This window comes from Scyliorhinus torazame, chromosome 5 (genome assembly GCF_047496885.1).
Source record: "Scyliorhinus torazame isolate Kashiwa2021f chromosome 5, sScyTor2.1, whole genome shotgun sequence".
Classification (NCBI taxonomy): Eukaryota; Metazoa; Chordata; class Chondrichthyes; order Carcharhiniformes; family Scyliorhinidae; genus Scyliorhinus; species Scyliorhinus torazame.
This window is the reverse complement of record NC_092711.1, coordinates 165,512,711-165,656,522: the sequence shown is the minus strand read 5'-3', so window position 1 is coordinate 165,656,522 and position 143,812 is coordinate 165,512,711. Positions and strand designations below refer to the sequence as shown.

Below are 143,812 nucleotides of genomic sequence, written 5' to 3'. Positions count from 1 at the left end.
GGGGTGGGTGATAGGTTGGGGTCCTGAAAGGGAGAGGGAGAGGGTACTCTTCAAAATGGAGGCCTGATCTCTGAGTTCAGTTCCCCAGTGCCAACAGAAATTCTGGGCATGATCTTCCGGCCTCATTACACCTGTGCTCAAGCGTAACGAGGCCGGGAAATAGTGGGAGAGGCCAAAAACAGTAACCGCGCCAGGTGCCAAACAGTTTGCAATGCAACCGGCCTGCTCCCGTCGGTGAATTCGGAATCCCGCCGTAGCGTGGCAGAAACCAACTATCACCGATTTAAGGCCCATTTTCATACAATTAACGAGAGCCACCTGTCATCCAACGGCCTCCTGTCATTTCCCGGCCTCCCCAGCAAGTGGTCACGCTGGCGCCCATCGATACTCCTTTTTCAAAACGTGAACCTGGCGGAAGGGTTTCCGTGGAGAGCCGAGAAGGGGAACAGCAATCTTAGTGCACAGGAAAGAGACCGGGGGGCTGGTCTTGCCACCCCAGTGCTCGGCGGGGGGTGGAGAACCCTCGGCTGGGGGTGGGGTCCCTCCGCAGGGGTGGGCCTTCATGGGAGGGTGGAGGGGAAACGCTGGGGGGGGGGGGGGGAAGGGCAATCCCTCGTGGCACCACCATGCCAACCCTTGAATCCCAATCCCATGTGTCAAGTGAGCACTTGACACATGCCAGGTGGGGCCATGTAGCATGTGGGAGTCATTGCCCAGCATTCCAATGGAACCTTGATGCCTGGAGACTGTGTGGGGGTCAACACCACACACGCAGCAGCCAACATCCGAACACCCAGGGGCTGGGACACAGCTCCCGGGAGATGATCACGGCCGGAGGGTGGGTTGGTGCCAGGGAGAGGGGGGATTATCTGGAGAGACAGGCAAAGTGTCCGGGGGTCAGCCCGCATTGCGGAGGAAAGTGACAGAGGCATCAAAATGTTTGTGCAGAGAGTTGTTTAATGTGCTGCACAATATCCCATTTCCGAGAGTGCCGCGCCCCCCACCCCCAACCCTCCCGGCCCCCAGTCCCACTCCCTCATCACCCTCTACCTGACCCCTACCCCAGAGCCGCCTGATCCTCAACGTGCCTGGCCCTCCGAGCTCTACCTCGGCGAATCAACTGGCGAGCCGGCATTCGGGGCAGAAAGCACTATTGGGAATGGGATATTGTGCAGCACATTAAACAACTCTCTGCACAAACATTTTGATGCCTCTGTCACTTTCCTCCGCAATGCGGGCTGACCCCCGGACACTTTGCCTGTCTCTCCAGACAAACCCCCCTCTCCCTGGCACCAACCCACCCTCCGGCCGTGATCATCTCCCGGGAGCTGTGACCCAGCCCCTGGGTGTTCGGATGTTGGCTGCTGCGTGTGTGGTGTTGACCCCCACACAGTCTCCGGGCATCAAGGTTTGATTGGAATGCTGGGCAATGACTCCCACATGCTACATGGCCGCTTACCCACGGGAATCCACTTGACGTGTCAAGTGCTCACTTAACCACAATTGCCAGTTCCCTATTATTGACAGCCTTCAGCCACACAGCCAGAGGCCTCACCATTCGGTGGGGGTTATGGGTGATCAGTGGGGCAGACAGACAGGGACAGGGGCTGCCCCTGGCATGCGGTTGGGATCCAAGGGTTGGTGCCGTGAGTGATTGCACCCCTCGTGCCTCCCCCCCCTCCCATGGTGGGTCCTTCACCCCCCGCCGAGCACTGGGGTGGTAAGGCAATCACCCCCGGTCTCTTTGCCATGGCGCAAAGATTGCTACTCCCCTCCCCGGCTCCCAACGAAAACCCTCCGTCGGGCTCCCATTTTTAAAAAGGAGTACCAATCGGACCAGCGTGACCACTTGCCGGTGAATGACAGGAGGCCGTTGGATGACAGGTGGCTCTCGTTAATTGTGTGGAAATGGGCCTTAAGTGGTGATAATTGGTTTCTGCCACACTCCGGCGAGATTCTAAATCTACCTACAGGGGCAGGCCGATTGCATCACAAACTGTTTGATGCCTGACGTGGTTCCCCTTTTTGGCCTCACCCGCTATTCACCGGCCACTTTACGCTTGAGCGAGAGCATAACGAGGCCGGAATATCGTGCCCCAAGTTAATTTGTGGCAGGTTTTTCAGGGAATTTCCCTCCGGCTCTGCCAGCGAGTTCCCCACTGCTATTCAATGACACTGAGCCACTTTTTCGTGCCCCGGGGAGTTTCTCACCGGTTTAGCCCACACTTAGGGCCACGAATGCCACGGGCGGGCCGGGTACAATGGAAAAGTCCATTGTCCTCAGGCGGGATGATCCAGTCGCCGGCCGGACATAGCCAGAGAGTCCTGCCCTTAGGGGGCGGGATTCTCCGTTGCAAGGATTCTCCATTCCGCCGGAAGCGCTCCCGTGTCCGGGCATTTCCCGACGGCGTGGGGTTGCCCACACTGGGAAACCCCATTGGCTGGCTGGCAAACGGAGAATCCTGTGCAGAATGTTTTTAGCACTGGGGAGCTGAACTCCGAGATCAGGCTGCCATTTTAAAGGGGTGCCCTGATCTCTCAGAGAGCTGTGGGTTCCTCACACCCCCCACTCATGGGCAATGTCAACCCCACACACAGGGACAGTACCCCAAACCCCCCAAGTGAAAACACCCCACTCTGGGGTGCTGGGGGTCTCCCCTGCTCAGGTCCCCCCAAGCCCCCTTCCAACATCCCTTCCCTTCCGTGACCCCCACCCATCAGCCCCTATGTACCTGCCCTGCACGCCTCCACCCTTCAACCCGCCCTCCACCCTCATTTCATGGGCATGGCCCCTTGCCCCCTGACCCTTGACAGTGCCACTCTCACACTCGGGCACCCTTGAACGGTTTCTGCAGGGTGGCAGTGCCAAGGTGCCAGCTGGGCAGTGCGAATGTGCCCACATTCCAGGGAAGGGCCAGGGATTCATCTGTACTTACCTGACCTCCCAGGGTTCTCCGGTGGCCCCCCTCAGGGGCCACTCCGCCTGGTCCACATTTGAGTGGACCAGCACTGATCGTCACCGGCTGCAGCAAATTAGACATGTGGGCAAGACTGGGGAGAAACTCGCCAACGCCAAAACAACACAACCTATTACTATTCTCAATGATCAAAATTTTTCTACAAATGCACTGAAACAATAATATTAAAAGTTAAAATTCACTTTCCTGTTGGGCATTTCCCCATTCCAGTCTGGGCCTCTGACGAGTTTAATTCTTCGGTCCTCTTCCCAGCCGCCCTCGGATCCTCTCTTCAACTTCGGCCTTCCACCTTCTGACGCAAACTGCCGAGCGTTCAACGATGTTCCTGGTGTCTGAAGCGACTTGACTTTTTTTCAGTCCTTTCTTCACTTGAGCTGATTTGTCAGCCAACCAAGACTGCATTCTCTCAACAGAATGTGTCAGTAATGGTCTCCGAGTAGACTGCTCACTCTCAGTGTCACTCGGGAACTGCAAGCATAAACGTCCGGTGAAATTGTAGGTCTCTGAGTCCAACAGCGATTCCAGGTCGATGTTGTCGTCCATTCCTCTCGCTGTGGTATTGTCCATTATGGCTCCCTCAATGTTGCTCAGCAGTGAGTCATTCTCACCGCTGCTCGGGAATTGCCCAAATAAAAATCCGGTGGACCTGAAGCTCCCAGCGTCCGACGCGGATTCTAGATTGATACTGTCCATTTCTTCATCATCTATGAAGAAGATGAGGTATTTTCCACAGTGGCTCCCTCAGTGTTGCTGAGCAGTGAGGTTTGGTCCTCTGGATGATGATCGATGGCAACAGAGGAGACCTCACCGGCAGATCTGTCTTCCACATCACTACTGCCATTGACGCTATTTTCCTGCAGTTCAATGTGGCATTCAATGTCATCAAGATTAACAGCTGGAGTAAGAGATTCAACCATTGGTTCAGGTGCGCTGCTTGTCCACTCGATCATTTTACAGTCTCTCACACCTTCGCTGATCTCCAGGGAAACTCCCAGATCCTGCTGGTCATTCTGGCCGCTCGGTACCAGGATCAACCTCCTCCACAACAGCTGACCTTTGATCTCTGACACGAGGGCCTGGAGGTTCAGCTCCTCTTCTGGCTGTTCGGTTCCAACTTCGATCTCCTGTCCAGACACAACAGCAGCTGAGGTATTTTGACTGTTGACACGTTGTGCCTGATCGCCACCGGGGATAATTTCTACAGTATTCACTTCATCAATCTTTGCGATAGAAATGGAACAAACTGCTCCGTGTATCTTACCATTTGCCCAACAATATATAATCCACGTAGTCACGATCATTGTTCTGAGTGCTTGGATAAAATGTTCACTCTTAGCAATCGTTTTCTGTGTGAGCAGTTGGCAGGTAGAACACCAAATCAATGGTAAAGATTCTGTCAACAGCGAGTTAAACTGGATAACTATGGAAACAGGTGATGCGGGATGACGTAAACAAACATGGTGGGTACCGTGACATCACAGAACACTGTCACAATAGCATCATACCCGACAGTGTGATGTCACAGGGACCACAATTCCCCAATTTAGAGAATCAAGTCAGGAAGCAAAGAACAAGGGGCAGAATTCTCTGTTTGAGAGGCTAAGTGTAGACACCAGGACTGAATGGGGGTGTTCCCCGGTCCTGATGGGGGCGTGACTGCCGGAGCCATTTAGGACATGCTAATGTGGCAGCATTCACACCACGTGGCACTAGTGCAATTCCAAAGCAGGCCCCGAGATTCACGGATACAGAGCTTGAGCTTTTACTGGATGCCATGGAGGAGAGGTGGGGCACGCTGTTCCCCGAGATAGAAAGGAGGTTATCACCCACAGATGTCAACCGGGCCTGGACGGAGGTGGCAGAGGCCGTGATGGGATCATGGTCAGTAACTCGGGACCGAGTGGTTAGTGTCTATCTATATTTTCCAGTTAGGGACACAGCGTACTCCCCATCGCCCCCCCCCCCCAAAAACTCCCCATCCCCCCCATACTCCCCATCTCCATACTCCCCATCCCCTATATTCTCCATCCCCCCCATAGTCCCCATTCCCCCCCCCCCATACGCACCACCCCCCCAACCCCGCGATGAACGAAGCACGCAGCTCACAATGCCTCCTCTGTATGAGGCAGGAGAAGTTGGCCCACAACAGATGGGAGAATTCCCAGACAGGCGGTGGGGTGCCGGATATCAGAGTCCTCACCTCCTACGAGGAACAGGCCCTGGAGGTCGCTGGGGCTGCTGTGGACAGATCTGTCATCGACGTAGAGGTCGCCGCAGAGATCCCCGTTCCACTGGCCCTCACCCAGATGACCTGTCACACGTGAGTTGTTAATGCCATACAGCCTGACCCATCCCTCCCACTGACCACATATGTCCATTCTCCTGCAGGCTCCTCATCTGACGGTGCCGGCCATCCAGGGTGGTTACCCCCCCCCCCCGCGCGCGCGAGTGTATCAAGACCAATGACCTTCACAATTAGATTACCACTTTGCAGTGGATTGAGCAAAGCCTCACCTTGATGGTTCATCACCGCACTGAAATATATCCAATCACATCCCAGTCTTGACTTGCGAGGAAGTGCAGCTGGGTCCGATGATGAAAATGGAGTAATGGCCTGTGGCAGTGTGACTGTTCTCAGTGTGGCTCCCACTTCTGAACACTTGTGCCCCTCCCTCTGTCAGATCTGGACAAGCTGCCTCCTGTCCTAATGACCAAAGTCTCTCTAACACACTGCTGCTGCCTCACAGAGCCAAGGATCCGGGTTCGATCCTGGCCCCAGGTCACTACCTGTGTGGGGTTTGCCCATTCTCCCCGTGTCAGTGTGGGTCTCATCCCCACAACTAAAAGCTGTGCAGGGCAGGTGGATTGGCCGCGCTCAGTTGCCTCTTTATTGGATGTTTTTTAATGTCTCTCTAACATTCTCCAACCCCTGATTCTATCCTCAGCTCTTGCAACCCTCCCCATAACTGTAACTTGATACAGAGCCAACGATCCTCAACAACTGTGTCAGCTTCTTCAGCCGTTATTACACTCCCTGGGCGGAATTCTCTATAGCCCGACGCCAAAATTGGGATTCGCTATCGGGTGGAGAATGGCTTCCGACGCCAGAGTCGGGGCAGGCGCCGGTTTGATGCCGGTTCACGATGCTCCGCCCCCTCCAAATTGGCATCATTGGGACGCGTGGCACACAGAGTCGCAAGGCCGTTGCCACATTATCAGCCGGCACACCCGCGATGGGCCCAGTTCCAAACGGCACGGGCCACGTGTGGTCCCAGCAGTTGTGAACCTGGTGTGCCGGCTGCGAACAGTGTCCTGCGCCGCCACATTGGGCCAGGATCCGTGCCGCTGGCCGGGGGCGTCTGCTAGGGCTGGAGGGAGTGGTGGGGGGTGGCCAGGGGGTGGGCTGTGGGGTTGAGGTGGGTGGGTATGCAGTCCAGCACGGCCGGCGGCATGTTTTCCAGCACGCCCGGTGCAGCTTGTCAGCCCTGCGCATGCGCGGCCCGGGACCCGGCCATTCTCCAGCCGGTTTCTGCACGATCCATGGGTGTTCCACGTGATGCTGGTGCTAGCCTCTCACCAGGACCGGAATCGTTGAGGAGTTCGTGCCAATTTTCCCGTCGCCAAAAATCTGCAGATCCTCCGTTGGCACCGGCACTTAGCCTCAGGAATAGAGAACTCCGCCCCCTATCTCTATTACCACCTCCAGACCATCGATCTCTGTTCCCAACTCCAACCACTACAACCCTCCCAATCAATTAACATTTTCACCCCTTGATTCCCTCCATTTCTCTTTAAGATTCTCCAAACCTACGGCCCTTCTGATCTGCGTTTGTCATTCAGAGGCTACAACCTATATCCTCCAGCTCCTACAACCCTTCCTAGCTCTGTAAAATCCGCCAATCCCGTGCAGGGACAGTGCAGAAGGAGGCCAATAGGCCCATCGAGTCTACACCGGCCCTTGAAAGAGCACCCTACTTAAGCCCACACCTCCATCCTAGCCCCATAACCCAGTAACCCCACCTAACCTTTGGACACTGAGGGCAATTTAGCATGGCCAATCAACCTAACCCACACATCTTTGGACTGTGGGAGGAAACCGGAGCAACCGGAGGAAACCCACGCAGACACGGGGAGAATGTGCAGACTCCGCACAGACAGTGACCCAAGCCGGGAATCAAACCTGGGTCCTTGGCACTGTGAAGCAACAGTGCTAACCACTGTGCTACCTGCCGCCCCATTGCACATTAACCCCCAGGAAAGGCTGGGGCTGCTTTTCGCTAGATAAAAGAAGACTAGAGGGTGATCTGATGGAAGTCCTTAAGATTATGAAGGGGTTCAATAATCCAATAGGAATTTCAATCAGAAACCTCTTTACCCAGCGAGTGGTGAGAATGTGGAACTCACTACCACAGCGAGTGGTTAAGGGGAACAGCATGAATACATTGAAAGGGAACCGAGATTCATAGAATCATTGAATTTACAGTGTAGAAGGAGACCATTCGGCCCATCGAGCCTGTACTGGCCCCTGGAAGCGTTCATGAGGGAGAAAGGAATAGAAGGATATGCTGATGGGGGAGATGAAGAGGGGTGGGTGGAGGCTCATGTGTAGCATTAATACTGACAGAGACCAATTGTGTTGTTGCGCTCCGAGGTTCAAAGAGCATCAAACTAATAAAGACTTTTATCAATGAAGGAATTTTATTTCCCTATTAAGGGGTAATTTAGTGTGGCCAATCCACCTACCCTGCACATCTTTGGGTTGTGGGGTGAGACCCACACAGACACCCGTGGGGGAGAATGTCCACACGGACAGCGACCCAGAGCCGGGTTCAAACCCAGGTCCTCGGTGCCAAGAAGCAGCAGTGCTAACCACTGCACCACCGTGCCGCCCTGACATCAGCTATTTGTGAAGGGTATATGATAATGCACGGTTTGAATAAACTGCACATACACTGTATTTCCCAAAATAATTCCATTATGTTCCTCCATGTCCAGTTGTATCTGTGCCTTTTCCATGTAAGGTTTACTGAACAGTAAGGATATCTCCTCAGATCAGTGATGGCAGACTCGGCTAGTGAGTGGGCCGCATGAGTGACCCTCATTCATCTCTGTGCCGGCAAGATTGAAATCCACTAACTGTGACCTATCTATCAGATTAAATACATTTAATACATACCAAATATTTCATAATGAGTTATAGAAAATGCTTAGTTCAATTCATTTATATTTTAATTGAACTATCAACTTCAAATGTTAAAAATAAAATATTTACACTTTGGATGCAGAGGGAGTGCACGGCTCACAGTCAATGTTGTGCAATCAGAATGCTCCTCACTTCACTTCCCCTCGCTTTACATGTGTCAAGTCAAGTCGCCATAGTGCCAGTTGACCACAGGCTGCCTTCCCCTTTGACAGGGAGAGCTGAGATATGGTGATTTAACTGGAGGATCACCATACCTCAGGTGAGGGCCAAGGTTGAGAAGGCAAAGCCTTCATGAATAACCTCAGCCAGTACGGGATTTGAACACGTACTGTTGGCCTCGCTCTGCATCATAAACAAGCTGTCCAGTGGATCACTTCAGTAATACCGGTAGAAAAAAACTATGTGGATGGGAATCGGTGGAATATGGCAACCCTGCCTGTGGGCAACAGTCAGCAAAATGCCTTGTGGGCCGCGCTCAGAACCCAGATGGGCTGCATGTGGCCCCCAGGCCGCTGGTTTCCCACAACTGCTCTGTGTGTGGGAAGGGATTCACTCAGTCATCCCACATGCTGAGACACAAATGAGCTCACAGTGTGGACAAACCGTTCATGTGCTCTGACTGTGGGAAGGGATTCAAACATTCATCCACCCTTCTGACACATTAGAGAGTTCACACAGGGGAGAGACCATTCACCTGCCCGAAGTGTGGGAAGGGATTCAGTGAGTCATTCAATTTTCTGACTCGCCAGCGGGTTCACACCAGGGAGAGGCCTTTCACCTGCACTGTGTGGGGGAAGCGATTCACTCGTTCTTCTAACCTGCGAATACACCAAGTCACTCACACCAATGATAGTCCCTTTAAATGCTCTGCCTGTGGGAGTGGCTTCAAAAGTTCTCAAGAACTGATGTCCCACCAGCGCACTCACACTGAGGAGAGACCGTTCAGCTGCTCTGACCTTGGGAAGAGGTTTAGGTCATCCAACATGCTGGAACACCAGAGAGTTCACACAAGGAGAGGCCATTCACTTGCTCTGAGTGTGAGAAAGGATTTATCCAGTTATCCAAACTGCAGATGCACCAATGAATCCACATCGGACAGAGGCCATTCACTTGCTCTGATTGTGGGAATGGATTCTGTGATTCATCCACCCTGAAGCCACACCAGTAGAGAGAAGTCGTTCATCTGATCTATTTGTGGAAAAGGATTCACTCTGCTATGCATCCTGTTGAGACAGCAGTGTTCAGAAGTGATGACAGGGATTGGCTTCTGCTGTTATTGCTGCTGTTAATCACATCCAGGACTGAACCATCTTCATTCTGACACTTAGTGAGGTTGGACGGTTAGAGGGTTTCTTTCTGCTGGACTGGCCGGTCTCACGACTTTGCTTCCAGTGGGCTGATGCGCTTCGAGTCTGGGAGAGTACATCTCCTTTGAATTAATCCACAAAAGGTCACTTCCCACAACCGAGTGAATCCCTTCCCGCAGTCAGACAGGTGAACGGTCTCTCCCCGGTGTGAACTCATTGGAGTGTCAGCAGGCTGGATAATTGAGTGAATCCGATCCCACAAATGGAGCAGGTGAATGGCCTCTCCCTGTTATGAACTCGCTGATGAGTCGGAAGGCTATATGAATCACGGAATCCTTTTCAGCAAGTAGAGCAGGTGAACACCACATCCTGGTGAACACTTTCTCCCCAGTGTGAATGCACTGGTCGATCATCTGGCTGAATGACTCAGTGAATCCCTGTCCACATGCAGAGCATTTGAAAGGCCTCTCCAGAGTGTGAATTTACTGCTGTGTCTGCAAGGTGGATAAATTACTGAATCCTTTCCCACATTCAGAGCAGGTGAATGGCTTCTCCCCAGTGTGAGCTCTTTGATGTGGCAGCAGGTGGGATGACTGAGTGAATCCCTTCCCACACACAGAGCAGGTGAGTGGCCTCTCCCCAGTGTGACGACATTGATGAGTTTCCAGCACAGATGGGGATCTGAATCCTTTCCCACAGTGCCCACATTTTCAGGTGCAGGCGTCCTTGAGACTCTCCAGGTTTCATAATCAGTTGAAGCCTCGTCCACAGCAAAAACGTGCAGGATTTCTCTCCGCTCTGAATGGTGCGATGTTTTATCAGGCTGTGTAATTGGTTAACACCAGAGCGGCACGGTGGTGCAGTGGTTAGCACTGCTGCCTCGGGTGCGGAGGACCCGGGTTCGATGCCGGCTCCTTGTCTGTGTGGAGTTGCACATTGCCTCCATGTCTGCGTGGGTCTCATCCCCCCCAACCCAAAGTTGTGCAGGTTAGGTCGATTGGTCGCACTAAATTGCCCCTTAATTGGACAGAATAATTGAGTATTCTAAATTTATAAAACAAAGTAATTGGTTGACGCTTTTTCCAGTCAGTTCCTTGGAACGCATTTACCCAGGTGTCTGTGTGTCTTGGTGCTTTAAAATCTCTTGAGACAGACAAACATTTCTACTTCTAGGTTCAAAGTCCGATGATATTCAGGTCCCAAGGAATCGAGTGACTCTGTCAGACCCAGATGCAATATTTACTTTCAGATTTCTGTCTGTAAAGCCTCACTTTCTAATGTACTGGAAAAGGAGATTATAAATATCATCACTGTCAAATAAAATAGAAATTCAGAAGACAATTCTAGTTTCAATGGAATATTTTTCCTCCCTCGTTCCCCTAAAGCTGTAAATTTCCATCCCACATACTCCCTCCATTCTCACTCTGCTGTATCTAATATTAACCCATGATTAGATATATGGGGTAGTGGGGGGGAAGTTTATTTCGGCAGTGAGTGCTGATGACTTGGAACTCATTACCTAGTGGTGCAAGTTGAGACGATAAGATTATTTGAAACTGAACGTAGAAGGGCACATGAAGGAAATAAACTTGCAGAGGTATGGTGATATCGAGGAGAAATGGGACAGCCTGAATTGTTCTGCAGAGAGTCGGCATGGACTCAAGTGACTGAATGGATTCCTTCTGTGCTGAAATAAAACTGTGAAATTATTCACAGACCTATATCAGAAGACAAGAAATAATAATAAATGGCTTAACCCCTTTAATGTGAACATTATGAAAGAGACCATTCTTTTATCCAGACAAATAAATATGTCAAGCTGAGGGAGCAAAGGATGTCAATGTCTTTCAGAGAGAGAGAGAGAGACCTGGGCCAAGCTTTTCAGAGTCTGCACCCTCCCTGGATTCGCTTCCTTTCCTACAGTTGCTGCAAGTCACCAATGTCCCCCCAGAATGAGAAAGGAAATGGAAAGGGGGAAACACTGAGCTCCCAGATGAGGAGGAAGTTTTAGTCTGAAACTCATTGTCCAACCTCCGAATTGTGACGTCACAATAAAGCCCTGCCTGAATCAACCAATACCAAATCACTCAGCTCCACGGTGACGTCTGCGGGTTCCAGTGCGCAGTCCCGTCCCCATTGTTCCCCCTCCCCCGACACCTCCTCCAGACACGGATTCCAGGCAACCGGCTGACGGCTCCCGCCAGAGCGAGAAGCCTCTCGGTGATCTCCGCCCAGGTCCGGGACTGCGCATGTTCAAGGGGCGGGTTGGTGCGCATGTGCGGGGAGGCCCCGCCCCTTGACCCTCATGCAGAAATATTGACCAATGGCAAACTGAGAGGACCGGAAGGACTCTTCTCCGCCTGCCAATCAGAGTTCCTTCATTGTCTACCTGCAGACTTTGGAAATTGAGCTTGTTAACCTGCTCATTCCTGCCCAGCAAAGCTGCTGCTCCTCACTCTGAATGAGCTTGAGCTTCACACCTCCTCCCGTCTCCAACATCTGTGAGTAAAACACTTTCTTTTCTCCCCCTTTCCATTTCTTTTCTCATTCTCACCTTCAATTGGTGACTTGCAGCAACTGAAGGGAAAGGAAGTGAATCCAGGGAGGGTGCAGACTCTGCAAAGCTTGGCCCAGGTCTCTCTCTCTCAAAGACATTGACATCCTTTGCTCCCTCAGTTTGACACATTTATTTGTCTGGCTAAAAGGATGGTATCTTTCCCAATGCTCACAGCTCAGTCACTCCGCCCCTCCGAATCCGCTCCCTGAAGACGATGTATGGGGTAGTTTTTGGCGACTAGGTATTGGGGAATGAGAGAGGAAAAAATGTTCCATAGAAACAAGAGTTGTCGGTTATGAATTTCTATCCTACACTTTTGTAAACTCATTTTGTAAACTCCTTTTATAGGATATTAGAAGAGGAGGAATTACAGACAGAAATCACAAACGTAACCTCTCGATGTGACGGAGTCACTCTATTCCTTGGGACCTGAATATCATCAGCCTTTGAATCTAGAAGGAGAAATGTTTGTCTGTTCTGTCGGCTTCAAAATATTTTAGCCATCAGTGTGACTGGAAAAGCACCGAGACACACACACCCGAGTGAGAGTGTTCCAGAGCACTGACTGTGGAAAGAGCTTTAACCGGTTACACAGCCTGAAAAAAAAATCACACCATTCACAGCGGGGAGAGACCGTACACGTGTTCTGTGCAGGAGGCGTCAACTGCTTGTCTGACCTGGAGAGACACGAGGAGACCCAAAACATGGAGAAACCGTGGAAATGTGGGAACTGTGGGAAGGGATTCAGATCCCCATCTGTACTGGAAGCTCATCGACGCATTCACACTGGGGAGAGGCCCTTTACCTGCTCTGTGTGTGGGAAGGGATTTGCTGTGTTATCCAACCTGCGGGCACACCAGCGAATTCACACCGGCGAGAAGCCATTCAGCTGCTCTCAATGTGGGAAGAGATTCAGTGATTCATCCAACCTGCGGAATCATCAGCTAATTCACACTGGGGAGCGACTGTTCACCTGCTCTCAGTGTGGGAAGAGATTCACTCAGTTATCCCAGCTGAAGAGTCACCAACGGGTTCACACTGGCGAGAAGCCATTCACCTGCTCTCTGTGTGGGAAGGGATTCACTGAGTTATCCAGCCTGAAGAAACATCAGCGAGTTCACACTGGAGAGAGGCCATTCACCTGCTCTCAGTGTGGGAAGGGATTCCGTGTTTCATCCCTACTAGTGAAACACCAGCGAGTTCACACTGGAGAGAGGCCATTCACCTGCTCTGCTTGTGGGAAGGGATTTACTGAGCTATCCATATTGAAGAAACACCAGCGAGTTCACACAGGGGAGAGGCCATACACCTGCTCTCAGTGTGGGAAGAGATTCACTCGGTCAGACACCCTGCAGTCACATGAGCGAATACACACTGGGGAGAGGCCATGCAAATGCCCTCAGTGTGGGAAGGCATTCTATGTTTCAACCAGCCTATGGTCACATCAGCGAGTTCACACTGGGGAGAGGCCGTTCACCTGCTCTCAGTGTGGGAAAGGATTTATTCACTCATCCAGCCTGCGGTCACAACAACGACTTCACACCGGATAAAGGCCACTCGTGCCCACAGCCTGGGAAGGAAATCTGTGATTCATCGCAGCTGCTGATTCGCCAAGTTCACAATTGATTACAGTGGTTGGATTTTGTTATTGTTTCTGCTTCAATTACATCCAGGACTGCATTTTGTTCATTCTGACAGTTGGCCAATGGGGATGGTCAGACGGTTTCTTTCTGCTGGACTGCCGGTCTCACGAGGTTGCCTCCAGTGGGCTGATGCTCTTTGAGACTTGTTGCAATTGCCTGGTTCTAAATTTCACGAGGATCACAGACTGAAAGAGTGTTTGTAAGTTTGAAGATATTTAGTTCCCATTTCTGTTTGGAACCCCCAAAGCTTGCCACCTTGCCATGGAGATGGGCTGTGGTGGTTATATGTTTTTTTCTGTTTAATTTATTTGGGTGTTCTTCACAGAAGAAAACTATGAGGGTATGAAATAAATGAAAGAAAATTGCTTATTGTCACAAGTAGGCTTCAAATGAAGTTACTGTGAAAAGCCCCTAGTCGCCACATTCCGGTGCCTGTTCCGGGAGGCTGGTAGGGGAATTGAACTGTGCTGCTGGCCTGCCTTGGCCTGCTTTCAAAGCCAGCGATTTAGCCCTGTGCTAACCAGCCCCCTCGGAGGGGCAAGTTGTTTGAGGTGGATTGGGAAACAGGGATTAGCTAATATTAAAGGAAATATGACATATTTACCAGCTGGTCAGTTAGCTCAGTTGGCTGGTTCATGATGCGGAGCGACGCCAACAGCATGGGTTCAATTCCCCTACAGAGGTTATTGATGAAGGCCCTGCCTTCTCAACATTGCCCCTCACCTGAAGTGTGGTGACCCTCAAGTAAGTAATCACCAGTAAGCTCTCTCTCTCTCAAAGGGGAGAGCAGCCCATGGTTCTTTGGTGACTTTCATTTTACAGAATACAACAAGATTCCTTTAAGGATCACAAATCAAAGTTAAAGATCCCATTAGATCAAAGGAAGCGGCTCTTGAAGTGGCCAAAACAGTAGTAAGCCTGAGGATTGGGAACTTGTTTCGAATTCAGCAAAGGAGGACAAAGAAACTGATAAAGAAAAAATAGAATATGAGAGCAAACTGGGGAGAAACATAAAAATCCACTGGAAAAGCTCCGATAGGAATGTGAAAAGGAAAAGATTAGCAAAGACCAACATGGGTCCATTCCAGGCAGAGACAGGAGAGTTTATAATGGAGAATAAGAAAATGGCAGAGAAACTAAACAATGTGTGTCTGTCTTCATGGAGGAACATACAGAAAATTGTTCAAAAACTCAAGGGAACCAAGGAACTGGTATTCAAGAGGGACTGAAAGAGATTAGTATTAGTGACAAAGTAGTATTGGAGAAATTAATGTGGGTTGAAAGTTAATAAATCCCACAAAGCTGATGCTCTCCATCCCAGAGTGCTGAAAGATGTGGCTGTAGAGATAGTGGATACATTGGTGATCATCTTTCAAAGATTCTACAGATTCTGGAATGGTTCCTGCAGGTTGGAAGGTGGTAAATGTAACCCCACTATTTAAGGAGGGAGAGAGTAAACAGGGAACCACAGACGCATTAGCCTGACATCAGTAGGAGGGAAAATGCTACAATCTATTATAAAGGATGTGATAACAGACGATTTAGGAGCAGGAGTAGGCCACTCGGCCCCTCGAGCCTGCTCCACCATTCAATAAGTTCACGGCTGCTCTGATTGTAACTTCCAATCCACATTCCCGCTACCCTCCCGATAACCTTTCACCCTCTTGCTTACCAAGAATCTATCCAGCTCTGCCTTCAAAATATTCACAGACTCTGCTTCCACTGCCCTTTGAGGAAGAGTGCTCCAAAGACTCACGACCCTCAGAGAGAAAAAAGTTCTCCTCTGCCTTAAATGGGCAAGTTATTACTTTTAAAGTGACTCCAATTTCTAGATTCTTCCACAAGAGGAAACATCCTTTCCACATCCACCCTGTCAAGGCCCCTCAGGATCTTTTACGGTTCAATCAAGTCACCTAAACTCCACCGGACACAAGGCCAGCCCGTCCAATCATTCCTCATAAGACCAGCCTCCAATTCCAGGTACGAGTCCAGTAAACCTTCTCTGAACTGCTTCCAACACATTGACATCATTCCTTAAATGAGAGCAATACTGTACACAGTGCTCCAGATGTGGTCTCACCAATGTCCTTTGTAACTGAAGCATAACCTCCCTACTTTTGTATTCAATTCCCCTCACAATAAACAATAACATTCTATTAGCTTTCCTAATTACTTGCTGTACCTGTATACTCGCCTTTTGTGATTCATGCTCTTGGACACCCAGATCCCTCTGAATCTCAGAGCTCTGCAATCTCTCACCGTTTAGATTATAAGCTTTTTTTATTCTTTCTACCAAGATGGACAATTTCACATTTTTCCCTCATTATGCTCCATTTGGCAGATTTTTTTCCCACTCACTTAACCTACCTATGTCACTTTAGTCTCCTTATGTCCCATTCACAATTTACTTTCCTTCCTATCTTTGTTACAATTGGAACATAGGAGCAGGACTTGGCTATTCAGCCCGTCGACCTGCTCCACCATTCAATACGATCATGGCTGATCATCCACTTCAATGCCTTTCCCCCCACACTATCCCCATATCCCTTTGTGTAGGGGCTGGTTTAGCACAGTGGGCTAAAACAGCTGGCTCATAAAGCAGAATAAGGCCAGCAGCGAGGGTTCCATCCCCGTACCAGCCTCCCCGAACAGGCGCCAGAATGTGGCGATTAGGGGCTTGTCACAGTAACTTCATTTGAAGCCTACTTGTGACAATAAGCGATTTTTGTTTCATTTCATGTTATTGGGATTTAGAAATCTGTGTCTCTGCTTTAAACACACTCAATGACTGAGCTCCCACAACCCTCTGGGGTAGAGAATTCCAAAGATTCACAACCCTCTGAGTAAAGAAATGTCTCCTCTGAGACTGGTCCTAAATGGCTTCCCCCTTATTTTGAAATTCTGTCCCCTGGTTCTAGACTCTCCAAACGGGGGAAACATCTCACCTGCACCTGTTACCAATTATTTTTGGCTGTCCTCAACAGACACAGAATACAAAGCAGCTGATAAATGTGAAGAACAGATGATGAATGCTGCAGCATCGATAGCAACCTGTCTTACCATCAAGAGAAGAATTCTGCTGTCAGAGCCAGGCAACTACAGATCACTGAATTGTTGAAGCTTTTCTTGTGTAATCTTGGAGGCCGCCCCGGTCTTTGGAAATCTAGGAATGGGTAAATTTATGCTCGCGACTGTGACATGTGAGACTAAAATGGACTACACTCGTGTGTATGTTTGCCTGTTGAAAAATGTAAAATGTTATTATAGAGTACAAGTTGCATGTAATCATAAGAAATGTTTAAAATTTTAAAAGTTTTTAGAAAAATAAAGCCATCTGCGTACATCGCTGGTTCATTTTTTTTGAAGGGGGAGGTGTGACGATTGGAAGATTTTTGGAAAATTTGATTATAAATGTATTGGGCAATTTAAGGGTTAAAAGCGTGGGGTTAGAGCGTGATTCACTGCAAAATTATAGAGAGCAGTTTTTGGAGAAAGGTTTGGAGAGAGAAGTTCAATTTTGGGCCCACAATTCTCCCACAGTGAGATAGATTGAGATCTGTATCTTTCTTTTCCTGTTTTGTTTAATGGGAGATTGAGTAGTAATGTTTAAATGGGTAATTGTAAGCTGTTGTTTTGGGTGTGAAGTTAAAAAGTTTAATATTGTAGCCACAATAAAGTTTTATTTTAAAAATAACCAAGCCCTATTTCTTCATGCGATCATTCCTGGAGTGAATCATTCCTTCCGCACAGTCACACAAATAGACTGAAATATTGGGGTTTTGGTCCAGTATCCTAGCCACTGTTGGGGTCTGGTCTGGGATCGGAATAGTGACCGATGTAACAATTGGTTGGTGGCCCATTTTCCAGTCAGTCCTCCAGCACCTTCCTGTCTCTCTGTTACTGCGACGCCCATGGCAGTTTCCCAACTGGGACACAGGCCCCGTTATTCTCAGCTAAATTCATCCCTCAGCTCTGTCGCCCGGCTGTCATTGATATGAGCAACAGAGACAGAAAGGTGCAGAGGAGCAAGTGGGAAGTTAAAACTTGTGGCTCAAAATCAATACTTCAACATTTGTCAGTGAAATCCATGTTATTTATACTGGGTTTTTAATTATTAGATTTAGGCATCGGAGGCAAAGGGTGGAGGGTTTTAAAGCGTAACTTTTCCTTTCTAACTAGAGTCCGCCATGGCTCAGGGGGCAGCACTATCACCTCTGGGTCAGAAGGTTAAGACCCAGTTAGGGACCTGTGGACAAAAACCAGTTCCAACATTCCTGGTCCCAGCACTGAGTGAGTGCTGCACTGTCAGAACAGCTTTCTTTCAAATAAGATATTAAACTGAGGCCCTGTCTTCCCCTGCACCCCCCCCCCCCCGGCCCCGCCCCCCCCCCCCCCCCCACTTTGAAGAAGAGCAGGGGAGTTATCCCCGGTGTCCCGGTCAATATTTATCCCTCAATCAACATCACTAAAACCAGATCATCTGCTCATTATCATTTGGTGTGTGGGATCTTGCTGTGTGGAAATTGGCCGCTGCGCTTCCTACATTACAACAGTGACTACACTTCAAAAGAACTTCATTGGCTGTAAAGCACTTTGGGACGTTCTGTGGTTGTGAAAGGCGCTATAGACATGTAAGTTTTTTAATTGAAGGTTTATGTTATCTGATCTTGTTATCTGGAACTTAATTGATTTGAGCCACACCCAACTTGCGATTTAATAAATTCACTTTGGTTCAGACAAGACTTTAACCAATTAAGACAAAATCAAAATTCTCTGGATAGTAAATTTAAAAATAAGTTTATTAAATGAAAAAAGTTTACTGAATAACTTTAACACATTGACTTTTCCAACTTCATGTGGGTGATCAGTCTGTAGAAGCGTAACCCTCTCTGGCTCCTTTGACAGTAATTCTTGTAGAATTCAGCCTCGGGAGTCTGGCTCCTTCTTTGACAGTAATTTCTTTGGAACTCGACCTCGGGAGTCTTCAGTACTTGGCCAGCAAGGAAGATCTTCAGAACCTCTACTTTTATCCCCAAAGTGACCATTACCTCACGTCAGAGTTGGGTCTGTTGTAACATGATAATTGGTCAATTTGGTCACTAGATTAATTTAATTGGATCCCCAATTACTGACACCTTCTCATTATCTCAGACAGGAATACAATAGAACTGTTTCATACTATCCCTTTATCTGATTCTCTACAATCCCTTATTCATACAGTTTCAAATGTTGAGGCTAATCAGAGCTTGAAGGTCTCTCTTGTCAGTACATTTGTCCTCATTGCACTTTCTTTACACACAGCAATTAACCTTTGACATTTTTACAGCAAATGAGAATCAGGGCACGACCTAATGGCCACGATGCGCAAGGCGCAAATCCAAGTGTGCCAGTTAGATCACAGGAGAGTCCGAAATTGGGCACCAAGAGGCAAACGGTTTCCGATCTAACCGGCCTATTCCCACTGGCAGGATTAAGGCCAATCTCCATCCCGTTAACGGGAAGGACCCCCTATCTAAAGGCAAAGCTTGATTTAAGCGACTCCATAGCCGGTCACATGGACGCCGATGAGTATTGGCCCCACACAGACATGGGCCAGGCATCACGGTACCGGAGGGGTTCCCGGGCCAAGGAGGCCCCCGAATGGTCAGGTATAGGGCAGGGTGCCCCCCCTGGCACAGCCCTGGGACGTGTGCATCTTGGCACCGCAAACCTGGACATTTCACACTCTGCCCACTCACTAAGATCATTCATAAAGACTGAGTCTTGATTTTGTGCAACAACCATGTCTTTCTCTCCATTTCAAATCCCCTGTGAAAATCCAAACACAGTGTATCGTGAAATTATTAGATTTAAAAAAGAACGAGTTGTTGGGATTCACTGCCTCACAATGGTGCAGGAAGGAAATTCAACTGTAACTTTCACAAGGGAACTGGACAGATTCTGGAGGAAAAGAAACTTGCCGGGCGATGGGACTAATTAGTTAATTCAAAGAGCTAGCATGGGAACAATGGGCGGGATGGCCTCTTTCTGTGCTCACTGAGACTCGTTTGCATTTGAAGAAAGTGGGAAATACCTGGAAGCCACTTCCTACGATGCGGGTAGAAGCAGAGATAATGGAAAGTCTCCCAAAGGAAATTAGATGGGCTTTTCAGGGAAATAAACTGACGGATACGGGAATAGGACGGGGCAATGGTTTGATCTACAGAGATCTACAAGATGTGAATCTTTGGAATTCTCTACCCCAGAGGGCTGTGGGAGCTCAGTCATTGAGTGTGTTTAAAGCAGAGACTGACAGATTTCTAAATACCAATAACACAAAGGGATATGGGGATAGTGTGGGGGGAAAGGCATTGAAATGGATGATCAGCCATGATCGTATTGAACGGTGGAGCAGGCTCGACGGGCTGAATGGCCAATTCCTGCTCCTATGTTTCAATGATGCAAAAGTAAGCAGGAAAGTAAATTATGAAGAGGACATAAGGAGGTTAAAAAGGTAGATGTTAAATGAGTGAAACAAGATCTGCCAAATGGAGAATAATGTGGGAAAATGTGTAATTGTCCATGTTGGGCAGAAGAATAAAAAAGTTTATTATCTAAATGGTGAGAGATTGCAGGGCTCTGAGATTCAGAGGGATCTGGATGTCCACGAGCATGAATCACAAAAGGCGAGTATACAGGTGCAGCAAGTTATTAGGAAAGCTATTAGAATGTTATTGTTCATTGTGAGGGGAATTGAAGACAAGAGTAGGGAGGTTATGCTTCAGTTATACACAGTAGCACAAGTGGATACCACTGTGGCTTCACAGCTCCAGGGTCCGAGAATCGATTCCCCACTGGATCACTGTCTGTGGAGTCTGCACGTTCTCCCCGTGTCTGCGTGGGTTTCCTCCAGGTGCTCCGGGTTCATCTCAGTCCAAAGGTGTGCAGGTCAGGTGGTTGGCCACGATAAATTGACCTTAGTGATCAAAAGGTTTAGGAGGGCTTATTGGGTTACGGGGATAGCGCTTAAGTGGGTCGGTGCAGACTCGATGGGCTGAATGGCCCTCTTCTGCACTGTATGTTGTATGTACTATATTGGTGAGACCATATCTGGAGCACTGTGTACAGTATTACTCTAATTTAAGGAATGATGTAAATGTGTTGGAAGCAGTTCAGAGAAGGTTTACTGGACTCATACCCGGAATTGGAGGCTGGTCTTGTGAGGAATGATTGGACAGGCTGGGCTTGTGTCCGATGGAGGTTTGGTGACTTGATTGAACCGTATAAGATGCTGAGGGACCTTGACAGGGTGGCTGTGGAAAGGATGTTTCCTCTTGTGGGAGAATCTAGAAATTGGAGTCACTTCAAAAGTAATAACTTGTCCATTTAAGGCAGAGGAGAACTTTATCTCTCAGAGGGTTGGGAGTCTTTGGAACTCTCTTCCTCAAAGGGCAGTGGAAGCAGAGTCTTTGAATATTTTTGAGGCAAAGATGGATAGATTCTTGAAAATCAAGGGGGTGAAAGTTTATCAGGGGTAGGTGGGAATAAGACCACACTAAGACCATAAGGAATAGGAGTAGGCCATTCGGCCCTTCCAGCCTGCACCACATTTCAACAGGATCATGGCTGAAACCAACATTCTTCACATTCACTTTCCGGCCCTTTCCCCATAATCCTCGGTTCCCTGACTGAGCAAGAATCTAGCTCAGCCGGGCAGCACGGTGGCACAGTGGTTAGCACTGCTGCCTCACGGCGTCAAGGTTCCAGGTTCGATCCCGGCTCTGGGTCACGGTCCATGTGGTGTTTGCACATTCTCCCAGTGTTTGCACGAGTTTCGCCCCCACAACCCAAGGATGTGCAGGGTAGACGGATTGGCCACGCTAAATTGTCCCTTAATTGGAAAAAAATGAATTGGGCACTCTAAATTCACATTAAAAAAAACAAATTGAGATAAAAAATCTATCTCAGCCTTAAATATACACAAGGACTCTGTCCCCACAACTCTCTCAGTTCCAAAGTCTCTCAGAAGAAATTCCTTCTCATCTCAGTCTTAAATTGACATCTCTTTATTCTGAGACTCTGCCCTCTGGTCAACTCTCCCATGAGGGAAACATCCTCTCAGCATTTACCCTGTGAAGCTCCTTAAGAATCCTGGATGTTTCAATGAGATCACCTCTCATTCTTCTAAATTCCAATGAGTAGAGTCCAAACCTGTTAAACCTTTGCCCCGAAGACAACCCCTCCATACCTGGGATCATCCTCGTGAACCTTCTCTAAACAGCCTCCAATGAAATAATATCTTTCCTTAAATAAGGGGACCAAAACTGCTCTCAGTTCTCCAGATGTGGTCTCACCAGCACCTTGTACAGCTGCAGCAAGACTTCCCGACTCTTATACTCCAACCCCCTTGGAATCAGGGCCAACATTCCATTAGCCTTCCTGATTAGCTGCTGCACCTGTCTGCTAGCTTTCTGTGTTTCGTGCACAAGTTCCCCAAGTCCCTTTGTGCTGCAGCTTTCTGTAGTTTTTCGCCATTTAAATAATACTGTTCTTTTGTTCTCCCTTCCAAAATGACCTTCACATTTTCCCACATTATGCTCCATGTGGCAACCTTTTGTCCACTTGCTTAACCTCTCAATATCTCTTTGCAAACTGTTTGTATCCCCCTCACAACTTGCCTTTCCATCTATTTTGTGTTGTCTGTAAATTTGGGCACAGTACGTTCGCTTCCTTCCTCCAAGTCATTAATATAAATTGTACACAGTTGCGGTCCCAGCACTGATCCCTGTGGAACCCCACTGGTTACAGGTCACCAACCTTAAAAAGAACCCCTTATCCCCAATCGCTGTTTCCTGCTCATTAGCCAATTCTCTATCCACGCCAACCCCATGTGTTCTTATCTCATGACTTAATGTTTTGTGAGGTACCTTGTCAAAGGCCTTCTGGAAGGTTAAATACAACACATCTACTGGTCCCCCTCTATCCACTCTGGTTGAAACTTCCTCGAAACACTCTGATAAATTAGTCAGACACAGTTTCCCTTTCACAAAGCTATGCTGACTCTGCTTGATTAGATTATGATTTTCTCAATGTGCTGCTATTACTTCCTAATAATTGATTCCAACATTTTTTTCAACAATAAATGTTAGGCTGATCGTCGTATAGTGTCTCGTTTTTGCCTCCCTCCCATTCTGAATCGGCGGGTTGTCACATTGGCAGTTTTCCAATCCTCTGGTACTTCTCCAGAATCCAAGGATGTTTGGAACATTACAATCAATGCATCCACTATCTCTGTAGACATTTCTTTTAGGATCCGAGGATGCAGCCATCCAGGGGACATATCTTATCCCCATCGGTTTGTCCAATACAACTTCTCCAGTGATGGCATTTAATTGCTCCCTCCGTATTCTTTCGTATTAATGGAATATTCGATTTATCTTCCACCATAAAGGCTCATGCAAAATATCTGTTTAACTCCTCTGCCATTTCCTTGTTCCCCATAACTGACACAGTGGCGTGGAGGCACAGTGGTTAGTACTGTTGCTTCACAGCTCCAGGGACCCGGGTTCAATTCTCGGTTTGGGTCACTGTCTGTGCGGAGTCTGCACGTTCTCCCCAAAACTGCGTGGGTTTCCTCCGGGTGCTCCGGTTTCCTCCCACAAGTCCCAAAAGACGTGCTTGTTAGGTGAATTGGACATTCTGAATTCTCCCTCTGTGTACCTGAACAGGTGCCAGAGTGTGGCGACTAGGGGCTTTTCACAGTAACTTCATTGCAGTGTTAATGTAAGCCTACTTGTGAAAATAATAAAGATTATTTTTATAATAAAAAATATTATTAGGCTCTCCCAAGATTTATTTTCAAAGGAGCCTCTGTGGAGTTGAGGTTTCAATTAGATCAGCCGTGAACTTACTGAATTGTGGAGCAGGCTCGAGGGGTCGAGTGGCCTGCTCCTGCTCCTAATTCGTATGTTATCACATCCTTTATAATAGATTGTAGCATTTTCCCTCCTCCTGATGTCAGGCTAATGGGTCTGTGGTTCCCGTTTTCTCTCTCTCCTTAAATATTGGGGTTACATTTACCACCTTCCAACTTGCAGGAACCATTCCAGGATCTATAGAATTTTGAAAGATGATCACTAATGTATCCACTATCTCTCCAGCCACCTCTTTCAACACTCTGGGATGGAGAGGTCAGCTTTTGGGGATTTATTAACTTTCAATACCATTAATTTCTCCAGTGCTACTTTTTCACTAATACTAATCTCTTTCAGTTCGTCGTGCTCACTGGTCCCTTGGTTCTCTCGTGTTTTGGGGATGATTTCTGTCTCTTCCTCTGTGAAGACAGACACACATTGTTTAGTTTCTCTGTCATTTCCTTATTCCCCATTATAAACTCTCCTGTCTCTGTCTGGAATGGACCACATTGGTCTTTGCTAATCTTTTCCTTTTCACATTCCTATAGGAGCTTTTCCAGTCGTTTTTTATGTTTTCCCCAGTTTGCTCTCATATTCTATTTTCTCTTTATCAGTTTCTTGGTCCTTTGCTGAATTCTAAAACAAATTCCCAATCCTCAGGCTCACTACTATTTGGGCCACTTTATGAGTCTCCTCCATTGATCTAATGGAATCTTTAACTTTTCTTGGTAGCCACGATAGCTTCATTTTGCTGTTTAATTTTTGCTTCTTAAAGGAATCAATATTTTATGTAAATAAAATGCGAGTGGTTGCCTGTCTATTGTCTATCGTCATACAAAGAACAAAGGACAGTACAGCACAGGAACAGGCCCTTCGGCCCACCAAGCCTGCTCGGATCATGATGTCTGTCTAAACTAAAACCTTCTGTGCTTCCAGGGTCTGTATCCGTCTATTCCTATCCTATTCATGTATTCGTCAAGATGCCTCTTAAACGTCACTATCGTACCTGCTTCCACGACCTCCTCCGGCAGCGAGTTCCAGGCACTCACCACCCTCGGTGTAAAAAACGTCCCTCGCACATCTCGGCTAAACTTTGCCCATATGTCACCTGGTAATTGACTTTTGCCCCTTGCACCTTAAACCTCTGTCATCTGGGAAAAAGCTTCTATCAACTCTGTCCATGCCACTCATCATTTTGTAAACTTTTATCAGGTCGTCCCTCAACCTCGTCGCTCTAGTTAAAACAATCCGAGTTTATCCAACCTCTCCTGACAGCTAATCCCCTCCAGGCCATGCAACATCCTGGTAAACCTCCTCTGTACTCTCTCCAAAGCCTCCACATCCTTTTGGTAATGTGGTGACCAGAATTGTCGGCAATATTCCACGTGTGGCCTAACTAAGGTTCTGTTCAGCTGCAGCATGACTTGCCAATTTCTATACTCAATGCCCCGACCAATGAAGACAAGCATGCCGCCTGCCTTCTTAGCTCCTTATCCACCTGCGTTGCCACTTTCAGTGATATGTTTATTGTCATTTCCCAATCTACCACAGACAACTTGCCCCTCATACCATGACAGTCTCCTTCTGCGACAACCACCCAGATAAATTAGACAAATGAAGTATGTAACCACCATAGCCCATCTTCATGGCAACATGGTTGCTTTGGGAACTAAATATCTTCCAACGTGCAAACACCTTTTCATTCTGTGCTCCTCGTCAAACTTGGAACCAGGTAATTGCAACGAGGCTCAAAAATGGTCAGCCCACCGGAGGCAGAGGTGTTAGACCGGCCGGTCCAGCAGAAAGAAACCCTCCAATCATCACCATTCACCAGATGTCAGAATGAACAAAATGCAGTCCTGGATGTCAGTGAGAGCAGAAACAATAACAACGGAGCCAACATCTGTAATTTATTGTGAACTTGTTGGAGTCACAACAGATGTGATGAATCAGAAAACCCCTCCCCACATTGAGAGCAGATGAATGGTCTCTCCCCAGAATTAACTCGCTAGTGTCTCCATCGTTGGGATGGATCATTGAATGTCTCCCCTGCTCAGAGCAGGGGAATGGCCTCTTCCAGGTGTGAACTCACTAGTGTTCCTGCAGGGTGTTTGGATATCTGAATCCCTTCTCTCACTAAGAACAGGTTAACGCCTTCTCCCCTGTGTGAACTCGCTGGTGGCTCTGCAGGTTGGATAACTGAGTGAATCCCTTCCCACACTGAGAGCAGATGAACGGCCTCTCCCCAGTGTGAACTCGCTGGTGTCTCTGCAGGTCGGATGAGTGAGGGAATCCCTTCTCACACTGAGAGCAGGTGAACGGCCTCTCCCCAGTGTGAACTCGCTGGTGTCTCTGCAAGTCGGATGATTGAGTGAATCGCTTCTCACACTGAGAGCAAATGAACGGCCTCTCCCCAGTGTGAACTCGCTGGTGTGTCCGCAGGCCGGATAACTGAGTGAAACATTTCTCACATTGAGAGCAGGTGATCGGTCTCTCCCCAGTGTGAACTCGCTGGTGTCTCCGCAGGCTCAATGAAGTAGTGAATCCCTTCTCACACTGAGAGCAGGTGAACGGCCTCTCCCCAGTGTGAACTCGCTGGTGTGTCTGCAGGACGGATAACTGAGTGAAACACTTCTCACATTGAGAGCAGGTGAACGGCCTCTCCCCAGTGTGAACTCGCTGGTGTCTCCGCAGGCTCGATGAAGTAGTGAATCCCTTCTCACACTGAGAGCATGTGAACGGCCTCTCCCCAGTGTGAACTCGCTGGTGTGTCTGCAGGACGGATAACTGAGTGAAACACTTCTCACACTGAGAGCAGGTGAACGGCCTCTCCCCAGTGTGAACTCGCTGGTGTAATTGCAGGGTGGATAACTGAATGAATCCCTTCCCACACACAGAGCAGATGAACGGCCTCTCCCCAGTGTGAATGCGCCGATGAGCTTCCAGTGCAGATGGAACCCAGAATCCCTTCCCACAGTCCCCACATTTCCATTGTTTCTCCAGGGTGGGGGTGTCCTCGTGTCTCTCCAGGTTTGTCGATCAGTTGAAGCCTCGTCCACACACAGAACACGTGTAACGTCTCTCCCACTGTGAATGGTGTGATGTTTTTTCAGGCTGCGTAACTGGTTAAAGCTCTTTCCACAGTCAGTGCTCTGGAACACTCTCACTCGGGTGTGTGTGTGTCTCGGGGCTTTTCCAGCCACACTGATGTTTTGAAGCGGACAGAAAAGACAAACATTTCTCCTTCTCGATTCAAAGTCCGGTGATATTCAGTTCCAAGGAATTGAGAGACTCAGTCAGATTGAGACGTGACGTTTGAGATTTCTGTCTGTAATTCCTCCTCCTCTAATATTCTGTAAAAACAATTTACAAAAGTTACTTTTCCTCTCCTCATTTTGGAGAAGGTATCCTGAGGGTAACGACAGTCTGGCCGTGGGATTAATCCTCCGGGTCCTCAGTCTTATTGAGGAATGTCCCCTTGGGTCTATTGTGGTGGTGATTCTTTTGTATTTTTGTTATTATGGGAGGGTTTATGTGTTGTTGACTTTAGCCTACTCTGGTACAGACGGGGCTTTTATCTGTGAAAGGAGCAGTTTGGGGAGACTTTGGTGCCTCTGGTGTAAAGTGAGTTGGAGGAGGGGGTAATGGCGCACGCCCGATTGTGGTGTGAAAATCTGTTCCTGTCTCTCTGTCGCCTAACTAATGGCGGCAGTTAATCGGCAAATTTTCTCAGGGAATGTACGGGGCATCCATCACCCTATCAGAAGGAAAAAGATCCTCTCTTTTCGAAAGGAGAACGTCGACATCGCTTTATTACAGGAAACGCATCTGGATTATGAGGAACACTTTAAATTGAGGCGGGATTGGATTGAGCAGTTTTTTTCACCTCTTTTTCATCGAGTCGCAGACTTGTGACAATGCTTATTATACACTATCCAAGCAGTCAGGGTAACTGTGCCGATTACAATGTGCATGTCAATTTCCTTTGTGTCGGTCCCTCCATCTCCCGTCCCTCCCCTCCGCCCCCTTCACTTGTCGTTTCTGGGTCCTTTCCTGGCCCTTCACTGTACAATGGGAGTTATCTGTTATTTACAAGTGGACGGTGCCCTCCCTTCCCCCCCCCCTCCCCCATTGATGGGCCTCCCCCCTTCCACCCCGCGCACTCCCTGTCCTGTTTTTCACCTTCCCTTGGGGGTTCCTCTTCTTGTTTTTTGTTCTGGGCTCTCTGGTCTCTGTGTCAGTTGGTTTCTGTTTCTTCCTCCTTGTCCCAGTAGCCCCCTTCCCCCCGTCCCGTTTTCCTGCCTGTTCCCTGTGATCCCGTTGGCTCCCGTACGCCCACCTCCCTCCCCAGTGTTCCATTGGCCGCTGGCTTCAAACAGGTCCTGGAACAAGTTGGTGAATGGCCTCCACACTTTGTGGGAACCATCCTCTGACCCTCGGACGGTGAACTTGATCTTCTCCAGGTGGAGAAATCCCGATCGGTCTGCCAGCTCGTCTGAGCTGTGGGTGGTGCTGCTAATCGCCAGCCGAGCAGGATTCTCCAGCGGCCGATTAGAGAAGCAAAGGCAAGGGCGTCCACCCTCTTCCCCATGAATAGTTCTGGCTGGTCTGATACCCCGAAGACTGCCATTTGTGGGCACGGCTCCACCCTCATAACCATGGACATTGTCTCTAAATAGGCTGTCCAGAATTCAACTGTAAATATGCTGTCCAGAATTTGACAATTCTGGGACATACCCAGAACATGTGGGCATGGTTTGCCGGGCCCCGCTGGCACCATTCACATTTGTCCTCCATCTCCGGGAAGAACCTGCTCATTTGGGTTCTTGTCGGGTGTGCTCTGTGCACAACATTCAGCTGCATGAAGCTTCGCCTTGCGTAGGAGAAGGTGGAGTTGGTCCCGTTCAGTGCTTCGCTCCAGAGTCCCCACCCTATTTCCGTCCCTCGCTCTTCCTCCCATTTTTCCTGGGTTTCGTCAAGTAAGGAGCGCATCCTTATTAAGAGTTGTCCGTACAGGTCCCCACAGTTTCCCTTCCCCAGACTGTCTGCGTCCAGTAACTCCTCTTGCATTGTGCTTCTCAGGGTTTCTGGGTATGCTGGTGTCTCCCTTGCGGAGAAAGTTTTTGACCTGGAGCTCATCCCTGTTTGGTAGGTCCAGTCTATCCGTCAGCTCCTCTAAGGTCGCTAGTCTATTTCCCGTGTAAAAGTCCCTAACCATCAGTGTTCCCCCTTCTTGTCTCTACCTCTTGAAGGTGATGTTGAGAATGGCTGGTGCAAACCTATGGTTGCCGCAGATGGGGGCCATAAAGGACACATCGGTCATACTGAAATGCTGCCACATCTGGTTCCAGGTTCTCAGGGTAGCTGCCACCACTGGACTGGTGCTGACGGGGATGGGAGTGTTGCCGTAGCGAGGGCCGGGAGGGTCATTCCTGTACACGAGGACTCGGCCATCATCAACCATTCCATGTCTGGGTCCTTTACCCATCTCCTCACTCTTTCGGCCGTGGCTGCCCAGTGATAGTATTGCAAGTTCGGGAGGGCCAGGCCTCCCATGTTTCTTCTCCATTGTAGTACTGTTTTAGGGATTTTTGAATTCTTGCCCCTCCGCACAAACGATGTTAGGTTAGGTGGGTTGACCATGATCAATGGACCGGATTATGGGACTAGGATGGGGAGTCTGCCTCTGTGAGTGCTTTTTCTGAGGGTCAGTGCAGACTTGAAGAAGCAAATGGCCTCCTTCTGCACTATAGAGATTCTACGTCATCTATGTTATTTTAATTCGACTCTGCTGTTAGTGTGTTTTGTAATATTTTGGGGTATGCGCCCTGCATTGTTATTCTTCTGTTTTTATATAATTTTACCCTCTTTCCCCGCTCACTATGTTAACCTGTTAACTGATCTGGCATTTCATCTAGAGGCTCTGGTCGCTCAAATATCCTGCTCTGAATTAATTCTGCAATGTATTGCTTGTATTTATGCGGAAGTATCAGTTGTTCTACACTGTACCCATTTTCCAGCAATATTTCTGTTATTCTGTTGCATTCATTATTTTAAAAATGGTAAAAAAACATGACAAAGGAAATATTAAAAATCTGTCCAACTCATCCTTGAATATATTCAGTGACCCAAAGACTCCACTGATCCCTGTGGAAGAGAATGCCATAGACTAATAGCCTTTTGAGGGAAGAGATGACTGGAAATATATAAAGCCGATCATAGAATTTACAGTGCAGAAGGAGGCCATTCGGCCCATCGAGTCTGTACCGGCTCTTGGGAAGAGCACCCCACCCAAGGTCAACACCTCCACCCTATCCCCATAACCCATTAACCCCACCCAACACTAAGGGCAATTTTGGACACAAAGGGCATTTATGATGGCCAATCCACCTAACCTGCACATCTTTGGACTGTGGGAGGAAACCGGAGCACCTGGAGGAAACCCACGCACACACGGGGAGGATGTGCAGACTCCGCAGAGACAGTGACCCAAGCCGGAATCGAACCTGGGACCCTGGAGCTGTGAAGCAATTGTGCTATCCACAATGCTACCGTGCTGCCCACTTTTTTTTAAGAAATAAGAACAAATAGCGACAGTACAATATTATACAACCAGAAATAATAGTAAATGTACTTTATTACAGACCATAAATAATATATCTAATTTAAAACTACTAGACATATCTCTAACTGATATTAATTTACTGTCCCATTAAATAGCAGCCATCTCCTGGAGAAACCAGCCCTTTAATTGTGATAAAAGAAAATTACTGTGGGTGCTGGCATCTGAAACGAAAGAGAAAATGCTGGAAAATCTCAGCAGGTCTGGCAGCATCTGGAGGGAGAGAAAAAGCTGACGTTTCAAGTTCGATGACTCTTTGTCCAAAGCTTTGTCAAAGAGTCATCGGACTTGAAACGTCAGCTTTTTTCTCCCTACAGATGCTGCCAGACCTGCTGAGATTTTCCAGCATTTTCTCTTCCTTTAATTGTGAACATCAGGAAAGAGACCATCCTTTTATTTATTAATTATTTTTTTTTAAAAATGCATTTTATTCAAACTTGTATCAAAGTAGGTTACAGCAAATAAACACCCCGGGAAACATTCTTCCCAACAATCAACTATACGGTTTGTACAGATTTTTCTCCTTTTTCATTCCCCCCACACGACGAACGGCTCCTCAAACATGGTCACAAACATCCCCCACCTTTTCTCAAACTCCCCTGCTGCAACCTTAACTCAGACTTTCTCTTCTCTAACCGCAGGAAGTCGTGCAGGTCACCCAACCGCGCTGCTACCCCGGTGGCGAGAGACCATCCTTTTAGCCAGACAAATAAATGTGTCGAGCTGAGGGAGCAAAGGGTGTCAATGTCTTTGAGAGAGAGAGACCTGGGCCAAGCTTTGCAGAGTCTGCACTCTCCCTGGATTCACTTCCTTTCCCTTCAGTTGCTGCAAGTGACCAATTGAAGGTCAGAATGAGAAAAGAAATGGAAAGGGGGAGAAAAGAAAGTGTTTCACTCACAGATGTTGGAGAAAGGAGTTTTTTTCCTTCACTTCCGCTGTGACATCACAATGGGGCACTGCCCGAATCAGCCAATAGGAATTACTCTTCCGCGCTGTCGTCACCGGGTTCCAGTGCGCAGGCGCGGCGCTCCCCGCCCCCACCCGTTGTTTCGCCTGCCCCTTGAATAAGGGGGGAAATAAACCGGCAACAGAACCTCCTCGAGACAAGGTTTCCAGGCAACCGGCTGACGGCCAGAGCGAGAAGCCAATCGGTGATCTCCCCCTGCCCACGACTGCGCATGTCCAAGGGAGAGGGGAGGCTGTGCATGTGCAACGGGTAGCCCGCCTTCTGACCTTTTACCTGAGGTATTAACCAATGGCAAGAGTTGGAGGACCAGAAGGATGGTCCTCCTGCTAATCAGCTCGGGCTTTGTGTGACTGCTCGATTGAACTTCACAAGGATGCAAACCTCCTCCCGTCTCCAACAACTGTGAGTAAAACATTTTCTTTTCTCCCCCTTTCCATTTCGTTTCTCATTCTGACCTTCAATTGGTCACTTGCAGCAACTGAAGGGAAAGGAAGTGAATCCAGGGAGGGTGCAGACTCTGCAAAGCTTGGCCCAGGTCTCTGTCTCTCTCTCCATTAAAGACATTGACATCCTTTGCTCCCTCAGCTTGACACATTTATTTGTCGAGATCTTCTCAGAAGCCCAAATACGACATTCATGAACCCTGCCGCTGCCCAGCTTGTAATGTAATTAGGAGCCAATTTAGCTCAGCTGGTTAGTGATGCAGAGCGAGGTCAGACTGGTCCTCCCTCATGATTGTCAGAAGGAGGGCAGCACGGTAGTGCAGTGATTAGCACTGCTGCCTCACGGCGCCGAGGTCCCAGGTTTCATCGTGGCTCTGGGTCACTGTCCGTGTGGAGTTTGCACATTCTCCCCATGTTTGTGTGGGTTTCACCCCCACAACCCAAAGATATGCAGGGGAGGTGGATTGTCCAAGCTAAATTGTCCCTAAATTAGAAAAAATGAAATAGGTACTCAAAACTTAAAAAAGAAATTGATTGTTGGAAGGATGCCCTCCAGCTTTCTCACCAAAACTTTAGACAGCAGTTTCAAGTCAACAGATTGACTGATAAGAGACACGCTCCCTCGATCCTTGTCCGCTTCAGAATCAAACAGACATAAGCCTCACAAAGAGTCGATGGCAGCATACTAGAGTCTAAGTGATAATACATACCCACAAATAGTTCCAACAGTAAACCTCAAATCCCATGTAAACCCCACACCCACAGCCATGTGGTCCCAGCGCTTTACCTGGCTGAAGCTCCTTCATGGTCTTTGACATCGCTTCCCTAGAAAGAGTAGCATTAAGAGCCTCACACTGGTTTTCTGAGGCCTCCGGAAGATTCAAGGAAAATAAATAATGCTCCACACTGCCAATACATCACCAGACTGCTCAGACTTGTATAATCCTGCATAGAATTCCCGAAATTCCTGTTTATTTCCTCCGTCTTCGTGACCCTTTTCCCTTTGCCAAGCCGCACAGAGAAATCCGCTCCAAAGTTGGCCTTTGTATTCGCTCGGGTTACTCCCAAACTCGTACAACTTATGCCTCGCAAACTTTCAACTGTTCTCAACCTGCTGAGTAAATAGGGAGTCTTGCTGCGTTAACCTCCTTCAGCAATAGCTTACTCGGGCCTCCTTATAATTCTCCTCGGCCTTCACCAAACAAACCTCCAGACGGCGCTGGTTCTCCAACACCTGCACCTCTTATTTGCAGTGTAAGAAGTATTCATCCCCCCCCCCCCGGCGATGAGTGAAAACATCGCTCAGTGTCTTATTAACCCATGTCCACAAAATCCTCAGTTCGGCACCAGCCCTTCTCTCTTGGCGAAGTCCATCGCATCCTCGGGCTCCTCAAAGCAATGGTGCCGTCCCTCGTGTGTGATCCACAGGCGAGCCGGATACAGCAGCCGAAACTTCACCTGCTTCTTAAACAGAATCTCTTTGACTTGCCTGTAGCCTGCCCTTCTTCTGGCCACCTCCACGCTCAGGTCCTGGTAGATGCGCATGACACTGTTATTCCAATGGCAGCTCCGCGTGCGCTTAGCCCACTGTAGCACCCGCTCCTTGTCCAGGAACCTGTGAAACCGGGCCACCATCACTCGGGGGAGGGGGGGGCACCTCTCGCGGCTGCCTCGCCAGCGCCCTGTCCACCTCCACCGGGCGCGGGAAGACATCATCTCCCAACAGCTTCTGGAACATGCCCGCCACCGTCTCCCTCAGCCCCCTCCGGGAGACCAACGATTCTCAAACTCTGCTGATGGGACCTATTTTCCAGGACCTCTACCTTCTCCAGAAGCCTTTTTTGTTGGTCCTTCAGCCTCTCCATCTCCGCTTCCACCACCGTTTTGGTTATCCGCCTGCTCCTCCAGCGCCTTTTCCAACTTCTGGATCGTACGATCCTGGGCATCCAGCCTTTGCTCAAGCCCTCGATGTCCTTCTGAATCAGGTCTAAACTGTTGCGCTGCAAAACAGTAAAGCCCTCTTGAATGACCTTCAACAGATGCTCCGTCGTTGGCTGGGCTGTCTGCACCGCGGTCCGGACGTCGGCCATATTGTCCTCAGCAGCAGCTTCTACACTGCCCTTGTTTGCCCACTTCTTCAACTGTTTGCGATTCTTTCTGCTTCTTAATTCCATACACCTGTGTCTGGAGTCAGTGCCTGAGTGCCTATGCCTTCCAAACTAGCACTCAAAAGTACAAAAAAGTCAGGGAAAAAGTCCGACTGGATTGAGAGCCACCAAGTGTGCGACTTACTCCTCCTTAGCCGCCACCGGAACCTCCACCTAACCTTTTTGAACACTAAGGGCAATTTATCATGGTCAATCCACCTAACCTGCACATCTTTGCACTGTGGGAGGAAACCGGAGCACCCGTACGAAACCTACGCTGACGCGGGGAGAACGTGCAGATTTCCACAGACAGTGACCGAAGCCGGAATCGAACCTGGGACCCTGGAGATGTGAAACAACGGTGCTAACCACTGGGCTACCAGGCTGCCCATCTAGAATGCCTGAAAGACGTGCGTTTGGTGAATTGAACATTCTGAATTCTCCTTCTGTGTACCCTAACAGGCGCCGGATGTGGTGACTAGGGGAGTTTCACAGTAACTTCATTGCAGTGGTTTTTTAAAAATATAGATTACCCAATTCATCTTTTAAAATTAAGGGGCAATATAGCGTGTTCAATCCACCTACCCTGCACAACTGTGGGTTGTGTGGACAAAACCCAGGCAAACCAGAGAGAATGTGCAAACTCCACACGGACAGTGACCCAGATCCGGGATCTAACCTGGGACCTCGGCGCCGTGAGGCGGCAGAGCTAACCACTGCATCACCGTACCGCCCCATTGCAGTGTTAATGTAAGCCGACTTGTGACAATAATAAAGATTATTTTAAAATTTTAGGGTACCCAATTCATTTTTTTCCCCAATTAAGGGGCAATTTTGCGTGGCCAATCCACCTAGTTTGCACATCTTTTTGGTTGTGGGGACAAAACCATCACAAACACGGGGAGAATGTGCAAACTCCACACAGTGTCCCAGAGCCGGAATCGAACCTGGGACCTCGGTGCTGTGAGGCCGCAGTGCTAACCCACTGCGCCACTGTGCTGCCCCCGATTATTATTAAGAGGGAGTAGCCTCTCCAACTCTACTTTACCTTTCCATTTCTTTTCTCATTCTGAGGGGACTTTGGTGACTTGCAGCAACTGAAGCGAAAGGAAGTTTGTATGTTGCACACATTTTGAGTTTGGTATTATAGACATATTCCTGTCTGGCAGCCTGCATGGAGATTTTCAGGCCTCTGTCCAGGACAGGAAGCAGTGAGCATGGATCTGTGAATCAGCCTGAAGCAGCACCTTTCGAGATTTGGGAGGATTAGAGAAGATAAATATTACATACTGTCGAGTGAGAATGGAGGGAGAGTGTGTTAGGTGGAAATTTACAGCTTTTGGAGAATGAGAAAGGAAAGAATGTTTTATTGAAACTAGAATTGTCTGTTCTCAACTTGCATCTTACAGGATAATAGATGAAGATTTGCAGAAAAAAACAAACATCACTTCAGGATTTGGAAGAGTCACTTGGTTTATCGGGACCTGAATACGGTACACGTGACAATAAACAAATCCAATCCAATCCGGAGAACCATCACAGCAAGACACCTCTGGGGTTAAGGGTTGCCAGTCAGGCAAAGGAACACAATGGCAGTAAACACAGGAATGAAGAATCACATTGGGCTGGTTCCAGGAGAATTGAGTGACAATTTCTGCAACGTAACAATGGATTGTGATTATTGGTCGTGTTAAAGTAAAAGTAAGAAGTCTCACAACACCACGTTAAAAGTCCAACAGGTTTGTTTCGAATCACTAACTTTCAGAGCACAGCTCCTTCCTCAGGTGAATGAAGAGGTGGGTTCCAGAAACATATAGATAGATAAAGTCAATGATGCAAGACGATACTGTTGAATGAGAGTCTTTGCAGGTAATTAAGTCTTTACAGGTCCAGACAGAGCAACTGGAGAGAGGGATAATCACAGGTTAAAGAGGTGTGAATTGTCTCAAGCCAGGAGAGTCGATAGGATTTTGCAACCCAACAATGCAGAATCGCCAAGCAGAAACTTATAGCTAGGTTCCGCACACATGAGTACAGCCTCAACCAAGACCTTGGATTCATGTCGCATTACATTCACCCCCCACCATCTGGCCTGGGCTTGTGAAATCCTACCAACTGTCCTGGCTTGAGACAATTCACACCTCTTTAACCTGCTCCATCTGGACCTGTAAAGTACATTTATTATTATTTCTAGTCTTTTAATATTGTACTGCAACCATGTTATATATTTTCAGTAATCTCTTATCTCAGAGGGTTGTTAATCTCTGGAATTTGTTTCACCCAGGGTCCAGTGGAGTCTGGGAGTCATTGAATATATTCAAGAATAAGCTAGACAGAATTAATTGTTTTATTATACGTGCCCAGTCTTTTTTTCAATTAAGGGTCCCTCTCCCTTGGACATGTGCAGTTCCAGACCACCCACCCATCTGGGATAAAGCAGTTTCTCCAGCATGGGAGGATTGTGGGAGCTGCGTCCGCCATTACTTGTCCGGAGCAGTCTCCAACCTCCTGAGACTCGGATGAAAAGTGAGGGGGTGGACATTGACACCAACCTGACACAAAGTATATGTGGGTAGTCACTGGATTTGATTGTGACCCCCCCCCACCCTCTCTCCCTTGCCAAAACATAATTTTTTCATTTAAGGTACCCAATTCATGTTTTTTCCAATTAAGGGCCAATTTAGAATGGCCAATCCACCAACCCTGCGCATCTTTGGGTTGTGGGGATGAGACCCACACAGACACGGAGAGACTGTGCAAACTCCAAACGCAGTGTCCTGGGGCCGGGATTGAACCTGGGTCCTTGGCGCCGTGAAGTTAGACAGAATTCTGATTGACGAGGGAGTTGAGGGGCACGGGGAACAGGTAGGAAAATGGACTGAAAGTTAAGATGAGGAGCGAATTCTTCACTCCAGGATGTGGTGAAGCTTTGGAATTCTCTGCTCCAGAGGACTGTGGAGCCTCAAGTCATCAAGTATTTTCCAGATCGAGTTGATAGGTTTCGAGATGTTGAAGTCACTAAGGGAAATGGTGCTGAGCTAGATCGGCCATTGAGCTTATTACAGGGTTGAGCAAATTCAATGGGCCAAATGGTCAACTGCAGTGCCTATTTGTACTGGAAGCTCATTGGCGCATTCACACTTGGCTGAGACCATTCAGCTGCTCTCTTTGTGGGAAAGGATTCAGTCAGTCATTCACCCTGCAGACACACCAGTGAGTTCACACTGGGGAGAGACCGTTCACCTGCTTTCGGTGTGGGAATGGATTCACTCAATTATCCAGCCTGCAGAGGCACCAGTGGGTTCACACTGGGGAGAGGCCATTCATCTGCTCTCACTGTGGGAAGGGATTCTGTGAATCATCCACACTGCGGAGGCACCAGCGAGTTCACGCTGGGGAGAAGCCGTTCACCTGCTCTCAGTGTGAGAAGGGATTCTGTGCTTCCTCGAACTTGCTGAGACACCAACATGGTCACAATTGATTACAGGGGTTGGATTCTGTTGTTATTGTTTCTGCTCTCAATTACATCCAGGACTGCATTGTGTTAATTCTGTCAGTTGGTCAATGGGGAGGGTCGGAGGGTTTCTTTCTGCTGGACTGGCCTTCTCATGACTGATGCTCTTGAGCCTTGTGGCAAATTTCATAAGGATCACAGAGTGAAAGGGTGTTTGGAAGGTAGATGACAGATAGTTCCTGTTTCTGTTTGAAACCCCTAAAGAATGCAGGTATAGGCTTTGGTGGTTACATGGTTCTGTCTCAGAAGGAAACTGTCAAGCTATGAGGGGCAAGTTGATTGGGAACTTACAATAAAATGTGTAATGATACACAGGCAGTCGCATTTAAGGAATTATCACATATTTACATAAAATATAGATTCCTTTAAGAAACAAAAATCCAACAGGAAAAGTGACGCAACCGTGACGATCAAGAAACATTAAAGATTCCATTAGGTCAAAGGAAGAGGCTCATTGATAGATTACAGATTTATTGCTTCACTGATTTATTGGTACCTTGAAGAATCAATGCAGTATAATTCTTAAATTCAGTATACATACAGGCAGAAATTGTTTCAGATAAAAATATGAGAATTGCTGTACAGCAACTTAATATGTGTCAGAATCTAACACAGTTTCAAGAAAAGTTGCATAAAAGCCCTCGTAATGAATAAAACATTGTTCTACAAATACATCTAGCAATGAAAACGTATCGCAGCCTCAGCAACAGAAACATTTACAAAATGTAGCAAAGCCTTAGCAACAAGCAAGGTTAATGCAGAACGCCTTATCTTCAGAGGATTGGTACACATGGCGGGAGCATGTAGACATTTAATTAACTTGATAGACATTAATGAATATTAAGTAAAGACCAATGCCTGGATAACAAATCATGCTCCAAGTGACAGAGTTTTCTGATTAAATCAGGAAGCCTCAGCTGAGAATTTGAAACCAATAAGGGGTTAGACCATTGATAAGAATTTCTTTAAGAATAGTTTCATGACTAAAGTTTGTTCTATATTCATGCTTTAAGAAATTCTGAACCATCTATTGATTTCCTAATATTTTCTTATTTCATAGAATTTCATTTCATAGAATTTACAGTGCAGAAGGAGTCCATTCGGCCCATCGAGTCTGCACCGGCTCTTGGAAAGAGCACCCTACCCAAGGTCAACACCTTCACCCTATCCCCATAATCCAGTAACCCCACCCAACACTAAGGGCAATTTTGGACACTAAGGGCAATTTATCCTGGCCAATCCACCTAACCTGCACATCTTTGGACTGTAGGAGGAAACCGGAGCACCCGAAGGAAACCCACGCAGACACGGGGAGGATGTGCAGACTCCGCACAGACAGTGACCCAAGCCGGAATCGAACCTGGGACCCTGGAGCGGTGAAGCAATTGTGCTATCCACAATGCTACCGTGTTTCCCCAATGTTTTTGTTTAACTCTCTTTGTTATGTTTTGATGTATTATTTGATCTGAATTTGGAATTATTTTTATGTAAGAGAATTGAGGTGGATAATTAGCAATAAAGTTGTATTTTTGGACACCTCCAATCAACCAGATTTTGGGCTCATTTTTGAAGATAAAATAAGAGATCAGGGGCGAAATTCTCCGTTATCGGCGGAAACTCCGCCGATCGGCGCAAAAAACGGCGCAAATCCCACTTGCGTCACGTCATAAAAATGGGCCGATAGTCTGCGGCCCGAAATGGGCTAGCAGCGACGTAACGGGATCCGCGCTTGCGCAGTGGTTCACGCCGTGCAGCGTCATACGCGCTGCACGGCGTGACGGCTCATAAGGCCGCGCAGCTCCCCCCCCACGCGACCGGAACAGCCGACCGCAACACCCGACTTGATGGCTGGCCGTCGCTCAGCCCCGAGGTTCGAGTCACGCGATGTGGAGGCGCTCCTGGATGCGGTGGAGCAGAGGAGGGACGCCCTGTATCCCGGGCACGGCCGCAGAGTTGCCCCACGCCACAGCCGGCGTCTGTGGAGGGAGGTGGCAGAGGCCGTCACCGCTGTGGCCCTAACACCACGGACAGGCACCCAGTGCCACAAGGTGAACGACCTCGTCAGAGCAGGCAGGGTGAGCGTCCCCCATATCCCCTCTCCCCCAAATCCCCCCTCCCCCATATTCCCCCCTCCCCCATATTCCCCCCTCCCCCATATTCCCCCCTCCCCCATATTCCCCCCTCCCCCATATTCCCCCCTCCCCCATATTCCCCCCTCCCCCATATTCCCCCCTCCCCCATATTCCCCCCTCCCCCATATTCCCCCCTCCCCATATCCCCCCTCCCCCATATTCCCCCCTCCCCCATATTCCCCCCTCCCCCATATCCCCCCTCCCCCATATCCCCCCTCCCCCATATCCCCCCTCCACCATATTCCCCCCTCCCCCATATCCCTCCTCCCCCATATCCCCCCCTCCCCCATATCCCCAAGTGAATCCAGCCCTAACCTTAACCTCTGCAATGCACGCGCAACCGATGGCGTGCATTCATATACCTGCCTAACACTGTTGCCTTTTACCCCAGCCACCACCCCCCCCCCCCCTCCCCCCAGGAGAAGCGCGCACACAATAGGGAGCATGCGAGGACTGGAGGAGGGCCCGCTGATGAGAGGCGACTGACCGTACACGAGGAAAGGGCCCTGGAACTGGCTGGCAGACCTGAGGACCGGGAGGTTGCTGATGCAGAGGTCGGGGCCCCACGAGCAAGTGAGCCACCAACAGCCCGTCCCCATATCCCCCTCTCCCGTATCACCTGATCACTGCCTGATGTCTAACCATGCATGCTTCATTGTGTATCGCAGGACCAAACGTCCAGGCACCCATCCCCGCAGATGCAGACCGCCCGCAGGATGCCCCTCGGAGACCACAGGAGACGGAGAGACCCGAACCCTCCAGCATGCGACGCCCGCAGGATGCCCCTCGGAGACCACGGGAGACGGAGAGACCCGAACCCTCCAGCATGCGACGCCCGCAGGATGCCCCTCGGAGACCACGGGAGACGGAGAGACCCGAACCCTCCAGCATGCGACGCCCGCAGGATGCCCCTCGGAGACCACGGGAGACCCGAACCCTCCAGCATGCGACGCCCGCAGGATGCCCCTCGGAGACCACGGGAGACGGAGAGACCTGGAGCAACAGGGAGACGACACCCCCGTCACGTGCGGGAGCGACCACCCAGCGATGAGGGGGGCAGCCACAGGCCCCCGTCACATCCGAGCCAGGACACCACTACCCAGGACACCACTATCCAGGACACCCCTACCCGGGACACCACTACCCAGGACACCCCTACCCGGGACACCACTACCCGGGACAGCACTACCCGGGACAGCACTACCCGGGACAGCACTACCCGGGACAGCACTACCCGGGACGGCACTACCCAGGACACCCCTACCCGGGAAGACGAAATACCGGACAGTGACTCAGAGTGGATGGGTGGAGACGAACCCCCACCCCAAAGTGCCATGGACTCAGAGTGGGACGAAGAGCACGACACAACGCCACTGCTGTCACCAACACCCTCCACCATCGCAGAAACACTCACCACGGTTGGGCACTTTAGTGATGAGGCGTCTGGTACACTCACTGGTGCGCACAACACAGCCGTCCCGGTACAGCAGGTGGAGGTAGGAGCAGCAGAGGGACCGGGCGGTCGGAGGGCAGCCCAGGCCAAGCGAACATCTGCCGCCCAGATGGATCCCGGGTTCCTGCAGTTACCACACCCACACATAGATCCGATGCAACCACCGATACGGAGACGAGCGAATAGGGTGACGGGTGGCTTGCGGCGGCTGCGGTCGCAGGTGGAGGAGTCCACCCGCGTCCAGGAGCTGGGAGTGGTCCCGGTCATGCGTGCCACCCAGGCTGACACCGCACGGGTGGCGTCCGCGGTGGAGGCAATGGGTGCGACGGTGTCAGACATGGGGAACGGTTTGCGAGGCCTGGGGCCTTCCGTGCAGGCGGCGTCTGTGGCCCAGGAAATGGCTGCCCTCTCACAGAAGGCCATGAGCCAGTGCCAGCGCCAGATGGCAGAGGCGCTCAACGCCATAGCCCAGTCTCAGCAGGCCATGGCCCAGTCTCAGCAGGCCATAGCCCAGTCTCTGCAGGCCATGGCCCAGTCTCAGCAGGCCATGGCCCAGTCTCAGCAGGCCATTGCTGAGGGCATCGGCGCCAGTGGCCATGTGCGAGCTGGCGTCGCACTGTCGCAGACAGGGTTCGACAACCGCCTGGGCTCCATGGCTGCAAACCTGCAGACCCCTGTCGATACCAGCACGGGCCTCCAGGACTGGCAGCGCCAGATGTCGGGGGCGCGTCGGATGGCCAGTCCGTTCGCATCCCCCACCCATGTAGAGGCCTGGGGGCCATCGGGCACCCCGAGGGAGGAGGAGGTGGTGTGGTCCGTCCCGGCTCCCTCTGTAGGGGAGGTCCCGGTACACCGCGACACCTCGGACTCCCCCCCTTCCGTCCCAGGTGCATCGGGTGGGCAACGGGCAGGACAGGCTGGCAGCTCGCCATCCCAGTCGCCCGGGCCGCAGCCTGGCCCATCTAGGCCAGGACGCCCCAGGAAACAGCCGCCAAAGGGATCCAGTGTCAGAGGGCAGGAATCACAGGAGTCCACCTCCAGTTCTGCTGTACCGTCTGGGGAACCACGTAGACGTAGTCAAAGGGCCCGTAAGGCCAAACAATTAGACACTGAGTAAGTTGGCACGGGTGCAGGGCACAGATGAGTTTTAGGCGCTAGGGCACGTGCATGAACTCCTTTGGTTATTAAAGTCAATGTTACACCTACCGAAGCTGCCTTTGTGCTCTGTCCAAAGTGTGCGGGGGTGTCATGTACGTTGAGCGCAAGTGTGTGTGTGAGGGGTGGTCTTACCTCAGCCCCAGGTGAGTCTGCCCCCTTCCCCCTGGGCCGCCATCAACATCCCCCGGGCAGAGGACGGGACCGTGCGCTGCAGTGTCACAGCCGCATGCAGGGATGGTCCGGGTGGATGGTGGTACTGTGGCCATGGGTCAGACATAGTCCAACGATGTAGAGCCAGGAGCTCATCGGAGGCGGGTTGTCATCATTCTCCATGGCCTGCGATAGACACGCGTCCACCCGCAACTGGGTGAGCCCGGCCCGTTGTGCCGCCGGTGAATCGGCAATTGGGAGTGGGGGGGTGGTGTGCATGCGGGTGGGGTGTGTGGGGTTGGGGAGGGGGGTGAGGGTGCTGGGTGGGTGGATGGGTGGGGGGTGTGGGTGGTCGGCTGTTGTCATGGTGTGCGGTCTGTGGCCATACTACCCGATTCCCACGCCCATCTAGTCAGTGAAGCGGGCGTCTATCAGTCTGTCCCGTGCCCGCTGGGCCAGCCGGTAACGGTGGACAGCCACCCGTCTGTGTCTACCCCGTCTGCCCTGACCATTGCCCCCATCCCCCTCATCTGGGGAGGACTGGGCCTCTTCCTGCTGCTCCTCCACTCCGCCCTCCTCTGCCTGCGGCACATCGCCCCTCTGCTGGGCTATGTTGTGCAGGACGCAGCACACCACAATGATGCGGCCGACCCTATCTGACCGATACTGGAGGGCGCCCCCAGAGAGGTCCAGGCACCTGAAACGCATCTTCAGCACGCCAAAGCACCTCTCGATCACTCCCCTTGTCGCTACATGGGCATCATTGTAGCGGTTCTCCGCCTCATTGCGTGGCCTCCGTATAGGCGTCATCAGCCACGATCGCAATGGGTAGCCCCTGTCGCCCAGCAACCAGCCCCTCAGCCGGGGATGGCGTCCCTCGTACATGCCGGGGATGGATGACCGCGACAACACGAATGAGTCATGTACACTGCCTGGGTGACGGGCGCAGACGTGCAGGATCATCATGCGGTGGTCGCAGACCACCTGTACGTTCATCGAATAGGTCCCCTTCCTATTAGTGAACACGGCCCTGTTATCTGCAGGTGGCCGCACGGCGACGTGCATCCCATCGATCGCGCCCTGGACCATGGGGAACCCGGCAACGGCAGAGAAGCCCACGGCCCGGGCATCTTGGCTGGCCCGGTCCACGGGGAAGCGGATGTAGCGGTGCGCCATGGCATAAAGGGCATCTGTCACTGCCCGGATGCACCGATGTCTGCGATATGCCGGACAGGTCCCCACTCGGTGCCTGGAATGACCCCGTTGCATAAATGTTCAGGGCCACCGTAACCTTGACGGACACGGGGAGAGGGTGTCCCCCGCCAGTGCCACGCGGTGACAGGTGTGCCAGCAGGTGGCAGATGTGTGCCACGGTTTCCCGGCTCATCCGGAGTCTCCTCCTGCATTCCCGGTCCGTGAGGTCCTGGTATGACTGCCGGGGCCGGTACACACGGGGCGCCCTCGGGTGCCTCCGTTGCCGTGGGGCCGCGACGTCCTCCTCCCCCTCCTCGTCCTGTCGGTCAGGTGTCCCTCCAGCCTGGGCGGCTGCCGCCTGCCCCTCTGCGGCAGCCTGCGCCGCCTCTCTGGCACGCTCCTCCTCCTCATCCAGGGCAACATACACATGAGCGGCTGCCACCACGGCGGCCAACATCGCTGGATGGTCTGAAAACATGACGGCCTGGTGGGGGGGAGGGGAACGACGACATGTCATCATTGCCCATATCCCCTCCTCCCCCCAGCCAGGTGGCATGGACCGCATGGGTCCAACTGTTGGAGGCTGGCACCTGGCCAGGTGGACCAACTCATTTGCCCTCCCATCACCCACCCCGGCACGGACCCCCCCCCCCCCCCCCCCCCCCAACCTCCACCCCGGCACGGACCCCCTCCCCAACACCCACCCCAGCACGGACCCCCCCCCAACCTCCACCCCGGCACGGACCCCCTCCCCAACCCCCAACCTCCACCCCGGCACGGACCCCCCCCCAACCTCCACCCCGGCACGGACCCCCTCCCCAACCCCCAACCTCCACCCCGGCACGGACCCCCCCCCCAACCTCCACCCCAGCACGGACCCCCCCCCAACCTCCACCCCGGCACGGACTCCCTCCCCAACCCCCAACCTCCACCCCGGCACGGACCCCCTCCCCAACACCCACCCTAGCACGGACCCCCCCCCAACCTCCACCCCGGCACGGACCCCCTCCCCAACCCCCAACCTCCACCCCGGCACGGACCCCCTCCCCAACCCCCAACGTCCACCCCGGCACGGATCCCCTCCCCAACCCCCAACCTCCACCCCAGCACGGACCCCCCCTCAACCTCCACCCCGGCACGGCCCCCTCCACAACCCCCAACCCAGCACGGACCCCCCCCCCCAACCTCCACCCCAGCACGGACCCCCTCCACAACCCCCAACCTCCACCCCAGCACGGACCCCCCCCCCCAACCTCCACCCCGGCACGGACCCCCCCCCCAACCCCCAACCTCCACCCCGGCACGGACCCCCCCCCCAACCTCCACCCCAGCACGGACCCCCCCCAACCTCCACCCCGGCACGGACCCCCTCCCCAACCCCCAACCTCCACCCCGGCACGGACCCCCTCCCCAACCCCCAACCTCCACCCCAGCACGGACCCCCCCCCAACCTCCACCCCAGCACGGACCCCCCCCAACCTCCACCCCGGCACGGACCCCCTCCCCAACCCCCAACCTCCACCCCGGCACGGACCCCCTCCCCAACCCCCAACCTCCACCCCAGCACGGACCCCCCCCCAACCTCCACCCCGGCACGGACCCCCTCCACAACCCCCAACCTCCACCCCGGCACGGACCCCCTCCCGGCACTCCCCCGGAGCCCAGCCTACTCTAACCACCCCCCCCCCCCGCCGCACACACACACAAGCCGAGACACACCTCTCCTCAGGCAATCAGTCTGCGGCCACGCCATTTCCTGCCCAGAGCCAACCCCCCAGGCCGTCACTCACCTCCTCGCTGGTCGGCGTGAGCCTGGAGCACCGGGTCACGCCGATGAAAAGGAGGTTTGATTCACGTCGACGTGAACGGTCATCACGTCGACGGGACTTCGGCCCATCCGGAAGGGAGAATATCGGCAGGCCGAAAATCGGCTGCCTTGCGCAGACCCGTGACATTCTCCGCGGCAGCGGCGCCATTAACGCCCCGCCGACTTTTCTCCATTCGGAGACTTCGGCGGGGGCGGGATTCACGGCGGCCAACGGCCATTCTCCGACCCGGCGGGGGGTCGGAGAATGACGCCCCTTATCACTCATATAGTTGCCAAAATAAGTGTAACCCTGAGGATTGGAAACTTGTTTTAGTATTTACAAAGGAGGATCAAGAAACTCAAAGAGAAAATAGAATACGAGAGCAAACTGGCTAGAAACATAAAAAAACGATTGAAAAAGTTCCTATAAAATGTGAAAAGGAAAAGATTCGCAAAGACCAATGTGGGTCCATTCCAGGCAGAGACAGAAGAGTTTATGATGGGGAATAAGGAAATTACAGCGAAACTAAACAATGTGTGTCTGTCTTCACAGAGGAAGATACAGAAATTGTCCTAAAACACGAGAGAACCAAGGGACCAGTGAGCACGAGGAACTGAAAGAGATTAGTATTAGTGAGAAAGTAATACTGGAGAAATTAATGTGGTTGAAAGTTAATAAATGCCCAAAAGCTGCTGCTCTCCATCCCAGAGTGTTGAAAGAGGCGGCTGGAGAGATAGTGGATACATTGGTGATCATCTTTCAAAATTCTATAGATTCTGGAATGGTTCCTGCAGATTGGAAGGTAGTAAATGTAACCACACTATTTAAGGAGTGAGAGAGAAAACGGGGAACCACAGACCCATTAGCTTGACATCAGTAGGAGGGAAAATGCTACAATCTATTATAAAGGATGTGATAACATATGAATTAGGAGCTGGAGTAGGCCACTCGGCCCCTCGAGCCTGCTCCACTATTTAATAAGTTGATCTGATTGTAACCTCAATTCCACATTCCCCCCGATAACCATTCGTCCCCTTGCTTATCAAGAATCTATTCAACTCAGTCTTCAAAATATTCAAAGACTCTGCTTCCACTGCCCTTTGAGGAAGAGAGTTCCAAAGACTCCCAACTCTGAGAGAAAAAAGTTCTCCTCTGCCTTAAATAGGCAAGTTGTTACTTTTAAAGTGACTCCAATTTCTAGATTCTCCCACAAGAAGAAACATCCTTTCCACATCCACCCTGTCAAGGCCCCTCAGGATCTGATACGGTTCAATCAAGTCACCTAAACTCCATCGGACACAAGCCCAGCCCGTCCAATCATTCCTCATAAGACCAGCCTCCAATTCCAGGTACGAGTCCAGTAAACCTTCTCTGAACTGCTTCCAACACATTTACATCCTTCCTTAAATGATAGCAAGACTATACACAGTGCTCCAGATGTGGACTCATCAATGTCCTGTATAACTGAAGCACAACCTCCCTACTTTTGTATTCAATTCCCTTTTTGTGATTCATGCTCTTGGACACCCAGATCCCTCGGAGTCTCAGAGCTCTACAATCTCTCACTATTCAGATCAGAAACTGTTTTATTCTTCTGGCAACATGGACAATTTCTCATTTTCTCACATTATTCTCCATTTGGCAGATCTTTTCCCACTCACATAACCTACCTCTATCCTTCTCCTTATGTCCTCTTCACAGTTTACTTTCCTACCGATCTTTATACCATTGGAGCATCAGAGCAGGAGTTGGCCATTCAGCCCATCGATCCTGCGCCGCCATTCAATGCGATCATGGCTGATCATCCATTTCATGGTAGCACACTGGTTAGCACAGTTGCTTCACAGCTCCCGGGTCCCAGGTCCGATTCCCGGCTTGGGTTACTATCTGTGCGGAGTTTGCACTTTCTCCAGGTGTCTGAGTGGGTTTCCTCCCACAGTCTAAAGATGTGCAGGTTAGGTGAATTGGCCATGCTAAAATGCCCTTAATGTCCAAAAAGGTTGGGTGGGGTTACTGGGTTACGGCGATAGGGTGGGGGTGTGGACTTTGGTCGGGTGCTCTTTCCAAGGGCCGGTGCAGACTCAATGGGCCAAATGGCCTCCTTCTGCCCTGTAAATACTATGATCCTATGATTCAATGTCTTTTTCCCCACACTATCTCCATATCCATATGGGTTATTGATATTTAGAAATCTGTCAGTTGCGTGGCACGGTTGCCCAGTGGTTAGCACTGTTGCCTCACGGCACCAAGAACCTGCGTTCGATCCTGGCCCTGGGTCACTGTCCATGTGGAGTTTGCACATTCTCCTAGTGCCTTGTGGGTCTCAGATCCACAACCGAACTTGATGTGCAGCATTGGTGAATTGGCCTCGCTACACTGCCCCTTAATTAGAAGAAAATAATTTATTAAACAAAAAAAAAAGAAATCTGTCAGTCTCTGCTTGAAACACACTCAGTGACTGAGCTTCCACAGCCCTCTGGGGTAGAGAATTCCAAAGATTCACAACCCGAGGAGTAAAGAAATGTCTCCTCAGAGACCCGTCCTAAGTGGCTTCCCCCTTATTTTGAAATTGTGTTCCCTGGTTCTAGACTCTCCAACCAGGGGAAACTGCTCACCTGCACCCACCCTGTCTATTCCTTTATGGATTTTGTAAGTTTCAATGAAATCCCCTCTCATTCCTTGAAACTCGAGAGAAAAGAGGCCTAGTTTCCCCAATCTCTCTTTATAGGACAGTCCTACCAAACCCGGAACAAGTCTGGTGAAACTTTGTTGCTGTTCCTCTGTGGCAATACCTTTCCTAAGGTAAGGGGAGTAAAACTGCACACATTACTCCAGCTGTGGTCTAAGCATTTCATAATGATCGATGTCATTGAGGCATGTTGCCTGGTTCTTCTTTGGCACCGGTATGATGGTGGTCTTCTTGAAGCAGGTGGGAACCTCAGAACGGAGGAGGGAAAGGTTGAGGATGTCCGCACATGATCTGGGTGCATGGCAGGGACTCCCGTCAGGACCTGTCGCTTTCCGAGGCTTCACTTTCAAGAAGGCCAATCTGACTTTGGAGGCTGTGACGGTGGGCATGGGCGTGTCCAAGGCTGCTGGGGCAGATGACAAAGGTTTGTTGGTTTCCTGCTCGAAATAAGCATAGAATGCATTGCGTTTGTTGGGAAGGGGTGCACTGTTGCAAAAGATTCTACTCGGCTTTGCTTTTTAGCGCATTATGTTGTTTACGCCTTGCCACAATCGATGAGAGTCCATGATTCTCGCTTAGTCTGGACAACTCTTCTGTTGTCTCTTGGTATCCCTGTTGGCTTTGCAGAGGTTGTACCTAGATTTTTTTGTACAGGTCAGGGTTGCCTGACTTGAACGCCTCAGACCAGTCGGGAGTGAATCTCCCGATTAAGCCATGGTTTCTGGTTGGGTAACGTACGTACTACCTTCTTTGACACACAATCTTCTACACACTTGCTGATGAAGCCTGTGATGGTGCTGGCATACTCGTTTCGGCTAACTGCCGAGTTCTTGAATATGGACCAGTCACGTAGGAGCTCTTTTGCCTCAGACCAGCATTTGCACAACCTTCTTAACCGGATTTTCCCGTTCAAGTTTCTGCTTGTACGCCGAGAGAAGGAGCGCCATCTTGTGGTCCGATTTTCCGAAGTGCGGTCAGGGGATGGATCATCAGGCGCCCTTGATGTTTGTGTGGCAATGGTCAAGGATGTTGGGGCCCCTGTCGGGACAGGAGATGTGTTGGTGGAATTTTGGCAGTACACACTTGAGGTTGGCCTGGTTAAAGTCCCCGGCCACGATGAACAAGGCCGCCAGGTATTCTGTTTCATTGTTATTTATAGCGGTTACAATTCATCAAGCGCCTTCTTCACTTCCGCCTGGGGTGGGATGTAGACCGCCGTGATGATGGCAGAAGTGAACTCCATGGAAGGCCGTATGGATGGCACTTCACAGTCAGGTATTCCAGGTCCAGGGATCAGTAGTTCCCCAGGGTCGCCACATCCGAGCACCAGGTGTTGACGAGGAGACAAATCCCTCCACCCACTCCAGGTTCAGTCCTGGATGTGATTAACAGCAGGAATAACAGCAGAATCTAACCCATCATCACTTGTGAACCCTTTGGTGTCTCAGCGTGTTGGACGACTGAGTGAATCCCTCCCCAGTGAGAGCAGGTGAATGGCTTCTTTCCAGTGTGAACTCGCTGATGTCTCCGCAATGTGGATGATGTTTGAAACCTCTTTGTCGCAGTGAGAGGAGCTGAGCGGTCTCTCCTCAGTGTGAATGCACTGGTGTTCCATCAGTACCCAAGAGCTTTGAAACCCACTCCCACAGTCGGAGCATTTAAAAGGGTCTCTCATTGGTGTGAGTGACGTTGTGGCTCAGCAAGTGATGACCAAGTGAATCTTTTCCCAGTCGGCGAGGTAAACGGGCTCTCCCCAGTGTGACCTCGCTGGTGTCTCCGCAAGTTGGATGAGGTACTAAAGCTCTTTGTGCAATGAGAGCAGCTGAACGGTCTCTCCTCAGAGTGAAAGCGCTGGTGGGACATCAGTAGCTGAGAGCTTTTGAAACCCCTCTTGCAGTCAGAGCATTTAAAGGGCCTGCTCTTGGTGTGATTGACATTGTGTTTCAGCAGGTGGGATGAATGAGCAAATCCCTTATCACACACAGTGCAGATGAACGGCTTCTCCCCGGTGTGAACTCTCTGGTGACTCTGCAGGTCGGACAACTGAAAGAATCCCTTCCCACAGTCAGAGCAGGTGAATGGCATCTCCCCGGTGTGAACTCGTTCGTGCCTCCGCAGGCTGCTAATGTTAGTGAATCCCTTTCCACACTGAGAGCAGGTGAAAGGCCTCTCTCCAGTGTGAACTCGTTCGTGTTTCCGCAGGTTGCCAATATAATTGAATCTCTTTTCACACTGAGAGCAGGTGAATGGTCTCTCTCCAGTGTGAACTCGTTCGTGTCTCCGCAGGCTGCCCATTTCAGTGAATCCCTTTTCACACTGAGGGCAGGTGAAAGGCCTCTCTCCAGTGTGAACTCGTTCGTGTCTCCGCAGGTGGCCAATGTTAGTGAATCCCTTTTCACACTGAGAGCAGGTGAATGGCCTCTCCCCAGTGTGAACTCGTTCGTGTTGCCGCAGGCTGCCAATGACATTGAATCTCTTTTCACACTGAGAGCAGGTGAAAGGCCTCTCTCCAGTGTGAACTCGTTCGTGTTGCCGCAGGTTGCCAATATAATTGAATCTCTTTTCACACTGAGGGCAGGTGAAAGGCCTCTCCCCAGTGTGAACTCGTTCGTGTTGCCGCAGGCTGCCAATGTTAGTGAATCCCTTTTCACACTGAGGGCAGGTGAAAGGCCTCTCTCCAGTGTGAACTCGTTCGTGTGTCCGCAGGCTGCTAATGTCAGTGAATCCCTTTTCACACTGAGAGCAGGTGAAAGGCCTCTCTCCAGTGTGAACTCGTTCGTGTCTCCGCAGGTTGCCAATGTCAGTGAATCCCTTTTCACACTGAGGGCAGGTGAAAGGCCTCTCCCCAGTGTGAACTCGTTCGTGTCTCCGCAGGCTGCCAATGTCAGTGAATCCCTTTTCACACTGAGGGCAGGTGAAAGGTCTCTCTCCAGTGTGAACTCGTTCGTGTGTCCGCAGGCTGCTAATGTTAGTGAATCCCTTTTCACACTGAGGGCAGGTGAAAGGCCTCTCTCCAGTGTGAACTCGTTCGTGTTTCCGCAGGTTGCCCATTTCAGTGAATCCCTTTTCACACTGAGAGCAGGTGAAAGGCCTCTCTCCAGTGTGACTGCGTTGATGCCTTTCCAGCTCGCACGGGGCTCTGAATCCCTTCCCACAATCCTCACATTTCCATGGTTTCTCCATGGTCCGGGTGATCTTGCGTCTCACCACGTTGGATGATCAGTTGAAGACTCGGCCACACACAGAACACATGTACAGTCTCTCCCTTCTGTGAATGGTGTAGTATTTGTTCAGGCTGTGTCACTGGTTAAAGTTCTTTCCACAGTCAGTGCTCTGTAACAGTCTCACACGGGTGTGTGTGTGTGTCTCAGTGCTTTTCCAGACACACTGATGTTTAAAATCTCTTGAAGCAGACAGAATAGACAAACATTTCTCCTACTAGATTCAAAGGCCAATGATCCCAAGAATTGAGTGACTCAGTCAGTTCTTGACGTGATATTTAGTTTGAGAGCTCGGCCTCAAACTCCTCTTGTTCGAACTTCCTGCAAACAGATTTTACAACAGTAATCATTGTTAGTACAGGATATAAACTCAGAACAGACAATTCTAGTTTCTATCGAACATTCTTTCCTCTCTCTTTCCCTGAAATACTCTTAATCTCAATCCCACACACTCTCCCTCCATTCTCACTCTGCTGTAGCTAATATTCCCCCTCCCAATTCTCCTGAAGGTGCCGATTCAGGCTGATTGACAAATCCAAGCTCACTGCTTCCTACCCTGGACAGAGAGACCTATATTCACTTACTTTCCCTCCCAATTTTCCTGAAGGTGCTGATCAACAAATCTAAACTCACTAAAACCTGTACAAGAGTAGAGAATCTCCATATAAATACATTTACTGATTAGAGATAGGGAAATTCTGAGGAAGAACTTTATTTAGTCATGGAGTGGTCATGACAGGGAACTCACTGCCCACAAGCGTTGTGGAAGTCGAGATGATCAATAATTCAAAATAATATATGAAGAAAATAAGCTTTATGGGGAACAGGGATATCGAGGGGGAATGGCACTGACTGGATTGCTGTACAGAGAGTCAGCATTGACTTGAGTTCCCAAATGGATTCCATAAGTGCTGCAATGACTGTATCACTGGAAATATATAATGTAGGTAGAACTAATAATACATGTATTTCATTACAGAACCATCAATAATATATCTAATACATTCTATATAACACTAGATATATCTCTGTGCAATATAACATTTTTTAAAATTCATTTACGGGATGTGGGAGTCGCTGGTTAAGCCAGCATTTATTGCCCATCCCTAGTTGCCCTTCAGAAGGTGGTGATGAGTTGCCTTCTTGAACCGCTGCAGTCCTTGAGTTGTAGGTACACACCCTGTGCTGTCAGGGAAGGAGTTACAGGATGTCGCCCCAGCAACAATGAAGGAAGGGCGATATATTTCCAAGTCTGTCTGGTGAGTGACTTGGAGGAGAACCTCCAGGTAGTGGGGTTCTCAACTATCTGCTGCTCTTGGCCTTCTAGATAGTAGTGGTTGTGGGTTTGGAAGGTGCTGTCGGAGGAACCTTGGTGAGTTACTGCAGTGTATCTTGTAGATGGTATACACGGCTGCCACTGTTCGTCGGTGGTGGAGTGTTTGAATATTCATGGAATGTGGAGCAGTCAAGCGGGCTGCTTTGTTCTGGATGGTGTAGAGCAGCATGTTGGAGCTGCACTCAACCAGGCAAGTAGTGATTATTCTGTTACATGCCTGACTTGTGCCTTGTAGATGGTGGAAAGGCTTTGGGGGTCAGGAGGTGCGTTAGCCGCTGTAGCCTTTGGCCTGCCCTGGTGGCCACCATATTAATATGGCTAGTCCAGTTCAATTTCTGATCAATGATAACCCTCAGGATGTTGGTTGTGGAGGATTCACCAATGCTAATGTCAAGGGGCAGTGGTTAGATCCTCCTTGGTAGGAGATGGTCGTTGCCTGGCACTTGTGTAGCACAAATGTGATTTGCCACTTATCAGCCAACATCTGGATACTGTGCAGGACATGCTGCATTTGGACATGGACTGCTTCATTATCTGGAGTCATGAATGGTGCTAAAGATTGTGCAGTCATCCACAAACATCCCCACTTCTGGCCTTATGATGAAAGGTAGGTCATTGATGAAGCAGCTAAAGATGGTTGGGCCTAGGAGTGTGCCCTGAGGAACTCCTGCAGCTGAGATGATTGACCTCCAACCACTACAACCATCTTTTTTTGTGCCAGGTATGACTCCAACCAGCGGAGAGTTTCCCCCGATTCCCACTGACTCCAGTTTAGCTGGGGCTCCTTGATGCCATAGTCGGTCAAATGCTGCCCTGATACCAAGGGCAGTCACTCTCACCTCTGGCATTCACCTCTTTTGTCCATGATTGAACCAAGGCTGGAATGAGGACAGGAGCTGAGTGACCCTGGTGGAACCCAAACTGAGCGTCCGTGAGCAGGTTTTGCTGAGTAAGTACCACTTGATAGCGCTGTTAATGACCCCTTCCATCACTTTGCTGATGGTGGAGAGTATTCCGACAGGAAAGTAATTGGTTTGGTTTGTCCTGTTTACTGTTCCCTTTAATGTCAGCCATCTCCTGGGGAAACCAGCCCTTTAAATGTGAACATTAGGAAAGAGACCATCATTTTAGCCAGACAAATAAATGTGTCAAGCTGAGGGAGCAAAGGATGTCAATGTCTTTCAGAGAGAGAGACCTGGGCCAAGCTTTTCAGAGTCTGCACCCTCCCTGGATTGACTTCCTTTCCCTTCAGTTGCTGCAAGTGACCAATTGAAGGTGAGAATGAGACAAGAAATGGACAGGGGGAGAAAAGAAAGTGTTTTACTCACAGATGTTGGAGACAGGAGGACATTTCAGTCTGTGTGAAGCCCAATCTCCTTTCACATAAAGCCCGCGCTGATTGGAGGACCAACGTCCTTCCGGTCCTAACTCTATCCATTAGCCAACACCTCACAGGAAGGTCAGGGGCTGGGCTTTCCTCCACACATGCGCAGCTTCCCCTCACCCTTGGACATGCGCAGTACCTGATCACCCGCCCGTGCGGCGGATAGAGCGGGTTCCCCAGCGCGGGGGATTGTGGGAGCTAAGGCCGACACTGTCCAAACTCCTGGGGTGAAAAGTGGAGGAGGCTTGGGCGGTTGTGTGCGAGCTTGGTGTCCGCCCTCGGGCCGATTCGAAAGGCAGGCCGCCTCTGGGAGCTTCCTGGATGGGGTGAAACAGCAACTCGGCGCCCATTGCTCCTGGTCCCCGAGGGAAGGGGAGAAGACCGGTTTCGGAGTACTGCGACCAGTCGTGTTTCAAGTCAGTGGTTGAGCTGCGGAGACGCTGCTTCGGACTGCGAGGTTTACTGTCGGCGGTTTTGAGTTCGCCCAATGGAGGACGAAGGAATGGAGGAAGGATGGCAGCTGGATAGGCTGCTGGAAGCGGCGGGTCGGAACCGGGAGTGGATACCCGATGGGCGGCCCGCGGCCTGCAGCCTGGGGTGGGTTGCTGCCGTTCCTGGGGTCTCCGGGGGTTCGGCCCCCCTGGACGCCCTGTGGGCGGTTGGGACTGACTCTGGGACTTTCCTCCCCGTTGTCGACTGTTGCCAACATTGGAGTGACTCTGGCTGCTGCCATTGGAGGACTTTGAGGACATGTTGTTCCTCGTGAAATTTCGGCAAGAGCGCCGGTGCTGTGTTATGGAACTTGCAAAATTAATGGACTTTTTCTGCAGACTTTTTCCATGTATAATGAGGGATTTGCTTTCTTGTTTTCCTTGCTTTTGTTTTATTTAGTAGCCTATAACATTTAACACATTTCGGTCCTCCGGAATGGTATTTAGTAATTGTGGTGGAACGCTGGTTAGTGCAGAACTGCTCTCCCTCCGAATGGTCCTGTGCCCTCGGGCGGGTCCAGGAGAGGGGAACCCTCTCTCCTCCGCCGCGCCCGGGTCTGGCTCTCCGGGGGGTCTGTGCTCTCAGCCAAGGGGGGGCCTTTCCCCCGGGGTGTCGGCGGCAGGGCGGGGCGAACGGGGGTGGGTGAGCAGGGATTAGTGTTCGGTGATGGATTCTACCCCGTTAAACCATTTCTGGGGTAAATTAAGGCCTGGTGCCTGGTGATTGGGTTTTGATATGATACTGTTAAAAAGAATTGAGGCCCTGTGGGTCATATTTGTAACTGGAGCGGCCGTATTGTATCGGGGCCTTGTGCCTCGCGACTGCTTGTCTTTTGTGTTTAGAGTCGTTACCTTGAAACGTGCCTGTGTCGTGTGTTGTACTTTTGGGTTTTATTTCTCTTTTCTTTACTTTATTTTGGAGTGGTCGTATGGTTTCGGGGCCTTGTGCCTCGCGACTGCTTGTGTATGTGTTTGGAGGTTGATGCCTCGATGTAATTGTGCTTTGTGTCTCCTTGTTTCTTTTTACTTTTAAAACAGTCGTTTGGTTTCATGGCCTTGTGCCTTACGACTGTTCGAGTTATGAACCTGTTTGATTGTTACCTGAACTACACGTAGGGCCTGTGCCTTGCGGCTGGTTGTGATAAATGACTGGTTAATTGGTATTTGGAAATGTATCTCGGCCCTGCGCTTTGCAGCTGTTTGTGTTCAATGACTGTTACAACGTTGTCGTGAAATGTAATTGGGCCTGGCGCCTCGCAGCTGTTTTGTGGTCAGTGATCGTTTAATCGTTAATGTGAAGTGTAATTGGGCCTTGTGCCCTGTAAATGAGTCTGTGTTGAAAATTGTGACGACATTAAAAGAGGTACTCACAGATGTTGGAGACACAGGAGGATGTTTCAGTCTGTGTGAAGCCCAATCTCCTTTCACATAAAGCCCGCGCTGATTGGAGGACCAGCGTCCTTCCGGTCCTAACTCTATCCATTAGCCAACACCTCACAGGAAGGTCAGGGCTGGGCTTTCCTCCACACATGCGCAGCTTCCCCTCACCCTTGGACATGCGCAGTACCTGATCACCCGCCCGTGCGGCGGATAGAGCGGGTTCTCCAGCGCAGGGGATTGTGGGAGCTACGGCCGACACTGTCCAAACTCCTGGGGTGAAAAGTGGAGGAGGCTTGGGCGGTTGTGTGCGAGCTTGGTGTCCGCCCCCGGGCCGATTCGAAAGGCAGGCCGCCTCTGGGAGCTTCCTGGATGGGGTGAAACAGCAACTCGGCGCCCATTGCTCCTGGTCCCCGAGGGAAGGGGAGAAGACCGGTTTCGGAGTACTGCGACCAGTCGTGTTTCAAGTCAGCGTTTGAGCTGCGGAGACGCTGCTTCGGACTGCGAGGTTTGCTGTCGGCGGGTTTGAGTTCGCCCAATGGAGGACGAAGGAATGGAGGAAGGATGGCAGCTGGATAGGCTGCTGGAAGCGGCGGGTCGGAACCGGGAGTGGATACCCGATGGGCGGCCCGCGGCCTGCAGCCCGGGGTGGGTTGCTGCCGTTCCTGGGGTCTCCGGGGGTTCGGCCCCCCCTGGACGCCCTGTGGGCGGTTGGGACTGACTCTGGGACTTTCTTCCCTGTTGTCGACTGTTGCCAACATTGGAGCGACTCTGGCCGCTGCCATTGGAGGACTTTGAGGACATGTTGTTCCTTGTGAAATTTCGGCTGGAGCGCTGGGGTCATGATGTGGAACGTGCAAAATTAATGGACTCTTTTTTATGGACTTTTCTATGAGTACTAAGGGATTTTGTTTTCATGTTTTCTTTGCCTTCGTTTTCTTTAGCAGCCTATGACATTCAACTCATTTCGGGTTTCCTTGAAATGGTAATTAGTAATTGTGGTGGAACGCTAGTTGGTGCGAAACTGCTCTCCCTCCTAATGGTCCCGAGCCTTTGGGCGGGGTCCAGGAGGGAGGAACCCTCTCTCCTCCGCCGCGCCCGGGTCTGGCTCTCCGGTGGTCTGTGCTCTTAGCGAGGAGGGGCCTTTCCCCCGGGGTGTCGGCTGCAGGGCGGGGTGAACGGGGGTGGGTGAGCGGGGATTAGTGTTCGGTGATTGATTCTATCCTGTTAAATCTTTTCTGGGGTGAATTGAGGCCTGGTGCCTGGTGATTGGGTTTGATATGACACTGTTAAAATGTATCAAGGCCCTGTGGGTCATATTTGATTCCGAAGCGGCCGTATTGTATCGGGGCCTTGTGCCTCGCGACTGCTTGTCTTATGTGTTTAGAGGTCGTCACCTCGAAATGTACTTGTGTCTTGTGGTTTTTTTGTTCCTTTTTTCTTTGGAATGGTCGTTTGGTTTCGAGGCCTTGTGCCTCACGACTGTTCGTGTGATGCGACTGTTCGATTGTTACTTGAACTATGTGTAGGGCCTGTGCCTTGTGGCTGGTTGTGATAAGTGACTGGTTAATTGGTATCTGGAAACGTATTTCGGCCCTGTGCCTTGCAGCTATTTGTGTTCAATGACTGTTCCAACGTTATTGTGAAATGTAATTGGGCCTTGTGCCTTGCAGCTGTTTTGTGTAAAGTGACTGTTTAATCATCAATTTGACGTGTGTTTAATCGTCAATTTGAAGTGTAATGAGGCCTGGAGCCTTGTAAATTGGTTTCTGTAATAATTGTGACGACAATAAAAGAGTTACTCACAGATGTTGGAGACAGGAGGAAGGTTCAGTCTGTGACGTCCAAGCTCCATTCACACAAAGCCCGCGCGGATTGCCTTGGAGGACCAGAGTCCTTCCGGTCATCCAACCCTTCCCATTGGTCAACGCCTCAGCAGGAAGGTCAAGGGTGAGCTTTCCCTCGCACATGCGCAATCTCTGCTCTCCCTCAGACATGCTCAGTCCCGGGGTGGGGAGAGGGGAATCACCTAGAGACTTCTTGTTCTGGCCACAGCCGGTTGCCTGGAAACCTTGTCTCGAGGAGGGGAACAATGAGTGAGGCGGAGGAAAGTTGTTGACCAATGGGAAGAGTTGGTGAACCGGAAGGACTCTTCCACCATCCAATTAGTTTCCCGTTTTCTGAATGCGGAAGCTGGACAATGAGCAAAACTGGGGCCTCACACAGACTGAAAACTTGTTTTTGTCGCCAACATCTGTGAGTAAAACACTTTCTTTTCTCCCCCCTTTCCATTTATTTTCTCATTCTCACCTTCAATTGGTCACTTGTAGCAACTGAAGGGAAAGGAAGTGAATCCAGGGAGGGCGCAGACTCTGCAAAGCTTGGCCCAGGTCTCTTCTTTCTCTCAAAGACATTGACATCCTTTGCTCCCTCAGCTTCACACATTTATTTGTCTGGCTAAAAGGATGGTCTCTTTCCTAATATTCACAATAAAGGGCTAGTTTCTCCAGGTGATTGGTATTAATTTACTGTCCCCTTAAATGTCAGCAGACAGGCATGTCTTATATGGTACACATAAGATATATTATTTATGGTTCTGCGATAAAGTGCAATCCAGTCATCTCTTCCCTTGGAGGGTTATTAGTCTCTGGATTTCTCTTCCACAGGGACCAGTGGGGTGTGGAGTCATTGAATATATTCACAGATGAGTTGGACAGATTTTTAATAAATTGTTTTGTTTTAAATCATTTTTAAACAATGAATGCAACAGAAAAAATCGTGGCAAATGGGTACAGAGCGGAACAAGAGATATTGCCAACATACATCCAAGCAACACATTGCAGAATTAATTTGGAACAGGATATTTGAGGGAGCAGAGCCTCGAGATGAAATGCCAGATTAATTGAAGAACCAGTTTACAGGTTAAAAAAAATACATTTCACTGAGGCCCATTCCCCATCCTATCCTCGTAACCCGTTGCATTGATCATTGTCAACCCACCTAACCTACACATCTTTGATACTAAGGGGCAAATTAGCGTGACCAATCCACTTTCACTGCTCATCTTTGGACAGTGGGAGGAAACCGGAGCACCCGGAGGAAACACACGAAGACACGAGGAGAATATGCAAACTCCACACAGACAGCCACCCAAGGCTGGGATTGAACCTGGGTCCCTGGCACTGAGGTAGCAGCAGTAATCACTGTGCCCTACTCCCGGCCTAAGTTGAATTGAATTCACTCATGGAAAGCCCAGGAGGAGCAAGTCAGTCAAATGTAGGAGTCCCATCCTTTACCCAATGCATAAGACTCAGAATGAATCACGGACATTAAAAATTGCATGGAGATGCATTCCATAATCAGCCTATGCTGGTTTTGGATCGAGAGAGAACTGACTGGTCTGCTTCTGTATTGAGCCAGATGAATGTTGGCTCCATCCTAACCCAATCCCTTATGAACCTAAGACGAGAGGCCAATTGATGAAGCCTGATTTTCGGAAGACCATACCCTCCCTTATCTTGGTGATTGGAGCTGAACAAACATTTTGATCCAGGTAGAGTTATAGATGTTTACAGCATGGAACCAGGCCCTTCGGCCCAGCTTGTCCATGCCGCCCAGTTTCTGTCACTGAGCTAGTCCCACTTGCCAGCATTTGGCCCATATCCCTCTACCCACCCTGCCCATGTAACTTCTAACTGCTTGTTAAAGGACAAATTTGTACCCGCCTCTACACTGCCTCTGGCAGCCTATTCCAGAAGTTCACCACCCTCGGTGTGAAGAATTTTCCCCTTTGGTCTCTTTTGTATCTCTCTCCTCTCACCTTAAACCTATGTCCTCTAGTTCTAGACTCCTCTACCTCAGGGAAAAAATGTTGGCTATCTTCCTTCTCTATGCTCCTCATTGTTTTATAGACCTCTATAAGATTACACCTAAGCCTCCTACACTCCAGGGAAAAAAGTCCCAGCCTCTCCTTATAACTCAGACCATCAAGTCCTCGCAGCATCCTGGTAAATCTCTTTGCACTCTTTTGTGTTTAACATTATTCTTTCTATAATAAGGTGACCAGAACTGAACACAGTATTCCATGTCCGGTCTTACCAATGTCTTGTCCAATTTCAATAAGACTCCGGTATTCAATATTCTAACCAATAAAACCGAGCATACTGACTGCCTTCTTCACCACCCTGTCCACCTGCGACTCCACCTTCAAGGAGCTGTGAACCTGTACTCCTAGATGTCTTTGTTCTGTAAGTCTCCCCAACTCCCTACCATTAACTGAGCAGGTCCTGCCCTGATTTGATTAATTTCCCTAACAACTCTGGTTGACAGTAGTATAGGCAGCATCTGCAGAGGGTACAACAGTCTGTGCAACACATTTTAATGAAGGGGATCCTCACTCACCATGAAATCGGAACAGCCGACCACCGGGCAAGGTCCCACCTAATAGTCACCATCAGCTGTGGAAAGTTGGCCCCATAAAGCCGTCATTGATCGGTTTGGGCTGGTTTAGCTCAGTGGGCTAGACAGCTGGTTTGACATAAACATAGAACAAACAGTGCAGAAGGAGGCCATTCAGCCCATTGAGTCTGCACCGACCCACTTAAGCCCTCACTTCCACCCTATCCCCGTAACTCAATAACCCCTCCTAACCTTTTTGGTCACGCAGGGCAATGTATCATGGCTAATCCACCTAACCGGCACGTCTTTGGACTGTGGAAGTAAGTCGGAGCACCCGAGGAAACCCAAGCAGACACGGGGAGAACGTGCAGACTCCGCACAGACAATGACCCAGCGGGGAATGGAACCTGGGACCCTGGCGCTGTGAAGCCACAGTGCTATCCACTTGTGCCACCGTGCTGCCCCTAGGCTGCAGAACGAAGGTCCTTTGTCAAACAGGCCAAGTATTTGCTCGGCTTATTCCCAAACTCGTACAACTTCGATCTCACTAACTTTCAACTTTTCTCGACCTGCTGAGTAAATAGGGAGTTCAAAGCCACTCTTGCTGCGTGAACCTCCTTCAGCAATAGCTTACTCGGGTCCTCCATATGATTCTCCTCCACCTTCGCCAAACAAACCTCCAGAAGCTGCTGGTTCTCCAGCATCCTGCACCTTTTATTAGCAGTGTAAGAAATGATCAGCCCCCGAGCATAAACCGTAAATGTCTCCAACAAAATGGAGAAGGAAATACAAGGAGTCGAGTTAACCAAAAGGAAGAACTCAAACTCTTCCCGAAAGTGCATAATAAATGAACTCAGGGAGGCTCCAAACCTCCACATTCTCGACCTGGGGGTGAGCTCGCGAGCAAAAACTCCAGACAAACGGGGGAAGGTCTGCGATTACGATGCTCCCTGTGGTGCAAGTGGACACCAGGTGTAGGATCGTCCTCGGCACAAAAAAAGTTGTCGATTCTAGTCTGACATTGCTGTGGGGCTAGAAAGAAGGTAAAATCTCTGCTCCTCAGGTGCAAAGTGCTCTAAACATCCACATAACCCACCTTCTCACGGTTATGATCCCGGACCAGACCCCAACAGTGGCTTGGATACTGGGCACAAACCCCAATATTTTATTTGTGTTTTGTCAGACTGTGAGGCAAGGATACCTTACTCCAGGAGTGATTTCACACAAAATAGGGCCATGCTATGTGAAAACAAACTTTATTATTGACACAATATTCAAATATATAACATCACACCAGAAAACAGCTGACAATTAGCCCTTAAACAATGCTAATCAATACAGTGAATACAGTAACCCTTAACTGCTACCTTTATTCCCACTCAAACAGCAAAAACACATCTCAGCTCTCAATCCACCGTTAAACACAGTTAGCCCTCAGCAATACCTGCTTTACACAGATGTTCTTTGAGAAAGAGAGCTCTTGTGTCACCGCTTTAAAGACAAGATCTCAAACCTGTCAGAACCATGAAGAAACTTGGGAAGCTGTTTCAGCTTGCCTTCGAATGACACTCTTCTGAACTGCTTGGAAAGAAACTGCTAATCTAGCTGCAGACATATATTTTCAACTGAACTGAGATGCTTGACCTCTGCTCACATCTTGAACTAATTCTCAACTAAAACACAGCTTTGCTGCAAAAAGCCTGAAACCGTGGCTCCTCCCAGTACTGTCATCACCTTACCAAGCTGAAATCTAATTAACTCCACAGGGAATCCCCTTCATCCAAACATCATTCCATGAGCCCACACTTTTTACGATACTTTAATTACACCTCTGGATGCAAAACTTAGTTGTCCTTCAAAAAGAATAAATTTAGAGTACCCAATTCTTTTTTTTCCAATTAAGGGGCAATTTAGCGTGGCCAATTCACCGACCCTGCACATCATTTTACATTGTGGGGGTGAGACCCAAGCAGACACAGGGAGAATGTGCAGACTCCACATGGACAGTGACCCGGGGCCAGGATCGAACCCAGGTCCTCGGCACTGAGGGGCAGCAGTGCTAATCACCGCCACCGTGCTGCCCCCGGCAATGAATTTAAAGACAATGTGGTGAAGCTTTGGGATTCTCTACCCCAGAGGACTGTGGAGCCTCAGTCATCAAGTATTTTTAGACCGAGAGTGATAGGTTTCTCGATATTGAAGATATCGAGGGATATGGGGGATAGTGTGGAAAAATGGTGCTGAGGTAGATCCGCCAATGATCTCATTGAATGGTCGAGTAGGCTTGATGGGCTGAATGGCCGACTGCAGCTCCTATTTGTTATGATCTGTGTGAAGGACAGGAAGCAGTGAGCAGGGATCTGTCAATCAGCCTGAATCAGCACATTCAGGAGAATTGGGAGGGTGAATATTAGATACAGCAGAGTGAGAATGGAGGGAGAGTGTGTGGGATAGAGATTTACAGCTTTTGGGGAACGAGAGAGGAAAGACTGTTTCACAGAAATTAAAATAATCTGTTTTGAATTTCTCTCCTGGACTGACTGTGATGTCTTTTGTAAACTCCAAAGGAGAGGATTTACAGACAGAAATCTCAAACATCACGTCTGGATCTGACAGAGACACTCGGTTCATCAGCCATTAAATCTAGAAGGAGAAATGTTTGCCCGGCCTGTTGACTTCAACAAAGTTTAAACATCAGTGTGACTGGAAAAGCACCGAGACACACACACCCGAGCGAGAGTGTTCCAGAGCACTGACTGTGGAAAGAGCTTTAACCAGTTACACAGCCTGAAAAATCATCTCACCATTCACAGCGGGGAGAGACCGTATACGTGTTCTGTGTGTGAACAAGGCTTCAAGTGATTGTCCGACCTGGAGAGACACGAGGAGACCCAAAACATGGAGAAACCGTGGAAATGTGGGGACTGTGGGAAGGGATACAGATCCCCATCTGTGCTGGAAGTTCACCGACGCAGTCACACTGGAGATAGGCCGTTCACCTGCTCTCCGTGTGGGAAGGGATTCTCTGAGTTATCCAAACTGAGGACACACCAGCGAGTTCACACTGGGGAGAAACCATTCACTTGCTCTCAGTGTGAGAAGGGATTCACACGGTTGGACAGCCTGAAGTCACACCAGCGAATTCACACTGGGGAAAGGCCGTTCACCTGCTCTCAGTGTGGGAAAGAATTCACTGCGTTATCCAATCTGAAGAAACACCAGCGAGTTCACACTGGGGAGAGACCATTCACCTGCTCCCAGTGTGGGAAGGGATTCACTCAGTCAAGCAGCCTGCAGACACACCAGCGATTTCACACTGGGCAGAGGCCGTTCACCTGCTCCCAGTGTGGGAAGGGATTCATTCAGTCAAGCAGCCTGCAGACACACCAGCGAGTTCACACTGGGAAGAGTCCGTTCACCTGCTCCCAGTGTGGGAAGGGATTCTGTGTTTCCTCGTCCCTGCTGAGACACCAACAAGTTCACAATTGATTACAGTGATGGATTCTGCTGTTATTGTTTCTGCTTCAATTACATCCAGGACTGCATTTCGTTCTCTCTTCTCTTTCTCTCTCAGGGAATCTGCGACAGGAAAATTGATGCAACTGTGGCGAACAAGAAATATTAAAGATTTCATTAGATCAAAGGAAGAGGATCATAAAGTGGCCAAAATAGTAGCGGGCCTGAGGATTGGGAACTTGTTTTAGAATTCAGCAAAGGAGGACCAAGCAACTTATGAAGAGAAAATAGAACCTGGACTTGCACAAACTGATCATGGGAGGGGACTTTAATACAGTTATTGATCCCGGCCTGGATCGATCATGCTTGAAAACGGGCAGGGTGCCAGCAATGGCAAAGGAACTGAAAGGGTTCATGGAGCAGATGGGGGGGGGGGGGGGGGGGGGGGTTATCCATGGAGATTTAGGCAGCCGAGGGTGAAGGAGTTTCCTTTCTACTTCCACGTACATAAGGTATACTCTCAGATCGATTTCTTTGTTTTGGGTAGGGCCTTGCTGGCAGGGGTGGTGGACATGGGGTATTCGGCGATTACGATCTCGGACCATGCTCCACACTGGGTTGACCTGCAGGTGAGTAAAGATAGCAATTAGCGCCCGCAACGGAGGTTGGATGTCGGGCTGTTGGTGGACGAAGCGGTGTGCGAGAGGCTGAGGAAATGCATGCTGCATTACCCACAGGTAAATGATACGGGGGAGGTCTCAGCAGCAGTGGTCTGGGAAGTGCTGAAGGCAGTGGTGAGAGGAGAGCTGATCTCGATCCGGGCTCACAGGGACAGGACGGACAGGGCAGAGACGGACCGACTGGTAAAAGAGATTCTACAAGTCGACAGGAGGTACGCGGAGACTCCAGAGATAGGGCATTTAAGGGAACGGCGGAGGCTGCAGGCGGAGTTTGGCTTGTTAACCACAGGGAGGGCAGTGGAATAGCTCAAAGGCGATGGGGGGGGGGGGCGATATACGAGCATGGTGAGAAGGCCAGCAGGATGCTTGCACAGCAGCTTAGAAAGGGAGAGGCAGCTAGAGAAATAGGGAATGTTAGCGTCGGGGATGGGAACTTAGTTGGGGACTCGGTCGGGGTTAGTAAAACGTTTCGGGATTTTTACAGCAGGTTGTACAGGTCAGAACCCCCTGCGGGGCCGGAGAGGATGAGGCACTTCCTGGAGGGGCTGACTTTCCCGAAGGTGGACCGGGAGCTGGTAGTAGGACAGGGAGCCCCGATCGGGTTGGAAGAGATAGTGGAGGGTTTGAAGGCCAGGCTGCCGGGTAAGGCCTGGGATCGGACGGGTACCCAGCGGAGTTCTATAAAATGTTCTCCGGGATATTGGGACCGGTGCTGATGAAGGTGTTTATCGAGGCAAGGGAAAGGGAGGTTCAGCCCCAGATGATGTCACATGCCACAATTTCGCTTATGGAATGGAATGGAACGCGGGGGGGGGGGGGGGGGGATGGGGGGGGGGCAGTGGGATGGACCGGGGGGGGGAGTGGGATGGAACGGGCGGGGCAGTGGGATGGAACGGGGGGGGGGCAGTGGGATGGAACGGGGGGGGGGGGAGATGGAACGTGGGGGGGGAGATGGAACGTGGGGGGGGGGGATGGAACGGGGGGGGGATGGAACGGGGGGGGGAGGATGGAACGGGGGGGGGGGGGAGGATGGAACGGGGGGGGGAGGATGGAACGGGGGGGGGGGATGGAACGGGGGGGGTGGAACGGGGGGGGTGGGATGGAACGGGGGGGGCGGAATGGAACCGGGGGGGGGGGCAGTAGCATGTATGTAGTCCCCTCACCCCCCCTCCTAGAACCCCCCCATCCACTTCCTCTTGCAAACGCCTCACCCAGTATCGATCCCCTCCCCCCACCATTCACACCTCCCCCCACCATTCACACCTCCCAGGTCCATTGAAACCTGTTTGACCAGGCTCCAATGTCTGCGCCCCCCCCCATCACACTCCCGTTCTCTAATCACCCGACGTTGCCTCGTGTGGTGACCCCTGCCAGAGCCCCCCCTGTTCAGTAACCCAGCCCCACGTGCTCAAAACCCACCTCCACGTGCTCAAAACCCACCTCCCTGAAACCAAGAAACAATATAGAACTGCACCCATAAGGAAAAAAACACAACACACGTAGATAAACCCCCCCCCCCCCCCCCCCCGCCATTTAAGCGACAGAAACCAAACCCCAGTCAAGTAGAAAACCCTCAATAAGAGAACACAATCCCCGTCCCCACCAACCAAGCCCAAATCCCAACTCTCATCTCAGTCCCAGTCCTTCAGCCTTAACGAACGCCTCCACCGCCTCAAAATAAAAGTCCTTTGAGTTATGAGTCACTCTCAGCTTTGCTGGGTAGACCACTCCAAATCTCACTCTGCTGCCGGAACAATGCCACCTTCACCCGTCCAAAGGCCGCCCGCCTTCTCACCAACTACTCCGTCAGATCTTGATATCTGCATCTCCCAACACCTTCCCACTTCATATCCGCTAACTAATGGCATTCTGCTCTTTTTTACTGCTCTGGTAGGGAAGGCCACCCAAGGCTGCACTTAGCATTATTCCTGCACTGAGGGTCTCCTCCATGTAGGATGAGATCGGGATGCCATTTTGAAATGGCGTCCTGAGCTCTTGACCCCCTGACTCGACCCCCGGACCAACTCACCTATAAGGGGGTCCTCGGGCCTCCCCACACCACCTCACATGGGCAGTGCACCCCCGGGCTTGAGCCCCGGTGCGAGCAAAATGCCAGCCTGACACCTTGGCATTGCCCAAGTGGTACCCTGGCAGTACCCCTGCCAACCTGACAGTGATATCTGAGCACCCCAGAAGTGCCAGGCTGGCACCTGGGTGGCACTGCCAGGGTGCCTACATGGCATTGCTAGGTTGCCCAGCTCAAACCTTCTCCTTCACGTGGTAGCTGTGGAAGCAGACTATAACTGCCCTTGGTGACTCATTCACTCAGACTTCAGCCTGAGTGACCGATGTGGCCTGTCCCACTCGGAGCGGAGGGTTCTTCCCCCTCCCCCATCAACTCAGCAAAAATCTTTGCAAAGTACTCGGTCGGCCTCAGGCCCTCCACTCCCCAGGCAGGCCCACAATGCTCAAATTCTGCATCCTTGACCAGTTCTGCAGGTCCCCTACCTGAGTTCTGAGCCTTTTGTTGACCCCTGTCACCCTCCACAGCTCCTCCCCCATCGAGGTGAACTGGTTGCTGTGTTGCAACAGTGTCTCCTCCACCCCCTTCAACTTCTCACCTTGCTCCCGCACCTTGACCGACGTCTTCTTCTCTGCCGCCTTTACCAGGGCAATCGCCTCCTTCACCCACTCTAAAGTGAAGTCGCCATCTCCCTCCAAAGCACCTCCAAATGCTTGGCAAACAGCCTTTCAAACTTGACTGTAGCGGTAAGACCCTGTTTGTGCTAAAATGACTGATTGCAGGCATGATGGGAAGGTCTTGGTCAACTTGAAATGAGGCCTGGTACCTTTTGATCAGTGACCAGAGTCTGCAATGCACTGATGGAAAAGATTGTGAAATGCCGAGCAGAACCTGAGTTGACACCTTTAACCACAATGTCTGAAGAATGCCTACCTAAGCACTGGGCAGCACGGTAGCATTGTGGATAGCACAATTGCTTCACAGCTCCAGGGTCCCAGGTTCGATTCCGGCTTGGGTCACTGTCTGTGCGGAGTCTGCACATCCTCCCCGTGTCTGCGTGGGTTTCCTCCGGGTGCTCCGGTTTCCTCCCACAGTCCAAAGATGTGCAGGTTAGGTGGTCTGGCCATGATAAATTGCCCTTACTGTCCAAAATTGCCCTTAATGTTGGGTGGGGTTACTGAGTTATGGAGATAGGGTGGAGGTGTTGACCTTGGGTAGGGTGCTCTTTCCAAGAGCCGGTGCAGACTCGATGGGCCGAATGGCCTCCTTCTGCACTGTAAATTCTATGATCTATGAATGGATCTAGGGTTAGAAGAAAAATGTCATTAGACCGTTCAAAGTAGAGTAAATTTGTCCTGTGTGGGAAAATGAAATGAAAATCGCTTATTGTCACGAGTAGGCTTCAATGAAGTTACGGTGAAAAGCCCCTAGTCGCCACATTCCGGTGCCTGTTCGGGGAGGCTGGTACGGGAATTGAACCGTGCTGCTGGCCTGCCTTGGTCTGCTTTAAAAGCCAGCGATTTAGCCCAGTGAGCTAAACCAGCCCCAGAAGGAGAATAAGAACCAAGCCTCGAAGATTCCGTTTCAGCGACGACCGAGGATCAACCGGGACAAATGGGTGAGGCTCAGAGAATAGAACAGACCTCCGAGAGGAATGTGGCCAATTCAGTTCAAAGGGGTAATATCTACTTATGTCTAAAGCTCTGACATCACCTCGGTCAGAGTTTCCCCGGTGAGGGGAGCGGCCCCACCCGACGACCCAGCCCCGCATCTTCCTTCCTGCAGGACTCACAGCAGCACTCGCCGGCGGACCTTCGCTCGCCCCCTTCTTTCCAGCACCTTTCCTCTGGGACTTCAACATTCAACATTTAATTCCACCGTACTGCCAGTTCCCCATTACCCTTCAATCCATTACCAATTAAAAATCTGTCTTCTCTAAATCTGGATGAATGGCCTGTCGTTAATATGTTGATGCTGGTGTCATATTGATATTGTTCATTCCGGGGACTTCCGGTGACAACATGTTGGTGGATGTCGCACGTTAGGTGGCTCCTGCGAGAATCTCGGATTTTTGGACGTTTATGCCCAGTTTAGGAACAGTTTTTAGATGAGTTGTTGAGGGAAGTCATAAGGAGGTTGAGGAATGTTGAATGTTGAACAACCCCAGCCTCTCCAATCTTTCCTCATAGTTAAAATTCTCCATCCTGGGTAACATCATCATAAATCTCCTCTGCAGCCTCTCTCGTGTGATCACATCCTTCCTGTAATGTGGTGATCAGAACTGTCCACAGTGCTCCGGCTGTGGTCTAACTGGTGTTTGATGCAGTTCCAGCACAATCTCCCTGTTCTTATATTCTTGGCCCTTGGCTACCAAAGGAAACTATCCCACCTGCCTTCCTGAGCACTGATAACAGAGAGTGAGAGGCAGCTGAGAGAGACAGAGGGAGAGCGAGGCACCAGAGACCGAGAGGAGAGAGAGAGAGAGAGTGGGAGAGACCCTAGTCAGTAACAAAAATAAGTAATGAAATAAGACAGATTTGCATGAACTGACACCACTTTGTTCACAGATTGACAGAGTAATCACTGTACTTGAAACAATGTTATTCACTTTTGGAATTGAATTAATTAAGGGTCAGATTATCTATATCACCCCCAGTATCAGATAGGTCTGTTTAATACAGAACAGGGTTAAACCCAGCGTCCAATATTACAGGTCTCTGTGGCTGTTGGATGCCTGGTTTCACTGTACAGCTGATACGCCCACAGCTTCAGTGAACTTGTCTACCCAGGGTCTGTTTCTAAACCCTCATCACAACATATTACCTGGTTAGCTATTTATATATGGTCATCATGGTCAGACAGCTAACGCAAAGCTCAACCAGAAACTATGGTTCTTCTTTCTACTGATTCCAGCTCCTACGAGGAGTGACGGCATCTCCAGCCCTCAGCTCTGTTGCTGGGCTGTCATGACATGAGCAATAGAGAGACAGAAGTTGCCTGAGGCATTATGGGAAGTTGAAACTTGTAGCTCAAAATCAACTGTAAGATTTCTGAAAAGATCAGTAACTTTAAAAGATAAATTCTAAACCCAGTGAACAAAATGAAGACTCATAAGGCAAAAACTTCATGTTTTATGACTTTTACTGCAAAAAAACTAGAAGCAACAATGCCTACACATTATTTTTATTAAGAATGTATCTCTTAAACTATAAACATCTTTGCCCTTTTACTTAGAGTACCCAATTTATTTTTTCCAATTAAGGGGCAATTTAGCATTGCCAATTCACCTACTCTGCACATCTTTGGGTTGTGGGGGTGAAACCCACGCAAACATGGGGAGAATGTGCAAACTCCACACAGACAGTGACCCAGAGCCAGGTTTGAACCTGGGACCACTGCGCCACCGTTCTGCCACTTTGCCCTTTTACTTTTTAAAAAAAATTTAAGAGTACCCAATTATTTTTTCCAACTAAGGGGCAATTTAGCGTGGCCAATCAACCTATCCTGCACATCTTTTGGGTTGTGGGGGCGAAACCCACACAGACACGGGGAGAATGTGCAAACTCCACACGGACAGTGACCCAGGGCCGGGATTCAAACCCGGGTCTTCAGCGCCGTAGGCAACAATGCTAACCACTGTGCCACCATGTTGCCCTCTTTGCCCTTTTACTTTAATGTGGCAATGTTGGCGTTGGACAGGGGTGAGCACAGTAAGAAGTCTGACAACACCAGGTTAAAGTCCAACAGGTTTGTTTCGAATCACCAGCATTCGGAGCACAGCTCCTTCCTCAGGCGAATGAAGAGATGGATTCCAGAAACATATATGTAGATAAAGTCAATGATGCAAGACGATACTTTTGAATGCGAGTCTTTGCAGGTAATTAAGTCTTTACAGGTCCAGACGGAGTGACTGGAGAGAGGGATAATCACAGGTTGAAGAGGTGTGAATTGTCTCAAGCAGTGATAGTTGGTAGGATTTTGCAAGCCCAGGCCAAATGGTGGGAGGGTGAATGTAATGCGACATGAATCCAAGGTCCCGGTTGAGGCTGTACTCGTGTGCAGAACTTGGCTGTAAGTTTCTGCTTGGCGATTCTGCATTGTCGCACATCCTGAAGGCTGCCTTGGAGAGGCTACTACCTCTTAATAATAATAATCTTAATTTTTGTCACAAGAAGGCATACATTAACACCGCAATGGGGCAGCACGGTGGCACAGTGATTCGCACTGTCGCCTCATGGCGCCGAGGTACCAGGTTCGATCCAGGATCTGGGTCACTGTCCATGCAGAGTTTGCACATTCTCCCCTTGTTTGTGTGGGTTTTGCCCCCACAACCCAAAGATGTGCAGCCCAGGTGGATTGGCCACACTAAATTACCCCTTAATTGGAAAAAATGAATTGGGTACTTTAAATTTTTTTTAAAACATGGCAATGAAGTTACTGTGAATCTCCCTTCATCGCCACATTCCGGCACCCGTTAGGGTACACAGAAGAAGAATTCAGAATGTTCAATTCATCTAACAGCACATCTTTCAGGCATTCTAGAACTAGATGTAATAGTCTGAGGATAAGATGGGCAGCATGGCAGCACAGTGGTGAGCACAGTTGCTTCACATCTCCAGGGTCCCAGGTTTGATTTCGGCTTCGGTCACTGTCTGTGTAGAGTCTGCACGTTCTCCCCATGTCTGCGTAGGTTTTGTATGGGTGCTCCGGTTTCCTCCCGCAGTCCAAAGATGTGCAGGTTAGGTGGATTGGCCATGATAAAATGTAGATTGGCAATGATAAATTGCCCTTCTTGTCAAAAAAGGTTAGGTGGGTTTACTGGGTTACGGGGCTGGGGTTGGGGCGTGGGCTGGGGTGGGGTGCTCTTTCCAGGGGCTGGTGTAGACTCGATGGGCTGAATGCCCTCCTTCTGAACTGTAAATTCTATGATTTCACCGGACGCTTCGGTTTCCTCCCACATGCCCCGAAAGACGTGCTTTCAGATAATTTGGACATTCTGAATTCTTCCTCAGTGTGCCCGAACAGGCGCCAAAATGTGGCGAATGGGGGCGGCGGGGCGGGGCGGGGGGGGGGGGGGGGGGGGCTTTTCAGAGTAACTTCATTGCAGTGTTAATGTAAGTCTACTTACATAAGAACATAAGAACTAGGAGCAGGAGTAGGCCATCTGGCCCCTCGAGCCTGCTCCACCATTCAATGAGATCATGGCTGATCTTTTGTGGACTCAGCTCTACTTTCCGGCCCGAACACCATAACCCTTAATCCCTTTATTCTTCAAAAAACTATCTATCTTTACCTTAAAAACATTTAATGAAGGAGCCTCTACTGCTTCACTGGGCAAGGAATTCCATAGATTCACAACCCTTTGGGTGAACAAGTTCCTCCTAAACTTAGTCCTAAATCTACTTCCCCTTATTTTGAGGCTATGCCCCCTAGTTCTGCTTTCACCCGCCAGTGGAAACAACCTGCCCGCATCTATCCTATCTATTCCCTTCATAATCTTATATGTTTCTATAAGATCCCCCCTCATCCTTCTAAATTCCAACGAGTACAGTCCCAGTCTACTCAATCTCTCCTCGTAATCCAACCCCTTCAGCTCTGGGATTAACCTAGTGAATCTCCTTTGCACACCCTCCAGTGCCAGTACGTCCTTTCTCAAGTAAGGAGACCAAAACTCAACACAATACTCCAGGTGTGGCCTCACTAACACCTTATACAATTGCAGCAGAACCTCACTAGTCTTAAACTCCATCCCTCTAGCAATGAAGGACAAAATTCCATTTGCCTTCTTAATCACCTGTTGCACCTGAAAACCAACTTTTTGCGACTCATGCACTAGCACACCCAGGTCTCTCTGCACAGCAGCATGTTTTAATATTTTATCATTTAAATAATAATCCCTTTTGCTGTTATTCCTACCAAAATGGATAACCTCACATTTGTCAACATTGTATTCCATCTGCCAGACCCTAGCCCATTCACTTAGCCTATCCAAATCCCTCTGCAGACTTCCAGTATCCTCTGCACTTTTTGCTTTACCACTTATCTTAGTGTCGTCTGCAAACTTGGACACATTGCCCTTGGTCCCCAACTCCAAATCATCTATGTAAATTGTGAACAGTTGTGGGCCCAACACTGATCCCTGAGGGACACCACTGGCTACTGATTGCCAACCAGAGAAACACCCATTAATCCCCACTCTTTGCTTTCTATTAATTAACCAATCCTCTATCCATGCTACTACTTTCCCCTTAATGCCATGCATCTTTATCTTATGCAACAACCTTTTGTGTGGCACCTTGTCAAAGGCTTTCTGGAAATCCAGATACACCACATCCATTGGCTCCCCGTTATCTACCGCACTGTTAATGTCCTCAAAAAATTCCACTAAATTAGTTAGGCACAACTTGCCCTTTATGAACCCATGCTGCGTCTGTCCTATGGGACAATTTCCATCCAGATGCCTCGCTATTTCTTCCTTGATGATAGATTCCAGCATCTTCCCTACTACCATAGTTAAGCTCACTGGCCTATAATTACCCGCTTTCTGCCTACCTCCTTTTTTAAACAGTGGTGTCACATTTGCTAATTTCAAATCCGCCAGGACCACCCCAGAGTCTAGTGAATTTTGGTAAATTATCACTAGTGCATTTGCAATTTCCCTAGCCATCTCTTTTAGCACTCTGGGATGCATTCCATCAGGTCCAGGAGACTTGTCTACCTTTAGCCCCATTAGCTTGCCCATCACTACCTCCTTGGTGATAACAATCCTCTCAAGGTCCTCACCTGTCATAGTCTCATTTCCATCAGTCACTGGCATGTTATTTGTGTCTTCCACTGTGAAGACCGACCCAAAAAACCTGTTCAGTTCCTCAGCCATTTCCTCATCTCCCATTATTAAATCTCCCTTATCATCCTCTAAAGGACCAATATTTACCTTAGCCACTCTTTTTTGTTTTATGTATTTGTAGAAACTTTTACTATCTGTTTTTATATTCTGAGCAAGTTTACTCTCATAAGACCCATTATAAGACCCATTGGTTTTATTGTCAGTCTGCAGACAGGAGCTGGAGAACTGAACCCAGGCAGAGGAGAGGGAGGGAGAAAACTGGGAGTGGAGAAAAAAAATGGTGAGATGGGTTTGGATTTCAGCCCAGGGAGGAGGGAGGGTGTGTGGGACGGGGATTTACAGTTTTGGGGGAACAAGAGAGGAAAAAATGTTCCAGAGAAACTTGAATTGTCTGTTCAGAATTTCTATCCTGGACTGACAGTGATGGCTTTTATGAACTCCTTTTACAGGATACTAGAAGTGGAAGATTGGCCGACAGAAAACTCAAACCAAGCATCAAGATCTGACAGAGTCACTCAATTAATCAGGAGCTAAATATCATTGGTATTTTAATTTGGAAGGGGAATTGTTTGTTCTGTTTCAAGCAGTGTGACTGGAAAAGCACCGAGACACACACACACCAAAGTGAGAGTGTTCCAGAGCACTGGCTGTGGAAAGAGCTTTAACACAGCCTGAAAAAACATTACACAATTCACTGCAGAGAGAAATTATACACCTGTTTTGTGTGTGGACAAGGCTTCAACCGGGAGAGACATAAAGACACACTCACCATAGGGAAACCGTGGAAATGTGCGGACTGTGGGAAGGGATTCAGTTACCCATCACATCTGGAAGTTCATCGGCACAGTCACACTGGAGAGAGGCTGTTCACCTGCTCTGTGTGGGAAGGAATTCACCCATTCATACAACTTTCTGACACACCAGCGAGTTCACACTGAGGAGAGGCCATTCACCTGCCCTGTGTGTGGGAAGGGATTCACTCGGTCATCCCACATTGTGACTCATCAACTTGTTTACACAGATAAGAGACCATTTACATATCCTGACTGTGAGAAGAGTTTTAAATGTAAAATGGATCTGCGGACAGATCAATGTATTCACACTGGGGAGAGACTGTTCACCTGCTCCGTGTGTGGGAAAGGATTCATTCAGTCATCCCACCTATAGACACATCAATTGTTCACTCTGATAACAAACTTTTTAACTGTCCGGACTGTGAGAACAGCTTTAAAAACAAAAAGCATTTATTATTACACCAATATGCTCACACCGGGGAGAGACCATTCACCTGCTCGGTGTGTGGGAAAGGATTCAGCCGTCCGACTGAACCACCAGAGAATTCACACTGGGGGGAGGCCATTCACCTGCTCTGACTGTGGGAAGGGATTAATTAATTAATCCAACCTTCTGACACATCAGCAGGTTCACAGTGACGAGAGGCCATTCACCTGCTCAGTGTGTGGGAAGGGATTCACTCGTTCATCCAACCTATTGAATCACCAGCGAGTACACACTGGGGAGAGGCTGTTCACCTGCTCGGTATGTGGGAAGGGATTCAGTCAGTCATCCAACCTGCTGACACACCAGAGAGTTCACACTGGGGAGAGGCCATTTACCTGCTCCATCTGTAGGAAGGAATTTTCTCATTTATCTTCTGAAACACCATTGAATTCACACTGGGGAGCAGCCATACACCTCTAATGTCTGTGGGAAGGGATTTACTCAGCCATCCCACCTGCTTACACACCAGCGAGTTCACAAGCGACTACAAGGTTTGGATTCTACTCTTATTGATGCTGTTAATCATGTCCAGGACTGAATAATGTTCACTCTGACAGTCTTAATCTGCTGATGAGGTTTAATATTCTGAATAAATGTGAAATAAATCAGCTTTATTTGAAACATTGTTGCAGATTTTTGTCTTTCCTCTCTGAGTGTTTAACAGCACCTGCCTGGAGCTCAGAAAGGACAATCTGGGGAAGGATCATATGGCAGGAACAGAACTTCAGCCTGGACACAGTCTTTCAGGGTCACACTGAGAGGGACAAACAACACTTTGGTCTTTCTCATCTCTCTTCACTGTCAGCAAAGTCCCCGTGTGGCTGAATCCTGAAGTGTGCAAGAAATGTGTCCCAATCACTCTCTTCCACATCTCAGAACCCCTGAACCCCTAGAACAGAAGCACCTTTACAACTGTGTTCAGAGTTGGGAAGAACAATGGTGAATGCTGGAAATGTGGTGTCAAATCAGAGATTGGTGTAAAACTGTGATGCTCCTGATTGAATGTAAAGCAGCTGGTTTCAGTTTCCAGGCTGAAAATGCATCGGAATCCATCTCAAACATTTTAATGTGTTTCTGTGACAGTTGCAATTATTTCATTGAATAGAAAGCTACTTAAAACAGATTGGTTGAAGTTTGCATTAAAATAGCAGCTGGAGGACATCACAGGAGCCTGGTAACAGCAGGGAGAATTAGACAATAGTTTCATTCCCAGATAAAGGAGCTGCTGTTTGTGTCCAAGAATTCCCAGTTTTGTTGATGTGTGCTTCCCACATGCTGTCCTTTTAAATAAACCTCACTCCGACCAGCCTTTAGCAATCATAAACATACCAGAGAAAACGGCGAAGCTGTGTCTGCCCCTTTAACTGGGAGCTGAGCAGTGTCAGGGCCCCGACTGTCCCTTTAAGAATAAGTGATGTGTTCAGCTGAAGATTCCTATTGGCTGTTTTCTGAGTGGTCTCCTTATTCTGATCATTCTCAGTGATCCTCGGGTATGTGAACCTGCTCTCCTGTCTCTCATTCACTGAACATCTCTCTACTCACTCAGATTCTCATTGATGTTCAGGGTAGGTCGATTGACCACATTAAATTGCCCCTTAATTGGAAAAAAATGAATTGGGTACTCAAATTTTTAAAACATTTTTTTTTTAAAGGTTATGGTCTAACAGCGACAGAGTAACACACACCAGAAGTGGATTATATTATGTTGTTAACAAACCATGACTAACTCACTATTATACGAAAACTAAACTTTAGTTATGGTTCTCTAGATACTGAATGAAATGAAATGAAAATCTCACTGTATTATCGTTACATTGGATCCAATGATGTGTTCACTCACGCACAGCAGCCCGACTCTTATTATTGGAACAGACTCTGTGTTTGTTACTCTCAAAATCAGTGAATCCTTTGCTGTTTATCCTCTGGGCCCCATCTCCACTATTATTGTCTGAGACCCTGTCGTTTTATAGGGTTTAATGACTGTCATTTGATAAGTACAGATAATTATAACAATTTTACTTTTTGTTTTTGGAGTTTTGTGAGTGATGACCTGCTGCGTTTATCTACATGCAGCAGGAGTATATCCTGCATCCGCCACTTAGTCTGGCGTGATACACGTTGTGAAAACTTAACAAAACCCGTCAAATCAAAGTGCGGAAATCAGGGTCTAAAGGCAGTCAACCCCTGGGGTGCCCATCGAGCACGGAAGGCCTCGAGTGTGCCTGTGGACACCGCATGCTCTCACTCCAGGGACACCCGGCCGCGAACAAGGCTGCAGAAGAGGGGCAGACAGTCAGGCCGGATAGCCCCCTCAGTCGTCCGCTGCCTGGACCTATTAATGGCAAGTTTGGACAGGCCCAGGAGCTGGTTCACAAGGAGGTCCTCCTCCTTCCCCGCGCCCCTCCATACCGGATGTCCGTAGATTAGGAGCGTGGGGCTGAAGTGCAAACACCGCACAACTGCGAATTCTCGAGTCCAAGTGTGCCCACGGGGCCAAGCACGACTGATTTTAGGCCTTGGATGGCTTTAGCCACGCGCTGGACGGACACTGCTCCGCGCTCGGCAAGCTCGTAGGGCGTCATCCAGCCCACTCCTCCACCACCCAGCACGTCCCCGATACTGGTCACCCCAGCATCCACAGCCCTCTGCTCTGCCAGCCACCGGAATGGATATTGGCGGAGTTGCGAATTCCTGAGCACCAGCTCCCTTATGACAGCCACTACTCCTAACGGGGAGAGCTGCGGCGCGTGGCGACCATGTTCCAGATTTTGAGAAGGTCCTGGTACAAGACAGGCATTGCCAACAAAGAACTCCGAAGACCTTGCTGGTCAACGAACAGGAGCTGCACATCGTAGTTCAGGCCATGCACCTGGCAGAAGAATACATCGCCAGGGCACACCATCATGGAGGAGGCTCAACGTACAGGTAACGCTGCAGACTGAAGGCGGAAAGTCGCTACCTGGGTGTGAAGGCACACCAGTGCCTGACTGCCCTCCGCAATCGGGAGATTCAAGACCTCCGCAGTGACCCAGTGCAATCCACTGTCACAGAAGAGCCAAATTAGAGCTCTCTGGATGTGTGTGACAAAGTTAGGGGGAGGAGTCAAAGTGACCAGCCGGTACCACAACATGGAGGCAACCCAGCTGGTTTATGACGAGAACGCGACCCCTGTGGGACAGCACTCTGAGCAGTCCTGTCCAGCGTCCCATGCGAGTGGTGACCTTGGTCTCCAACTCCTGCCAGTTTGCTGGCCAGGCTTCCCCTGCCGGGCAAAAATGGACTCCCAAGTAGAGGATGTTGGTCCGGCTCCAGCTGAAGGGCCTGAACTCCTCTGGGAGGGGTCCATTTGCCATGGACCGACCAGGAGTCCGGAACATTTAGCCCAGTTGATCCTAGCAGAAGACGCGGCAGAGTACACAGGCACTCTCGCATCCTCCGCAGGTCACCAGGGTCAATGAACGTGAGGAGCACATCATCAGCATAAGCCGAGAGGACCAGCTCCATGTCCGGCTCGCGGAGAACAAGCCCCGACAACCTCCTCTGCAGGCTCCAAGCAGAGAGAATAAAGTTGGCCGGACAAGGGTCAGCCCTGAAGCACTCCTCTCCCAAAGCGAAGGGGCGCCGTCAGGGACCCGTTAACCTTAATCAGACACTCCGAGGCAGCGTATAATAATCAGATCCGAGCGACAAAGTGCGTTCCGAACCCAAAAGCTTGCAGAGCCCCGAGCAGATACTCGTGTCCCACCCTGTCGAACGCCTTCTCCTGGTCAAGAGACAGGAAGGTGCTCGACATACCAGCTCTCTGCTTTGGACTTGAGGAGCAGCCCCAGATTTCCCCAGCTGTCCAGGGCCACGATGCTTTTCAAAAATGCCCGGAGGGGATGAGGGGAGACTCGGTGCCGGGCATGAGGGCACACTCTGCCTCACTGCAGAGCGTCTAAATCCTCCTCCTCGCCCGCCACTGAGCAGCCTTCCTCCTCCGAATGGTCACCGCCTGAACCCGAGCCCCCGTGGCGGGCGCCGCGGGCCCATCAACTAGCCCTTGGCCCGAGTTGATCCGGGGCTGGTTTAGCACAGGGCTAAATAGCTGGCTTTTATAGCAGACCAAGACAGGCCAGCAGCATGGTTCAATTCCCGTACCAGCCTCCCCGAACAGGCGCCGGAATGTGGCGACTAAGGGATTTTCATGGTAACTTCATTTGAAGCCTACTTGTGACAATAAGCGATTTTCATTTCATCCCACCCCCAGGATCGTCCTCAGGTGGGTTCCTTACAAGCTCCCCCCACGATTCAGGGTCCGTGGATGGCGGCGGCTCCGATCCCGCATCCGCCTTCGATGCCGGGCCCTCGGAGAAACCCCGGAAGACTCCCGGGAACAGATCCTCTGCTTGGGTGTTGTGAGCGGGGAGCCTTCCTCGCCGTCGCCCGCCCATGACCTGAATATCTAAGGAAACTGGTGGCTGCCGCCAGCCCCCGGCGACGAACAAAAGGAGGTGACCGGGGAGTAAAACTGTACCGGGCAGAACGAGCCCTCGCGGGCCACGTCTCCGCCCAACCCCAGGCCTCCCTGCTCGGGGGACGATGGCAGAATGGGCACCTCTGTGGCCTTGGAGGCCACCTTGACCTTTTTAATGGGGCTGGGCGTCAGTGTGATGGGAGTAAACGCAGGCGATACCCAACACCGCTCGCCTGGGGAGGGCGTAGCGAGATCCACCAGCTCCTCCAGCCGAGGCAGGCGGCGCTTGCAGGGGGCAGGCTCACCTTGCTGCGGGGCTGTGGTGAGGCTGGAACAGCCTCCAGCTCAGGGCAGTACACAGGGTCCCCACCGCCCTCCGGAGCCCGTGTGGTGATCTCTCCATGCACCTCAGGTTGTTGTGAGGCGGCTGCGGTGTCCCGAGGTGAGGCTGCGGCCTCCAAGTTGGTAGGGGTGGGCACGGGGTCAGTACCCCTGACGGGTCCAAGTTGTGGATGGGCCCAGTCCGACCGCCGTGCCGTCTTCCGTTTGGCCTTTTTAGGCTGCCTCTGCCCCCACCCAGCAGCCGCGGTGTTGTCAGGGGCCGGCTGTTGGGCAGACAAAGAGGTGATAGAGGAGATGGGGGCAGTGCCAGCCGCCCTGGAGTTGGTGGCGGCCGTTAGGGTGGGGCAGTTCCAGCGAATGTGCCCCAGCCCTCTGCAGGCATGGCACCGCATGCCATCCGCAGACCAGAACACTTTATGGTCCTCCCCTTGGTGGGAGACCACGAAACCTCCCTCCGTGACCTCCTCCCGGGTCAAGCAGACAAAAACCTGATGCCGGAAGGGGTATACATGGCGGAGGGTGAGATCCCTCAGGTCGAGTGTCAGCGGCACCACCCCGGACCTGACCTCCCCCAGTAGGTTGAGATGGGGGAGGAGGAGCTCGGTGGGGAGGTCGGGCGGGACGTTTGAAAGAACCACACGTTCGGCAGTGGCCTTCAGCGGGTCCACCACCACATGTGTCCCACCAACCATGAGCCCCCTTTTCAGGACATGGTGGACCGCCTGCTCGGCCCGCAGGAAAAACATAACCTTGCCGTACATCCTGGAGGCGGTTACGATGGCCGAGGGGCTGAAGACCCCAGCCATCGCAAGAGTGCACGCCTCGATGGTCATGGTGGGGTTGGGCACAACGTTTGACCCTAAGTTGCCGTGTTAGTAGGCAGAAAGGCGAGGGGGTCGCGGATGGTCGAGGGGCTCCCTTCCCTGCAGAGGTTCTTGGCCGCCCTGCCCCCGGCAGTGTGGAGGATGCCCCTGGGGTATTGGCCATGCCCACCCCTGGTACGGTTCGGCCGTGTATCTAAGACCAGGGTAGCAGGGTAAGGGTGGGGGGATGGACGTGGCACCACAACAGCAGGTGCCACAAGGGAAGGTGCTGAAAGGGCAACAGCAGAGCGGGGCAGCGTTCTTCAGCCCTGGAGGGGCCTAAAACAATGTCCCAGGCTGCCCCACACCCGCTACAGCTGCAGTCCCACTCCCATCTCAGGCACAGGGGTGGGAGGACAGAGGGTGGGGCAGCAGAAGTGGGGACTGGGGAGGAGGCAGAGACAGGAACAATCAGCCAGTCAGCCTGAGCCTGTGGTCGCTCTCACCATCTGTCACCGTCACAATGTCCGGTTGATTGATGGCAGGTCCGGACCAATAGGAAGAGGAGGCGGGACTCGTGGACCAAGTGAGGGCGGCTGGTCGTCCAACCAATCGGAGTAAATGAGGGGCGGGGCCAGGCTGTGATTGAAGCATGCGCAGTGTGGGTAATGGCGAAAGAGAAGGACATTTTTTTCAGATCGTAAATTGGTAAGAGGTGTTTAACAATATGAGGGAGCGAGAGATCGCGGGAGTGGGCGGAAACGTTGTGTAAAGCTGTTGTGAGCCGCAAACCGCGGAAAAAATTTCCGGGACCCAGTTTGTACCGAGCAGAACTGCAACTCCTCATTTCGGCTCGAGTTAACAGCCGCCATCTCTATTGGATGTGCATCAGGGCGCATGCGCGTTTGCCGTCTTTATCCGGGGCGATGTTTCAATGAGTGGGAGGAGCTTGTTCCCCATTGTTCAGAATGGAGATAACTTGTCCATCAATCTGCATTAGTGTTTGAGTCCCAATGTCTTCTTGATGCAAAGCGCTGGCAGAGATGAAAAGAAAAGGAAGCAAATCCTGCTCTCCGGATTTCACTGCATCATTGGACATCCTGACCCATGTGTCCAAAGCTCTGCGGCTCTGTTCCGTCACATGAAGACCCAGGGCAGCAACTCGCAACCCTGAGTCAACATCACTCTCAAATCAGGGGACTGCTGATGGCAACGCGTGTTAGTGTGCAGAAGGGAGCATGAGTGGTCATTGTGGACCAGGGAGCAGGAGGGGAGAATGTAGTGGATTTCTTTCCTGGACTGACCGTGATTAATTTTGGAAACACCTTTTACAGGAGATAGTAGGGGAGGATTTACACACAGCAAATTCAAACCAGGAGAAATATTTATCTTTCCTGAATTACATTTCTGGACTGACAGTGATGCCTATGTAAACTTCTTTCATGGGGGATTAGAAAGGGATTCGCAGACAGGAAACTCACAACCAATCCTCACATCAAATTCTGACACCACCGTTCGGGTTATCAGGACCTGGAGATTATCAACCTTTGTGTGTAAGCATTGAGTTCCAGATCTGTACAAAATGACTACCTCCTATCTCCCCTGTAGATCTTGTTCACAACCTTAAATCTGTGTCCCGTAATCCTTTTACAATCTGCTGATGGGAACAATTTTTAAAAATCTTTTGCTGGGTTTCCCATTGACCCAGGCACCAGAAACGACAATGTCGGATGGTCCGCCTGGTTTCATTCCTTTTTCTGTGATATTGTAGAGGTTGAATGGGCTTGGACCAGTCCATTTAGGATCCAGAACACAATTGAAGTCCCCTCCAAGAATCAATTGATCTGCATCCAGGTCTGGGATGGATCCCAACAATTTTTTCACAAATGCCACATAATAATAATCTTTATTATTGCCACAATAATAAACCCACGGAACACCCGGAGGAAACCTACACTGACACGGGGAGAACGTGCAAACCCCTCACAGACAGTGACCCAAGCCGAGAATTGAACCTGGGTCCCTGGCGCTGTGAAGCAACAGTGCTAACCACTGGGCTACCATGCCGCCCATCGTCCCAGTTAGGGGCATAGACATTCACCAACACCACCAATGTACGCCAATGACCCACTGACAACCATGTATCTCCCATTAGTGTCCGCAACAAGCCCAATGACCGAAAGAGGAATCTGTTTATTGATTAGAATTGCAGAGCTCGAGCCCTTCGTCAAAGCCCAAGTGAAACACTTGGCTCATCCCTCCGCAGTCTTGGCTGATCTCTATTTTTTTTCCTATATGTTTAGAGTACCCAATTATTTTTTTTTCCAATTAAGGGGCAATTTCACGTGGCCAATCCACCTAACCTGCACAGCTTTGGATTGTGGGGCGAAGCCCATGCAGACATGGGGAGAATGAGCAAACTTCACACAGCCAATGATGCGGGGCCAGGATCGAAACTGGGACCTCGGCGCCCTTAGGCAGCAGTGCTAACCACTGCGTTACCGTGCCACCCTGGTCTGATCTCCAACCTGCAAGTGAGTCTCCTGCAAGAACACCACACCAGCATTTAGATTCTTTCATTGAGCGAAAACACTCGACCTCTTCACTGTTCCACCCAATCCCCTTACATTCTAGGTGAGCAGCCGAATCCAGGGTCTCCCACCCCCATTTCCCCATCATGGAATCAGCCATTTCCACCGTGAGGGACGATCGAGTAAATCTTCAAAAAGTACAGGCCAAGTGCCCACACAAGATGGCCGCCCCACACACCCTGACAGTGAAAACAAAAACAGGTCCAAAGTCATCACCAGCAAGCTAAACTCTCTGTCCCACCCCCATTTCCTGCCAACACCCCACCCAAATACACAAATTGAAACCAAACCCTGCCCCCCCCCCCCCCCCCCCCCCCCCAGCTCTGACCCAGACAAAACCAGCCAAAACTGGTTCAACAACTGCAGCCCCCATCTCACTCTCATTCACCAGCTCACTTCTGGCGGGGCAGCCCCTCTCAGAACAAAAAGAAAAAGAACGATGATATTGCCCACCTCGAGGATAAATCCTCACTGGAATAACTGGGTGAATCCCTTTCCACACTCAGAACAGGTGAATGGTCTGTCGCCGCTATGACTATGGTGGTCAGTCTCCAACTCACATGGGGATCTGAATCCCTTCCCAAAGTCCCCATATTTCCATGGTTTCAGCATGCTGCTGGTGTCCTTGTTGCTTTCCACGTTTGACGATCTGTTGAAGTCTTGTCCCCATAGAGAGCATGCGTACGGTCTCTCCCCGCTTTGAATGGTGTCATGTTTTTTCAGACTGTGTAACTGGTTAAAAGCTCTTTCCACAGTCAGTTCACTGGAACACTCTCACCCGAGATGTGTGTGTATCGGGGTTTTTTTCAGTCACACTGATCTTGAAAATCTTTTTCTACAGACAGAACAGACAAACATTTCTTCTTCCACATTCACGGGCCAATGATATTCAGGTCCTGATGAATGGAGTGACTCTGTTAAATCTTGATGCAAAGTTTGATTTGAGTTCTCATATGTAAATCCTCCCCTTGTAATATCCTTTTAAAAGGAGTTCACAAAAGTCATCACTATAGGGGCAGGCACAGTGGCTCAGTGGTTAGCCGAGGACCCGGGTTTGATCCTGGCCCCGGGTCACTGTCAGTATGGAGTTTGCACATTCTCCCCGTATCTGCGTGGGTCTGGCCCCCACAATCCAATAAGATGTGCAGGTAGGTGAACTGGCCACGCTAAAATTACTCCTTAATCGGGTGGAAAAAAATAATTCAGTAGTCTAAATTTAATTTTTTTGTAATTTAAAAAAAAAGTCTTGACTGTCAATCCAGGATAGAAATTCTGAACAGACAATTCTAGTTTCTCTGTGGAGGGGTGTGGCACAGTGGTTAGCACTGCTGCCTATGGCGCTGAGGACCCAGGTTCGAATCCCGGCCCTGGGTCACTGTCCGTGTGGAGTTTGCACATTCTCCCCGTGTTTGCGTGGGTCTCACCCCAAAGATGTGCAGGGCCGGTGGATTGGCCCTGCTAAATTGCCCCTTAATTGGAAAAAAAAAATTGGTTACTCTAAATTTGTTTCAAAAAAGGATTGCCTCTTTCCTAATGTTCACAATTAAAGGGGTGAGTTCCCCCAGGAGATGGCTGACATTTCAGGGCAATTAAATTAATAATGGACAGAGATATGTCCAGTGTTGTTACATGGAACAGGTTAGATATATTATTTACCGTTTTGTAATAAAGTAAATGTATTGTTATTTCTCGTAATATAAGGCTGTAGCTACGTTATATATTTCCAGTCATCTCTTCCCTCAGAGGGTTGTTAATCTCTGGATTTCTCTTCCACAGGGACCAGTTTTATCTGGGGGTCATCGAATATACTGAAACACAAGTTTGACAGATATTTTATTGACAATGGATTTAAGGGTTATGGGGAACAGTTAGGAAAATAGATTGAAAGCTGAGATGAGGAGGGATCTCTTCACTCGAGGGTGTGGTGAAGCTTTGGAATTCTCTACCCCAGAGGAATGTGCAGCCTCAGTCATTAGGTATGTTCAAGACAGATATTGATGCTGCTTTGTGTAGGGGCACTAGCTTAGCAGCCCTGGTCACGGTGCCTCTGCTGCTTCCGCCGGCACGGAACTCCACCAGCCCGATAGTGGCGGTGGCTCTTCGGATCTGGGGCCAGTGGAGGACGCATGTAGGGGAGGTAAGAGCATCGATGTGGACCCCAATCTGCAGCAACCACCGATTTGCCCCGGGGAACATGGACGGGGGGTATCGACTGTGGAGGAGGGCGGGGATTGTGAGGATGGGGGATCTGTTCCTGGAAGGGAGCTTTCCAGGCATGAGGGCACTGGAGGAGACGTTTGGGCTGGCGAGAGGGAACGACTTTCGATACTTACAGGTGCGGGATTTCGTACGCAGACTGGTGCCGTCCTTCCCACGTCTCCCGCCGAAGGGGGGGCAGGACAGGGTAGTTTCTAGGGGAGAGGGTAGAGTCTCAGACGTCTACAAGGAACTAATGGGAGCTGAGGATAAGCAGACCGAGGACGTGAAGCTTAAGTGGGAAGAGGAGCTCAGGGGAGAGATGGAGGACGGTATCTGGGCAGAAGCCCTGAGCAGAGTAAATACGACCGCAACATGCGCCAGGCTCAGCCTGATCCAGTTTAAGGTCGTGCACCGGGCCCACATGACAGTGGCCCAGATGAGCAAATTCTTCGGGCTGGAGGACAAGTGTGCTAGATGTGCCGGAGGGCCGGCTAAACATGTACACATGTTTCTGGTCGTGCCTTAAACTCTGGGTATTGGCAGGGATTTGCAGATGTCATGTCCCGGGTATTGAAAACTGGGGTGGTAATGAGTCCTGAGGAGGCAATCTTTGGGGTTTCGGAGGACCCGGGAGTCCAGGAAGAAAGAGAGGCCGACGCTCTGGCCTTTGCTTCCCTGGTAGCCTGGCGACGAATACTGTTAGCATGGAGGGACTCAAAGCTCCCGAGGGCTGATGTATGGCTATCTGACATGGCGAGCTTTTTTGGCCTAGAGAAAGTCAAGTTCGCCTTGAGAGGTTCGCCCGAAGGTGGTAGCCATTTATTGATTTCGCAGAGGATTACGTGTCGGGGGGATGGGGGGGCTAGAGTAGAGTAGAGCAGGGGGATATTGATGCAGGTCCTTGCGTGAACAGAGCCGTGGTTTGCACTATGTTTAATTTGTGTCTTGACTTTTTTTGTATTGTACAATGTCACTTTTTCTATATGCCTAAAATACCTCAATAAAATTGTTTGTTTAATAAAAAAAAGACAGATATTGATAGGTTTCTAGATATTGAATATATCGAGGGATATTGGGATCGTGCGGGAAAATGGTGCTGAGGTAGATCCGCCAAGGAGCGCATTGAATGGTTGCGCAGACTCGGTGGGCCGAATGGCCTACTCTTGCTCCTATTCTAATCGCTGTGTGCTGGTCAGGAAGCAGTGAGCTGAGCTTGGATCTGTCAATCAACATGAATCAGCACCATCAGGAGAATTGGGAGGGTGAATATTACATTCAGCAGAGTGAGAATGGAGGGAGATTGTGTGGGATGGAGATTTACAGCTTTTGGAGAACAAGAGAGTAAATAATGTCCCATAGGAACTAGAACTGTCTGTTCTGAATTTCTATCCTGTAATAACAACGATGACTTTTGTAAATTGTTTTTAAAGGATATTGGAAGAGGAGGAATTATAGATTGAAATCTCAAACATCACGTCTCGATGTGACAAACTCACTCGATTCCTTCTGATCTGAATATCTTCGGGCTCTGAATATCATCGGCAAGAAGGAGAAATGTTTGTCCGATCTGTCGGCTTCAAAGGATTTTAAACGTGAGTGTGACTGGAAAAGCACCGAGACCCACAACACACACCTGAGTGAGAGTGTTCCAGTGTACTGACTGTGGAAAGAGCTTAAACCAGTTACACAGCCTGAAAAAACATCACACCATTCACAGTGAGGAGAGACCGTACACGTGTTCTGTGTGTAGACAAGGCTTCCACTGATTGTCCGATCTGGAGAGACACGAGGAGACCCAAAACATGGAGAAACCGTGGAAATGTGGGGACTGTGGGAAGGGATACAGATTCCCATCAGAGCTGGAGATTCATCGCTGCATTCACACTGGGGAGAGGCCGTTCACCTGCTCTCAGTGTGGGCAGAGATTCATTGATTCATCCAATCTGCAGAGACACGAGCGATTCCACACTGGGGAGAGGCCATTCACCTGCTCTCAATGTGGGCAGAGATTCACTCAGTTATCCAGCCTGCAGAGACATCAGCAAATTCACACTGGGGAGAGGCCAATTAGCTGCTCGCAGTGTGGGAAGGGATTCACTCGGTTATCCACTCTGCGGAAACATCAGCGAATTCACACTGGGAAGAGGCTATTCACCTGCTCTCAGTGTGGGAAAGGATTCACTCAGTTATCCAGCCTGCAGAGACATCAGCAAATTCACACTGGGGAGAGGCCGTTCACCTGCTCTCAATGTGGGAAAGGGTTCCGTGATTCATCCACCCTGCTGAGACATCAGCGAGTTCACACTGGGGAGAGGCCGTTCACCTGCTCTCAGTGTGGGAAGGGATTCATTGATTCACTCAACCTGTGGAAACATCAGCAAATTCACACTGGGGAGAGGCCGTTCACCTGCTCTCAGTGTGGGAAGGGATTCTTTGATTCATCCGCCCTGCGGAAACATCAGCGAGTTCACACTGGGGAGAGGGCATTCACTTGCACTCAGTGTGGGAAGGGATTCCGTGATTCATCCACCCTGCGGATCCATCAGCGAGTTCACACTGGGGAGAAGCCATTCACCTGCTCTCAGTGTGGGAAGGGATTCACACAGTTATCCCACCTGCAGACACACCAGCGAGTTCACACTGGGGAGAGACCATTCACCTGCTCTCAGTGTGGGAAAGGATTCATTAATTCATCCGTCCTGCGGAGACACCAGCGAGTTCACACTGGGGAGAAGCCGTTCACCTGCTCTCAGTGTGGGAAGGGATTCACTTGGTTATCCAACCTGCAGACACACCAGCGAGTTCACTCTGGGGAGAGGCCATTCGCCTGCTCTGAGTGTAGGAAGGGATTTATTGATTTATCCACCCTCCTGAGACACCAACGAGTTCACACTGGGGAGAGGCCGTTCACCTGCTCTCAGTGTGGGAAGGGATTCAGTCAGTTATCCAGCCTGCAGACACACCTGCGAGTTCACACTGGGGAGAGGCCGTTCACCTGCTCTCAGTGTGGGAAGGGGTTCATTGATTCATCCAAACTGCAGACACACCAGCGAGTTCACACTGGGGAGAGGCCATTCACCTGCTCTCAGTGTGGGAAGGGATTCATTGATTCATCCACCCTGCTGAGACACCAGCGAGTTCACACTGGGGAGAGGCCGTTCACCTGCTCTTAGTGTGAAAAGGGATTCATTGATTCATCCAAACTTCAGACACACCAGCGAGTTCACACTGGAGAGAGGCCATTCACCTGCTCTCAGTGTGGGAAGGGATTCATTGATTCATCCACCCTGCAGACACACCAGCGAGTTCACACTGGGGAGAGGCCGTTCAACTGCTCTTAGTGTGGGAATGGATTACATAGAACCATAGAAAATAAGAGCAGGAAGAGGCCATTTGGCCCTTTGTACCTGCTCTGCCATTCATTATGATCATGGCTTATCATCCAACTCCATTGCTTAATCCCGCTTTCCCCTTTGTATCCTTTGATCCCCTTCACTCTAAGTGCTATACCCAACTGCTTCTTGAAGGCATACAATGTATTGGCCTCAACTATTTCTTGTGGTAACAAAGTCCACAGGCTCACCACTCTCTGGTTGAAGAAATTTCTCCTCATCTCTGTCCTAAATGGTCTACCTCGTATCCTCAAACTGCGACCTCTGGTTCTGTACACTCCCACCATCGGGAAAATCTTTCCCACATCTATCCTGTCAAGTCCTGTTAGAATATTTTAGGTTTCTATGAGATGCTCCATTCTTCTGAACTCCAGCGAATACAATCCTAACTGATTCAATCTCTCATACGTCAGTCCCACCATCCCAGGAATCAGTCTGGTAAACCTTCGCTGCACTCCCTCTAGAGCAAGAACATCTTTCCTCAGATAAGAAGACCAAAACTGCACACAACATTCCAGGTATGGTCTCGCCAAGGCCCTGTATAATTGCAGCAAGATATCCCTGCTCCTGTACTCGAATCCGCTCGCAATGAAGGCTAGCATATCATTTGCCTCCTTTACCGCCTGCTGTAGCTGCATGCATACCTTCAGTGACTGGTGTACAAGGATACCCAGGTCTCGTTGCACATTCTTCTCTCCTAATTTACGGCCATTCAGCTAATAGTCTGCCTTCTTGTTTTGAGTCCGTGTGGAGACAAGTTCTCCCCGTGCCTGCGTGAGTCTCACCCCCATAACCCAAAGATGTGCAGGGTAGGTGAATTGACCACGATAAATTGCCCCTTAATTGGAAAAAAAGATTGGGTAATTTAAATTTTTTAAAAAATCATTAATATATCTTGTGAATATCTGGGGTCCTAGCACTGATCCCTGCGGTACCCCATTGGTCACTGCCTGCCAATTTGAAAAAGACCCATTAATCCCTACTCTTTGTTTCCTGCCTGCCAACCAATTTTCTACCTATCTCAACACACTACCCCTAATCTCATGTGCTTCAATTTTACACGCTAATCTCTTATGTGGGACTTTGTCAAAAGCCATATGAAAGTCCAAATATACCACATCCACTGGCTCCCCCTCATCAACTCTGCTAGTTACATCTGCGAAGAATTCCAGTAGATTTGTCAAGCATGATTTCTCCTTCATAAATCCTTGCTGACTCTGCCCGATCATGCCACTGTTTTCTCAGTGCTTTGCTTTAAAATCTTTGATAATGGATTCTAGAATTTTACCGATGTCAGGCTTATTCGTCTATAATTCCCTTTTTTTCTCTCTATCTCGCTTTTTAAATAGTGGAGTTACATAAGCCAACCTTCAATCTGCAGGAACTGTTCCAGAGTCTATAGAATCCTGGATGATGACCACCAATGCATCCACTATTTCTAGAGCCACTTCTTTAAGTACTTTGCGATGCAGATTATCAGGCCCTGGGGATTTATCAGCTTTCAATCCCATCAATTTCCCCAACACCATTTCTCTACTAATATTGATCTCCTTCAGTTCCTCCCTCTCACTAAATCCTGCGTTCCCCAACATGTCTGGTGTCTGATTTGTGCCCTCATTTGTGAAGACAGAACCAAAATATGTATTTATTTGCTCAGCCATTTCTTTGTCCCCTATTATACATTCTGCTGTTTCTGACTGTAAGGAACCTACATTTGACTTCCCCAATCTTTTTCTCTTGACGTACCTGTAGGAACATTTACAGTCAGCCTAATTTCCTGTTTTAGGCCATTCCCAACATCACCACTGCAGTTTGGGCGTCTATATACGATGCCCATTAATTTCCGTGCCCCTTGGTGTTCCTCAGCTCTACCCATACAGATTCCACATTATTGGTGCTAATATCCTACCCCACTATTGCATTAATTTCCTCTGCCACTCCACTGCCTTTTCCTTTTTGTCTGTCCTTCCAAAATACTGAATATATTCAGTTCCCATCCCTGGTCACCCTTGGGCCATGTCTCCACAATCCCGATTATCTCACACCCGTTTATGTCTGTTTGCGCGATTCACTCGGTTATGCCGTCTGCAGTCACAACAGGGAGTTTATACTGGGGAGAGGCCATTCACCTGCCCTCAATGTGTGAAGGGGTTTTGTAATTCATCGCACTTTTTTTAAATATATAAATTTAGAGAACACAATTAATTTTTTCCAATTAAGGGGCAATTTAGCGTGGCCAATCCATCTACCCTACACATCTTTGGGTTGTGGGGGCGAAACCCACGCAAACACGGGGAGAAGTTGTCTCCACACGGAGACAATGTACAAACTCCACACGGACAGTGACCCAGAGTCGGGATCGAACCTGGGACATTGGCGCTGTGAGGCACCTTGCTGCCCACTTCATCGCACCTTCTGAGACACCAACAAGTTCACAACTGATTACAGGGATTGGATTCTGCTGTTATTGTTTCTGTTCTCAATTACATCCAGGACTGCATTTTATTCATTCTGTTGGTCAATGGGGATGGTCAGAGGGTTTCTTTCTGCTGGACTGACCAGTCTCACGACTTCGCCTCCAGTGGGTCTTCTTGCGAATATCTGGTTTCGCATTTCACAAGGATCAAAGAGTGAAAGGGTGTTTGGAGATTAGAAGATGTTGCATTACTATTTCTGTTTGGAAACCCCAAAATTCATGCCACATTGCCATGAAGATGGGCTGTGGTGGTTACATGGTTCTTTTGTTTAATTTATCTTGGTGCTTCTCACAGAAGGAAACTATCCGGGTATGAAGGGCAAGTTGTCTGAGGTGCACTGGGAAACTACATTAAATAGTATGGTGTGAGACAGACAATCAGTAATATTTAAGCAATTATTACAGATTTACACGGGGATCGGTTAGCTCAGTTGGCTGGATGTCTGGTTTGTGCTGAGTGACACCAACAGCACAGGTTAAATTCCCATACCGGCTGAGGTTAGCCATGGTCTGTGTCAGTATTTATGCTCCACATGATCCTCCACCCACCCCTCTACATCTCCCCCATCAGCATCTCCTTCTATTCCATTCTCCCCCATGTATGTATCTAGCTTCCTGTTCAATGGATTCATGCTGTTCACCTGAACCACTCGCTGGGGTAGCAAGTTGCACATTCTCACCACTCGCTTTGTAAAGAGGTTTCTACTGAAATTCCTGTTGGATTATTGAATCCCTTCACAATCTTAAAGACTTCCATCAGGTCACCCATCAGTCTTCTCTTTTCCAGAAAAAAGCAGCCCCATCCTTTCCTGAGTGTTAAATGCTCTCAGTTCTGTATATTTTGAACCTTTGTTGCACCTTCTCCAGTGCCTCTATTTCCTTTTTCTAATGGAGATCACCAATGTTGACAGAGACTCCCAGTGCTCCCAGTGGAGTCTAACCCTGGCTCTAAACAGGTTGAATGTTTCCTCCGTGTTTTTCAATTCTATCCCTCTGGAATGGAACCTTATATATGGGCCCCACACTTTAGGAAAGATGCGAAGTTCTTAGATTGTGGAGGACATTTACAATAATAATCTTTATTATTGTCACAAGTAGGCTTACATTAACACTGCAATGAAGTTAGTGTGAAAATTTACAAGAATGGCACCAGGGATGAGGGACTCCAGTTAGCTGGAGCGACTGGAGCAGCTGAATTTCTCTCCTGAGATCACAGCATCTGGACGGTGGAGAATGGGGCCATTCAACCCTTTGAGACCATGTCGGCTCTCTGTGGAGCAAGCCAGCCTGTCCATTGTCCCGTTCTGTCCCCGAATCCCTGTAGGTTTATTTCTCTCAGTGCCCATCCAATTTTCTGTTGAAATCCTTTCCTCATTTCTGCATCTCCCACCCTCATAGACAGTAGGTTCCAGGTCGTTACCACTCGTTTTACATGTACACAAGGCTCCTAGAGCACGGAGGAGTCTATTTGGCCCATTCTCCCTATGCCAGCTCTTCGTACAGCGATCCATTTAATCTCATTGTTCGATTTTTTTTTTTTCAGAATGCATCAAATTCCCTTTTGGAAGTTACATTGCAATGAGATTTCAGCACAATTTATAGACAGTGCATTCCAAGTCACAACAACACGCTGTGTTTCACAACAAAAGCTGTGCATATGATGTGTCTGGGGTTTCACAGAGTATCAAAATGGTGTCAACAATGTTATTACACAAAATTAAGACTCAATCTTTATCAATGATTTTGGTGGGGACACCGAGTGTAATATATCCGAGATTGCAGACAATTAGAACAAGTGTACATTTCTATAAAACCTCTCACTACCACTGGACCTCCAAAAGTGTTTTAAAGCCAATGGAGTACTTTTGAAACATATTCACTGTTGTAATGTAGGAAGCTGTAATCACATTTAGTTTCAAAATTGTTATTTTCATAGTGTATTCACTGTCATTAGTAACAAGGTCAAGACAGCCCTTTTATACCTCTAACACGTGGCTTCCTGCAGTCATTTCACCTTCTGTACCTTTTCTATGTTGACTATGTATCGTTTTCATAGCAAAAAACAATAATTAAGTTAATTATTATTCAGTAGTGAAGATTGATTATCATTAGTGAACTGGTGTATTAATTAATTATATTATAAAGACTAGGGGCGAAATTCTCCGGAAACGGCGCGATGTCCGCCGACTGGCGCCCAAAACAGTGCAAATCAGTCGGGCATCGCGCCGCCCCAAAGGTGCGGAATTCTCCGCATCTTTGGGGGCCGAGCCCCAACCTTAAGGGGCTAGGCCGGCGCCAGACGAATTTCCGCCCCGCCAGCTGGCGGAAAAGGCCTTTGGTGCCCCGCCAGCTGGCGCGGAAATGACGGCATTCCTGCGCATGCGCAGTGGAGGGAGTCGCTTCTGCCTCCGCCATGGTGGAGACCGTGGCGGAGGCGGAAGGGAAAGAGTGCCCCCACGGCACAGGCCCGCCCGCGGATCGGTGGGCCCCGATCGCGGGCCAGGCCACCGTGGGGGACCCCCCCGGGGCCAGATCGCCCCGTGCACCCCCCCCCCAGGACCCCGGAGCCCGCCCGCGCCGCCTTGTCCCGCCGGTAAGGTAAGTGGTTTAATCTACGCCGGCGGGACAGGCATTTTAGCGGCGGGACTTCGGCCCATCCGGGCCGGAGAATCGAGCGGGGGGGGGGCCCGCCAACCGGCGCGGCGCGATTCCCGCTCCCGCCGAATCTCCGGTGCCGGAGACTTCGGCAACCGGCGGGGGCAGGATTCACGCCAGCCCCCGGCGATTCTCCGACCCGGCGGGGGGTCGGAGAATCTCGCCCTAGATCTTTATTTCAAAACATAACACCATCGACCAAAATGTTTCCAGAAACTGCAGAGCTATCAGAATTTGTTTGAAAAAATAAATTACTTTATAATTTTGAGAATTTACAAGACATCATATTCTGCCAAGTCTATGTGGGCTAGGCAGTGGTGTAATGGTATTGTTACTGGGCTAGTAATCCAGAGACCCAGGTTAATGCTCTGGGGATCTGAGATCGAATCTGGCTACGACAGATATTGAAATTGAATAAAAGCCTCAAATTAAAAGTCTAATGTTGACATTGGTGATTGTTGTAAAAGGCCGTCTGGTTCACTCATGTTCTTCAGGAAATCTGCTCTCTTTACATGGCCTGGCCTACACGTGATTCCAGATCCACTGCAATGTTGTGGTTGACTTGTAAGTGCCTTCTGAAATAGCCTCGCAAGACATGCAGTTCAAGGGCAATTGGAATGAGCAGTAAATGCTTGCCCAGCCAGTGACACCCACCTCCCATGAATTAATAAGTTTTAAGAAGGCTCATTGTTCAATCTGAAGACTAGGAAGAAACTGTCTCTTTGATTGGATTTAATTTATTGTCACGTGTATCGAGGTACAGCAAAAAGTATTGTACTGCGTGCAGTCCAAATTGCTCCATACATGAAAAAACAGGACATTCAATAAATACACCGACATAGACACCGGGTGAAGTATACGGAGTGTAGTACTACTCAGTAGAGAACCAGTGTATCTTGCATTAATTAAATATATTAATTAGCTATGAGTCTGCAACAGATGATGAAATACGTGGTGATCCTTAATTAAGTTACAATTAAAACAATAATGAATCAGTAGTTATCGTAAAAGCCTGAGTTTTATTTGTTGTAAAAATGTAAAAGCTTAATTGCTGTGTATATAAAGAATGTGCAATGAAGATAAATGTACTGGCAAGAGAGACCTTCCAACTCTGAGTAGCCTCAACATTTGAAACTATGAATAAGGAATTAAAGTAACTGTATGAAACAGTCCTATTGTATTCCTGTCTAAGGTAATGAGAGAAGATGGTGTCAGTAATTAAAGATCCAATTAAATGAAACTAGTGCCCAATTGGCCAATGGTCATGTTACAACAGGCCCAACGCCGACATGAGGTAATGGTCACTTTGGGGATAAAAGTCGACATTCCGAAGGTCTTCCTTGCTGGCCAAGTACTGAAGACTCTCGAGGCCGAGTTCCAAGGAAATTACTGTCAAAGAAGGAGCCAGGGAGGGTTACGCTTCTGCAGACTGATCACCTGCATAAAGTTGTAAACGTGTCTTCAAGTTGTTCAGTAAAACATTTTCTTTTAATAAACTTTTTAAATTTAATATCCAGAGAATTCTGCTTTTTCTTTAATTGGTTAAAATTCTTGTCCGAACCAAAGCAAATTTATTAAATGGTCAGTTGGGGATGGCTGAAATCTATTAAGGATCAGATAACATCAATCTTCAATTTAAAACATTGACCTGTCGCGCCTTTCACAACCACAGCATGTGCAAAAGTGTTTCTGAAGTGTCGTCACTGTTTTAGGAAACGCAGCAGCAAATTTCCACAAAGCAAGATCCCACACACCACAATGTGTCAATGAGCAGATGATCTGATTTTGGTGATGTTGATTGAGGGATAAATATTTGTCAGGACACCGGGGATAATTCCCCAACTCTTCACAATAGTGGCTGTGGGAACTTTTACAGGACCTGAGGGGCAGACAGGGCTTCAGTTGAACATCTTATTTGAAAGAAGCTCTGACAGTGCAGCACTCCCTCAGTGCTGACACGAGGAGTATTGGATGTGATTTTTGGCCTCAGGTCCCTGGACTGGGACTTGATTAAATTGATTTGATTGGGACTTTAATGGGGATGGTTAGAAGGGGTTGGTTTGAGAGGGGCTGTAGTTTGTATCTGTTGTATGTTTGGGATTGAGGTGGCTATGGTTGTCGGGGGGGGGGGGGGAGCAGGGCAACAGAATGGGGAATATATGATCCCCTGGGGGAGTTCAAGTGTTGTCAGAGTGTTGGGTTTTGGTTGCTCATCCGTAGCCGGTATGGGTTGGAAGGCGTTTGTTTTTGTTCTTTGAGCATACACCGTGGGTGGGGGGTTACCTTTGCTAGCTATAAAGTTTCAGCTAGTGAACGGAGTGAGGTGGGGAGAGGGACTGCAGCTTGTTGTAATTAAAATATTTTTGGAAAAAACCTGTCCTTTAAGACCTCAAAACTGTGGACTCCTCAGTTCATGTGTGGGCTTCACTGCCTTTTGCTGAGAGATTTAAACATGAGGAACATCCCCGGCTCCTCCAGTCTTATAAGAACAAAGTAAATTACAGTAAGAAGTCTTACAACACCAGGTTAAAATCCAACAGGTTTGTTTCAATGTCACTAGCTTTCGGAGCGCTGCTCCTTCCTTACAGCACAGGAACAGGCCCTTCGGCCCTCCAAGCCTGCACTGACCATGCTGTCCGTCTGAACTAAAAACCCTAATGCTTCCGGGGACCATATCCCTCTTCCCATCCTATTCATGTATTTTTTAAGATGTCACTATCGTATCTGCTTCCACTACCTCCCCCGGCAGCGAGTTCCAGGCTCCCACCACCCTCTGTTCAAAATGCTTGCTTCGTCCATCTCCTTTAAACCTTGCACCCCACACCTTAAACTTATGCCACCGCATAATTGACCCTTGCACCCTAGGAAAAAACTTCCATCCGCTCTGTCCATGCCCCTTATAATCTTGGAGACTTCTATCAGGTCGCCCCTTAACCTCCGTCGTTCCAGTGAGAACAAACTAAGTTTCTCCAACCTCTCCTCATAGCTAATGCCCTCCATACCAGACAACATCCTGGTAAATCTCTTCTGTACCCTCTCCAAAGCCTCCACATCCTTCTGGTAGAATTGATCATTATATTCCAAGTGCGGCTTAACTAAAGTTCTATAAAGCTGCAACATGACTTCACAATTTTTAAACTCAGTGCCCCGGTCGATGAAGGCAAGCATGCTGTATGCTTTCTTGACTACCTTCTCCGCCTGCATTGCCACTTTCAGTGACCTGTGTATGTGTACACCCAGATCCCTCTGCCTATCAATAGTCTTAAGAGTTCTGCCATTTACTGTATATTTCCCACCTGTATTAGACCTTCCAAAATGCATTCCCTCACATTTGTACGGAATAAACTCCATCTGCCATCTCTCCGCCCAAGTCTACAACTGATCTATATCCTGCTGTATCCTCTGACGGTCCTCATCGCTATCTGCAATTCCACCAACCTTTTGTCATCCGCTAACTTATGAATCAAACCAGTTACGTTTTCCTCCAAATCATTTATACAATTACAAACAGCAAAGGTCCCAGCACTGATCCCTGAGGAACGCCACTAGTCACAGCCTTCCATTCAGAAATGCACCCTTCCACTATTGCCCTGTGCCTTCTATGATGGAGCCATTTCTGTATCCATCTTGTCAGCTCACCTCTGGTCCCGTGCGACTTCACCTTCTGTCCCAATCTGCCAGGAGGTTCCTTGTCAAAGGCCTTACTGAAGCCCATGTAGACAACATCCACTGCCCTACCCTCATCAATCATCTTTGTCTTCCTCGAAAAACTCGATCAAGTTTGTGAGACACGACCTCCTCTTCACAAAACCATGATGCCTCCCACCAATACGTCCACTTATTTCCAAGTGGGAATAAATTGTATCCCAATGAATCCTCTCCAATAATTTCCCTATCACTGACGTATTGCTCACCGGCCTGTGATTATTATTACTTGGATTATCCTTGCTACCCTTCTTAAACAAAGGAACAACATTGGCTATTCTGCAATCCATTGGGATCTCCCCTCTAGCCAGTGAGGATACAAAGATTTATCTCAAGGCCCCAGCAATTTCCTCCCTTCCTCTCACAGTATTCTGGGATAGATCCCATCAGATCCTAGGGACTTGTCTACCATCATGTTTTTCAAGACCCCAGTATCTCCTTTTTGAACTTAATATGACCCAAACTATTTACACACCATTCCCCAGACTCATCACCCACCAAGTCCTTCTCTTTGGTGAATACTGAAGCAAAGTACTCCACGCATAGATTTCCTCCCCTGTCCTTAAGTGGGTCAACCTTCTCCCTGGCTACCCCTTTGCTCTTTATATATGTATAATATATGGGGAGCATGGTAGCATAGTAGTTAGCACTATGGCTTCACAGCGCCAGGGTCCCAGGTTCGATACCTGGCTTGGATGACCGTCTGTGCGGAGTCTGCATGCTCTCCCTGTAACTGCGTGGGTTTCCCCCGGGTGCTCCGGTTTCCTCCCACAAGTCCATAAAGATGTGCTGTTAGGTAATTTGGACATTCTGAATTCTCTCTCTGTACCCGAACAGGCGCGGAATGTGGCGACTGGGGGCTTTTCACAGTAACTTCATTGCAGTGTTAATGTAAGCCTACTTGTGACAATGACGATTATTAAAATTAAAAAGCCTTGAGATTTTCCTTAATCCTGCTGGCCAATGACTTTTCATGAGCCCTTTTAGCCCTCCAGACTCCTTGCTTAAGTTTCTTTCTACTTCCCTTGTATTCCACACTTGCTTCGTGTGTTCCCAATGTAGAGTGAGGGATATGCCGGCCTATAAGGTTAGGTTGTGATTGAATATTAAGCTGCTGATGGCCCACAGCACCTCATGGGTATCCTGTTTTTATCGAGATATGTTCTGAATCTACCCCATTTAGCACAGTGATAGTGTCACACAGGACAATGGAGGGTATCCTCCGTATGAAGGTGGGACTTCGTCTCATAAGATCACAAGAATATTGATTTTCTATTCTTCTTGCCAAAGTGGACAAGTGAAATACATCACATGGCTTGAGACCAGGACAAAGTTACACTTTAACGGTCTAATTACAGAGCAACTGCTGCAAATCCCATAAAGGTTGGATGAGCTAAGGTCTGGAACCGTTAGCTCCCCAGCCATTGAAAATTAAGTTACACTTCAGTTCGAGGCCCTGTTGTGTGAAGAAAACAACTGTGAGGTTTCAAACCTTCAACCGTGTGACTTAAATTAGTTTAACCTTTAACTTGTAGTTTCTGGAAAGAAGCAGTCACTTTCTGTCACAGTATATAACCACCTTTGGTTTGTGAACAAAGAACAAAGAACAAAGAAATGTACAGCACAGGAACAGGCCCTTCGGCCCTCCAAGCCCGTGCCAACCATGCTGCCCGACTAAACTACAATCTTCTACACTTCCTGGGTCCGTATCCCTCTATGCCCATCCTATTCATGTATTTGTCAAGATGCCCCTTAAATGTCACTATCGTCCCTGCTTCCACCACCTCCTCCGGTAGCGAGTTCCAGGCACCCACTACCCTCTGCGTAAAAAACTTGCCTCGTACATCTCCTCTAAACCTTGCCCCTCACACCTTAAACCTATGCCCCCTAGTAATTGACCCCTCTACCCTGGGGAGAAGCCTCTGACTATCCACTCTGTCTATGCCCCTCATAATTTTGTAGACCTCTATCAGGTCTCCCCTCAACCTCCTTCATTCCAGTGAGAACAAACCGAGTTTATTCAACCGCTCCTCATAGCTAATGCCCTCCCAGGCAACATTCTGGTAAATCTCCTCTGCACCCTCTCTAAAGCCTCCACATCCTTCTGGTAGTGTGGCGACCAGAATTGAACACTATACTCCAAGTGTGGCCTAACTAAGGTTCTATACAGCTGCAACATGACTTGCCAATTCTTATACTCAATGCCCCGGCCAATGAAGGCAAGCATGCCGTATGCCTTCTTGACTACCTTCTCCACCTGTGTTGCCTCTTTCAATGACCTGTGGACCTGTACTCCTAGATCTCTGTGACTTTCAATACTCTTGAGGGTTCTACCATTCACTGTATTCACTGAACTTAAAAGAGTTTAAGTTCTCCAGTCAGTTTTCATAGTTCTTTAGTTATTTTAACTCCTATTACTTACAAACATGTATTCATTGAATGTGTCATGCTGTAATTTGCTCTCTCAACATTTACACCCTGATCATCTTTATGCACTGAATTTATACACACGGATGATAAATTTTAATCTGAAATGACTGTAATTTCTGTATTAGTTTAAGGCTATGTGTCAGTTTGTGCCCATTTCATTAACTGTGTTGCAAGCTTTTGAAGCCACTGCGAAAACATAAACAAGTAGCTTATTTTTCAAAACATATTCATAGGTGCCTGTCCCAGTGAGAACACCACAGGATTTCTATAAATCAATTCGACACTTGGGACAATGAGCCCAGTGATGAGTGTATTTCAGATATATTGTATTATAGGTATTTGGTGCAGTAAGGGTTAAAATCCTGGGTTAATGTTGTAATGATATGCAAGGAGTGTAAAAGGTTAACAAGATGATGTTCATGTATCTCAACACTAGATGGCACCAGAGAAGGCATATAAAAGGCGGTATCACCAGGAATTCTGAGAGAAGGTTAGTGAAAGGTCGAGGTAGTGTGTTAGCTGTATTAGAAAGATCGAGATTTCTGTGCATAGATTTAATACTCTTGTTTTATTAGCTATTGTAAAGTGTGTACACTTAGTAAAGTGTGGGAACCATTTGAAGTAGTGTAAAGTAAACTAGTTTTGTTTCAAATACATAGCCTGATGTTCTTTGTCAACACTATGACTTTTAGTCATCTAGGAGGACTACACAAGGATCATCACCATAGAGTGGGGGCTAAGCCGGGCCATGAGGTTGCAGATTGTGGTTGAATGTAATTCTGCTGCTGGTGATGGCCCACAACACCTCCTGGATGCCCAGTCTTGAGTTGCTAGATCTGTTTAAAGTCCATTCCATTTAACACAGTGGTAGTGCCACACAACACAATGGAGAGTATATCCTCAATGTGAAGACGGGACTTTGTCTCCACAAGGACTGTGTGGTGGTCACTTCTACCGATACTGTCACGGACAGATGCATCTGCAGCAGGCAGATTGGTGAGGATGAGGTCAAGTATGTGTTTCCCACTTGTTGGTTCCCTCACCACCTGCTGCAGTCCCAGTCTAGCAGCTATGACCCTTGGGGCCCAGCCAGCTCGGTCTGTGGTGGTATTACCAAGCCACTCTTGGTGATGGACTTTGAAGTCCCCCACCCAGAGCATATTCTGGTTTAGCACAGGGGCTGGTTTAGCACAGTGGGCTAAACAGCTGGCTTGTAATGCCGAACAAGGCAGCAGCGCAGGTTCAATTCCTGTTCCAGCCTCCCCGAACAGGTGCCGGAATGTGGCGACTAGGGGCTTTTCACAGGAACTTCATTGAAGCCTACTTGTGACAATAAGCGATTATTATTATTATTCTGGGCCAATGCCACCCTCAGTGCATCCTCCATGTGGTGTTCAACATGGAGGAGTACGTGGTAATCAGCAGGAGGTTTCCTTGCCCATGTTCAACCTGAAGCCATGAGACTTCTGCCAGGTCTCCCAACCACGCCGAGGCCCTGAGCGGTATCACCGACCTCCACCCAAGCAGGACTCGCCTCTGAGCTAGGAACAAGGAAATGGCCAACACGTCAGCCCTCTCCCTCAAGGAGTTCTGGGGAATCTGACACCCCAAAGATCACCTCTAGTGGACTCGGCTCCAGCTCCATCTCAACAATCTCCAACATGGTCTCAAAAAATGAGATCCAGAACCCAATTGGCTTGGGGCAGGACCAGAACATATGTGAGTGATTCGCTGGCCCCCTGAACAATGCTCACACCGTCCTGCACCCCAGGGGAGAACCCCCTCTCATATGCCTCTTAGTTACTCTCTAACTATTGACTTCCGGTTGCAGCTATGCCTAGGTAGGTCGCACGGTCGGCAGCTCCCACCGATAACAGACTTTTGGGCCCTTTTAAGGAGCTCCAACGGCACTTTAACGACAATTCCCGGTGTGGGAAGGAAACAGTGAGGGTCCTCCAGCACTGTATGGAGTGGACCAGGAGTGGGGCGGTTAAAAAAGCGGCTTTGGAAAAGAGAGAACGGGCGCGAAAAAGCAAGATGGTGGCTGGCGGGGATCAGGCAGCGTGGGCCCAGTGGTCAGGGGAACAGCAGGAGTTTTTAAGAAACTGCTTTGCGGATTTAAAGGCGGAGATGCTGGCCCCCATGAAGGCGTTGATTGAAAGGTTGGTGGAGACACAGAAGATGCAGGGGACAGCGGTCAAGGAGGTGCAGCAGAAGGCCTCTGATAATGAGGACGAGATTCTGGGCCTGGCGGTTAGAGTGGAGGCGCACGAGGCGCTGCACAAAGAATGGCAGGAGAAGCTGGAGGGCCTGGAGAATAGGTCGAGGAGGCAGAATCTGTGGATTCTGAAGGCGTGGAGGGGTCTGGATGCTGGGGCGTATGTGACCACGATGCTGGGTACGCTGATGGGCGCGGGGGCTTTCCCGCGGCCCCTGGAGCTGGATGGGGCGCACAGAGTCCTGGCAAGGAGGGCGAGAGCGAACGAGCCGCCGAGGGCTATGGTGGTAAGGTTCCACCGCTTCACCGACAAGGAGCGTGTCCTGCGCAGGGCGAAGAAGGAGCGAAGCAGCAGGTCGGAGAACACCAAGATCCATATTTATCAGGACTGGAGTGCAGAACTGGCCAAGAAGCATGTGGGATTCAACCGGGCCAAGGCGGTCCTCCACGGAAAGGGGGTGAAGTTTGGGCTGTTACAACCGGCGAGGCTGTGGGTTTCATATCAGGACTGGCAGCACTATTTCGACATGCCGGACGAGGCGTGGACTTTCATCAAGAATGAGAAGCTGGGCTCGAGTTAATGGACTGCAGTATGTTGTGGGGGTTGTTGGTGGGGGGGAGGAGGCGGTGTTATGTTGGGGTTTCCCCCGTGTTTTCTTCTGTTTTTGTAGCCCCTTTGCCCTGAGCCCTCGAGGCTTTGGGCGAGGTCGCAGTTGGGAAGAGCTGCGTCACAGGAGGTGGGGTCGGCCCAGACAGGGAGCGCGGTTTACCCGCGAAATGGTGGGGGTGGCACCTGAAGCTGGGGGTTTGGGTGTATGGTACTTTGTTTTGTTTTTCTTTCTCTGTTCACACGGGGTGTAGGGGGGGACTCTCTCTACCCCACTTACGTGGGGGGGGGGGGGGGGGGTTGGAGATTGGTAAGGGGAACTCACAGGGGGATTGGAGGTGGAGGCGTGAGCGGCCAGGGTCAGCATGAGTCAGCTGACAGGAGTGCAATGGGGGGGAGGGGGGGGGGCTGGGATGTTGCTGTGCTGACTGAGGGGGAATCGATGTTAAAGGGGAGAGTCGGGGCGGGGAGCCTCTGCCTGGGGGGCTGGAGTGTGCGGGAGGCGCGGGCACATGGCTGCCCTAAAAAAGGAGATGGCTAGTTGGCGGGGTGGCGGCACGGGGGCGGGGAGGTAGCCCCCCTGACCAGGCTGATCACGTGGAACATGAGAGGCCTGAATGGGCCGGTCAAGAGGGCCCGTGTATTTTCGCACTTAAAGGGGCTAAAGGCAGACGTAGCCATGCTACAAGAAACGCACCTGAAGATCGCGGATCAAACCAGGCTGAGGAAAGGATGGGTGGGGCAGGTTTTCCACTCCGGGCTGGATGCGAAGAACAGCGGGGTTGCAATCTTGGTGAGCAAGCGGGTGGCATTTGAGGCGGCGGGTATTGTGGCGGATAAAGGGGGTCGATATGTTATGGTGAGTGGCAGGTTGCGGGGGGCCCGGGTGGTGCTAGTGAATGTGCATGCTCCGAACTGGGACGATGCTGGGTTCATGAAGCGGATGTTGAGTAGGATTCCGAATCTGGAACAGTTACCACGTTGAAATCAGCAAATGGACATTCATAAGCTTGCAGAGATTCACACACATCCTGCTGTGATTGCAGCTTCTCCAAAACTAAAATCAAACCAAAAACCCACCCTGCAGCAAAAAGCCTAAAGCAAAAGTAAAAAGCTGACAGACAGCCCAGCTCCACCCACTCTCTGACATCACTGCAGTAATAAACACCCATTTCTTAAAGGTACTCTCACTACAGATATTTATGTACACACCCATTTATAAACACCCATTTCTTAAAGGTACTCTCACGTGACACATTCCAGATTCCTACCACCCTCTGGGTGAAAACTGTTTTTCTCAAACCCGCTTGAAACCTCATGTCTTTCACCTTAAAATTTTGCCCTCTTGTTATTGACCCTTCAACTAAAGGGAACAACTGCTTTCTATCCACCCTGTCCATGTCCCTCATAATCGTATACACCACAATCAAGTTCCCTCTCAGCCTTTGCTGCTCCATAGAAAACAACCTGAGCTTATCAAGCCTCCCTTCATAGCTAAAATACTCTATCCCAGGCCACATCCTGGTAAATCTCCTCTGCACCCTCTCTCGTGCAAACACATTGTTCTTATACTGGGGTGAGCAGAACTACACACTGTACTCCAACTGTGTCCTAACCAAAGTCCTATACAGCTCCAACATAACCTCCTTGCTCTTATACTCTATGCTACAACTACAGGGCAGCATGGTGACACAGGCATTAGCACTGCTACCTCACAGGTTCAATTCCAGCCTCAGGTGACTGTCTGTGTGGAGTTTGCACTTTCTCCCCATGTCTGCATGGGATACCTCCCACAGTCCAAAGATGTGCAGGTTAGGTGGACTGGCCATGATTTTAAAAATTGCTCCTTAGTGTCTGAGGATGAGCAGGGATGAGGAATGGGCCTAGGTAGGGTCTCTTTCAGAGGGTTGGTGCAGACCTAATGGCCTCCTTCTGCACTGTAGGAATTCTATACAGGCCAGTGTCCCGTGTGCCATCTTAACTACCCCATTAACCTGCCCAGTGTCTTCAGGGATCTGTGAACAAGCGCCCCAAGATCCCACTGAGCTTCCTAGTGTCCTGTTATTCATTGAATGCTCCCTTGTTATGTTACTCCTTCCAAAGTGCATCATCATGCACTTTTCACGGTTAAATTCCATCTCCCATTGATCTGCCCATCTGACCAATCCGTTGATCTCCTCCGGTAACCTAAGACCTCCTTCATTGTGAAGCACCTGGCCAAATCCGCCCCACATTTTCTTCTGTTTTGTTTATATACAATCACAAACAATAAGGGACTCAGTATTAAGCCCTGTGGTACACTTGCCACCAGCCTTCAGTCATACAGCCTTCTACCACCACCCTATGTCTCCTATCACTAAGCCAATTCTTTTGATCCAACTTGCCAAGTTACTCTGGATCCCATGTTCTTTTACCTTCTTTATCAGTCAAAGAGAAGGTGCAACAATGATTCACAAGAATAATACCAGAACTGAGAGCATTTCACCCTCAGGAAAGGCTGAGGCTGCTTTTCTCTCGAAAAAAAAAGACTGAAGGGTGACCTGATGGAAGTGTTTAAAATGATGAAGCGTTTCAATAATCCAATAGGGATTTCATGAGAAACCGCTTTACCCAGAGAGTGGTGAGAATGTGGAACTCGCTACCACAGCGAGTGGTTGAGGTGAACAGCATGAATACATTGAAGGGGAAGCTAGGCACATACATGAGGGAGAAAGGAACAGAAGGAGATGCTGATGGGGGAGATGAAGAGGGCTGGGTGGAGGCTCATGTGGAGCATAAATACTGACAGAGACCAATTGAGCCGACTGGCCTGGCCCTGTGCTGTAGACTCAATGGAACCGAGACAAATGTATTTATTTTAGATCTACTTGTAGTGGTAGAGAAACACTATTTAGTATCCAGGATAAAATAAATGTACTTCTTCACCATTTGTAGATCTTTTCCATGGAAATGTACTCTCCCAGGCTCAAAGAGCATCAGCCCACAGGAAGCAAAGTCGTGAGACGGGCCAGTCCAGAAGAAAGAAATCCTCTGACCCTCCCACTTCACCAAGTGTCAGAATGAAAAAGGTTCAGTCCTGGATGTGATTAACAGCAGCAATATCAGCAGAATCCAACCCATGTCATCAATGTGAACTCGATGGTGTCTCAGCAGATGGGATGACTTAGTGAATCCCTTCCCATAGGTGAGAGCAGGTGAAAGGTCTCTCTCTGGTGTGAACTCGCTGATGTGCACGCAGATTGGAAGAATCACTGAATCCTTTTCCGCACACAGAGCAAGTGAATGGCCTCTCCCCTGTGTGAACTCGCTGGTGTATCAGCAGGTGGGATGACTGAGTGAATCCCTTCTCAGTCAGAGAAGGTAAACGGCCTCACCCCGCTGTGAATTTGCTGGCGAATCAGCAGAATAGATACCCGAGTGAATCCCTTTCCACAGCCAGAGTAGCTGAACAGCCTCCCCGGTGTTTTTCCAGCACTGATAGGGACTTTTTACAGTCCCCACACTTCCATGGTTTTTCTATGATCTGGGTGTCTTCATGTCTCTCCAGCATTTTCCACAGTAAATGCACTGGAACACTCACTCAGGAGTATGTAGCAGGGGCTGTTTAGCACACTAGGCTAAATCGCTGGCTTTGAAAGCAGACCAAGGCAGGCCAGCAGCACGGTTCAATTCCCGTAACAGCCTCCCCGAACAGGCGCCGGAATGTGGCGACTAGGGGCTTTTCATAGTAACTTCATTGAAGCCTACTTGTGACAATAAGTGATTTTCATTTCATTTCATTTTTCATTATCTCATGTTTTTCCATTAACACCATGTTTCAAGCCATTTGAAGAGGACAAACTTTTCTTCCTTGTGCGTCAAGGCCGATGATATTCAGCTCCCAAGAATAATAATCTAATAATAATCTTGATAATTGTCACAAGGAGGCTTACATTAACACTGCAATGAAGTTGCTGAGAAAATCCCCGAATCGCCTCACTCCGGCATCTGTTTCGGTACACAGAAGGAGAATTCAGAATGTCCAATTCACCTAACAGCACATTTTTCGGGACTTGTGGGATGAAACCGGAGCATCCGAAAGAAAGCCGCGCAGCCACAGGGAGAACGTGCAGACTCTGCACAGTGACCAATTAAGTGACTCTGTCACATCTTGACATTTTGTCTGTAAATTCTCCCCCTCTAATATCCTGTAAAAGGAGTTTACCAAAACCATCTCTATCATTGCAAGATAGAACTTCAGAACAGATTATTCTAGTAACTATGGAACACTGCAAAGGATGTCAATGTCTTTAAGAGAGAGAGAGACCTGGGCCAACCTTTCCAGAGTCTGCACCATCCCTGGAGTCACTTCCTTTCCCTTCAGTTGTGCAAGTCACCAATGTCCTCCCAGACTAAGAGAAAAGGAAAGGGGGAGAAAAGATGTTGCACAGAGGAGGAAGTTTTAGTCTGAAACCTGGTTGTTTGTTCCCTTCCCCCATCTGGACCAATAGGACGGAGGGGTGGGCCTGGAGGACTAAATCAGACGGCTGGTCCTCCAGCCAATCAGAGTGAATGAGGGGCGAGACGTTTCGTCATTGTTTATTCCCAGCCGCCATCCTCCGTTCGCTGAATAAAGATGGCGATCGTTAACCTGGGCCTGGTACCGGGTGGGAGAAGCCCCGCAGCTGCGAACCAGGAAGTTGCCAATTATTAAATTGCTTTTGCGGAACTGTTTCCAAAGTCTCCCACCCACCTCGCCGCTGTCCTTCGATTTGTCCGGGACGAACAGGCCCAATGTGCATGATCCAAACAATTCGACAACAGCGCTTGCGCACTCGTGTCCCAGCCCAGAAGCAGTGATGCGCATGTCCAAGGGAGGGATGAAGCTGCGCATGTGCAGGTATTAGCCCACCCCTGATCTTTCTGCTGAGGTCTTGACCAGTGGGAAAAGTTGGAGGTCCAGAAGGACTCTGGTCCTCCAGCCAATCAGCGTGTACGTTGTGTGAATGCGAATGTGTCACAGAAACTGAAACATCCTCCTGTCTCCAACATCTGTGAGTAAAACACTTTCTTTTCTCCCCCTTTCCGTTTATTTTCTCATTCTGACCTTTAATTGGTGACTTGCAGCAACTGAAGGGAAAGGAAGTGAATCCAGGGAGGGTGCAGACTCTGGAAAGCTTGGCCCAGGTCTCTCTCTCTCTCTCTTAAATAATTTGACATCCTTTGCTCCCTCAGCTTGACACGTTTATTTGTTGGGCTAAAAGGATGATCTCTTTGCTAATGTTCAATGAAAGGGCTGATTTCCCCAGGAGATAGAATAGAACAGAACCATTGAATTCCTACAGTGCAGAAGGAGGCCATTTGGCCCATCGAGTGTGCACGGACCCAATGAAGAGCACCCTACCTAAACCTACCCCCCCCCCCCCCGCGCCCTATCTCCCTAAACCCAGAACCTTACCTAGGGGACAGTAAATCAATATTGGACGGAGATATGTCCAGTGTTATATTGTACAAATGAGATATTTATGGTTGTGTAATAAAATATATTTATTATTTTGTCTTGTAATATAGTACTGTAGCTGCGTTATATATTTCCAGTTATAGAGTAATTGAAGAAGTCCATTGCACACCTCGAGTCGATGCCAACTCTGTCAAGCAATTCTGTCAGTCTCGAGTGGGCCCCATTCTGCAACCTTGTATCGACCATCCAATTTAATTGGGAAATTATTGATCGTCTTTGCTTGACTATCCTCATAGGCAACAACTTCAAAGTCGTGATCAATGACAATCCCTGTATCTCAACCAGCTGAAACAATTCTATACATTAATCATTTTAGTCCAGTAATATAGACATATATCTGTCTGGCTAGCCTGCGCAAAGATTTTCGGGTCTCTGTGTCCAGGATAGGAAGCAGGGATCTGTCAATCAGCCTGAATCAGCACCTTCAAGAGAACTGGGAGGGTGAATATTAGATACAGGAGAGTGAGAATGGAGGGAGTGTGTGTGGGATGGTGATTTATGAGAGAGGAAAGAATCTTCAGCAGAAACTAGAATTGTCTGTTCTAAATTTCTATCCTGTACTGACAGTGAATTAATTTTGAAAACTCCTTTTACAGGATATTAGACGAGAATTTCCAAACACAAATATCACCTCCTGACAGTGTCACAATCGGGAACGGAATATAATCGCCTTTGAACCTAGAAGGAAGAATATTTGTCAGTTCTGCCTGTCTCAAAAGATTTGTGTGTTTGGAAAAGCACTGAGTCACAGGAACCCAAGTGAGAGTGTTCCAGTGCACTGACTGTGGAAAGAGCTTTAACCAGTTACATAGCGTGAAAAATCACCGCACCATTCACAGTTGAGAGAGACCGTACCCATGTTTTGTTTGAGACTTCAACTGATTGTCTAACCTGGCGAGACATCAGGGCACCCGAACATGGCGAAACAGTGGAAATGTGGGGATTGCGGGAAGGGATTCAGATCCCCATCTGTGCTGGAAATTCATCAACACAGTCACACTGATGAGAGGCCGTTCGCCTGCTCCAGATGTGGGAAGGGATTTAAATCCCTATCTAACCTGGAAACACATCAACGTGTTCATACTGGGGAGAGGCCGTTCACCTGCTCCACCTGTGGGAAAGGATTCAGTACATCTTCCAATCTGCAGACACATCAGCGAGTTCACACTGGGGAGAGGCCATTCACCTGCTCTCAGTGTGGGCAAGGATTCAGTGTTTCATTCACCCTCCGGAAACACCAGCGAGTTCACACGGGGGAGAGGCCATTCGCCTGTTCAGAGTGTGGGAAGGGATTCACTCAGTCATCCAGCCTGCTGAGACACCATCGACTTCACACTGGAGAGAGACCGTTCATCTGTTCTCAGTGTGGGAAGGGATTCACTGATTCATCTAACCTGCTCACACACCAGCGATTTCACACTGGGGAAAGGCCATTCACCTGCTCTGAGTGTGGGAAGAGTTTCACTCAGGTATCTGACCTGCGAACACACCAGCGAATCCACACTGGGGAGAAGCCTTTTGGCTGCTTTGAATGTGGGAAGCAATTCCTTGATTCATCCCACTTGCTGAGGCACCAGCGAGTTCACACTGGGGAGAGACCATTCACCTGCTCTGAATGTGGGAAGGGCTTCACTCAGTTATCCCACCTGCTGTCACACCAGCGAGTTCACAAGTGATGACGGGGGTTGGATTCTGCTGTTCCTGCTGCTGTTAATCACATCCAGGACTGCAACTTGTTCATTCTGATAGTTGGCGACAAGTCAAAAATGTTGGCTCCATGATTTATTTAACATCCCCTTGAGAGAGCAGATGGGTTCTCTGCTTGACAACGCATTCATAAGACCATCTGACAGTGCAGCACTCCCTCGGTGATGGCACTCAGACAATTGGTTTTGATTTTTCTCCTCGGGTCCCCGGACTGGGATTTGAACCCACAACCTTCTGACACCAAAGTCAGAGAGCAACCCACTTAGCCACGGCTGACACTATAGACATACAGAGTTAGGAAGGGAAGGTTACTCTTTGAAACCCCCACCCTTTGCCTCCAGTGCCTAAATCTCATAATAAACACCCCAGTATAAATAATATGTATTTGACTGACAAATGTGATGTGTTCTAAGATTGTTATATTGTACAACTGTTTTTAATTTTGATTAAAATGGAGGAATTAAGGGGGAGTCACGTGACCTTCTCTGAATTTTGCTGCTATCAAACCTGAAGTGGCCTGATTGGTTCATGATTAAAGGGAACCTCAGGTTATTTGACTGGGAAGACTGTGTCGACAAGCGGAAAGGCTGCTCTGCTGAAAGTGGTTCGACTTTTGGTTTCCAATGTCCCAGGAAAGTGTTGAGAATATTAGAATTTGAAAATGGTGGGCAGCTCCGTGGCGCAGTGGTTAGCCCTGCTGCCTCACGGCGCCGAGGTACCAGGTTCCATCCTGGCTCTGGGCCACTGTCCGTGTGGAGTTTGCACATTCTCCCCGTGTTTGCGTGGGTTTCACCCCCACAGCCCAAAGATGTGCAGGGTAGGTGGATTGAACATGCTACATTGCCCCTTACTTTGAAAAAAAAAATTGGGTACTCTAAATTTATGTTTAAAAAAAAAAAAAAGAATTTTAAAATGGCTTTACTTTAATTGTATATTTAATTTCAAGATAGAATGAAGTTTGGAGTCTAAATGATATCTAATCAGCATGTCTACCTGGATATAAGGCCCACCTATAAGAACTAGGAGCAGGAGTAGGACATCTGGCCCCTCGAGCCAGCTCTGCTATTCAATGAGATTATGCCTGGAAACTGACACAAAATACATGTTCAATGCCTCAGCCATTTCATCATTTCCCATTGTTAAATCCCCCTTCTCATCCTCTTAAAAGACCAATGCTTACCTTAGCTACTCTTTTTGTTTTATATATTTGTAGAAACGTTGCTGTCTGTTTTTATATTCTGAGCTGGTTTACTCTCCTAATCTATCTTACTTTTCTTTATAGCTTTTTTCATGGATTTCTGTTGACCGTTAAAGATTTCCCAGTCCGCTAGTTTCCCACTAATCTTTACCACTTTGTATGCCTTTTCTTTCAATTTGATACCCTCCTTTATTTCCTTAAATATCCATGGCTGATTTTCCTTTTTCCTACAGCCCTTCCGTTTCACTGGTATATATTTTTCTGAGCACTGTGAAAAATCTCTTTGAAAGTCCTCCACTGTTCCTCAATTGTCCCACCACAAAGTCTTTGCTCCCAGTCTACCTTAGCCAACTCCTCCCTCATCCCATTGTAGTTTCCTTTGTTTAAGCATAAAACACTGATTTTTGACTTTACCTTCTCATACTCCATCTGTATTTTAAATTCGACCATACTATGATCGCTCCTTCTGAGAGGATCCCTAACTATGAGATCATTAATCAATCCTGTCTCATTACACAGGACCAGATCTAGGATACCTTGCTCTCTCATAGGTTCCATTACATACTGTTCGAGTAAACTATCGCGGATACATTCGGTGAACTCCTCCTCAAGGCTGCCCCCGCCGACTGGTTTGACCAATCGACATGTAGATTAAAATCCCCCATGATAATTGTCGTCCCATTTTTACATGCATTGGTTATTTCTTTGTTTATTGCCCATCCCACTGTGATGTTATTATTTGGTGGCCTATAGACTACGCCTATCAGTGAACGTTTCTCCTTACTATTCGCCTTACTCCTTACTATGGGCGGCATGGTGGCACAGTGGTTAGCACTATTGCTTCACAGCACCAGCGTCCCAGGTTCAATTCCCGCTTGGGTCACTGTCTGTGCGGAGTCTGCACGTTCTCTCTGTGGTCTGCATAAGTTTCCTCCGGATGCTCCTGTTTCCTCCCACAAGTTCCAAAAGACGTGCTGTTGGGTGAATTGGACATTCTGAATTCTCCCTCTGTGTACCCGAACAGGCGCCAGTGTGCGGCGACTAGGGAATTTTCACAGTAACTTTGTTGCGGTGTTAATGTAAGCCTACTTGTGACAATAATAAAGATTATTATTTTCTAATTTCTATCCAAATGGATTCAACCTTTTTCTCTATATCATCTCTCACTGCCACCCTGATGCCATCCTTACATATCAGAGCTATACCTTACCTTCCTGTCTGTCCTTCCGAATAGTCTGATACACCTGGATATTTAACTCCCAGTCATGAGCATTTTGCAACCGTGTCTCTGTAATGGCCACTAAATCATATTCATTTGCGATGGTTTGTGCCGTCAACACATTTGTCTTGTTTTGAATGCTAGTTATAATACCGTATTTTTGAGGCACCTCCCATTAATAACATCTGAGTTCTTCCCTTTATCTTTTGTCATACCGTTCGATGTAGTTGAACCCACCTTCCCATGTGCTAACCTGCTGCTTTGCTTTCCATTAACCATTTACTTCCCGTTTCCCCTACCTGCCCCACTAGCTAGTTTAAAGTCCTTGTGACCTCCCTATTTATCTTTTCCACGTGGACACTGGTCCCAGACCGGTTCTGGTGGAGACCGTCCCAATGGTACAGATACCTCCTGTCCCAATACTGATGCCAGTGCCCCATGAAATGAAACCGCTCTTTCCCGAACCACTCCTTCAGCCACGTGTTTACTTCCCTAATTTTCTAATCCCTATGCCAATTTGCACATGGCTCAGATAGTGATCCAGGGATTATGACCCTTGAGGACTTGTTTTAATTTAGTTCCTAGTGCCTGATATTCCCCCAACAGGTCCTCTATCCCAGTCTTGCCTATGTTGTTTGTCCCAACGTGGACCACAACAACTGGATCCACCCCCTCCTTCTCCAATATCCTTTCAAGCTGGTTATTTTTATTTTTTTTTAAATATATTTTATTGAAAATTTTTGGCCAACCATAACAGTACATTGTGTATCTTTCACACAGTAATATAACAATATAAATAACAATGGCCAGTTTTTTAAACAAGAAATAAATAATATATAAACAACATCAAAATTATAAAAAAACAAAACTAAATGGCAACTGCCTTGTCCCAAATAAATACCCTCCAAAAAAAAAATACAATTCAGCCGTCCAGTATACAATTACCTATAACAACAACCTATACATATTATACTTATACACTAACATCCCTGAGAGTCCTTCTGGTTCCTCCTTCTCCCCCCCCCCCCCCCCCACCCCTGGGTTGCTGCTGCTGTCTTCTTCTTTTCCATTCCCTCTATCTTTCTGTGAGGTATTCGACGAACGGTTGCCACCGCCTGGTGAACCCTTGAGCCGATCCCCTTAGGACGAACTTAATCCGTTCCAGCTTTATAAACCCTGCCATGTCATTTATCCAGGTCTCCACACCCGGGGGCTTGGCTTCCTTCCACATCAACAGTATCCTGCGCCGGGCTACTAGGGACGCAAAGGCCAAAACATCAGCCTCTTTAGCCTCCTGCACTCCCGGCTCTTCTGCAACCCCGAATATAGCCAACCCCCAGCTTGGTTCGACCTGGACCCCTACCACCTTCGAAAGCACCTTTGTCACCCCCACCCAAAACCCCTGTAGTGCCGGGCATGACCAGAACATGTGGGTGTGATTCGCTGGGCTTCTCGAGCATCTCGCACACCTATCCTCTACTCAAAAAAATTTACTGAGCCGTGCTCCAGTCAAATGCGCCCTGTGTAACACCTTAAATTGTATCAGGCTTAGCCTGGCACACGAGGACGATGAGTTTACCCTACGTAGGGCATCAGCCCACAGCCCCTCCTCAATCTCCTCCCCCAGCTCTTCTTCCCATTTCCCTTTCAGCTCATCTACCATAATCTCCCCCTCGTCCCTCATTTCCCTATATATGTCTGATACCTTACCGTCCCCCACCCATGTCTTTGAGATTACTCTGTCCTGCACCTCCTGCGTCGGGAGCTGCGGGAATTCCCTCACCTGTTGCCTCGCAAAAGCCCTCAGTTGCATATACCGGAATGCATTCCCCTGGGGCAACCCATATTTTTCGGTCAGCGCTCCCAGACTTGCAAACGTCCCATCTACAAACAGATCTCTCAATTGTGTTACTCCTGCTCTTTGCCATGTTCCAAATCCCCCATCCATTCTCCCCGGAGCAAACCTATGGTTATTTCTTATCGGGGACCACACCGAGGCTCCCGTCTTTCCCCTATGCCGTCTCCACTGCCCCCAAATTTTCAGAGTAGCCACCACCACCGGGCTTGTGGTGTATTTCTTCGGTGAGAACGGCAACAGCGCCGTCACCATAGCTTGTAGGCTGGCCCCCCTGCAGGATGCCCTCTCCAATCTCTTCCACGCCGCTCCCTCCTCTTCTCCCATCCACTTACATACCATTGAGATATTGGCGGCCCAGTAGTACTCACTTAGGCTCGGTAGTGCCAGCACCCCCCCCTATCCCTACTACGCTGCAAAAATCCCTTCCTCACTCTCGGGGTCTTCCCGGCCCACACAAAACTCATAATACTCTTCTCAATCCTTTTGAAAAAAGCCTTCGTGATCACCACCGGGAGGCACTGAAACACAAAGAGGAATCTCGGGAGGACCACCATTTTAACCGCCTGCACCCTCCCTGCCAGTGACAGGGATACCATGTCCCATCTCTTGAAGTCCTCCTCCATCTGTTCCACCAACCTAGTTAAATTTAACCTATGCAATGTACCCCAATTCTTGGCTATCTGGATCCCCAAGTAGCAAGTCCCTTGTTACCTTTCTCAGCGGTAAGTCCTCTATTTCTCTGCACTGCTCCCCTGGATGCACCACAAACAACTCACTTTTCCCCAGTTTCAGTTTATATCCTGAAAATTCTCCAAACTCCCCAAGTATCCACATTATCTCTGGCATCCCCTCCGCCGGGTCCGCCACATACAACAACAAATCGTCCGCATACAGAGATACCCGGTATTCTTCTCCTCCCCTGAGTACTCCCCTCCACTTCCTGGAACCCCTCAATGCTATTGCCAGGGGCTCTATCGCCAGTGCAAACAATAATGGGGACAGAGGACATCCCTGCCTCGTCCCTCTATGGAGCCGAAAATACGCAGACCCCCGTCCATTCGTGACCACGCTCACCATCGGGGCCCTATACAGCAGCTGTATCCATCTAATATACTCATCTCCAAAGCCAAATCTCCTCAACACCTCCCACAAATAATCCCACTCCACTCTATCAAATGCTTTCTCGGCATCCATCGCCACCACTATCTCCGCTTCCCCCTCTGGTGGGGGCATCATCATTACCCCTAGCAGCCTCCGTATATTCGTATTCAGCTGTCTCCCCTTCACAAACCCAGTTTGGTCCTCATGGACCATCCCCAGGACACAATCCTCTATCCTCATTGCCATTACCTTGGCCAGAATCAAAGCGTCTACGTTCAGGAGGGAAATAGGCCTATAGGACCCGCATTGCAGCGGGTCTTTTTCCTTCTTTAGGAGAAGCGATATCGTTGCCTCTGACATAGTCGGGGGCAGCTGTCCCCTTTCCCTCGCCTCATTAAAAGTTCTCATCAGTAGCGGGGCGAGCAAGTCCACATATTTCCTGTAAAATTCAACTGGGAATCCATCCGGTCCCGGGGCCTTCCCCGCCTGCCTGCTCCTAATTCCTTTCACTACTTCCTCCATTTCGATCTGTGCTCCCAGTCCCACCCTCTCCTGCTCCTCCACCTTAGGAAATTCCAGCTGGTCCAGAAAACACATCATTCTCTCCTTCCCATCCGGGGGCTGAGCTTCATATAATCTTGTCATAGAATGCCTTGAACCCTCCATTCACTCTCTCCGCTCCCCGTTCCATCTCTCCCTCCTCATCCCTCACTCCCCCTATTTCCCTCGCTGCTCCCCTTTTCCTCAATTAGAATCATAGAATCATAGAAGTTTACAGCATGGAAACAGGCCCTTCGGCCCAACCAGTCCATGCCGCCCAGTTTTTTACCATTAAGCTAGTCCCAGTTGCCCGCACTTGGCCCATAACCCTCTATACCCATCTTACCCATGTAACCATCTAAATGCTTTTTGAAAGACACAATTGTACCCGCTTCTACTACTACCTCTGGCAGCCCATTCCAGACACTCACTACCCTCTGAGTGAAGAAATTGCCCCTCTGGGCCCTTCTGAATCACTCCCCTCTCACCTTAAACCTATGCCCTCTAGTTTTAGACTCCCCTACCTTTGGGAAAAGATGTTGACTATCTACCTTATCTATGCCCCTCATTATTTTATAGACCTCTATAAGATCACCCCTAAGCCTCCTACGCTCCAGGGAAAAAAGTCCCAGTCTATCCAGCCTCTCCTTATAACTCAAACCATCAAGTCCCGGCAACATCCTAGTAAATCTTTTCTGCACTCTTTCTAGTTTAATAATATCCTTAATTGGTGGGCCAGCAACCTGCTCGCCTTCTCCCCATATTCGTACTGTACACCCTGTGCCTTCCTCCACTGTGCCTCTGCAGTACCCGTTGTCAGCAAATCAAATTCTACGTGTAGCCTTTGCCTTTCCCAGTACAGTCCCTCCTCCGGCGCCTCCGCATATTGCCTGTCCACCCTCAGAAGTTCTTGCAGCAACCGCTCCCGTTCCCTACTCTCCTGCTTTCCTTTATGTGCCCTGATTGATATCAGCTCCCCTCTAACCACTGCCTTCAGCGCCTCCCAGACCACTCCCACCTGGACCTCCCCATTATCATTGAGTTCCAAGTACTTTTCAATACACCCCCTCACCCTTAGACACACCCCCTCATCCGCCATTAGTCCCATGTCCATTCTCCAGGGTGGACGCCGTTCTTTTTCCTCCCCTATCACCAAGTCCACCCAATGTGGAGCGTGATCCGAAATAGCTATCGCCGTATACTCCGTCCCCCCTCACCTTCGGGATCAACGCCCTTCCCAAAACAAAAAAGTCTATTCGCGAATAAACTTTGTGGACATAGGAGAAAAACGAAAACTCCTTGCTCCTAGGTCTGCTAAATCTCCATGGGTCTACTCCTCCCATCTGCTCCATAAAGTCTTTAAGCACCTTGGCTGCTGCCGGCCTCCTTCCAGTCCTGGACCTCGATCTGTCCAGCCCTGGTTCCAGCACCGTGTTAAAATCTCCACCCATTACCAACTTCCCCACCTCTAGGTCCGGGATACGTCCTAACATACGCCTCATAAAGTTGGCATCATCCCAGTTCGGGGCATATACGTTCACCAAGACCACCGCCTCCCCCTGTAATTTGCCACTCACCATCACGTATCTGCCCCCACTATCCGCCACTATGGTCTTTGCCTCAAACATTACCCGCTTCCCCACTAGTATAGCCACCCCCCTGTTTTTCGCATCTAGCCCCGAATGAAACACCTGCCCCACCCATCCTTTGCGTCGTCTAACCTGGCCTATCAGTTTCAAATGCGTCTCCTGTAACATAACCACATCTGCCTTAAGTTTCTTAAGGTGTGCGAGTACCCGTGCCCTCTTTATCGGCCCGTTCAGCCCTCTCACATTCCACGTGATCAGCCGGGTTGGGGGGCTCTTTACCCCCCCCCCCCCTTGTCGATTAGCCATCCCCTTTTATCCAGCTCCTCACCCGGTTCCCACGCAGCTGTGTTCCCCCCCCCCCCCCAGGCGGTGCCCTCCCGCCCCGCCCACCCCACCCCATATCAGCTCCCCCTTCTCCCCAGCAGCAGCAACCCAGTAAATCCCCCCTCCCCCCCCCCCCCCCCGCTAGATCCCCCACTAGCGTAGTTACACCCCCCATGTTGCTCCCAGAAGTCAGCAAACTCTGGCCGACCTCGGCTCGCACCGTGCGATGCCCCCTCCTTCCTGCTTCCCTATTCCCGCCATAATTATCATAGCGCGGGAACAAAGCCCGTGCCTCCCTTTTGGCCCCGCCCCCAATGGCCTACGCCCCAGCTCCTCCACCTCCCTTCCTCCCTCCCCCACAACCTGTGGAAGAGAGAAAAGTTACCGGGTCGCAGGATTAACAACATAAAAATCATCTCTCCCCCCTTTTCCCCCCCTCTACGCCCCCCCATATTCGCCCCACCACTTTGTCTCAAACGTTCTTTTTTAATAACCCGCTTATTCCAATTTCTCTTCAACAATAAATGTCCACGCCTCATCCGCCGTTTCAAAGTAGTGATGCTTCCCTTGATATGTGACCCACAGTCTTGCCGGCTGCAGCATTCCAAATTTAATCTTCTTTTTATGAAGCACCGCCTTGGCCCGATTAAAGCTCGCCCTCCTTCTCGCCACCTTCGCACTCCAGTCTTGATATACGCGGATCACCGCGTTCTCCCACCTACTGCTCCGAGTTTTCTTTGCCCATCTGAGTACCATCTCTCTGTCCTTGAAACGGAGGAATCTCACCACTATGGCTCTGGGAATTTCTCCTGCTCTCGGTCCTTGCACCATCACTCGGTATGCTCCCTCCACCTCCAACGGACCCGTCGGGGCCTCCGCTCCCATTAACGAGTGCAGCATCGTGCTCACATATGCCCCGACGTCCGCCCCTTCTGCACCTTCAGGAAGACCAAGAATCCTTAAATTCTTCCTCCTCGCATTATTCTCCAGCACCTCCAGCCTTTCCACACATCGTTTATGGTGTGCCTCGTGCATCTCCGTCTTCACCACCAGGCCCTGTATATCGTCCTCGTTCTCGGCAGCCTTTGCCTTCACGACCCGAAGCTCCCGCTCCTGGGTCTTTTGCTCATCTTTTAGCCCTTCAATCGCCTGTAATATCGGGGCCAACTGCTCCTTCTTCATCTCCTTTTTAAGCTCTTCCACGCAGCGTTTCAAAAACTCGTGTTGTTCAGGGCCCCATATTAAACTGCCACCTTCCGACGCCATCTTGGTTTTTGCTTGCCTTCCTTGCCACTGCTCTAGAGGATCCACCGCAATCCGGCCACTTTCCTCTCCTTTTTCCATCCGTATCCAGGGGGGATTCCCTTCTGGCTTACCGCACAATACTTTTAGCCGTTAAAATTGCCGTTAGGGCTCTTATTAAGAGCCCAAAAGTCCGTTCCACCGGGAGCTGCCGAAACGTGCGACTTAGCTGGTCATCGCCGCACCCGGAAGTCTTCAAGCTGGTTATTGGTGTCCCTCACCCTAGCACCGGTCAGGCAACATACCATGTGGGGCTCTCAATCCTGCTTTCAAAGGATGCTTTCTATCCCGTAATTATAGAATTCCCTACAACTACCACTTGTCTTTATGCTGCCCCTACTTGAATGGTATGTGCTTTGTAACTCCATAATTAATCTATTCTGCCACTCCCTTTACTTGGCCCTTTATTATATCACTATGGTATGTGTGGTTTGAAGAATTATTGAATTAAACTCGACCAAGTACTTTGTATGCTTAAGTAACTAGACAGGCGGCATGGTGGTACAGTGGTTAGCACTGCTGCCTCACGGCGCTGAAGACCCGGGACCAATTCTGACCCCGGGTCACTGCCTGTGTGGAGTTTGCACATTCTCCCCGTGTCTGCGTGGGTTTCATCCCCACAACCCAAAGATGTGAAGGTTAGGTGGATTGGCCATGCTAAATTGCCCCTTAATTGGACAAAAATAATCGGGTACTCTTAAATTTAAAAAAACAACTAACCAGTGAACCCTTGATTTCTGCTTAATACACAGGGGTGAGTGTGTCTGAGAAGTATCCAATTGAAAAAACGTTTCCATAATTTTCATTGCTACAGCGAGATATATTGTTTTGACAGTGACAGCTAGGTTGTGGAATTAATTGGATAGATCTTCCATAGACCTGGCACAGACATGATAGCCAAGTAACTTCCATCTATGCTGCCTCATTCTATAATGCAGTGAATTATTTTTATTTTGTCACAGGGTGTGGGAATCTCTGGCCAGGCCAGTTTTTTAAATTGTCAATCCCTAATTGCCCTTGAGAAGATGTTGTCAAGCTACCTTCTTGAACCACTGCAGTGTATGTAGTGAAGGTACAAGCACAGACTGTTAGGATGGGAGTGTCAGGATTTTGACCCAGCGACAGGGAAGGAACTTGGTGTGTGGCTTGGAGTTAAATTGCAAGTCCAATGTGTTTCCCGCCCTTGTCCTTCTACCTGAGGAAGGAGCAGTGCTCCAAAAGCTAGTGATTTGAAACAAACGTGTTTAACCTGGTGTTGTGAGACTTCTTACTGTGCTCACCCCAGTCCAACACCGGCATCTCCACATCTTGTCCTTCTAGGTAGTGGAGGTGGTGACTTTGGGAGGTGCTTTGAAAAAATATTCAGTATCAAGGAATAAGGAGAGGAACCAGTTATTCTGATATTGAATGCAGCGAGACTCATTACTTTGCGTTGGAGGGGAGCCGAGGGAAACCTTTAAAAGCTCAATGTACTCTCTTAGGAGAGCAGCCATTTAAATTACATTGGTAAATAGAAGATAGCAGAATTATTTCAATTAGGTAACATTTTCTACTCCCGATTCGGGGTTTCAATGGTGTTGTTATTACCCAGCATCCCCGGCGTATGTGAATGTGCCCTATTCAGCCCACTGGAGCCCTGTGCGCAGGCGCAGTGCGAGGCTTTATCGACAGCATGCGCAGTGTCACTTAGCTCGGAACCCTGCGGATGAAGTAGATAGATTTTTCGGTAGGTGAGATTCGGTGTGGCAGAGGGAGGAATGGAGACGGAGTCCGGGTGGGGAGGGAGCAGAGGCTTTATAAAATACTCGCTCAGGCTGCAAGACCCGGAAGAAGCCTGCAGATCCCGTACTTTCTACTCCAGGGCTTTGTTCCCGGGAACAGGCCCGGGTTAGCGCACGCCATCTTGTTTCGGTGGGCAGCAATGCGCACGCGCGGATTTGCGGGCAGAGTGGGCGGGGCTTCAGGGGGCCAGCGACCCGGATGGTGACAACCCTCAAAACAAAACAGCTGGAAAGGGCCAGCTGGAGAACATTCCACTGCCCAGATTGGCCTTTCACTGCCTTTATTGGGTGGCCTTTGGCTTCCCGGATTGGTTGCCCAGAAGGTTCAAATTAAAGCAAAATACGGCAGATGTTGGTAATAGGACATAGAACATACAGTGCAGAAGGAGGCCATTCGGCCCAACGAGTCTGCACTGACCCACTTAAGCCCTCACTTCCACCCTGTCCCCGTACCCCAATGACCCCTCCTAACCTTTTTTAGTCACTAAGGGCAACTTATCATTGCCAATCCACTTAACCTGAACGTCTTTGGACGGTCGGAGGAAACCCATGCAGACATGGGGAGAACGTGCAGACTCCGCACAGTGCTATCCACTTGTGCTACTGTGCTGCCCTAATGTGAAATAAAAACATAAAGTGCTGGATAAACTCAGCAGGGCTGGCATCATCTGTGCACAGAAACAGTTAATGTTTTGGATCTAAATAATAGCCACAGGGAATGGGGAATAAAGATTGGGGAAAGTAGATTGTGAGCGCGCAGGGGCAGTTGGAGTGAGTGGGGGCGCACTTCTGAAGAGAGGAACCTCTGAGTGTGAAGGGGAGGGGGTTTGAAGGGCTTCTGAGTGAGTGGGGAGGAAGTTTGATGAGAGGGACTTCTGACTGTGCAAAGATAGTTAGGGTTAGGGAGGTAGGCTTCAGGGGAGTGGAGCTGGACAGAGGTTTAGTGTTTATATGTTGGGGACCAGCATGGAGTGTCTGGGAACGGCATGAGGTCCGATGGAGCTGTGTGCACACTGTTGGCAGGTAGAATAGGCAGAGTGTAAGTCAAATATTTATATCTGGAATGTTACAAGAGCTATCCTTAATGTGCATCAGTCTAATCAAGAAAAGTCAACAACAATCAAATATTTTTCCTGATAAAAGTTTATTAATGAAACTGAACATGGTTATAAAAGGCAGAAAATGAGTTGAGGTTCAAAGACAGCCAGAGTAAAAGGATATTTACAATGTTCTGGATCTCTTTGGCTCCTCTGTTAGCTGTTCCTGTGACTTCCCACTTTGGGTGTAGGGCACATTCAGCCTGTTTGGGGATCGATGAGCATGGAAGCTCTACGTGTTTAGGTTTGGTGATGTCAGTACATTGTAGTCACTAAAAAGAGTGTGATTCCATGGAGAATAGTTGGAGTCAGCCACTTTATCATAATTGGCTGTTAGACTTCACCTCATTAACACATTTGTGTAATTAATAATCTGTACTGTACATAAGCTCGGTGATGAAATATCTTCAATAGCATCTACCTTTAAGTGTCAGATACTCTAACGTAGCTTTAGACTTGTATAACAGCTTTCAGGGCCACTGGATTTCTCGATGCACTTTCCAACCAATGATGTACTTTCTGAAATAAAGACCAGAAGACATAGGAGTGGAAGTAAGGCCATTCGGCCCATCGAGTCCACTCCACCATTCAATCATGGCTGATTTCAACTCCATTTACCCGCTCTCTCTCCATAGCCCTTAATTCCTTGAGAAATCAAGAATTTATCAACTTCTGTCTTAAAGACACTCAACATCTCGGCCTCCACCGCCCTCTGTGGCAATGAATTCCACAGGCCCACCACTCTCTGGCTGAAGAAATTTCTCCTCATCTCTGTTCTAAAGTGACTCCCTTTTATTCTAAGGCTGAGCCCCCGGGTCCTAGTCTCCCCTTCCAATGGAAACAACTTCCCTACATCCACCCTATCTAAGCCATTCATTATCTTGTAAGTTTCTATTAGATCTCCCCTCAACCTCCTAAACTCCAATGAATATAATCCTCAGACGTTCATCGTATGTTAGGCCTACCATTCCTGGGATCATCCGTGTGAATCTCCGCTGGACCCGCTCCAGTGCCAGTATGTCCTTCCTGAGGTGTGGGGCCCAAAATTGCTCACCGTATTCTAAATGGGGCCTAACTAATGCTTTATAAAGCTTCAGAAGTACATCCCTGCTTTTATATTCCAAGCCTCTTGAGATGAATGACAACATTGCATTTGCTTTCTTAATTATGGACTCAACCTGCAAGTTTACCTTTAGAGAATCCTGGACTAGGACTCCCAAGTCCCTTTGCACTTCAGCATTATGAATTTTGTCACCGTTTAGAAAATAGTCCATGCCTCTATTCTTTTTTCCAAAGTGCAAGACCTCGCACTTGCCCACGTTGAATTTCATCAGCCATTTCTTGGACCACTCTCTTAAACTGTCTAAATCTTTCTGCAGCCTCCCCACCTCCTCCATACTACCTGCCCCTCCACCTAGCTTTGTATCATCGGCAAACTTAGCCAGAATGCCTCCAGTCCCGTCATCTAGATCGTTAATATATAAAGAGAACAGCTGTGGCCCCAACACTGAACCCTGCGGGACACCACTCGTCACTGGTTGCCATTCCGAAAAATAACCTTTTATCCCAACTCTCTGCCTTCTGCCTGGCAGCCAATCGTCAATCCATGTTAGTACCTTGCCTCGAATACCATGGGCCCTTATTTTACTCAGCAGTCTCCCGTGAGGCACCTTATCAAAGGCCTTTTGGAAGTCAAGATAGATAACATCCATTGGCTCTCCTTCGTCTAACCTATTTGTTATCTCTTCAAAGAACTCTAACAGGTTTGTCAGGCACGAACCCCCCTTACTAAATCCATGCTGACTTGTCCTAATCCGACCCTGCACTTCCAAGAATTTAGAAATCTCATCCTGAACAATGGATTCTAGAATCTTGCCAACAACCGAGGTTAGGCAAATTGGCCTATAATTTTCCATCTTTTTCCTTGTTCCCTTCTTGAACAGGGGGGTTACAACAGCGATTTTCCAATCCTCTGGGACTTTCCCTGACTCCAGTGACTTTTGAAAGATCATAACTAACGCCTCCACTATTTCTTCAGCTATCTCCTTTAGAACTCTAGGATGTAGCCCATCTGGGCCCGGGGATTTATCAATTTTTAGACCTCTTAGTTTCTCTAGCACTTTCTCCTTTGTGATGGCTACCGTATTCAACTCTGCCCCCTGACTCTCCGGAATTGTTGGGATATTACTCATGTCTTCTACTGTGAAGACTGACGCAAAGTACTTATTCAGTTCCTCAGCTATTTCCTTGTCTCCCATCACAAAATTACCAGCGTCATTTTGGAGCGGCCCAATGTCAACTTTTGCCTCCCGTTTGTTTTTCATGTATTTAAAGAAACTTTTACTATCATTCCTAATGTTACTGGCTAGCCTACCTACAAATTTGATCCTCTCTTTCCTTATCTCTCTCTTTGTTATCCTCTGTTTGTTTTTGTAGCCTTCCCAATCTTCTGACTTCCCACTACTCTTTGCCACATTATAGGCTTTCTCTTTTGCTTTGATGCATTCCCTAACTTCCTTTGTCAGCCATGGCTGCCTAATCCCCCCTCTGATAACCTTTCTTTTCTTTGGGATGAACCTCTGTACTGTGTCCTCAATTACTCCCAGAAACTGCTGCCATTGCGGTTCTACTGTCTTTCCCACGAGGCTCTGCTCCCAGTTGATTTGCGTCAGTTCCTCCCTCATGCCCCTGTAGTTACCTTTATTTAACTGTAACACCTTTACATCTGATTCTACCTTCTTTCTTTCAAATTGGAGATTGAATTCGACCATATTATGATCACTGCCTCCTAAGTGCTCCCTTACTTTAAGATCTTTAATCAAGTCTGGCTCATTACATAACACTAAGTCCAGAATGGCCTGTTACCTCGTGGGCTCCATCACAAGCTGTTCCAAAAAGCCCTCCTGTAAACATTCAATGAATTCCCTTTCCTTGGGTCCACTGGCAGCATTATTTACCCAGTCCACCTGCATATTGAAGTCCCCCATGATCACTGTGACCTTGCCTTTCTGACATGCACTTTCTATTTCGTGGTGCATTAAAGTCACTGTTGTGTAGGAAACGTGGCAGCAAATTTAGGCAAAACAAGATAGGAACATAGGAACAGGAGTATGCCCTTCAGCTCTTTGAACCTGCTGCCCAATTCTATAAGATCATTGCTAATCTGGCTGTGATCTCAACTCCACTTTCCTGTCTCACCCCCATAACCCTTGATACCTCTGTCAATAATCTGTCCAACTTTGCCCTGAATATATTCAATGACCCAGCCCCCACTGTTCTCTGGGGAAGAGAATTCCACAGACTAAACACCCTCTATGAGAAAAACATTATCGTCTGAATGGTGGTCCTCATATTGATAAACTGTGTCCCCTGGTTCTAGTCTCTCTCATATTTGGAAACATCTGCCTAATTTCCACCCTATTAAATCACCTCAGTCAGGATTGTAAATGTTTCTATAATATTACCTCTCCTTCCTCTGAACTTCAGTGACTAAGGACCTAACATGGTCCACCTTTCTGCATAAGAGAAGCCCTTCATCCTGAGAATGAGTCGAGTGAACCTTCTCTGAACTACTGTTAACACAATTATATTTTTGTGTTTCAAAAAAAGTGAAGAACTAGTGCACAATATTCCAGATGTGGTCTCACCAAGGCCCTGCACAGCTGTAACTTTCATTCCCCTTGTGGGAACACTAATATTCCAGTTGTTTTCCTAATCACTTAATGTGCCTTCATGTTAACATTTTGTGATTCCTGTACCAGGACACCCAGATCCCTCTGTAACACTGAGTATTGAAATCGCTCTCCATTTAAATAGAATTGTGTTTCTCTATCTTTGCCAAAGTGAACACATTCAAATTTCCCCACAGTATATTCCATCTGCAAATTGTTGCCCACTCACTTAACCTGTCTATATCTGTTTGTAGACTCCATACAACCTATTCACAGTTAACAAAATCCCACAAACAGCAATAGGATAATAACAATCTGTTTTAGTGATGTTGATTGAGGGATATATATTGACCAGGACACCGAGATTAATTCCCCTGCTCTTCTTCAAAAAGACTGATGTGGGATATTTTATATTCACCAAAGGAGGAAAATGGAACCACAGTTTCACACATTATTTGAAAGATGGCACCTCCAAAAGAGCAGCACTCCCTCAGCACTGCACTAGAGGGCAGCCGTGGGGTTTGTTCTCCAGTCCTGATTGAGAAATTAACCCAGCACCTTTGGAACTCAGAGGCAGGAGTGTTCTCCACTGAGCCTGACTGACAGTGAAGGTGAAAAAGACTGGGAGGAAACAAGTGGAGCATCAAAACCATCACAGACCAGGTGGACCTTATGGCATGTTTATTTGATGTCCATTCTATGTCATTTCAATCAGTGGAACATTTCAGACTTGGAATTGTTGATTTCACACCAATGGATTTGTTTGGGTGCAATGCTGAAAGTGAACTGTTTTATTGTAAAATAATTGCAGCTGAGAGTCCCTCAATGAATGTGGAGAGATCACAGGCAGCAGTTCTTAAAAAGACACTGATCACCCAGCAAGCAGTAGACCCAACTGAACTACAGGAAGGACATGACACAGGATGTGCAATTCAAATTTGGTTCATTTGACCTAAATCCAGAATTTTAAATTCCATCTCAGTTACAGGGGTCTCTAACATCAGCAAAAATAGGCCCCAATCTTCAGCACCAATAAGGTTTGGTACAGCAACAACAGCAGAATCAATCTTCGTCTCAAACAATAAATCTGTGTCCCCAATCTCTACCTCCTCCCTACTTGTTGTAACACTACTTCATCCCACTATCCTCCTCCTACTTTTCTCCCAATTCTCCTTCCCTGAAGGTGCTGGCTCTCGGGTTCAGTTCACATTCACCTATTCCCTCCCCAATATGTCACCCAGGTGTCTCAATCTTTACACCCTGAAGTTAACAAACTGTTCTGCAAAGGGAGACGTCACAGTCAAATCCAGTGACTTTGTGTCAGGGTTGGGTCACTGCTCCCTCCCGTACCCCCACTTTTCATCCCAGTCCCAGGAGTTTGGAGACTGGGCTCCAGATGAGTAATGGCGGCCACGGCTCCCACAATTCCTCGCACTCGAGAAAAGGTTCTATCCACCGTGCGGGCGGCCCGGGACTGCGCATGTGTGGAGAAGAGTCAACCACCAGACCTTCCTGTTGAGGTGTTGACCAATGGAAACAATTGGTGGATCAGAAGGACTCTGGTCCTCCAGCCAATCAGTGCGCGGGATTTGTATGAATGAAAATTGAGTTTCAATGACTGAAACGTCCTCCTGTCTCCAACATCTATGAGTAACTCTTTTATTGTCGTCACAATTATTACAGAAACCAATTTACAAGGCTCCAGGCCTCATTACACTTCAAATTGACGATTAAACAGTCACTGAACACGAAACAGCTGCAAGGCACAAGGCCCAATTACATTTCACAGTAACATTGTAACAATCATTGAACACAAACAGCTGCAAGGCGCAGGGCCGAAATACGTTTCCAAATACCAATTAACCAGTCACTTATCACAACCAGCCGCAAGGCACAGGCCCTACGTATAGTTCAGGTAACAATCAAACAGTCACATAACACGAACAGTCGTGAGGCACAAGGCCACGAAACCAAACGACCGTTCCAAAAGCAAGAAGGAACAGGAAACCACAAAACACAAGTACATCGAGGCAATGACCTCTAAACATATAAACAAGCAGTCGCGAGGCACAAGGCCTCAAAACCATACGACCACTCCAACAGAAAACAAAGAAAGAAAGAAAAGGAACAAAAACCAAAAATACAACACAGGACACAGGCACATTTCAAGGTGACGACCTCTAAACACATAAGGCAAACAGTCGCGAGGCGCAAGGCCCCGATACAATACGGCCGCTCCGGTACAAATATGACCCACAGGGCCTCGATTCATTTTAACAGTATCATATCAAACCCAATCACCAGGCACCAGGCCTCAATTCACCCCAGAAAAGATTTAACAGGATAGAATCAATCACCGAACACTAATCCCTGCTCACCCACCCCCGTTCACCCCGCCCTGCAGCCGACACCCCGGGGGAAAGGCCCCTCCTCGCTAAGAGCACAGACCTCCGGAGAGCCAGACCCAGGCGCGGCGGAGGAGAGAGGGTTCCCCCCTCCTGGACCCCGCCCAAGGGCACGGGACCATTCGGAGGGAGAGCAGTTTCGCACCAACTAGCGTTCCACCACAATTACTAAATACCATTTCGGAGAAACCGAAATGAGTTGAATGTCATAGGCTGCTAAAGAAAACGAAAGCAAAGAAAACAAGAAAACACATATCCCTTAGCACACATAGAAAAGTCTATAAAAAAAAGAGTCCATTAATTTTGCACGTTCCACTTCATGACCCCGGCGCTCCAGCCGAAATTTCACAAGGAACAACATGTCCTCAAAGTCCTCCAATGGCAGCGGCCAGAGTCGCTCCAATGTTGGCAACAGTCGACAACGGGGAAGAAAGTCCCAGAGTCAGTCCCAACCGCCCACAGGGCATCCAGGGGGGCCGAACCCCCGGAGACCCCAGGAACGGCAGCAACCCACCCCGGCTGCAGGCCGCGGGCCGCCCATCGAGTATCCACTCCCGGTTCCGACCCGCCGCTTCCAGCAGCCTATCCAGCTGCCATCCTTCCTCCATTCCTTCGTCCTCCAGTGGGCGAACTCAAAACCGCCGACAGCAAACCTCGCAGTCCGAAGCAGCGTCTCCGCAGCTCAACCGCTGACTTGAAACACGACTGGTCGCAGTACTCCGAAACCGGTCTTCTCCCCTTCCCTCGGAGACCAGGAGCGATGGGCGCCGAGTTGCTGTTCCACCCCATCCAGGAAGCTCCCAGAGGCGGCCTGCCTTTCGAATCGGCCCGGGGGCGGACACCAAGCTCGCACACAACCGCCCAAGCCTCCTCCACTTTTCACCCCAGGAGTTTGGACAGTGTCGGCCGTAGCTCCCACAATCCCCCGCGCTGGGGAACCCGCTCTATCCGCCGCACGGGCGGGTGATCAGGTACTGCGCATGTCCAAGGGTGAGGGGAAGCTGCGCATGTGTGGAGGAAAGCCCAGCCCCTGACCTTCCTGTGAGGTGTTGGCTAATGGATAGAGTTAGGACCGGAAGGACGCTGGTCCTCCAATCAGCGCGGGCTTTATGTGAAAGGAGATTGGGCTTCACACAGACTGAAACAAAGAACAAAGAAATGTACAGCACAGGAACAGGCCCTTCGGCCCTCCAAGCCCGTGCCGACCATGCTGCCCGACTAAACTACAATCTTCTACACTTCCTGGGTCCGTATCCTTCTCTTCTCATCCTACGTCCTCCTGTCTCCAACATCTGTGAGTAAAACACTTTCTTTTCTCCCCCTTTCCATTTCTTTTCTCATTCTGACCTTCAATTGGTGACTTGCAGCAACTGAAGGGAAAGGAAGTGAATCCAGGGAGGGTGCCGACTCTGGAAAGCTTGGCCCAGGTCTCTCTCCCTTAAGGACATTGGCATCCTTTGCTCCCTCAGCTTCACACATTTATTTGTCTGGCTAAAAGGATGGTCTCTTTCCTAAGTACGAAGTCTTACAACACCAGGTTAAAGTCCAACAGGTTTGTTTCGATGTCACTAGCTTTCGGAGCGCTGCTCCTTCCTCAGGTGAAGGACTCTTCCATTAGGACTCTTTCCTAATGTTCACAATTAAAGGGCTGGTTTCTCCAGGAGATGGCTGACATTTAAAGGACAGTAAATTAATATCGGACAGAGATATGAAATTAAATTAAATGAATATGACAAGATATGTCTAGTGTTATATAATACAGATTAGATATATTGATGGTTCTGTAATAAAGTGCATTTAATATTATTTCTAGTTGTGTAATATTGTACTGTAGAGGGCAGCATGGTGGTGCAGTGGTTATGACATTGGCGACCCGGGTTCGGTCCCTGCCCTGGGTCACTGTCCGTGTGGAGTTTGCACATTCTCCCGCGTCTGCGTGGGTCTCACCCCCATAAACCCAGAAAGATGTACAGGATAGGTGAATTGGCCACGCTAAATTGCCCCTTGATTGGAAAAGAAATTAATCGGGTACTCTGAATTTAATTTTTTTTAAATACATATATTGTACTGTAGCTACATTATATATTTCCAATCATCTCTTTCCTCGGAGGGTTGTTACTCTCTGGATTTCTCTTCCACTGGAATCAGTGGAATTGAATATTTTCAAGGTTGAGTTCTACCAATTTCCGTTTGACAAGTGAGTCGAGGGTTATGGGGAATAGGCAGGAAAATTAAGAATTCTCTACCCCAGAAGAGTGTGGCGCCTCAGTCATTAAGGATTTGCAAGATAGAGATTGATAGGTTTCTAGATGTTAAAGAAATCAAGGGATATGGGGCATAGTGCGGGAAAATGGTGTTTATGTAGATTGGCCAACAATCTCATTGAATGGCTGAGCTGGTCCAAAGGGATGAATGGCCGATTGCAGCTCCTATTTCTTATGAGCCTCTCAGTCCGAGAGATGACGTGGTCGACGTGGATGGGTTGATCAGCCTGAATCAGCATCTTCAGGAGAATTGGGAGGGTGAATATTAGATACAGCAGAATGAGAATGGAGGGAGAGTATGTGGGATGGAGATTTACAGCTTTTGGGGAATGAGAGAGGAAAGAATGTTTCATAGAAACTAAAATTGTCTGTTCTGAATTTCTTCCCTGTACTAAATGTCTGTTGTGAATTCCACTTACAGGATATTAGAAAAGGAGGAATTACAGACAGACATCTCAAACCAAAAGTCCAGATCTCACAGAGTCACTCAATTATTAGGTTTGTGACTATCAACAGCCTTATAATCTGGAAGGAGAACTGTTTGTCTACTTCAAAATATTTTAAACATCCGTGTGACTGGAAAGCACTGAGACCCACAAGCACCTGAGTGAGTGTGTTCCAGTGCACTAACTGTGGAAAGAGTTTTAACCGGTTTCACAGCCTGAATAGTCATCGTACCATTCACAGCGGGGAGAAATCATCCACAGGTGAATGGTAAAGGCTTCAATTGCTTGTCCAACCTGGAGAGACACTAGGGCAACTGCACCATGGAGAAACCGTGGAAATGTAGGGATTGTGAGAAGAGATACAAAGCACCATCAGAGCTGGAAGCTCATCGACGCAGTCACACCGGGGAGAGGCCATTCACCTGCTTTCAATGTGGGACGGGATTCATTCTGCAATCCCATCTGCACAGACATCAGCGAATTCATACTGGGGAAAAGCCATTCACCTGCTCTCAGTGTGCGAAGTGCTTCAGTGATTCAACCACTCTGCAGAGACACCAGCGAGTTCACACTGGGGAAAAGCCGTTCACCTGCTCTCAGTGTGTGAAGGGATTTACTCAATTATCCAGCCTGCGGACACACCAGCGAGTTCACACTGGGGAGAAGCCATTCACCTGCTCTCAGTGTGTGAAGGGATTTACTCAATTATCCAGCCTGCAGATACACCAGCGAATTCACACTGGGGAGAGACCATTCATCTGCTCTCAGTGTGAGAAGGGATTTCGTGATTCATCGCACCTGCAGAGACACCAGCGAGTTCACAAGTGATTACAGGGGTTGGATTCTGATGATTTTGTTTCTGCCCTCATTTACATCCAGGACTGCATTTCGTTCACCTGACAGTTGGTAAATGGGATTGGTCGGAACTTTGCTTTTTGCTGGACTAACCGGTCTGACTAATTTGCCTCCAATGGGCTGATGATTTTTGGGCCTTGTTGCGATTTTGGCTTCAAATTGCACATGGATCACAGAGTGAACGGGGTTTGGAAGTTCGAAGATAATTATTTCTCATTTCTGTTTGGAAACTCCCAAAGCATGCCATGTTGCCATGAGGATGGCTATGGTGTTTACATGGTTCTTTTGTCTAATTTATCTGGGTGTTTCTCACAGAAGGAAACTATCGGTATGAGAGGCATGTTGTCTGAGGTGCACTGAGAAACTACATTAAATGGTACATTCAGAGATAGGCAGTAGCTAATATTTAAGGAATTATTACATATTGACCAAGGGGTCAGTTAGCACAGCGAGCTGGACGGCCGGTTCGTGATGCGGCACAATGCCAACAGCGTGGCTTCAATCCCCCGAGCGGCTTCGGTTATCTATGAAGGTCCAGCCTTGTCAACATTGCCCCTCAACTCAGGTGTGGTGACCCTCAGTTTAAGTCACCACCAGTCAGCTCTCTCTCTCTCAAAGGGGAGAGCAGCCGATGATCTTTTGGGAATTTTAGCGACTTTAAGTTCAAATATTTACATCAAATATATTCCTTTCAGAAACAAAAATCAAACAGGAAAAGTGATGCAAACGTGGCAACAAGAAAGTTAAAGATTCCATTTGATCAAAGGAAGGGACCCATAAAGTGGACAAAATAGTAGTAAGCCTGACGTTTCAGTGGCAGCACGGAGGCGCAGTGGTTAGCACTGCTGCCTCACGGCGCCGAGGTCCCAGGTTCGATCCCGGCTCTGGGTCACTGTCCGTGTGGAGTTTGCACATTCTCCCCGTGTTTGCGTGGGTTCCATCCCCACAACCCAAAGATGTGCAGGGCAGGTGGATTGGCCAAGCTACATTGCCCCTTAATTGGAAAAATGAATTGGGTACTCTAACTTTTAAAAAAAAAAGCCTGAGGTTTCGGAACTTGTTTAGAATTCAGCAAAGGAGGATCAAGGAACTGAAAATAGAATATGAGAGCAAACTGGGGAGAAACATAAAAAACGCCTGAAAAAGCTCCTATAGGAATGTGAAAAGGAAAAGATCAGCAAAGACCAATGTGGGTCCAGTCCAGGCAGAGACAGGAGAGTTTATAATGGGGAATAAGGAAATGGCAGAGAAACTAAACAATGTGTTTGTCTTCATGGACGAAGATACAAAAATTGTCCAAAAAACACTAGAGAACCAAGGGACCAGTGAGCACGAGGGACTGAAAGAGATTAGTATTAGTGAAAAAATAGTATTGGAGAAATTAATGTGATTGAAAGTTAATAAATCCCCAAAAGCTGATACTCTACATCCCAGAGTGTTGAAAGAGGCAGCTGGATAGTGGATACATTGGTGATCATCATTCACAATTCTATAGATTCTGGAAGCGTTCCTGCAGATTGGAAGGTGGTAAATGGTAAATGGTGGTAACTATTTAAGGAGAGAGAGAGAAAACGGGGAACCACAGACCCATTAGCCTGACATCAGCAGGAGGGATAATGCTACAATCTATCATAAAGGATGTGATAAGGTACGAATTAGGAGCAGCAGTAGGCCACCCGGCCCCTCGAATGGCCTACTGCTGCCCCATTTCATCTGATCATAGTATTTTTGTGAATCTTTGTTGCACCTTCTCCAAGGCCTCGATTTCCTTTTCCTAAATGGCGATCACAAATGTTTACAGTACTGCCTGTGTAATCTAACCCTGGTTCTAAACAAGTTTAACGTATTGAACAATTCTAACCCTCAAAAATTGAACCTTATTTTGGGGCCCCACACTTTAGGAAAGATGTGAAGTTCTCGGAGAGGGTACAGAGGAGATTTATGAGAATGGCACCTGGGATGAGGGGCGTCAGTTAATTGGAATGACTGGAGCAGGTGAAATTTCTCTCTATAGATCTATCCCTTTTCATTTATATCCCTCAGGTGCCCCCCCCCCCCCAACTTCCTTTGGGAAACATTCCAATATCTCTGCTTCGAATCCACCCGTCGGAAGTATTTCCACTGGTATTTACCACTTTTCTTTCAGTGCAAATGCGGCTCAGAAAGCACAGAAGGAGCCCAATCCACCCCTTGTGCCCATGCTGACTCTGAACATTATACATAACAAGGTCAAGGAAGCCATTTTAAACTCTAATATATGACAGGAACTTTAGTTCAAAAGTTAACACTGTATCAACCTAAATGCTTGAATAAGCTGCATAGCAACAGAAATTGTTTAAACTAAGAATTTCTTTTATCATTTTGATCAGCTACACAACATTATGTTTTGTCCAATCTGGCATCAAGTATAAGGCTGATACTTCAATCCGATCACGATGAGGAAGAAAGAAAGCTATTGGCTTCCAAACTTGTCTTTTTAAATCAGTGGATCTTGTAGTAACCAAATGTATTAATTAAAGATCACTGTACTAATTAGCTACCTGTCAGTCACAGATGATTGAAAAAGTACTGAGCCTTAATTGAGCTGCAATTAATGAATCCGTAATTCTATTAAAAGACTGAGTTTTATTTGCTGTAAACATATACAACCTTAATTGCTGTGTATGTAAAGAATGTGCAATGAAGGGGTGGCATGATGGTGCAGTGGTTAGCACTACTGTCACATGGTGCCGAGGACTTGGGTTCGATCCCTGCTCCAGGTCACTGTCTGCATGGGTCTGACCCCCACAACCCAAAAGATGTGCAGGGTAGGTGGATTGGCCACGCTAAATTGTCCCTTCATTGGAAAAAATGAATTGGATACTCTAAAAATTTATTTAAAAAAAGAATCTGCAATGAAGATAAATGTACTGGCAAGAGAGACCTTCAAGCTCTGATTAGTCTCAACATTTCAAACGGTATGAATAAGGAATTATATAGAAACAGAGAAAGGGATAGTATGAAACAGTTCTATTGTATTCCTGTCTGAGATAATGAGAGAAGGTGGTGTCCGTAATTAGGATCCAATTAAATTAATCCAGTGACCAAATTGAACAATGGTCATGTTACAACAGGCCCAACTCTGACGTGAGGTAATGGTCACTTTGGGGATAAAAGTAGAGTTTTTGACGGTCTTCCTTGCTGGTCAAGTACTGAAGACTCCCGAGGCCGAGTTCCAAGGAAATTACTGTCAAAGAAGGAGCCAGAGAGGCTTACGCTTCTCCAGACTGATCTCCCACATGAAGTTGTAAATAGTCAATTTCTTAAAGTTGTTCAGTAAACGTTTTTCATTTAATAAACTTCTTTTAAAATTTTCTATCCAGAGAATTCTGCCTTTGTCTTAATTGTTTAAAGTTTTGTCTGACCCAAAGTGAATTTATTAAATGGTAAGTTGGGGGTGACTGAAATTAGTTAAGATGCATAAAATAAGATCAGATGACAGAAGACTTCAATTTTAAAATTTTCATTTCTATAGCGCCTTCCACAACCACAGGACATCCCAAAGTGCTTTGCAACCAATGGAGTGCTTTTTGAAAAACTCTTTATTTTTATTTTTTCATGGCACATAGAAACAAAAGGTTAAAATGGTTCGAATTGTCCACATCAATCATTGGCATTGTTGACAGAAATATAAAAGACACAATATAACAAAGTCACTTTTAGTTTTGAGAATCAAGTTACACGCACAGACAGGTGTCGATACAGCAGATAAACAAGAGTTTGATGATGATACTGGTCCGTCTAAAAGTTGCTTCCTTACATCGAGCATCAGGGAAAAATGACCACGGAAATAGATGGGAAAACACTTTTTTTTTAAAAAAGGCAAATAAAATGTATATAATGAATGGGGCTGGGTTGGGGGCGGGAGTGCTCTCTGTGGTTTAATTCATATGAATAATCCCGTTACTGGCAATCACCTTTGAAATAATGTTTGGCTCTGGGAGCGGAATGCATGCGGGATTCTGTCCATCTCAAATCGCTCTCTGACTTCGGATCACCAAGTTTCACAGGTTGGGGGAATGGGTTTCAGCTATTTGAGGACAACACCCTTCATGACAGCCAAACTTGTAAAAGATTGTGTTGTTTTCTTCTTTCCATCCCTTCTGGAATTGTCCCTCACAGAGCAGCTGGAGGAGGGTCTGTGGGATGTCCATGTGCAACACCTCAGCCAATGTTTTGAATATCTTATCCCAATCTCTCTCAAATTTGGCCACGATCAGCATGTGTGGAAGTAATGATTTCCTGCAGTCTTTCCAGTAACTACTTATAGAGGAGGAACCAATTCTTACAGTAATATGTGGTATTCTAAAGTAGCTCGTAATGAGCTTCCATTTATATTCCCTCAGGATATTTGGTCGGTGACGAGATTGGTTTCAGGACAAGTTTGATCCCAGTCTTCCACTGGTATCTCCTGTTGCAGTTCAACCACTGCAAGCGCTGGAAGCCATCCTGTTAAACATGCCCAAAATGGGACTCTGTTTCTTTTCCATGAAATTGCCCCCTTCATGTTTGCAAAGAAAATGTTGTATCTGTACGTATGCTAAAATGTTAATATTTGGAAGGCCAAATTCCCCTCTGATCTGCTCAAAAGATTTTGGAGTATCTGCTGAAATATCTGGTGAAGGTGAGGCAATATTCAGACCATTTCTTAAAAAGTCCTTATCGTGCGTGGAGAGTATTAAATATTTTATAGACCCAATGGTGGTCAGAGCCGAAATTGAACCAGTTAAATGGAATGATTTCTGAATTTCTTTTCAAATATTGTTAGTCAATCTGGCATTCACTCATCCTGCAATCCCTTAAGCTGTTACCCAGAAATGGCAGTGCTGTTAATGGAAGTTGGGACGCAGGTTTCTCCAGGTTCAGCCACCGTGTGTCTACGCTGTCTGTTAACCAAGCTGTCACAGATTATAGTTGAGCTGCCCAAAAACGGGAGATCGGACAATGTAGCAAATTGAATGTAGATTCAGGAATCTGAACAGGTAACATCTGGAACAATCCGGGGAGGACATTCATCCGAATACCTTCAATTCGTCCTAACAGAGAGAGTGGTTGGCTCAGCCACTCACCCAGACCACTCTTCATATGGTTAATGATACAAGTGTAATTTGCTCCATATATTCTATCGATTGTTAGTGGGACAAGAATACTGAGATATTTAGTGTCCGACTGCCATTTAAAGGCACTTTGTGTCTCAATATGGTTGGGATTTGTCCACCATTGCTTCAATTTTTTTTAACATTAACTTTATATCCTGAGTCACAGCCTACCTTTTAAATACTCTCTTTCATAGAAAATATGGATGTTGCAGGATCTGATAAGTAAAGCAGGATGTCATCAGCATAGAATGACAACTGGTGCTTTTCTTCTCCAGCTAGAACCTCTGTATGTCCGTCTTGTCTCTCACCATTTGTGCTCAGGGTTCTATACATAAGTGAACAGAAGAGGGGGACAGAGACCAACCCGGTCTTGTCCCCCTCTCTAGCCCAAAGACTTCAGTAATATGACTGTTCACACGGACAGAGGCCCCTGGATTTGAATAGAGGATCTGGACCCATCTCACAAAGTTGAGTCCAAACTCCAGGCTGGTGTAAAGTCTGAAATCGGTACACCCATGATATTCGATCAAATGTCTTTTCAGCGTCTAAAGATAAGATCATGGCCTCAACTCCATTCCCTTGGGCATGAGTCATGATGTTAAGGAGCCTGTGGAGATTGTCTCCAGAGTAACACCCAGTTTGGTCTGGGCGTTAACACCTCAGTTATTATCCTGTTTACTCTATGGGCCAGTATTGATGTTAGAACCTTCAGGATACAATTAAGTTATGATATGGGGCGATGTGACCCACACTTTGTTGGGTCTCTCCCCTCCTTATGAATGACCGTTATAATTGCATCTCTCCATGAAGGAGTCAATGATCCAGTTTCTAATGAGTGACGATAGGCCTGCTGAAGTAAAGGTGGATGTATGTCTTTAACCGTTTTATAAAATTTGTTTATGTAGCCATCCAGGCCAGGGCTTGCTTTTTAAAATATAAATTTAGAGGACATAATTATTTTTTTCCCAATTAAGGGGCAATTTAGTCTAATGCACGAGAGGAAAAGAATACCTGGTTTGCCCAGGATCTGCCCAGCTTACTGTGGTCTATGTCTGACAAATGTGTTTCTTGTAAAAATGCAGTTTTGCAGCTTAGATGTTTCTACTGGCAAAGCATCTTTTTTCTCTCAATGGGTTTATGTCACCCTTTCACATTAAAAAAATTTTTTTAGAGTATGTAATTAATTTAACATTCTCATCTGGAGCTGAGAAATTTCACCACAAATGATCTCGGGGTGAATTAGCATCTGACGGCTTTTGTTGCAGTGATCTGTGAGCCCACTCTAGTTGCAGTGGGAAATCGATCGGGAGTTTAAGCAGGTTCTTGAGAAAGTTTTCGCCCCAGCGGATAATGTCCCGCCTCCTGAGTTTTCTGGCACGTCATAAATTCACAGGTTGTTCCATCTCATGAAATGTTCGAGGTTCTGACATCTGTCCTCTAACCGTCTGTCTCTCTGGTGTAAATAAGAAAGGAGCCTGTATCTGTGAATGTTACGATTGTTAACCGTACTAATTCTGTTCTCAGGCTGCACTGCCCTCTTTCCCAAACCGCTGACAGCTTGTTCCAGTTCTGAGATTGAATTTTTCATTGTCCCAAGGGCGCCACTAATGTCTTTTCTGAATTTTCTCAGCTCAGTCAGGATAGTCTCAGCTCAGACTTCTCCAGACCTGAATGAGGTGTTGGGACGGGCCCGTTGCTGCCATGTGGAGAGGGGCTGAGGCTTCTTACTTCATTATTTCTGTCTTCCTTAAGCAGTTTCCATTCATCTCTCTTCCATCTTGTACTTTGTCTCATTCTATGTCTATATCTACACTCGATAAGTATTTATGGGCGATTTAATTAGTGGATGGAGGTGGATTCTTGTTGGGGGTGAATGGAACAGCATTCAGCAGGCAGCCATTGGGTTCTCCAGCTCCCTCTGGTCTGTAATCACTTGTGAACTCGCTGGTGTGTCGACAGATGGAGTGACTGAGTGAATCCCTTCCCACACTCAGAGCAGATAAACAGCTTCTCACCGGTGTGAACTCGCTGGTGTCTCTGCAGGCTGCATAACTGACTGAATCCCTTCCCACACTCCGAGCAGATGAATGGCCTCTCCGCAGTGTGAACTCTTCGGTGTGTCAGCAAGCCGGATGAATTGATGGATCCCTTACCACACTCAGGACAGGTGAATGGCCTCTCCCCAGTGTGAACCCGTCGGTGTATCAGTAAATTGGATGAATGACTGAATCCCTTCCCATACTCGGGACAGGTGAACGGCCTTCTCCTAGTGTGAAGTTGCAAGTGCTTCAGGAAGCTGGATGAATTAATGAAACCCTTCTCGCACTCGGAGCAGGTGAACTGCCTCTCCCCAGTGTGAATGCTTTGATGAATTTCCAGCAGGGGGATCTGAATCCCTTTCCACAGTCACCACGGTTTCTCCATGGTGTGGGTCTGACTGTGTCTCTCCAGGTTGGACAACCAAGCCTCATGCACACACAGAACACGTGTACGGTCTCTCCCTGCTGTGATTGGGATGCTGTTTTTTCTGGCGGTGTAACTGGTAAAATCTCGTTCTACGGACAGTGCACTGGGACACAGTCACTTTGGGTGTGTGCCTCTTGGTGTTTTCCCAGTTATACTGATGTTTAAAATATTTTGAAACGCTTAGAATGCACAAACATTTCTCTTTCTCGATTCAAAGGACGATGATATCCAGGTCCTGATGCAACGATGACTTTGGCAGATCTTGACTCAACATCCAATCTAATGTCCTGTAAAATAGAATAGAATAGAACATTACAGAGCAGTACAGGCCCTTCGGCCCTCGATGTTGCGTCAATCTGTGAAACCAATCTAAAGTCCATCTACGTTATTCTATTATCATCCACATGTTTATCCAATGACCATTTAAATGCCTTTAATGTTGGCGAGTCCACTACTGTTGCAGGCAGGGCATTCCACGCCCTTACTACTCTCTGAGTAAAGAACCTACCTATGACATCTGTCCTATATCTACCTCCCCTCAATTTAAATCTATGTCCCCTCATGCAGGCCATCACCATCTGAGGAAAAAGGCTCTCACTGTCTACCCCATCTAATCCTCTGATCATCTTGTATGCCTCTATTAAGTCACCTCTTAACCTTCTCTCTAACGAAAACAGCCTCAAGTCCCTCAGCCTTTCCTCATAAGATCTTCCCTCCATACCAGGCAACATCCTGGTAAATCTCCTCTGCACCCTTTCCAATGCTTCCACAACCTTCCTATAATGCGGCGACCAGAACTGCACGCAATACTCCAAATGCGGCCACACCAGCGTTTTGTACAGTTGCAACATGACCTCACGGTTCTGAAACTCAATCCCTCTACCAATAACAGCTATCACACCGTACACCTTCTTAACAACCCTATCAACCTGGGTGGCAACTTTCAGGGATCTATATACATGGACACCGAGATCTCTCTGCTCATCTACACCACCAAGAATCTTACCATTAGCCCAGTACTCTGTATTCCTGTTATTCCTTCCAAAATGAATCACCTCATACTTTTCTGCATTAAACTCATTTGCCACTTCTCTGCCCAGCTCTGCAGCTTATCTATGTCCCTCTGTAAACTGCGACATCCTTCCGCATTGTCCACAACTCCACCGACTTTAGTGTCATCCGCAAATTTACTCACCCATCCTTCTACGCCCTCCTCCAGGTCATTTATAAAAATAACAAACAGCAGTGGCCCCAAAACAGATCCTTGTAGTACACCACTAGTAACTGAACTCCAGGCTGAACATTTCACATTAACCACCACCCTCTGTCTTCTTACAGCTAGCCAATTCATGGCCTCTGCACTGACCATAGCTATGCAAAAAACTTTTTAACGAACAATTCTAAGGGCGCTATGTCAGACAGGGACATGCATTACACAATAAACTGGGAACCTCTAACTTATTCTTAATACACTACACTCACTTAAACATTCCATTATCCTACCTTCCTCAATCATACAACAAAATCATAGCATTTCATACACAGTGTTTCCTGGCTTGGCAGTCAAGCTCAGGATCATACAATTTGCTCATGAAAAGTTCTTTACATTTCTTTATTTACAATAAACGCAAGTGAATGCACTTTATTATAGATCGCGGGGGTCGGGGGTCTGGTCGTAACCAAAAATAGGGGATCTGCTCCTATATACTGGGGTTCGAGCGCGGTGGGCTCTCCTTCTCCATTTCCATAGACGCGTAGTCTGCACTATGCAGCAGAGTATCGCTAATGCTAGTAAAGTTTCTATCACATAGGACAGAGAGTACCAGGTTATAAACCTGGCACACCAAGACGCTGTAGTGTCGCTGGTGACTGGGCTCTGGGTACTGCGGGAAAGTGAAACATTAACGGCTGGGGGGCTTGAAGTCATGGAGTTCGCGTTCACGCGCAACCAAATGGTCAAAATCATGAGGATGATCCACGTGAAGGAAGTCCTCATGGCTCTTTTTCCTTTTCTTTCTTTGCCTTCTCCGGTCCTGGAGCTTCTGGAGTTCTGTGGAAACAAGCATAGTGTCTGTAACCATCTTTGTTTAATATCTTGTATGCTAGTGTGTCTGTCCTTTGGTGCCAATTATTCCCTTTATAATTGGTCACTATGTGTGACACCCTCATTCAAAAACAAATTTTAGGAGAAGACACACTTCCCAATGATGAACCAGTGCGAGCCGTCTCGCAAACTGTGCAATTTACCATCCAAATGTTTCAGGATGTAAATAGCAGATGGTCGGCAACCTAAGGGTTACCTAAACAAAACAAAACCTTTTGAACGAAAATGCCAAAATGAGGTGCGTGTGGGCCGCGACGGGTAAGAGTTGGATGGAGTCTCCGGGTAGGATGGCTACCAATGCCGTGTCTCTCCTACCCGAGCGTAGTTGACCAGAGGGGGGTTCCCAAGCAGGGCGGGTCCCAGGCTGTTTCTCCACTGCCTGAGCAACCGACAAGAACGGGCAAAAAATGTAGTCATCGTGGTTGGGCTGCCGTAGTGGTTCTTTCCTTCGAACCAGAAGGGCAGTTATGAACGGGCATCTGGTTCCTTAACAAGTGTCTGCAGACAAGCTAGTTCCTCTGAACTAGTGTCTGGCCACAGTGAGTCTCTGGAGGCAAGTCCTCCGAGGTTTCGGCCGAATAGGCGTGGGGCAGTGAGAAAGAAAATTCTCCTGTCGGACATACAACATTTAACAAACTTACAAACAACATAAAACATTCTGCAGGTTCCATCAGAAAGGACACCACTTCTCCCAAGCGGTTCCTTTAAAACATCATCTGGACACCTCAGTTCTCGGTTGCGAACAGGGTCGCAAAGGGGTTGGCGGTTTGGGAGTCAGACCTCAGGTCGTCCTCTTCTCCCAGGTGCCAAACTCTAGAGTGGATCAGGGCTGAAAGGGCTGCATGGTGTGAGGTGGGGTCGCTCTCGTCGTTGCGGACGAGTCGGAACGAGTTATCACGGTGCCAATAGTTGGTGTCTAGTTGTGTGGGGACGAAATCGGGGTTGTCGGTGTAGTTCGGTGGTCTGTGGTGGGGTTTATTTAGGAAAGTGATCATGAAGGGATCACTCGGATCGTAGTCGGAGTTGCTGGGTGTGGATCCGGTTGTATGGGGATAGTAGGGAGGCGTGCTGTGGCTATCGTCAGAGTCACAGTCGCTGTCTCTGCTGCTGCAGTCTGTGGGCGTTCCGGGGCGGAGTGTATATTTCGGGGGTGGAGTCGAGGTCGAGTCCGTGGCTGGGCTGGACGTGGTGGGGGATGGTAGGGTTACGTTGGCTGTGGGCGGGGCGTGGTGTGCTGCGTCGAGCATGACGTGGTGTGCGTGGTTCGACTGTGTTCCATATGCCTTCAGCTGGTTTATATGGAACCACGCAGTCTTACCGTTGGGATATTTTATTTTATAAACGGAAGGGCTTACTTTATCCGCAATGGAATACGGACACGAGTATTTTGGTGACAGGAATGTGCTGGGGTTATATACAGAGAACATAACTTGCTATCCTATACTGTACTCAGTCGCATGCACTGTCTTCTCGAAACAAGCCTTGCTCTGTTTCTTTCTGGTGCCCAATTTTACTGCGGCTGCTAGCTGAGCCGTTTTAACATTTGCAACTAATTGCTCCACGGCTTTCACGTGTGTGAGGGTCGTCACTTCGGGGCTGGTCAGGTCCAAACCTAACAAATATTCTGTGCCTTGCATGGGGCATCCGGTCATGAGGGTGTGTGGTGTGCAACCTGTGGAGGTAGAAATAGTGCAAAAACATCAGCGCAAAAGGGAGGACTGAGTCCCAAGTGGTGTTGTTCTGCTGGACCATTTTTCTGAGGGTGGATTTTAGGGTCCGATTCATGCGCTCCACGATACCACTCGACTGTGGGTGGTGTGCTATGTGGAATTTTTGGGTGATGCCAAATATCGTGAGGACGTTCTGCATGACACGTCCCGTAAAATGGGAACCTTGGTCTGATTCAATGCTGCGGGGGAGTCCCCATCTTGTAAACATGTGGTGGGTCAAAATCTTGGCTGTGGTTTTTGCAGTGTTTGTGTGGGCTGGGAATGCTTCCACCCATTTTGTAAATGTGTCAATTACCACAAGTACATATTTATAGCCATTCCTGCAAGGGGGCAATGGTCCTATAAAATCAATCTGGAGGTTAGTCCAGGGGCCATTAACGGGTCGGGTGTGGCTGAGTTGAGCCTTTTTGGCATGTCTGTCTGGATTATTCTGGGCACAGATAAGACAATTCTCTATGTCATGGTTTACATCATCCTTTAAATTCGGCCACCAACAAAGCTGCTTGAGATGGGCTGTAGTGGGATCGATTCCCTGATGTGATGTCCATGACCGTCATGGAACAAACAAATCAGTTGATTCCTGTCCTGTTCAGGAACCACATAAAGGGTGTCTTTTAACACCACACCGTCATGTGTGGTCAGTGCATTTTTGAACCTCTCGTAGGGTGCTAGATACTTCCCTTTTACAATCTCCCTGAGATTGCTGTCCTGCTTCTGGGCCTCTACTAGATCCTCGATCTTTGTCTGTGAGACCTGAACTGCACTCACTGGCGTGCTTTCGGGGGGGTTTCCAAAAATATCCATGCCTGGAACCTGCCTTAGCCAGTGCGTCGGCGTTTACATTTCCAGGGGGGAGGAACAATGGTGACTGCGGACTTTGATTATCCCAAAAGTCCTGTTCTGGGCTCTTTCTGAAATATGACGGAGCAATATGATGGAGGGGAGGGGTTTTCAGTCTGCGGCAACAAATCCTCTTGCTTTCCACAGGGGCAGGAATTCCGTGAGGCTGTTGCAGACATAGAGGCTATCTGAGTATATGTCTGCTGGGCTGGGGAAGGAATCTGGGTGTTCCACTATGTACGCGATGGCCGCGAGCTCTGCTGCCTGCGTGCCTAAGTGGCCTGGGAGTTTTAACGATATTTCCTCAAGGGCGCGTCCCTGCGCGTCCTCGACATAGATACCGCAACCTGTTATGCGCTTCCCATCCAAGACTGTGGAAGATCCGTCCACATAGATCTTTATGGGCTCACACATGTCCGTGTGCTGGGGGCTCTGGGTTGAATTACCTATC

General features: G+C 48.7%; 4 protein-coding genes and 3 long non-coding RNA genes across 12 annotated transcripts; 6 read left to right on the top strand and 1 right to left on the bottom strand.

Moving 5' to 3' along the window:
- Positions 1-11,731: 11,731 nt before the first annotated feature.
- Positions 11,732-17,031, top strand: LOC140420459 (uncharacterized). 2 transcript variants are annotated; one of them, XR_011946380.1, is made up of 3 exons: positions 11,732-11,989; positions 12,394-13,887; positions 16,673-17,031. XR_011946380.1 is itself a non-coding variant. In XM_072504464.1 (2 exons), exon 2 carries the CDS (start codon positions 12,750-12,752, stop codon positions 13,593-13,595), a length of 846 nt encoding a protein of 281 aa, XP_072360565.1. In that variant the 5' UTR covers positions 11,732-11,989; positions 12,394-12,749; the 3' UTR covers positions 13,596-17,031. The 2 variants fall into 2 exon arrangements, 1 of the variants encoding a protein (XP_072360565.1); XM_072504464.1 differs by having other exon boundaries at positions 12,394-17,031.
- A 14,243-nt stretch (positions 17,032-31,274) lies between these two features.
- Positions 31,275-38,821, top strand: LOC140420461 (uncharacterized). Of its 2 annotated transcripts, none has more exons than XR_011946382.1 (3): positions 31,275-31,572; positions 35,170-35,556; positions 38,335-38,821. It is a non-coding gene; the product is annotated as an uncharacterized lncRNA (long non-coding RNA). The 2 variants fall into 2 exon arrangements; XR_011946381.1 differs by having other exon boundaries at positions 31,278-31,572; positions 35,170-35,499.
- Positions 38,822-45,484: 6,663 nt separating this feature from the next.
- Positions 45,485-57,566, bottom strand: LOC140420457 (uncharacterized). The gene is made up of 2 exons (XM_072504462.1): positions 57,474-57,566; positions 45,485-51,400 (listed from the first exon to the last, which is right to left on the bottom strand). The coding sequence occupies exon 2, from the start codon at positions 51,039-51,041 to the stop codon at positions 49,530-49,532; it is 1,512 nt and encodes a 503-aa protein (XP_072360563.1). The 5' UTR covers positions 51,042-51,400; positions 57,474-57,566; the 3' UTR covers positions 45,485-49,529.
- Positions 57,567-57,800: 234 nt separating this feature from the next.
- LOC140420462 (uncharacterized) lies at positions 57,801-74,973 on the top strand. 2 transcript variants are annotated; one of them, XR_011946384.1, is made up of 3 exons: positions 57,867-57,923; positions 64,069-64,150; positions 73,521-74,973. It is a non-coding gene; the product is annotated as an uncharacterized lncRNA (long non-coding RNA). The 2 variants fall into 2 exon arrangements; XR_011946383.1 differs by lacking the exon at positions 64,069-64,150 and having other exon boundaries at positions 57,801-57,923.
- A 5,612-nt stretch (positions 74,974-80,585) lies between these two features.
- Positions 80,586-94,776, top strand: LOC140420458 (uncharacterized). The gene is made up of 2 exons (XM_072504463.1): positions 80,586-80,661; positions 86,174-94,776. The coding sequence occupies exon 2, from the start codon at positions 86,546-86,548 to the stop codon at positions 87,914-87,916; it is 1,371 nt and encodes a 456-aa protein (XP_072360564.1). The 5' UTR covers positions 80,586-80,661; positions 86,174-86,545; the 3' UTR covers positions 87,917-94,776.
- Positions 80,627-109,944, top strand: LOC140420460 (uncharacterized). 3 transcript variants are annotated; one of them, XM_072504468.1, is made up of 2 exons: positions 80,627-80,661; positions 108,323-109,944. In XM_072504468.1, the coding sequence occupies exon 2, from the start codon at positions 108,644-108,646 to the stop codon at positions 109,400-109,402; it is 759 nt and encodes a 252-aa protein (XP_072360569.1). In that variant the 5' UTR covers positions 80,627-80,661; positions 108,323-108,643; the 3' UTR covers positions 109,403-109,944. The 3 variants fall into 3 exon arrangements, with proteins under 3 accessions (XP_072360569.1, XP_072360568.1, XP_072360567.1); XM_072504467.1 differs by lacking the exon at positions 80,627-80,661 and adding an exon at positions 106,767-107,105; XM_072504466.1 differs by lacking the exon at positions 80,627-80,661 and adding an exon at positions 106,767-107,259.
- Positions 109,945-120,215: 10,271 nt separating this feature from the next.
- Positions 120,216-134,449, top strand: LOC140420463 (uncharacterized). The gene is made up of 2 exons (XR_011946385.1): positions 120,216-120,290; positions 130,204-134,449. It is a non-coding gene; the product is annotated as an uncharacterized lncRNA (long non-coding RNA).
- The last annotated feature ends 9,363 nt before the right edge of the window (positions 134,450-143,812 follow it).

Coding starts and splice junctions, on each gene's coding strand:
- LOC140420459 (XM_072504464.1), top strand. CDS start 12,750: ATGGAGAAACCGTGGAAATGTGGGAACTGTGGGAAGGGATTCAGATCC.
- LOC140420457 (XM_072504462.1), bottom strand. CDS start 51,041: ATGGAGAAACCATGGAAATGTGAGGATTGTGGGAAGGGATTCAGAGCC.
- LOC140420458 (XM_072504463.1), top strand. CDS start 86,546: ATGGAGAAACCGTGGAAATGTGGGGACTGTGGGAAGGGATACAGATTC.
- LOC140420460 (XM_072504468.1), top strand. CDS start 108,644: ATGGCGAAACAGTGGAAATGTGGGGATTGCGGGAAGGGATTCAGATCC.